The sequence below is a fragment of the Hibiscus syriacus genome, unplaced genomic scaffold (assembly GCF_006381635.1).
Source record: "Hibiscus syriacus cultivar Baekdansim isolate YM2019G1 unplaced genomic scaffold, ASM638163v2 tig00113721_pilon, whole genome shotgun sequence".
Lineage (NCBI taxonomy): Eukaryota > Viridiplantae > Streptophyta > Magnoliopsida > Malvales > Malvaceae > Hibiscus > Hibiscus syriacus.
Genome location: NW_024063468.1, coordinates 130,804 through 262,117, shown reverse-complemented (window position 1 = coordinate 262,117; position 131,314 = coordinate 130,804). Strand labels below are relative to the sequence as shown.

Sequence of the window (131,314 nt, the reverse complement as noted above, 5' to 3'; positions counted from 1 at the left end):
AAAACCAATTACTTGAAACAAATACGGGATTTCGGGGAAAACCAATTCCGTAATTGGTTTTCCCCCAAACAAACAGACTCTTAGTTAAACATGACTGCAAAATTATTGTCAAACGGATAAAAAATTTAAAAAAATTGTGGAGGAAACGATGATTCCAATTTTCAAACCAACGGCAGAACTGGGATTTCTAGTTTTGCTTTTTTTCATTTTTCAGCTTTATATTTGGAAGCAAGTTATAATTTTAACCTTACTAATATATGAGCTCCGCTCAATATAATTTAAATGTTATATTTTTAATTTACAACACAATGTTTATAATTCACATTTTATCTTTTCAAACTCACTTTTTAATCGTAATCTCAAATAATTAAATTTTAACTATACTTTTATACGAAACTTTTAAAAGTTTATTTCTACGATACTTTTCAAAAGCTATACCAAACTGCCGTTAGAATCATCATTCCTCTAAATTTGCAAGGTATTGAAATTAGGGTTTGAAATTGTATGGGTAACTTAGAAGGATTATTCCTCTAAAATTGCAAGGTATTGGATTAGGGTTTTGCGAAAACGACGGTTCATATATTTTGAAGAAACCATGCGTATGTCAAGTGCGATATGTTGTAAATCCAAAGGTAATGTAATCTGTGCTTTCAACGTCTCTAAACCACACAATGGCACGATGAACAAAATTGGGTGAACTACAAATTTTCACCGCTCGACTTTGATCATGTTTTCATTTTGGTCACTAAACTTTAAAAAAAATTAGTTTGGTCATTTAACTTTAACAATACTGTGTTTTTGGTCACACTATAGTTATTTTTTACAGCGTTATGACAAGTCATCTATCTTTTAATAATGAGAAAATAACCTCAGTGACCAAAAATGCCTTATAATATACGATTTTAACCAACTTTTTTTGGATTTGCCAAAATGACCAACTAAATCGCAATGCGATCGATAATTCACAACGCGATCTCCGGTATCGCAAATCAATTTTCAGATTCGCAACGCGAACTTCGACTATCGCAATGCGATAGTCCAAGTTCGTTGCGATAGTCGAAGTTTGCGTTGCGATTTATTCCAAATTCGTTGCGATAGTCCAAGTTCGCAATGCGATAGTCCAAGTTCGTTGCGATAGTCCAAGTTCGCAATGCGATAGTCCAAGTTCGTTGCGATAGTCCAAGTTCGCGTTGCGATAGTCCAAGTTCGCGTTGCGATAGTCCAAGTTCGTTGCGATAGTCCAAGTTCGCGTTGCGATTTATTCCAAATTCGTTGCGATAGTCGAAGTTCGCGTTGCGATTTATTCCAAGTTCGCGTTGCGATTTATTCCAAGTTTGTTGTGATTTATTCCAAGTTCGTTGCGATAGTCGAAGTTCGCGTTGCGATTTATTCCAAATTCGTTGCGATAGTCGAATTTCTTGTTGCGATTTATTCCAAATTCGTTGCGATAGTCGAAGTTCGCGTTGCGATTTATTCCAAGTTCATTGCGATAGTCGAAGTTCGCGTTACGATTTATTCCAAATTCGTTGCGATAGTCCAAAATCGCAACGACTGGTTTTATTGCATTTGTTTCTTAAGAAATTTCTCTAAAAAGATAGTATTCGCGTGGACGTGTCGAAGACACGTATTACCACGACCATGACCCGAGACGAGACGGACGGCGGCGGCGGCTGCGCGCGAGAGTCCCCCTTGTTCTCTATCACTCAATAAAGAAGTGGAAAAACCAAGCCTTAAATATAATTCCCAATAGTGTTTCCAATACTATGTAGGATTGAGCATTACCAACACTTGTTCCCAATACTATGTAGGATTGAGCCTTAAATAGTGATATTATTTGTGAATTATAGTTAATGACTTTAGTATTTGTGGTTCGTTTAGTTTTCATGCAATTCTAATTTATTTTCAATTGATTATAATTGCACGATAAATTTTTTTTTATTCTCGCGAGTGATGTAATTTTTTTTGAATGTTTTGCTTAAAATTGCAATAATCGCGATTGATTGTAGATTGACTTTTAATTATGACATATTTAATCGTATAATACTAATGCAATTGGTTGCTGATTTAGTTGTTTTAAGGTGCATGATTTTTAATTGTTTCCTGAATAATCACATAGTATTGGAAACAAGTGTTGGTAATGCTCAATCCCACATAGTATTGGAAATACTATTTGGAATGGTATTTAAGGCTTGGCTTTCCCACTTCCTTGTTGAGTGATAGAGAACAAGGGGGACTCTCGCGCACCGTCTCGTCTCGTCTCGTGGTCGTGGTACTATATTTTTAGAGAAAATTCTTAAGAAACAAATGCAATACCACCAGTCGTTGTGATTTTGGACTATCGCAACGAATTTGGAATAAATCGCAACACGAACTTCGACTATCGCAACGCGAACTTGGACTATCGCAATGCGATAGTCGAAGGTCGCGTTGCGAATCTAGAAACTGATTTGCGATACCGGAGATCGCTTTGCGAATTATCGATCGCATTGCGATTTAGTTGATCATTTTGGCAAATCCAAAAAAAGTTGGTTAAAATCGTATATTATAAGACATTTTTGGTCACTGAGGTTATTTTCTCTTTAATAATTATGAAAAGAACCTAAAACATTCTTTTAAATTTATGAAAATACCCCTTAAATATTCCTTCTCAATTTTTTGATGGGTAAACTATGCGAATAGTCCGTTTTATTTTCGATCTGACCTACTTTGCTCATCAATTTAAAAATCAAGGGTACATAATGTTATCGATCTGTTCAATTTTAGTCCTTCAGCTGTTAACTCTCATTCAATTTTAGTCCGTCAACTATGTCACATATTCATTAAGGGTTAACAGCAGAAGGACTTAAATCAGACGGGTCGATAATGTTAGGGACTATTCACTTTTAATTTTTAAATTGGTGACCAAAGTTGGACATATCATAAACAAAAGGGATTATTCACATAGTTTACCCATTTTTAATCTAATTTTTTCAATCTCTTTATTTTTTTTGATTTTGATGTTGGAGCATCTTCTTTCAAATCACAATGGTGGAGATGTGCAGAAGGAGAAAACAAACAATATTTCATGATCATACGTTAATCAGACAATGAAGATTGTAGATTAGAGTGATTTTCCTCCAACATTAAGTTGAGTTTTCAAGAGTTTTAATGAGATTCGGATAAAATCTAATATGATACAGTTATAAGGGACGATGAAACTAATTTATTAGTGTCAAAAATGAATGGAGAATATATCAAAGAGCGACAATATTAACGACAATGTGAGATGAAGATGAAACTCGAAGAATTTTAAAGCTTTTGAGAAGATGATGAAAGAGAAAAAAATAAAACAATTAGAAAATTGAGGTGACTACAACCTCAGTAAAAATAATAGGCCAATTCAGTCTATTATCATTTTTTATTTAACATATGAATGACTAAAAAGAAACAATTCGAGAGTTGAATAATTAAAATAATTTTTGTTAAAGTTTAATGACCAAAATAAAACATGGTCAAAGTTGAATGATAGAAAGTATAAATTAAATAAACAATCAACCAATCGCATATTTGCATTCAATGTTTTACTTGTCAGATCTGATAAATCGTTATCATTTTTGGGTCTGGGTCAGGTAGAGCGGAAAGCTTCAATTTTTGGGTCTGGGTCGGGACAGCCGAAAAACCACCCTGCCCCACCGGGTGACCATCCCTAATCACAGTCCATTCCATTTTGGTTTTGGCCAGCAAAGCTTTTTACCTAAAATCAGTAAGAGAGGTCCAAGGCTGGCAGATGGAGTACTGATCCCAGGTGAGACCCAAAATGTTGCAAGAGAATTCATTTTACTGAATGCTAAGTTCAGACGGGGCCACATCTGCATTCCTCCAAAACAAAACAAAATCCTGTACGTAGAATATATAGACTAAACAGAGCATCAACCAGATGTACAGAAGAAAAGAAGAAAAGGTACAAGAAAAAGAGGAATATTCCGACTAATGCCCCAAATTTCACAAAACTACTTTCATCAGAATGCCAGATCATGCGCATCGCACATCACTGAAAGATACGACTGTATCAGCCATTGACTCAACGTTGATGACCTAAGGCATAACATAACATTAGTGACAGACAGACAGACACCCCAGTTTTCCTAATTTCAACTATCAGTACCAATCACTAATCATGAAAATAAAAATGTCCCTAGCATTCCAGAAGAAACAAGAAACAAGAAACAAGCAAATCAGACAGCTATTACTTCATCCCTAACAGTCAATATGGAGAACAAATGGGGCTCAGCTGGTGGAGTGGAGTGGATAAAACTTCATAGGTTATACCTAAATATTAAGCCAATATGGCTTGCATTGAATAGTTAGTTACGATTAACAAAACCATGCTGAGTAGCTACTAGCTAACCACAAACAGATCATGTTCTTTGCAGAGTCTCAAGATTCATATGCGTACAATTAAAAATAGACGACATTAATATAAGGTTGTTCCTCTTTAACAAACCATCATATTCCGCCCTTTCCAGAACTAGTCATTCTGCAATCAATTAATTGTTTACATGAACGCCTAGATTGGAGAGTTGGTGTATTCCAGACTAGCATCTCTTGCAAGCTCAACCAAAAACTATGAAAAATACCAAAATAGTACACAACTCTGAGAATCTTGAGCCAAATCGGAAAAAAAAATTAACTAGTTTAATCTCTGATATCCACAAATAACGATCAGTTTCACTGCATCATCAAGCACAAATGTTAGCCATCAGTAAATGATGAGTTACCTTCTGAACAAAAATGAAGGCAAGAATTGAATGACTGAGCTGATAAAGGGAAGTAATAAAAAAATAAGACCAGTGCCCACAGTCAATCTCAAGGAACAGCCCAAAAACTTCCATGCAGCAAAAAGAGCATAAAGCACAAAATAGCGTGAGGTCTATCTTGAGCCTGAATACATAATCAACAGCATCCCTCGATCGTTCAAAGAGAATCAGTAAATGAACTGAGAGTTCCCTTCTCGCACTGGCCAACTCTTAATCTAAGGACTTCATCACCAGTATTGTTTACCTTGCAACATAACCGACGCGGCACCTGGCAGAGTACATAGAAACCATCATGAGACCAGAGAGACCTTAAACTACATAAGGGGAATAACTTACGAAAACACATAGGAGAATATGTCGCACCAGATACCAATTCTTTCCAAGAGGATTGCCAACAACCTGGATATTCTGAACATATTGCAACGGAGGGGAATGCGGAAAGCAGAAAACCTTTCTCTTCAGATCATTTTTGTCCTTGGCCCGGGCATAGGAACCTAATGTAGCATTGCCATCTTTCATTACATCTTTGAGAAAAAACAGTACAGGCTTTTTGCAAACAGATTTGTATGATTTCCTAGTGTCGTGATCAAATTCTTGCGGATTCCCTAATTTATTCCAGGCAACATAGGTATGCCCTGAACGTTCTAGCTCACAAGGTAACACAATATTCGGGAACACTTGAACAACATAACCAAGTGAAACTGAAAAGGTGAGATGTCGTTCATGGTCATAACAGATTGATCGTTGCAGAATGCTCCTGGGATCAATTTTCATAGGTTTTGTAAAAAGTTTTAAACTGTCCAGCCTACTCAATCCGGGATAAAATGGATCCACATATTCAACATGGTGAATCGAAACGAATGGTGCAATTGGACGAGAAGATAAAAGGCCATGCGCATTTCCTCTAATATCCCACTACCAAAACAAATATTCAATTAGTTTGTCATGTTTAACTATATCAATTAGCTGAATTTCTAACAATATTTTGTCTGATTACCTGGTGAAAACCATGTTCTCTAGTTAAAGGAACACCAAGTTCAGTTATGCAAGCGTGTAGACGATCATCGCTTCCATAAAGCTTCGGGTACCTTTCAATGCAGTCGTCATGGAAATTAGAGAGAGCCTCCGCCAGAGGATAACTGATGGCGATTCCGCCGCCACCAAATGCCATTGAGTGGCTGAAGTACGCATTGGCAGAGTGACTTTCTGAGGGTGTTCCGATGTACATCGTCTCGGAATGATCGTATTTGTTCAAGACCGCCACCAGATTGTCGACATTAAAAACGGTGTCATCATCTCCTAAAACAAACCAGTGGATATCGGGCACACAGAGGCGGAAGGATTCCGTTAAAATGCGGGAGATTCGGAGTCCGGAGGGATGGCCCGTTGGGTTAGTGTAACGGAAACCTGAGATGTCCTCGGAAACCATGATCGGTGGAAGCGAATCGTCGGTTTCTTCAGGACGAACCTGCTCTTCTAACCAAACGTGACCCCGCATTTCCAGAGGCCACCACCATAGCCGAACTATCTCTTTCCGTTGCTTCCATAGATGGGAGGATCCTGCTATACCGAAAACGATGTCGTTTACCGAAAGCCCTCGTTTTCGATTTCCACGCTCCGAGAGGCTGCGGTTACGAGGAGAGGCTTGCGGCGACTCAACCCGATGAGGAAGAGGAGGAATCGGCAGCCGATTTGGAGAAGAGGACCAAGGAATGGAACCGGAGAGTGAATGGAGGCTACCTTCCCAGTACTTGAAACGACGCCAACGATGAGTTGTGGTGGCGGTGCTGGAGAAAACAAGAGATAGCCAAACAATAATGGAGAAAATATTTAAATCTTTATTTTTGGGGTAAAATATATAAATAGTCTCTAAATATTTAGAATACGTACATTTTGATCATCTAACTTTTAAAACTTGTAATACGATCATTAAATTTTTAGTTCTTATTTAGCGAGGTCCCGATATTTTCTCTCGTTAGTTTTATTTGACGTTATAATTACCTCCTTTAACTCTCTGACGTGACAGCTTCTTCTTCTTCTTCTCTCTCACACAAAATATTAAGCAGCTTCCCAAAATGAACCGTCTTGGCGTCGTATACCTTGTGGGTCGATCTTTCTAAGCAAAGGGAAATAATCAGCCTAGTTAGGCTTCCCGACCTCTTCCATGATATTTTAAACTGTTTTCCTGAATTCTCGAGCATGAGATTAATTCGGGTAAACCGCATCCACCGAAAAAATGTCGACAGCAAATTATAATCGTAGCATCAAAAGCAGCTTGGCCTACGTTAATGGTGTTGCCTTTAACGCAACTTTTGCAAACATTTTCGATCAATTCTTCGATCTTCACCCGATGCGTGTATCGATTGGCGTCGAGTTTCAGGCTAGAGAAAAGATGGATATCACAGACTTTGCGAAGAGTTCTCCAAAATGGCGAAACGGACATAAGCGAAAGCACGAATTCATTGAACCGACAGGCTCAGACAGTGTTGATGATGGTTCGGTTATAGAAGACGAGGTCCTATTTTTTCAGGACTTCTTTCGCGGTTGTCTCCGATGAAACGATGATGGTGAATAAGCTGCCCGGTTGGAGACTCATAACGGGGCCGTGAACCTGAGCGAGCTTAGCCAAAGGCGTATGGGGTTTATCACCGAGGTCGAAGAGGTTGCCGAAGACCAGGTGAGAGCTTGGTTTCACTTTTCCCTTCGGCAGAGGAAAATAAATGCATGAGCAAACATGTATATATAGATTGAGGGAGGATGCAAGCACATGGATATGTCAAAGAATAATATTACTACATAGAACCTTTAAGAAATGATTCTAATGCACAATCATTGGGTTAAGCAAGAGATTTTATTATATTTGATAAAATATTATATTTAGCTTGTAATGCGATAATTAATAAGTAATAATTAATATAAGGTTTTATTGTGGATTAATTTTAGGACTTTAGCGAGTGTATATAGGAATGGTTTATTCGAACTCAATCCAAGTATAACACTCCTATATATTACATGTCTATTCAAATTTAAGAAAGTTCAATCTAACCTGAAATTTGACTCAACTTTTAAGAAGAAAATCAGTATTTAACTTGATTCGATTCTTACTTAAAGTATTAATGGTTAGCCTTTATGCATCCCTTAAGTTAAAGTCATAGGTTTCAATCCATAATGAAGTATTACGCAAATTTTTATGTCACAATATAAATTAAATAAAATATTTTGTTAAAACATGTGGACGTGCCACGTCAATTCTTGTTGTAAAGCCCTGAATGTCAGGTTAAGAGTTTCGGACTAACTCGAGAGAGCTTTAGATGAATTTAATAGCTTGAGGGAATCCTTGATCCAAGTTGAGTGGAATTGGGCCTGGGTTAGCACAATTATGGTTTAAAAAGAAGATCTTTGAAAGTTGACCAAAACTTGAAGGATCAAGGAAATGATTTACCCATTTTAAAAAAGCAAAGGTTGAAATCTTTTAATGGTGCATATGTCACACATTAGTCTCTTTTCCCCCACATTCTTTTTCATTTTCCTTCTCCCAAAACTCAAGCTCTTCTCTTCATCGTCTTCCTCAAGCCTAAAGCAGAAAGGTTGAAACTTTGTAAACTTCCAAGCATTGCAAAGAAAGTTTAAGGTAAAAATCATAATCCTCTCATCTCAAGCCCTTAATCTCTACATTTCTTCAAGATAGCCAAAAGTGGGTCTTGTGGGGTTTAAGGAACTTAATTGTTTCAATTTATTTCCAAAAAGTTTAAGCCTTAGGAAGTGTTCTTGAACCCTTCTAAACCTTTAAATCCAACTAGTAACACTTATGCTTGATTCTTGACTAGTGAGAGAAGTTGGAGAAAGCTCCAAAGCTAGGTGAAAGAAGAAAATCACTCTTGATTGAACCTTTGGTGCTTCCAACGGCTTAGAAACTCAATATAACTCTCTTCTAACTCAACTCTACCACATGTACGTCATTAGATGTGTTTTGGTAGGTTGCATGAGTTCTGAAGCATGTTCATGGTAGATTCAACATTTGAGTATTTTTAATCATGTCGTGGCCTTCTTATGACCCCTACTATCAGACATAATGTTTTAATAACAATTGAGGACCTCAATAGGATGTTTGGGAATGTTGGGAGGCATTTTTCGTGTCTAAAATAGAGTATTTCTAGGCACGAGTATCGATACTAGAAGAATAGTACTGATATTATTCTTCAGGTGTTAAAAACAAAGGGATTTTGGGCTAGAAGTATCGATACACATGCAATGGGTATCGATACTCACATGGTGGTATCGATACCGAGATCACATAGCAGATTCCAGTATACAATTTTGGTATCGATACTCATAGGGGTATCGATACCAGTATAAATACTCATGGGGTATCAATACCAGTACCGATACTCTCAATAAGGGTATCGATACTTAGGTATTTTTCAAAGCATTGAAGCCAAAATTTGGTATCGATACTCAGGACTGTATCGATACCACAGACCAGAAGTATCAATACTCCAGATCGAGTATCAATACCAACCCCTTTTAATCAGCCCCTAACAAGTCACTAATATCAATACCTAGAGGCCAGTATCGATATTGAGGAGCTTAGTATCGATACCCACAAACAATTTTGGGTAAGAAATTCAAGGGTTTTTAAGGGATATAATTGGGGGACCCAATAACAATGTAATACCATGAAATAAAACTACAAGTGAGAACAGCTAGGACAACATAAAACTAGCCTTGTTTGACGCTCGGGACACCCGAGTTACTTTAGTAGATATGATCATACAGTTCAGATATCTAATCAGTGCCAAGGCACTTCAGTTGCCGGCTGGGCGCAGATGCCCCAAGACTCGACAGAGTAAGTTGACCGGGTGTACATTTTCGATGCAGCTCTAGATCTCACCCAAATACCATAGGGTATTTTAGAAAGGCTAAAGGGGTGTGTGAGCTCCGAGATGCATAACCCTTAGCCGCTCCATGATGCCTACCTCAGCATGATAGTTCAATATATTCATGTTTTCATACCTATGCCTCTATCATGCACATATAATGAATGCATGTAGTATATTACAATTATTAGTGAGGCACTAAGGTTGTAAGTTTAACGTTCGAAATGTGTTTTTGTGCACAGGTTCTCAGATGATCAGTTGAGGATCATTATCGTCGCCAGCAGTTCCAACTTAGTATAGATTTCAGAGTATGTCTTGATTGTTATTAGAGAGCATGTGCCATTGTAGACCCTATTACTATTCAGTCGTAACTCTATATATTAAATTCAATATTTTGTTTTAAACTCAGTGTATTATTTTGGGAGCTCCCCCGTACTTGTTAAACAAATTTATTATGTTTTCATTATATTCCTATGGATGATGTTTTATATAATGAATTACAATGTTTTAAAGGAAATTTTTGGGTTAACAACTTCGGTGATCTCGTGTGACATTAGGATCCAGTGATCTTCGGGTCAAACTAGATCAGAATGTTACAGTTGTTAGTCTTTGAATGACTTTAATGATAAAAAAATTTCTTACGGCAACAACTTTATCAAAAAAACTCCAATTCCCCTTTCCAAAGTGAAAGAGTCTTAAAGTTCAATGATCATTATTATAATTTACTCATTATTTTAGTTAAAACTTTTGGTCACACTACTATATTTATTGATAAATTAATTCGAATGAAATACTACATATGACTATTATGGAAACAATCCTTTAAACTTAGTTTTCTTCGCTCAATATTAAAATTTAAAATTTTACATTTTTTTTTGTTACAACGTTTGACATTACTTAAATGACTCAACATCTTATATCCTTGATCCCTACTTAAAAAATAGTATAAATTATATAATTCTAGATTTTATTAAATAATATTTTAAGTATTACTTACGCATATTATAAATATATATATATATATATATACCACTTATGATTAAAGAGTGTCATTTAAATTGAAATCAATCAGTAACATAATATTATAAATAATTATATTTAAGTTCGAATATAAATTTGAAAAATATATTCAATTTAACTTCAACTATAGTTAAATATTTTAAATAAAATTTAAATGATAAAATCCTATTTACAAACCTAGCCAATTCTTTTTTTATATATTTGACTTTATCAAATATCTACCCCTTAATGCACATCAACTATTCTTAATTTCACATAAAAAATCATTATAAAAGGCAACTAACCACATCACTGAGGGAAATTCGACCATTGACAATATGACATCATAAATAATGCGTAGACAAATATGCTATTGTTTATAAACAATATAAGAAGGCATGGATTGTTAGATTAATAATGACTTTTATGTGAAATTGATAAATTAGTTTTTGAATAAATGATTTTTTTACAATAAAGTTTAAGTCAACGATGACTCATTCAGTTCAGGGTCTGGATATACCTAAAACCTAATGGGATTTACATAGAGATTTACAGATTGCTCACAAAAAGTGACCATGGTAGGATTCAAACTTAATCTTACAAGTTCAAATTCCTGAATTCCAATCACTTGTATCAATACTCATTGTAATCACCATTTTTACCTTGATCTAGCTGGTTCCCTGCTCCAATTAACATCTGCAGCAGCCCCTCCACATTGCAAATTCCAGCTTCACATTCTAGTATCTTCTACCCACTGCAGCAGCCCCTCCACGTTTTAGCAAGTAAGAACAGCCCCTCCACATGTACCAACAGCAACCACACATGCAAGGAGAAAGGAAAAATCATCTTTGATTCTTCATGTAAACTGGGGCTATAAAAACCCCATAACAATATGTAAACTACACTGGGAAAAAACATCAAGAGAAATAGAGGAGAAATCTAGCAAAATACACAAAGAAAGTCGGAAATAAAAAGCTCTACAAAGGTTATTTATACATTTGGTTTTATTTTTTTTCAGCTTTATATTCTATTTTTATTTGTTTAAAAAAAAGTTAAATAGATGAATAAATAAAACAGAAAATAGGATAGTTGGAAGTTTTGGGGTGTTCTGCGTATAAAATAAGGAGGAAGAAGATGAGTTTTATGTTTATAAATTTTTTAGGTAAACCATATGTCAAGTCCCTAAGTTTTGGAGTTCATTATTGTTAGGTATGGCTCATAAATATACCAGTAAAGAGGACAGGAGATGGAGCGGAGTGAGCGAAGCGAACATCAACTGTCCTTACAAAGAAAGTCTCGTTGTGGGGTTACGAATTATGTGGGTTGGGGGTGCGGGGGCGCAGCGGCTGCGGTACGGTACAGGGTTAATTTTGTAATTATGTACCAGGGTTTTCTATTATAAATAGAGATGTAACCTAGACCTAAAAAAATCATTGAATAAAAACTTCTAGCGCCGCCTAGGCACCGAGGACGTAAGCACATTGCCGAACCTCGTAAAATTCTCGTGTTCTTTTGTTTATTTTACCCGTTTTCGTCAACAATTGGTATCAGATGTCAGGAGCAAAATTCGAAGTCGCGAAATTCGATGGTCAGGGTAACTTCGGATTATGGCAAACGAGGGTGAAGGATCTATTGGCGCGGCAAGGGATCTTGAAGGCTTTGCGATCTACAAAGCCGACGTCGATGGATGAGGAAGATTGGGAAGAATTGCAGCAGCGAGCGGCAGGAACCATACGATTATGCTTGGCGGACGAGGTCATGTATCACGTCATGCATCTATCGTCTCCAGACGAAATTTGGAGGAAGTTGGAAAGTCAGTTTATGTCCAAATCCTTAACGACAAAACTGTATCTGAAGCAGCGGCTGTATGGGCTGAAGATGCAGAACGATCACGATTTGGCGCAACACGTGAATGTCTTCAATCAAATCGTTTCTGATCTGGCTCGGCTTGATGTGAAAATTGAGGATGAAGTCAGAGCGATGATTCTGTTGTGTTCGTTGCCTCCCTCTTACGAACACATGGTGACTACTCTTACATATGGGAAAGAGACTATCAATGTTGAGGAGATTACTGCAGCCTTGTTGGCTCACAACCAGCGGAATCAGAATGCAGGGGAAAGCTCTCAAGCTGATAGCTTATATGTCAAGGGTAATCGAGATCGTGGACGGAAGCCAGAGAAGGCAGGGTCCGGGAAGCGGAATTCCAGATCCAAATCCAGGGATAAGAAGACGATTCACTGTTACAAGTGCAAGGAGGCGGGACATATGAAGCGAGACTGTCCGAAGTTGAAAAAGCAGACTGATGAGAAGCGTGATGGCTCATCCAAGTCTGTGAACGTGGTCGAGGATGATAATTCTGATTGCAGTGAGGGTGATATGCTTTCTATTTCAACGACACAATTGACGGATGCTTGGATTCTTGATTCTGGATGTTCTTATCACATCACGCCAAATAGGGAATGGTTTTCGACATACAGGCCGGTTAATTCTGGTTCGGTTTATTTGGGTGATGATCGATGTTGCAATATTGTTGGTATTGGTGATGTCAGAATTAAGATGCACGATGGCTCCGTTCGGACGTTGAGTGGTGTTCGACATATCCCAGACTTGAAGAAGAATTTGATTTCCTTGGGCACTTTGCACAAGAATGGTTTTATCCCTAAGGCTGACGAGGATAGGGAAACCATTCGGATTGTTAAAGGAGCATTGACTGTGATGAAAGGCAAGATGACTGCAGGGAATATCTACAGATTGTTAGGGAGTACCGTTGCAGGTGGAGTTCACTCTGTTGAGTCCTGTGATGATACGACAAAATTGTGGCATATGCGCCTTGCTCATCTTAGTGAACGTGGTATGGCAGAATTACATAAGAGAAACTTGTTGCATGGTGTCAAAAGCTGTAAGCTCGACTTTTGCAAGTATTGTGTTCTTGGTAAACAGACTAAAGTCCGTTTCAAGACTGCGAAGCACACAACTCAAGGGATTCTTGATTATGTGCATTCTGATGTATGGGGGCCTTCCACGACATCGTCTTTGGGTGGATCTAGGTACTATGTTACTTTTATTGATGATTTTTCACGGAAAGTTTGGGTGTATTTTTTGAAACAGAAATCTGAAGTTTTTGAGAAGTTCAAGCTGTGGAAAGCTGAGGTAGAAAACCAAACAGGACGAAAAATCAAGTGTTTGCGGTCTGACAATGGTACGGAGTACACAGATTCACAGTTCCTACAATTCTGTAAGGAGCATGGGATTCAGAGGCATTTTACAGTGCGCAAGACACCACAACAGAATGGTGTTGCGGAACGAATGAACAGGTCGTTGAATGAAAGAGCCAGATGTTTGCGGTTGAATGCGGGGCTTCCCAAACACTTCTGGGCTGAGGCTGTTAACATGGCGTGTTACCTTATCAACAGATCGCCAAGGGCATCGCTGGCTGGGAAAGTTGCAGAAGAGGTATGGACTGGTCATGATGTTAGTTTTGATAACTTACGGATTTTTGGTTGTCCTGCTTATGTGCATGTATCTGCTGATGAGAGATCCAAACTTGATGCAAAATCGAAGGAGTGCATTTTTCTAGGTTACAAGAAAGGTGTAAAAGGATTCAAGTTCTGGGATCCAGTTGCGAAGAAAGTTGTGATTAGTAGAGATGTCGTTTTTGATGAACAATCCATGTTGCAGCAGAAGCAAGACACGACAGTGGTGGATTTCGAGCAGTTTCCAGTTGAGAAACCAGAAACTTCTCAACCGACTTCTGGTGGTTCCACTACGGATGATTTGCAGGATTATAGTCTCGCCAGAGACAGGGTGAGACGGACGAATATAAAGCCTCCGAACAGATTGGGTTTTGAAGACTTGGTATCTTTTGCACTTATTGTTAGCAGTGATGATCCGGTTACTTTTCATGATGCCGTTACTAGTCAGGAAAACGACAAGTGGATGGCAGCCATGGTTGAGGAGATGGAGTCTTTGAATCACAATCGCACATGGGAGTTAGTTCCCCTTCCTGAGGGTAAGAAGCCGATTGGTTGCAAATGGGTGTATAAGAAGAAACCAGTAGTAACAGAAAAAGAGGGGGAGAAGTTCAAGGCTCGTTTGGTAGCGAAGGGTTTTTCACAGCAGAAAGGAGTTGATTATGATGAAATCTTTTCTCCTGTGGTCAGGCACACTTCAATCCGAGCAGTACTTGCATTGGTGGCTAGTTGGGATTTGCATTTAGAGCAGATGGATGTTAAAACTGCTTTTTTGCATGGTGATTTAGAGGAGCAGATCTACATGCGGCAACCTGAAGGTTTCACTCAACCTGGAAACGAGCATTTAGTTTGCAGATTGAAGAAATCTTTGTACGGGTTGAAACAGTCTCCGAGACAGTGGTATAAACGGTTTGACTCCTATATGATCAAGATTGGCTACAACCGATGTGAGTATAATTGTTGTGTCTATGTTAAGAGCCTTGATGATGGTTCTTTTATTTTTCTATTACTGTATGTTGATGATATGTTGATTGCTGCGAAGAACATGGATGATGTTATCGGTTTGAAAACTTTATTGAGTCAGGAATTTGATATGAAAGATTTAGGTGCTGCAAAGAAAATTCTTGGAATGGAAATTTGCAGGGACAGAGACTCAAGGAAACTACGGCTATCTCAACGGGGTTATGTTGAGAAAATGCTAGAAAGGTTTGCGATGAGCAGCGCGAAACCAGTTAGCACTCCATTGGCGAATCACTTTAAGCTCTCATCAGAACAGTGCCCCAAGACAGATAAGGAAGCTGAAGATATGGCAAAGGTTCCGTATTCTAATGCTGTTGGCTGCTTGATGTATGCGATGGTATGTACTCGTCCTGATTTAGCTCATGTTGTTAGTCAAGTTTGTAAGTACATGTCTAAACCTGGTAAGCAACATTGGGAAGCAGTCAAGTGGATCTTTCGGTACTTAAAGGGTACTATGGGACATGGAATTGTTTTTGGGAGTCAGCGGGATAATCCTTTGGTTGTAGGATATGTGGATTCAGACTATGCAGGTGACTTGGATAATAGAAGATCTACGACAGGGTATGTCTTTACTCTTGGTGGAGGGCCTATTTGTTGGAAGTCTACTGTTCAATCTATTGTGGCTCTATCTACAACTGAAGCTGAGTACATGGCAGCGGTTGAAGCTGCAAAAGAAGCTTTATGGCTTACTGGTTTAGTGAAGGAGTTGGGTGTTCAACAAGGTGGAGTTCAGTTGCTTTGTGATAATCAAAGTGCTATTCACTTGGCTAAGAATCAGGTGTATCGTGCTAGAACTAAACATATTGATGTAAGGTTCCACAAGATCAGAGAGTTGGTTGCATCTGGAGAGGTTTTGTTTCAGAAGGTACATACTGATGAGAATGCCGCTGATATGTTCACTAAGCTAGTTACGACAGACAAGTTCAAGCATTGCTTGGACTTGTTGAATGTTTCGAGTTGTTAAAGAATCAAGGTAACCCAACCCACATTGAATTTTCCAAGAGGCAGGATATTCGCCAAGGTGGAGATTTGTTAGGTATGGCTCATAAATATACCAGTAAAGAGGACAGGAGATGGAGCGGAGTGAGCGAAGCGAACATCAACTGTCCTTACAAAGAAAGTCTCGTTGTGGGGTTACGAATTATGTGGGTTGGGGGTGCGGGGGCGCAGCGGCTGCGGTACGGTACATGGTTAATTTTGTAATTATGTACCAGGGTTTTCTATTATAAATAGAGATGTAACCTAGACCTAAAAAAATCATTGAATAAAAACTTCTAGCGCCGCCTAGGCACCGAGGACGTAAGCACATTGCCGAACCTCGTAAAATTCTCGTGTTCTTTTGTTTTCTTTACCCGTTTTCGTCAACAATTACTTATTCACTTAAAATAAGGCAAATCACGAAATAATCCCTCTAATTTATGAGCCTATTTACAGTTTAGTCACTGATTTCTCTGTTTTTATTATTATTTCGAAATTAACTGTTATATTTTTATTTTAATCTCTATGTTTTACTTTATTATATATAATCCATTAATTATTTTTGTTATTCACACACACACACACACATATATATATATATAATTCATTATGATATTCTGATTAATTAATTATGGTTAAACCACATTATTATATATATATATATATATATATATATATATATATATATATATTATAATATTTCGAATATTGACTAATAATTTATATTATTTTTATTTAATCATATATTTTTATTTTAGTTATTATTTATTTTTCTATTTCGAATTTAATACTTATTTATTATTTTTATCACATAGATATCCTAATAATTTATATTAACTTTTAAAACAAAATAAATAAATAAATTATTAAAAATAATAATAACAAATTGAAAAGAAAGAGCATTAATTTCTTTTTATATATTTTAATACTATTCACGTTGTTTTAAAAAAAAATATTATTTTACTTTAATATTTTGTTTCTTTAAAGAGCACTACATTGGATACTACACTTTCAATTATATTAATATAAGAACTAACTTTTGTTTTATTATTTTTAAATACTAATCCATGATTATTGGTTTTAATATATAATAATGTTAGTGCTTTTAAATTTTATTCCTTAAATTACTATAATATTAATTTTTAAAATATATTATGTTAATTAATGTTTTTTAATAAACATTTTTTATTTTTTTAAATAATTAATAAATAACGTTTTCATATTATTTTATTCATTTACATATTTTTTAAATAATCATAATATCTTATGTTAATTAATTTAATTAATTTTATAATTTAATTAAAGAATAATATTTTTTATTGTCTTAGTAATTAAATATTCTATTTTAAATATTTTAAAATAATAAATATTACTTATAAAAAAACCTAAAAATGTATTTATTTTATTTTTGGTTATTATCAAATTATTTTAATATTATTTCTTGGGAAGAATTATCAGATTTTTATTATTTCGATTGGAAAGAGAAATATTCATCCTAAAATATTTTAGGGAATAGTTTCTCTTCGATTGAAAATATTGAAATATTTTCTATTTTCTTTAGAATTTTCTTTAAATATAATTAGGCAATTGAATATGAAATAAAATAATCGTAAAATAAATTTATATTCGAATTTTTAGATTTCCACTAATAGAGACAATATATAATCAACGGGTACCAATTTTGGGCGTTATGAGGGTGCTAATCCTTCCCCAAACGTAACCGACCACGAATCCCTTTTATTATTAAAAAAGAATGAATTTTGGTTATACACAGACCAGTTTATCTTTTAAATGATGTTTTCTTAAAAACTATTTGAAAATATGATTTTTAGGTATTCGACTTACCTAAGCCAAAAAGTCGATGGCGACTCTAAAACATTTCAATAAGAACTATTTATTTATTTACCACCATTTTTTTTATGTCCGGAAAAAAATCGGTTACGACACTCATTAAAAACAAGTGATTTTCATAAATACTTTGATTAAATATTCTCCAGTCTAGGGATGGATCGAGGAGACGGGGATAGTTGTCCCCTCTAAGAAATTAAAATTGTGATATATTTAAGATTTTTTATGTATTTTTTGTTGAAAATATGTTTGTCCCCATAGACTTTTAATTAAACAACCATTTATTTTTCTTTTTATAATTATTTAGATTAAAAATCAATAATTAATTTCATAGAAACGAGGGAATCATCCTTCCCGTCTTGTTGTTTCTTCTTACTTAAAACTATTAAATAAAGTAAAATAAAAAGAATTTTCAACCTTAAATCCGTTTGACACGTTATTAATAAACAAAATGGTGTGATATATATCGTTAAAATAATTTAGTTAGAAGGGGCTATGATTTCATTTAATATAAAATATTGTATTTTTCATATATTTTATTTACAAACAAAATATAAATATCACCATATGTTTTATTTACAAACTCTAAATTTAATTTTACATTTTAAAATATTAATATATTTTTTTATTAATAAAATCTTAATATCTAAATCTTAAATAAAATACATAATAATTTATGATTTTTTTCATGTCAATGTACTAATCATTAAACAATCCCATACAATATACTATGTTTTGGATAGCCGGTCGGTCAAACACGGACGCAAATGGCATATTAGGCTAGATAAGAAGAAGCTCTGTGTCTTTCCTAGGAGGCTTCCAATATATATCCTGTCTCTTTGTCTCTCTCTCACGGTCAGCTCTAAGATCGGAATATTAAATTGACGGTTGTCGGATTATGCGCGTCCCCATGGCTACATGTTTGACTACTGAAAATTGTAAGGTCACGGGGCAATGGATTTTATGTATTTCCAAATCTGTCTGCTGGTACCGGCGGCGTTGTCGTCTCATCCCCTCCATTTTCTTATTACTACCCTCTCCGCTCACTGTATCCGCCGCTTCCAGTGACCCGCCGACGCAATCCCACGTTCCCCCTCAAATCGACATCTTTGTAACCCTGTCTCTTGTCTTGGTTCTAGCCTTGTTGTTTGCCATGGGGTTCTTGTTCAAATTTCTGAGCTTCAGGAAACTCCGACGGGGTAAGATCACGTCGGAAACACAATCCGATCAAGACAATGGAAAAGATTCTGTCGTCGCCGCTGAAGGGGTTGTCAGGAAATTCAAGTGGGAGGAGATTAAGGACGCCACTAGGGATTTCTCGGTTGTAATCGGTCAAGGAGGGTTTAGCAATGTCTACATGGCTAACTTGTCTGGTTCAAGAAAAGGAGCAGTTAAGGTCCACGTCGGTAGTGATCGACAAAACCAAGTGTTCAAACAAGAACTGGATATCTTGCTCCGTCTCCGTCACGACAACATCGTCAAGCTTCTCGGTTACTCCGATGATCTAGGTGAGTCTTTTGCTTTACTCAAAGTCTTTTTTGATTAAATTCAAAACCTTTTACTTCATTTTTTTCAGAGGAAGTGGCCCTGGTGTTTGAGTACATTCCGAATGGAAACTTACAAGAAAAGTTACACGAAAGGAACAAGAAAGTACTTCCATGGCAGACACGCATGGCCATAGCTTATCAACTTGCTCAAGCAATCGAATTTCTACACGAAAAATGCAGCCTCCAGATAATTCATGGCGACATCAAAGCTTCCAACATCTTGTTGGACGAGCATTTCAACTGCAAACTCTGCGATTTCGGGTCGGCGAAGATGGGTTTTTCGTCGACGGTGATGCCGCCGTCTTGTTCCGGGATGAAGCAAGTGATGATCGGCTCTCCTGGTTACACCGATCCTCATTACTTAAGAACCGGGTTCGCCTCCAAAAAGAACGATGTTTACAGTTTGGGTGTTATCATACTTGAACTCGTTACTGGGATGGAAGCTTTTTGTCCCGAAAAGGGACAACTGTTGACGTCAATATTGGCACCCAAATTAGTAGCCGCCGGCGAAGTTGCGGCGTTGGTGGATCCACGTTTGGGTGGAGAGTTAGAGTTGGAAGAAGCAAACGCTATGGTTTCAATCGCCGCACGTTGTCTTCACCAGTCTCCCACCGTTAGGCCTTCGGCTCCTCAAATCACACAATTAATGAAGGAGAAAATCATTTCCATCAACTTCTCCGGTTGCCACAAATAACTAACCGATGGCAAAACCGTCGTTGATCGGAGCGCTTCCGGTTTCAAAAGTGACCTTTTGCGTATTAGAAAACAATCGGGCCATGTCCCGGTCGGTCGGGAATGTGTGGAAATATAGAAAATGTAATTGTAAAATGATTTTCATATCAGACTATGTATTTAGGTTAAATTATGTATTTAGTATCTAAATTATTAATTTTTATTTTTTTAAAAATTATATTTAATATTTAATTTTTATTTCGTTTCGGTATCTTTTGTTAAAAATTGATAATTTAATCCATTTTAATACTTGAACTTTTAATTTTTAATTAACGTTAAATTTTTAATGAGTATTAAAGCGAAACAAAAATTAAATTTTAAATATGATTTTAAAAAAATAAAATATTTAAATATATTAAAATTAATAATTTAATTACTAAACATGTATTTTACAAATGTATTTATTACATAGTTGGATTCTTTAATTTTCTGCCCGTCTTGAAATTGACAAAACAATCGCAACGCAGAGTCTCTTTTTGTATTTTTGCTTTGCAAATACTAAATACCACAGTGCTGTGGACAGTGTGATCGGGACGTTACGGTCCTAACTCTTTAGGGAAACCTGTGCCTATTTATTTGTAGATAAGGGAGAGATTTGATAAACCATTTTACCGATACAAAGATTTCTTTTTTTAAAAAAAACATTTTGTATTTCTTAATATCATTTTGATGGTACGAATTGAGTGATTTCAGTGGTATGGTAAAAGAATTGTTGTTATTTTTTAAGTTTTGGGTTCGAGCACTAAGAATATTAAGGGTGTGAGCGTTTAATATCAAATAGTTGAGAGTTATCTTTGAACTAATATTATCTTGTACTTAATCCAAATTAATAAAAAATAATATAATTTTGATGAATCTTAATAAAAGTTAATTTCTAATATACAAATCTATAAAAAAAAATATTAAAGAACTTATTGTTGGTATAATTTGTTTCTTTTTAGAAATATTGTGAGTATAAATTTATACAAGTTTATTAAATATTGAATTAATTGTAGGGTAAATTAAATAAATGGTACTCGATTATAGGATACCGCTTTATTAATTCATTGGACTATTAACAGTTAGAAAATAGTCCTTCAACTATATAATGTTGCTTTATTAAGTCTCTCGACTATTAAAAATTGCAAATGGTTTTTTTAATATTCATTATATTCCAAACTCATCAGTTTCTGCTAAAAAATTGACGGTTGTCTAAGTTGCACGTTAACAAGATGACTGAGATATGATAATAGGTTAACTTTCAGCTCAGAATACCATCAATTTTTTTACATAAAAGGACGAATTTGAAACATAATGAATGGTCTAGCAACCAATTTGTAAGTTTTAATAGTCGAGAGACTTAATAAATCGATACCCTATAATCAAGGACATTGTGTACTTAACCCTTAATTGTATTACACATTTTTAAATTATAATTTTAAGGACTATATAGAAGGAGGATCAAAGTTTAAGAATGAATTTGAAATGTTAAAACATTAGTGACCAATTTAAAATGAGAATTAGATTTTAAGGATAAAATTAAAATATTCAAAAATAAATTAATATCAAAAATAAAAATATCAACTTAGAATATTGACATGACTAAAAAAATAGTGTCTCTAAAAGGCTAAAAATGTCATTAAACCCACTTATTTCTTTAACAAGTTCAACAACAAGAATATAGATATTCCAACAACGAAAAGGCTAAAGTACGAGAGTACAACTGAGAACCGATGCTCATGGCGTCATTCTGTTCAAAACTCATTGGAACTCAACCCCATATAACTTCAATAGGATGCCCTTCCCACCTCCATCGACACTGTCTCCAACAATGGCAAGCCGACAGTTGAACTCGATTCGAACAAACCAAGCTGCTGGAGCAGTTTCTTGAGCAGCTGACCAACTACGTACGAGATGCCGGACGCCGTAATCCCAAGGCCGATGTAATAAGACACGGACCGGAAGTAAGTTCGATGTGGCCTTCTAACATGGCCTTTCCCGAGTGCAAGCAAAAAGATGCATATTAGAGAAGCGCCAGCCACTGCTGCGAGCTTGAGGTCTTTATCGTCACTTTTACGGAACGAGAAGCCATAGACAACAGGAGGAACCAAGCCGAAAACGAGGAATGATAAGATAGCTACAACCGCATGCTTTATGAAATTCTGTCTCCGTCCCAACAGCACTTGATACCGGTCTTCCTCGACATCGGAAGCTCCACCGACACGAGGTCGGTCGTTTTTCAGTTCTCTAAGCTGAAAAGTTTAATTGTTAGCAGAGTGACAGAAATGAGAAAGACAAGGGTCTGACTGCGAACATTCATATTGAAGAATGAAAACAAGAGCCTACGAGTTTACAAGTCCTATACTGTTCTTGTCGGCAGGGACTTTCGAAGTTGGATCCGAATACAGGTCGGATCTTCAGTACAACATTCATGGATACACGATATATAGATTAAAAACGATTCATTACATATCAATAGACAACTTTCAGTTTCATCATGCATCATTCGAATCAAGGAATGTTATTCACCAAGGAGGAAAACTCACATTATGAAAAATGATGATAAGGCCTCCAATCAGATTAGCCACTCCCAAAGCCAAAACATTCACTGCAATATTGCGATCAAGGAACCGGAGTCATCATAAAGTTTCAGATTTGCCATTTGATGTAATCCAGAGAAGGGAAAAAGAGAGGAAACTTACATGTAGCAGCACCCGCACCAGCTGCAGAAGACACAACACCTAAGCTTGTGATTGATTCAACTAATCCACCGTAGACAACGCTTTTCAGAATTTCCCATTCATGAACTTCACCAGCAATGGAACCTCTACGTTCAGTTTCCGTTGTTCTTTGAGACAAAGGTGCCACATCCGTCCCCGGGTGAAATGTTGGCTCAAGTAGTCCAGTTTCAAGATCCTTTATCTCATTACCTGCATCATATTGCAATGGCAGACGATGCTAAAAAGTTAGGACTTCAACAAATCTGACATTCGACACATTGCATTACAATAACAATCAAGTATACAAGTCGATACATGTGAGAAAGCAATCTTTTTTTCAGTTTGAAATAACTTAAGGAGTTAAACATTCAATTAAGGGGCACAGACAATGTGTGAATCGGTACTTCCATAATAGCAAGCAAACACAAATTTATGTAAGAATTGAAAATATAAGATTGCTATGAAAAACATTGAGCTTAAAAGTCCTGTTTCGTATGTTGAGAAAGAGCAGGTTCCATCAAGTGATCAACATTGCCAAATGCATAGGAGCTTTTGGGGAGTATATAATAATAAATGTCACTTCAGCTTAAAGCAAATATGCAAATATGAAAAGGAGTGCTTAGCAGTAAAATCATCTTATGAAAATGCAGCCCTACAAAGATGCTCATACCAACAATTCTCTGCAACACGTCAACATCTGGCTTCTGCTCAGTAGAGTCAGCTATAATCTTGTCAAGTAGAGTGCTCTTTGTTGGAGAAAATATACCACTTATTCCAGGTTCGGTTTTCATAGCTACACCATCAATATATCCCTTGTCGGTAATTGATGGGGTTAACACTGCAGCACTTACTAATGATACAGCAAGACCAGCTTGAACAGGTGAAGATTCTAATATTCCATGTGAAGCACAAATAGACAGCTATTAGTAAGAATAATATGAAGGTGATAGCCAAGATAGTTAAGGGATTTCGTCGAAAGCTGACAAGAAAATGAGACGAAACAGAAAAGACCATCACTAACACAAAGACATTGCAACTTTGAATCCTGGGGTTCCTCAAAAATGTCATGCAAGCACACAAAAGCGGGGAATAATCAATGAGAACTTTCCTTTGAAACAAGTTTTTAACAGAGTCTAAAAGGGACAGCTATTAAGCTAATGCACAAGAAATACTTGAAAGGAACTACTTCAACTCATTCAAAAAGGCTCTAGTGAAAACAAACAATTAGAACCGGAGAGGAAAACCCTAACACAAATTGTCGTAGGCAATCTGAAACCTTCTAAGAAACTACAAACTCCATACCAAGAGAAAAGGGTAAGCAATAAACATACAAAGACAATAATGTTTGTAAAGTTAACCATACCTTTCCAATTTGTTCCATCTGTAGTTATCTTTTGAAGAGTTTGCTTGCCGTTGTTCTGGTTTATGTCCTGAAGACTTCGTGCATTTTCATCGCGACTTATCTTTTGATGGCTTGGTTTATCTTCATTCCAGCTTATAGGTTGAGCTTTTTGTGCATCTTCATCATGCTTTATATGTTGAGGATTATTCATGTTTGCATCATGGCTTATCTTTTGAGGACTTTGTGTATCCTCATTCCAGTTTATATCTTGAGGTTTTTTTGCATCTTCATTATGATTCATATGTCGAGGACCACTGCTTTCCACATCATGGGTTCTCTTCTGAGGATTTTGTGCGCCTTCACCATGGCTTACCTGTTGAGGAGTTTCAGCATTTCCATTCTGGTTTACAAATTGAGAGATTTCTATTTTTTCCTGCAGGCTTGTCACTTGAGGACTTTGTGTATTCTCACTTGGGCTTACTCCTTGTGGAGTTCGTGTGTTCTCATTCAGGTTTGTTCTTTGGGAACTTCCTGTGTGTTCCATCTGCCTTATCTCAGGTGTGGTCTGTATGTTTTCCGTCTGTCTAATCTCTTGCGTATGTTGTGCGCGTTCAGTCTGTCTCCCCCATCTGAAGAACTCTAAGATCTTGAAACAACCATTTCCTTCAAGATTTAAAGAATGAAATTAGGTTTCATGCCCATAAATCACCCTGAATAGTAATGATCTGAAACTTGCCAAGTTAAAAATATACGTAGACATTATTAGATTTGGAACTCATACCAAGGGACTAACAGGTAACATAAAAACATGCATCAAAATGGACATTGCATGCATGTGAGGTTAACCATTGTATGCATAAAGTTGTTTCTGCTATAATGATCAGTAAGATAATTAGATTATCATGCGAGATAAGTAACAGAATACCTATAGGAATGAAAAGGCTGAAGCATGATAAGCAACTGAATGCTTCTTGTTTTTGTTCCTGTTCTCTACCATCATTTTGCTCATCTGGTGCTGCTACTGGACTAACATTTGGATGGATTTCAGGTGCGTCATCACTGCCACCTAAGCCTGCAGAATTAGGAATCAGATCCAGCTTGCTGCCACGCTTTGGTCTGTGGCGTATTGAAACTTTTGGCCTTCTTCTAACAAGGATAACCTTTTTTGTGATGCAGGAATGGCAATTTGGGCAGTACAAATGATGTGTATTTTGTTTATCTAAAACCCTTTCAACATCTAAGTCCACCAAGTCCTCTTCGATATCTTCAAATACGTCAACGTCGGCTCCTTCTTTGGTTCCGTTCTCAAAATGCTTGAAACTTCCATTTGCTTCATGTAAGTGTTCAACTGGTGCAGGTCTCAAACCAAAATCTTTCTTATCCTCAGAATTTTTCACCATTTGATGATTGATTTCCATGCTCGTGGATTTCGTAATTTCAGATTGCTTTTCATTGATGAAACTTCCATTTGCTGCTTCATGTAAATGTTCAACTGGTGCAGCTCTCAAACCAAAATCTTTCTTATCCTCAGAATTTTTCACCATTTGATGATTGATTTCCATGCTCGGGAATTCTGTAATTTCAGATTGCTGTTCATTGATGGATTCAGTGCCTGCAACCATGAAGCATGTTATGCAACTGTCATCTACCATTTTTTCTATAGAAAACATTTCAATTCAAAATATGCCATGATTTAGTTAAATATCTGAGACCTGCAACTGATCATTGGAATATTAGACTATAAACCGAAACTCAGATTTTTACAGATGAAAAGTGAAGTATGAACATATCTAAACACAACAAAACTTCAGAGTTCAAGTTTGAATCCGTCTAGCATTTTCGATGGAAACAGCTACCCAGAAACCACTACAATAATCCATTGACAATGTTCAATCTAAGGCGACTTGATCACCAGGCAACTGCTACTAATCTAGGCATCCACTGACCTTTAGTTTCTAAACCCCACTGATTTAATGTTTTGGTACTCATTGGCAAGTGCAAGTACCCCTCAGGATCTTGGACATTATGTATGCAAGGATCTCCAATTTGATGGGACCAATTGCAATGGCGACATATCCATATTCCTTCAGCCACAGAAAATGATAAACAATGGCATTCGTACTAACAAACAGATATGAGAGAGGATTATGATGGTGAAACAAGTAGGGGAATAAAAAAAATACAAAACGAGAAAAATGGTGAATAAAGGCAAAGATTGAGCGTCAGTGTCAGTCACATGCAGGATGAGCCAAAGAAATCAAGATTTGGTGGTGGTCCTCAACTTTCACATGATATTTGAGCACCAAGTTGCTTATAATGACAGGAAAGTCTTGTTTCTTGTTATGCACAGAGCCGTGAGCAAAAAAGGGTCAACATTGAAGAAGGCAAAAACTAAACGAGGGAAGAAGAAGAAGAAGAGATTCACCGGGATCACACAGTAAAGAAAAAGAAAAAACAATCTAAACTCTAAAAGCTGTGTAGCTAAGTTCTAACATACTGAGAACCATTGTGAGAAAATTTGGGTACCTTGGAGTTTGTCAAAGTAAACGCTGTTTCCGCCGCCTTCCCCGTTCTCGCCGCCGCATGCAGTTACTGGTGCATCTTCTCTTTCTTCCACTTCTTGGTCGGGAATTTCAAGGGTAGTTCCATTGGAAGGGGGAGACTCAAGCTCACCTTCAGCACTTTTAGCAGTAGCTCCGACTCCATTGGGTGGATGCTTTGAGCTCGAACGCCTTGCTAAAAGGTCCACGCCCGCCTCTTCTTCTTCTTCTCTCTCTTGGTCTAACCACAAAGTTTTGTTGAGCAACTTTGGGTCAATTTGTTGTTGCTCCATGTCCATATTTCGCTTCCAAATCTTCACTGGTAGACCCCCACCGCCACTATTCACTTTGAGGCTTGAGCCACTTGTTTAGCTGGAATTTGGCAAGAGTGTATCTGTGCCCACCATTTATAGCATAGTAGTAACTAATATACAATGTATTTGGAATGTAGTTTACTAATATATGAGAAATTCAAAATCTAATTACCAAAATAGTACCATTATATTTCTTATGTAGTTATCCGTGAAAAATATGAGACGTTCCGCCCTTTAATTTTTTTAAAACAATTTATTTATTTTTGTTTAATATGTTCAATCTAATTAAAAAAAATGTCTTCAAGTTTTCTTTTTATTTAATTTAATCTTAAATTTATTTTTAAATTTTATAATTTAATCTAAGATAAATTACACATTTAGTATCTAAACTATTACTTTTGTTCCATTTTGGTACCCTGACTTTATTTTTTCAAAATTATATCTAACATTTAGTTTAAGTTTCAATTTGATACCTCACCGTTAAAAAAATTAATAGAACTGTTGATATGCCATTTTTTTATTATTTTTCAATGATGACGTCATGTGGCATTACATTAGAGTGATACGTCAACACTAACATTAAGTTTTTAATATTAGGGTACCAAAATGGAACATAAATTAAATATTAGGTATGGTTTAAAAAATTAAAATTTGAGTGTCAAAATGGAACAAAAAACAATAGTTTAAATACTAAAAATGTAGGTTAGGATTTAATCTAATATCAATATGTGAACTTAAACTTTAAGTACATTAAAACTTTATATTATATTTTTAAAAAAAGATGTAAATGTTGATAAAATTTTGATATATTTTTTAGTTTTTTATGAGCTTCCAAGTCTAATAGCAAGTAACTCGATTTTGCTCATTAAAAATTTAAATCAAATTCATTCGATTCAAATATTAATTGAGCTTTGATCGAATAAAACGTAAATAATTTATAAAATATCTCATCTAGTCCCCACACACACTATTCACTTGAGGCACTTGTCTGCAATTTGGCAAAAGTATACTTATACCCATCATTTATATAGCAGAGAGAGAAAATAAATTAATATACAATGGGATGTTGGAATGTAGTTTTACTAAATAAATGAGAAATTTAAAAAGTTAGGTAAACTGTAAACGAGCTTGATGTGGAAAGATGATTTGAAGAAAAGTGTTGGGCTTACTTTATTATTTTGGATTAATTATATTATCAGTCATTTAAATTGTAGCGTATATCTTTTTTAGCTAATAAATATAGGCTTAATATCAAAATAACTACCCAAATTATTCCATTTTTTAGAATAGGTGCCTAAACTATTTTTTTGACTCATCTAGGTGTCTAAAGTTAGAAACATTACCATTTTAGGTGTCTCGGTTCTAATGGCCGTTAGAAAAGCCAGTTAAGTAACATGCGTCATAATTTAGTAATTTTATTTTTTTAAAAAACTTAAAAATATTTTATTTTTGAAAAAAAAACTCTAATTTTTCTAAAATACAAAAGAAACTCTTAAAATCTTTTATTCTAGTCACATTTACTCGAACCACCAGTCATCTCTGGCTACCCATTTACCGGCGGTGGGCCACCTATACATCACTGACCACCTACTAACCAGTTAGAACTCTTAATACCATCTCAAAACCTAAAATTCTCAAATCCCTAAATTTCAATCCCTAACCTCTAATACCCCAAATACCCAATCTCTTAAATTCATTTGATCGATCGTGATAATCGACCGTTTAATCGACTGTGAAAATTGACCCCTTGACCATTTGGTCGACCGACTGTTTGAATTTTGACCGTTTGGGCATGAAAATTGAAATCATGAAAGGGGAGGGGAGGCGGATCCAGGGTTTTTTTAATATTTTTTTTTTTTTAAAAATAGAAAAATTCAAAATTCTAAGTTTGTGACACATGTTATTTAACGAGATTTTTAACAGTCGTTGGAGCTGAGGCATCTAAAATGGTAACGTTTTTAACGCCGGACACCTGGATTAGTCAAAAAATAGTTTAGGCATTTATTCGAGAAAAACGGCATTATTTCAACACTTATTTTGGTATTAAACCTAAATTATAAACTATTTCAATTTACTCTTGGATTTTTGAATTGATTTTTTTATCAATGAACTGTTATATTATAATCAATCAAATAATGTAACATTTAATTTTTTTTATCAATGAACTTTATATTATTATCAATCAAATAATGTGACATTTTAGTGTTAACGTGTGTTGATATGAAATTTAAAAATATTTTTTCTTCGTTTTATATCCATATAATATTTCTTGTATCATCATTTTCTCAATCAAAATTTAGGAATTTTCACCCAATTTTAGTCACCATAATTTTTTTATTGTTTTCTAGCTTTATTATTTTCATTTTAGACGATGACGAATACATTCCATTACCATTTATATTAATTTTGTTATCAATTTATGTATTTTTTAAATATTGTTCAAAAACATGAAATCAAATATAAAAATATTTTTTTATAATTTTAGAGGTTTTCTCGGATTTGATGAATTTAAGTGTTTTGTTTAAAAATTCAAATGATGAGATTTTCTTTAGAAACTAACCTTATCAAAAGATAATTAAAGTAAATCAGATCATTGAATCTTTAGATAATTTTTATCAATTTTGAATGAATTTTATAAACACGTTAATATTAATCTTATCACATATAATAATTAATAACAAGAGATGATTGATCGATAACAATAAATAGAGGAGTTGATAGTTTTTTGAAAAGAGAAAAAAACGATGATCATATAATTATATCAGTAATATTCAAGGTAAAGTACACATTTAATATCTAAACTATCAGTTTTAGTTTTTTTTATATCTAAACTTTTAATTTTTAAAAAATCATACATAAGTTTAGTTTTCATTTCATTTTAGTACTATGCCATTAAAAACTTATCACGTTTAGTACATAAACTATCAATTTTGGTCTGATTTAGTCCTAAATTTTCTTTTTTTTTTTTTTTGAAACTTAACGTTAAATTTTGAACATGTACTAAAATAAAACCAAAACTAAAGTTTTTAACGACCGGATACTAAAATAAAATAAAAACTAAACTTTAGTTATGATTTTGAAAAATTAAAAGTTTAAGTACTAAAACAGACCAAAACTGATAGTTTAAATATTAAACGCGTAATTTACCCTGATATTTAATCATCCGATGACAAAAAACAATTCAAAAAATTTAGTGACAAAATTAAAACAACGCACAATACGGTGACCAAAAAATGATAGTTATAAATGGTTTAGTCTATCCTGTTATTTTTCACCCACTCGCATCGCTTTCACACCTCAACCGTGACAACCAAAAGTACGACACGATTGCCATCTTAGCGGTGCGTTTACTCACATCTTTTAATGCAGTTGATCCAGATCCTCAATTATGAGCCGTTGGATTCTTCAACTCCCTATGTAGTCCGGTCCCACGCGCTGTATATTGTTTCAGCCCTCCTTTTTCCGTCTTTGTGTCCATTGTGATATATTGTCCATAATAATAATAATAATAATAATAATAATTTAATATACATGTGGAAATCGTGGATTAGATCTTGATTTAGGGATGAAATTAAAATTTTAGAATCTTTTAGGTGATAGTTTCGAATATTTGTTTATATTAATTATTGTGAACTTAGTAATTTTAATCTAAATTAGTTATTAATAATTATGATAATATAATATAATTATAATTATTATAGCTTAAAAAAGTAGACATTTGAACAACTAGAAGTAATGCACTGTTCAACCAAATGGTCATAAATTCTAGGAGTAGACTGTTGTTAATGCACCGCTCAACCAAATTTGTTCACATTTAATATTTTGTTTTATTATTATTTTTTTTGGGAAAGATAATGTTTTATTCAATGAGTTGAATAATACCACAGCTGAATTATCACATGTTTATAATGAATAATAAAATTATTTGGTATTTAATATCATATTATTATTATTTCAAAATTATATTTATGGATTTGTTCTCTCGTGATCTTAATTTTTTTTGGTTTTATATTGAATTATTGAGTTATAAATTTATATTTGATTAGATATATCATTTTTTATATCCACATCAAGTGGTGATCTAACATTTTAAAATTTTATGTAGGGATGACAATTTAACGAAAACTTACGGTTTCGATCCGACTCGATTTGATAATGTCGGATTTTAAAAATATGGGATGGGGTCGGATCGTATCGAATTTTGTAAAGGAGTGAAGTTGGATTGGATCGGGTGGAGGGTGAAAAACTTTGACCTGACTCGACCGAGATAATAATGTAATTTATTTAAAAAAGTTATTATTATTTTTAATTAAGTCTTATTTCATAACATGTCATATTGGATTAGGTCGGATTTACACTCTAAAAAATCGAGTAAAGTGGAGAATATATATTTTGGGATAAGGTCAGGCTTGAGTGAAGGATATATAATTTTTGTGTTAGGTCGGACTTGAGTGGAGGATACCTATTTTTGGGTTGGATCGAGTTGACTGAAAAATGATCCAACCAGACTCGTTGTCATCCCTAATTGTATTACAATATAATTTATTTTAAAAATATTTCTTTTTAATATATATTTAAGATATTTAAAAATTACATAAAATGTTTAAGATAAATTATTTATTAAATCATCGAATTATAAGGATAATATGTTTGGTGGAATACAAGTGTAAAACTTGATATGAGATAAAAATTTAATAATTATTATGAGATAAGCTAATAAATTTAACAATCAAATGTATATTATATATGAAAAATTATTTATACGAGGTTATATATTTTATGATTTATGAGTCTTATTTAAGGTTTAGATTTTATGATTTAAGATTTTAAATTTTAAGATTAATATAAATATATTATGCAAAATAAATTTTATACTATCTATATATCAAATAATTTATATATATATATATAATAAAATAAGATGTATTATTATAATATAAAACTTTTAAGTTATTCATGTAATAACTTAATGAATGAGTATGAGATCGATTTATTTTATATAATGAAATGAACCCAACTCTGTTAAATTATTAATGGTTTGGGTTTCTTTGGTTTGAAGACAAAGGACAGATGTCATGATATTGTCTGGCTTGATTTCCACGACTATCGATTTATTTATTTATTTATTTATTTATTTATTAACAATTAACATCACTGCAATTAGTCATTTAATATTGAATATATTCTGGAATGTATCTTTGTCTATGATTCAGTATAGATAAAAAATCATTTTTTTATAATTTATTTAAAGGATATTACACAAATCTTTTGGGACATGAAGATGTATTATATCTTCTAAACCTATTTAGTTGGTATTTCAATCCGGATCTTAAAAATTAGGGTAAAATTAGACCTGGTAAACTTGATTCGAACTGATTTATCTGATCTAATATTCGATATTAACTCGAATATGATCTAAAACCCGAACCATACCCGATCCAAAATTTAGTTGGCCCAATATGGACTCGTATCTAATTTGACTCGAATCGAAAACAACCCGAACCAAAAGTAACCCGAACTGAGTTTAACCAAAAAATTGAATTTAACCCGATCCGAAAGTAAATCAAACCAAAATTAATCCGAACCGAAAATCATATATACTTGATTAGACTTATAACTGAATTAAGAATAAATGATAAGATTAACAAACAAGAAGATATATTTTTACAAGAATATATCAATAATTATATATATATTTGACTAGACTCATAATCAATTCAATCTGAATTGACATGATCCAAAGGTTGATCTAACGAAAAAATTAACTGATCCAATATTGACCCATTCCAATCAATTAATCTGATATTGACCCGACCTGATATCTAACTGATTCGGTATTAAACCAACCCAAAAATCAACTTATCCGAACCGAAAAACAATCGACCCGATAGTCACCTGACCCAAAAATTGACCCGACCCAACCCGATTCACCATACACACCAACTAAATCCGAATCAGATCCTACCCAACCTGAATAAAATTAAATCGAATATAGTTTGAAATCGAAATGACTAAACCCAAACCTGATCCGAATGACAAGTTTTCTACCTTTAGGTAAAATATGTAGATGGTCCTTGATTATATGTTATTTGTTTTAATTAAGATTTTAACTACAAAATGTTATAAAATAGTTATTTGATTAAAAAGTAATAAATTAATTGTTTTATATAAAAAAACATGATAATTAGTGAAATTCATATATTATTAAATTTGAACTTCAAATGTTTTTCTTTATTTTAATTTTATTATAACTTTTAAAAAACTAACTTCAAAATTTGAATATCGCTTAAATTTGATCCAAACACAATTCTTCTGAGCCCATCATCTTCAATGCAACAACCTTTTCTAGCTAACTCTCATAACCAAATTTAACGAGATCATTCGGAATTCAACTTATTATCAAACAGAAATAAGAATAATCCAAGTCAGATCAAGTTTGATTTTTAGATGATTTAAATATGAACTTTTACACGTCATTCAACCTGATCTGAATTTAGAGAGATTTTATTCGATTAAAAACTATACTCTATTTTTAGGATAAAAGCTTACGATTAATGATTTTATACATACATACATACATACATACATACATACATACATACATACATACATACATATACATACATACATACATACATACATACATACATACATACATATACATACATACATACATACATACATACATACATACATACATACATACATACATACATACATACATACATACATACATACATACATACATACATACATACATACATACATACATACATACATACATACATACATACATACATACATACATACATACATACATACATACATACATACATACATACATACATACATACATACATACATACATACATACATACATACATACATACATACATACATACATACATACATACATACATACATACATACATACATACATACATACATACATACATACATACATACATACATACATACATACATACATACATACATACATACATACATACATACATACATACATACATACATACATACATACATACATACATACATACATACATACATACATACATACATACATACATACATACATACATACATACATACATACATACATACATACATACATACATACATACATACATACATACATACATACATACATACATACATACATACATACATACATACATACATACATACATACATACATACATACATACATACATACATACATACATACATACATACATACATACATACATACATATGGGGCAAGATCTAATTACCTTCCGTAAAACTCTTGCGTTTGGTTGGATGGAATTCCTTGGAATTGGGGAGAATTGAAATCCAATTTCACTACTTTCTCATGTTTGGTTCAAGTTTTCCAAGGGAATTAGAATCCCTGATGGCTTCAACTTTTCATAAAATGAGGGAAAGTGAATTTCATCTATTCTATGATGGAATTCAATTCCCTTGTTGGAGGGAATTAAAATTTGACCATACTACCCTCATCAATCTTTTGGTAACTTATTCATATATTGAATAATTTTTTTTTTATTATTTCGGGTCGGGTCGGGTTTCTAATTCATATATTCGGGTCGGGTCGGGTCGGTTTTTTTAAGCGTGATATCCGGGTCGGGTTGAGTTCGGGTTTAGGGTGAAAATACCCGATCCGAAAATATATATAATTTTACCTTATATATTTAGGAATAATTACAATAATACCCCTCTATATATAATTTTTTTCAATTAAGTCACTATTTTTATTGAATAAATTTTTTTTATTATTTCGGGTCGGGTCGGATTTCTAATTCATATATTCGGGTCGGGTGAAACTTTATTTTGTTCGGGTCGGGTTTTTTAAGTGTAATATTCGGGTCGAGTCGGGTCGGGTTTTTTTAAGTGTGATATTTGGGTCGGGTCGGGTTCGGGTTTAGGGTGAAAAAAACCGGACCGACCCGAAAAAATATATAATTTTACCTTATATATTTAGGAATAATTACAATAATACCCCTCTATATATAATTTTTTCAATTAAGTCAATGTTTTTATTGAATAAAAATAATTTTTTTTATTATTTTGTGTCCTGTCGGGTCGGGTTTCTAATTCATATATTGAATAAAAATAGTTTTTGGTAACTAATTAACATGCTCCGATTGGAATGTATCGAAATATTGCTCTATCTTTGGTAACTTATTAACATATTTTGATTGCGATGATTTTAACTTATGATGTTTATTAGTATGATTTTTATAATTTATTGAAATGAATAATCAATCAATAAAATGAAAATTTAATATTTTTTAATTTTTTATAATATATTACTACATGTAAGTTGTAAAACAAACTAAAATAAAGTAAAAAACAAGAAGGGTAATTATGTCATTTTATATTATTGAAATCAAATTCATCTGACATGTCTGCGAACCAAACATAATATGGAATTGGATTCCAATTCTATTTCCTGCCAACCAAACAGAATATGGAATTAGATTCCAATTCTTGACATATTTCAATTCCTTCACAAATTCCAATTATCTCATAAACATTCCAGCGAACCAAACGTCACCTTTTAGTTTTATATCTTTTTAGAACTATTTGACATGAAAAGATGTTCATTCGGGAAAAAAATAAGGAGTTAATCTTAACTTTTGATTTCTTTGAATCTAACGATCTAAAAAAGGGTAAAACTGAAAGAGTTTTATACAATGTGAATGGATTATAACCCTATGTATATTTATATATAATTTTTATTTTTACAAGATAAAAATGAATTTAATTGAAAATATAAAAAAAAATATTATTATAATTATTTTTAAATATATAATACATGATTATACTATTTTATCGAAATTCATCGTATCAAAACCACGTACCCATCCCATAAACAAATTCATAAAAATATAGAAAACCAAGGATCGATGTACAAATTATTCCTAAAATTTCTATGGCAAATTCAACATCCAGGTTCGAATAATTTGTTTCGCTTAAAGAAGCTGTGATTTTTTTTAGCTGACCCTTATTCCCATATGTAATGGGAGAGGTAAGATAGTAGGTTGTCTTTAACACTAGATTGAGAGCAGCTTCCGTAAGAGACTTCCGAATTATAAAATGTCCTCCATAGAACACGATCCCACGACCCAAGGTAAAGAAGCTGTGATTGTTTGGAGAAAAAAAAATGGTTCCTGACAAGTGGACAATGATGGATTATTCCTTGAAGCTCGAGTAGGGAAGAACTATCTGCATATGGAAAATTCTAAAGAAAGAATTACTAATAAAAGGTTAAAAAATGATACAATCGAAGTCTTAAAAAATAAATTAACAAAATAGATTTAATATTATTGGAAATGTTGAATTAAATGTAATATATTGGGTTGTAAGTATTTTAAAATAACTTAAAATGATTTAATCGGATAATTTATGTTGTCGGGAAGTATCGATACTTTTTTTTAATAATATCGATATTTTTGAAATTTATAACATTTCATATCATAACCTACTTTTCAGATAGCAACCAACTTAATTTGTTGCCGTGTGAATGAATAAGGCAACTTCAACTTAAAATCTGATAACATTTTAAGGCGTAACCTAAAATGTTAATTATAGTAATAACATTGACGGGTTATAAATTATTTTGTGACCGTTAGAAGGGTAACATTTTAAATTTCAACCTATGTTATATAACTGGATAACTTTTCTAGTTTCTACATAGAATATTTTGTGTTGTAAACCGGTTACATCGATACTTTTTCTCCAAAGATTCATATTTTTTAATTTTAAAAAAGAAGAAAAACGAGAAGGCCGTAAAAGTATAAAAAATTTCACATATATCAATAAATAGGGAAAATATCGAGTATTTATAGATAACATAATCGGTTTAGGGAAGAGAAATGTCAGAATCAGAGAAGGATAAGGAGTTTTTGTCTTTGGAATCCGTTTTCAATCTCATCAATAAACATCAATACTGAAGAACATAATTGAAATCACAATTTGAAGAATAGAAAGGCATGCTCGTTAAATCCTAATTTGTAATTTCAAATAACGAATTTGAATTTAGGGATTAGGGTTTAATTTTTAGGGAAAAGATGTAATATAATAGACCGATAATTGTATAGATTGAATGAATGAAAAATAATTGAGGTTAGTAAAACAAGTAGAATGTAACATTATAGGTTGTAAATAACATTATAGGTTATACATAATAGATTACTATAATAATCAGTTAGGACTATAATCGGTTATCAAAAGTAGTTACATTTACATTTATATAATTGTTTATTACAACATATATTGCTCAAATCTATATTTGTTATGAATGAAAAGAAAGAAGAAGAAGACATCACGGGAACAAAAAAACGTGAAAGAAAAATATGAATGACATGCTAATTATTCTTTGTGAAGATGACTTCGAGGATCAAGAGATTAACGAGACAGAAGGAAGACCTAAGCAATTAATGGCCCTATATATGCACTTTTAGTAAGTAATCATGAATCTGTCTCATGCTTGTTTGAATGATGGTTATTGATTAAAAGTATTCAAGAAGTTTATATTGATGACAAATTTGAAATGTTTATAGTGAGTGAATGTCAACGGTTTAAGGGAGATGAGAATAAAAATGTTGGTTATGTATGTAAATTGAATTGAGAAGGTTATAGAGATGTATTATAAACATATTGATAAAGAAACGTTGAATGCATGTGAGAAAAGAAGCGTCCGTGAAATGAAATTTGATGATCGAAGAGGAGAAAGAACTTTATGTAAAATTGCTAGAAAAACATAAAGAAAAACCATAAAGAAATATATAATGCATGAAGGAGTTCACATGAAAATAAGATATTCCTTATAATTTCAAGAATGAATAACTAGTTGAATTTGTAACTTTCTTTTATAAAGGTTGTCTAGAACGATACATTTTTTTTTTGTTTTTTAATAAATGTATGAAGTCTCGACAAGATGTAGTTTGATAAGATTGCAATTAATTTTATTAATAAAAATATTAACATTATAGATCGCAACCTATTTCTTATTAAATCATGATATTATCGGGTGCAATCACATTCTTATATATATTCACAACATTTTCAGTTTTAACTTATTTTCTTATCGTCAGAAAATCCAATCGAAGGCTTCATCAGCTTATACTCTGATAACATTTTAGGCGCAACCTATTTTATTATTAAAAATATTTAGATTCCATACTGCAACATGCTTTCTAAGTGAACCACGACATTATTTAGGACAACCGTATTTCTTATATATGTTCATATCGTTTTCCATTTTTAACTTATTTTCTTATCGTTGGAAAATATAAGACTATGTCAGCTTAAACTTTGATAAAATTTTAGATTTTGAACATGAATTCAATTACTTCAAAGTACCAAGAAAAGAGGATAAAAGAAAATGGAGAAATAAATTTTGACAAAGTTGACAAATTTACGAGTCAATTTGTGTTCTAATGACCAACTCCATTGTAGCAACTATTTAAATTATATACATAATGCGTAATTTTAAGCTAAAATGATGCATTAGCGGCTGTTGTATTCAGCACCAGTTGCCAGCCGTATGAGATCATATCTTCAATCCAGAGCTACTTCTTTCCCTCTTTCCGAACAGCCTGAGTTGCACTCTTTGATAGTAGTAGATCCTTCATTTCTCTGTAGCTGTTGAGCTCCTCGAGCGCATCTGCTGTTTTACGCGGCAGAAAAAACCCAGAAGCGACACCAGCACCTCCATCGTATTCAGTCTTTAACGAATGAGTCGAATAACAACTCGAGTCTTGCCGGAGAGGTGGTGCCGTTCTGAGCATGTGAACGAGAATGCCAACAGCAGCATCTTGTGATTTCTTACCAACCAGATTTGACTGTGCAGTGAATTCTGAAGCTCTTTTGCTCTCTGTGTTCCGACTGTAAACACCCATTGCAGGCACAGAAAGAAGCACACAAAATATTAAGCCAAAAGAGAAAGATCACATCTTACATCAAATTCTAACAACAGAAAAAGTCACATGATGAATCGATTTCGATCAGTAAGAAGAGAAACTGTCATGTTGTCAGTGTTCTCCTTGGCATCTTCTTTCTAATGACATAAATGACCTATGGGCTATATAGGTCATCTTCTTCTTGTTTTAAGCACGTTTACTTGCCTTAACCATGCTTTAAAAATGAAACCTTTAGCTTTACCAATATAACATTATCAGGCTTAGGAACAAAGATGAAAACCCGCAACATAAGCATCTAAAAATTTTACCCTTTAATAGCATCTATGACTAGAAACAGATATATTTGAGATGTATGTACCTAGATGAATCAGATACATCGACATCATCAACATCGAAAGGGCAAGAGAATTCACAATCATCTATGTCATCCTGGAAAGATAATCTACTAGAGCTTCTAGAGAAACCAATACGTGGTGAGCCACTAGAAGATAGCAATCCCGAGAATCGACCTGAGTCATCTTTACTATCTCTAACCACCTGAGAAGCAAATTAGTACTGTACTAATCAGCACAAGAAAAGATACAATGTTCTCTAGAAGGGTAAAACTTTCAAGTAGCAGGGAACAAAAATTTAAGGCTATACCTTTGGTGCGGAATAAAGATTTGACAAGCCAGAAGGAGACTCTCCGGCCCGTAGACCTTCTATTTTCCTGTACGATCGAATCCCAGATGGAGATTCTTGAGATGAGGCGTCATGCTTTGAGCTTCTAGGAGACAAAGGAGGAAGGGAATGCCTATTTGGATCAGATGAGTTAGAAGAAAGATATCTAGTACTCCTGCCAGTTAGTGGAATGGTTACAGGGGCAGTCTCAGAACAATGACGAGTAAGCAAAGGATTAGCACCAGATAAGTATGTTGGAGTTGATGGGGAAGCAGATGTTGAGAATGGGGGTGATAGCTTATACTCATCATAAGCAGTAGCCTGTTGTAGAGTTGACACTCTATGATTTTGAATTCTATTACCGTATAAATCAGTAGGCGGAGATGTAATATCATATGGCTTGCGAGATGTACAATATGCAGGTGGAGATCCTGCAAGAGATTGAGTTTTTGTAGGAGGGAATCCTCGGTGAAAGCCACTAGACCAGCTGTGCGGGCGTTGAAATGGAGCTGAAGATGGAGGTCGCAGTCCTGTGGATGGGAAGGATGTAGCATGAGCACCCGTCTTCGAGGAAGGAAAGGATCTCATAGGATCCGTGGTAGGGCTACCAACATAGTCTGTTATAATCTTTGGGGGCAAAGACACCAAAGGTTCGAGGTTGAAATCAGATAAAGTTGCACGGTAGGTCACGGACACACATAAGCAGCCTGGAAGAGCCTCAACAGGAGTAAAGCTATATTCTTTCATTCCATCCTCCTCTTCCCTAGAGAATGGATGACTAAACGATGAAACCTTGTAAACAAGATCGAAATTATACGTTTGGCTCAACAAACTTAGCTGCCTACAGATTCTATATGCAGGGAGAAGCCTCATTTGCGAGTAAAGAGATCGCAAAAGTAAGATGCACTTCTTATAAATCTTCTTGTAAAAAACAGCAGCATCAGCACCACTAGGAGTGGCAAAAACCCGAGGGCAATCGTATTGAACAACCCATCTTTCAATAACAGTCTCAGTCGAAGGGCCAGCAGCTGCAGCCGACGGAGCGTAGAGGTTATCCACCGATGAGGAACAAGAGCCATGGCGAATCAGTATTATGTCGATTACCATAGGATCCAAGAGATTCCTAAGGGAGAAATTGAGATTCTCCAGAGCCGGGGGACGATCTCCCAAAACTAAATTGAACCATTTGTCGGTCTTTCTCACCCGAGAAAGAGAAAGCGATTCTTGCTGTTGGCGGTGAAGAGAAGGGACCCTGGAGTCCAAAATAACGTGCAAGATCTTGGAACGAAATTGGGAAACAATCTGTTCCAATTTCCCAGATTCCCGATCCATTTCCATGGCAAGCAATCAGTCCATCCCCAAACAAACAGGCAAGTATTGCGACGTATCAAGAAAAAGAGCTGCGATTAATAGACGACAATGAAATCGGAGAAAGGAACCTCCTTTTCAAATTTCAACTCTGACCCACCAACGAATACTGATGATCAAAACCATTCATACATTACCCATTAATCAATAATGAACCAGGCGGTAAATCCAAGGATCCATAAATTTGAAAGAAAAAAAAAACTTACCTGCAAATCTGCAAAAAGGGCAAAGGGATCCCTAATATGGACAATGGGATTAAGGGGAAGAATAAAGGGTATAAGAAAATAGAATTTACTTACTAGTTTGAGAGGAGAAGAAGATTGACCATTGGCGTGCGCGAGATTTGCAGTCAAAGCTAAAGGAGACGTGACCAATGGCAATGGCGTAAAACGCAAAGAAGGATGACACTTTACAAAAGGATTTGACAATGGAGAAACGAACGGAACTAATCTCCTAAAGCATCCACGGAACTAAATAAAAAAAATTGTTCTTAGTCGTACGAGTATTATTATAGCGTATAAAAAACGAATCTATTATTGTTATGAAAATGATTGATTATATATAATTGTTTCATAAAGGAATGGGTTTCAGACTTCTACCTTAGACAAGGTTTCCTTTCTTTGATCATCTTTATCCTAATTTTATCATCTTTTTATTTATTTATTTAAAAGCCTTAATTCAGTCATAAACCTTCAAACTGTACTTATCTTTTAGTTAAATAGTTCATTAATCAAATCAATTTGTCGAGAGTAAATTTATAAATATTTTAAAATCCATATAATTTAAACATTTTAATAGTTTCATAATTTTTCATATTTCTATAATATTTTTAAAATTTTAACACGTTATCTTAATGTTGGAATTAATAATTAGACTAAGGTGGCGTTTGGTTGGCATGAATCCCTTGGAATTAGGGGGGATTGAAATCAAATTCCACCACTTTCCCATGTTTGGTTCAAGTTTTCCAAGGGAATTGGAATACCTCATGGCTTCAATTTTCCATCAAATGATGGAAATTGAATTCCATCCATTCTATGATGGAATTCAATTCCCTTGTTGGAGGAAATTAAAATTTGACCATACTACCATCATCAATCTTTTGATAACTTATTCATATATTGAATAAAAATATTTTATTATTATTTCGGGTCGGATTTCTAATTCATATATCCGGGTCAGGTCGGGTCAGTTTTTTTAAGTGTGATATTTGGGTCGGGTCTAGTTCGGGTTTAGGGTGAAAAATACCCGACCCGAAAATATATATAATTTTACCTTATATATTTAGGAATAATTACAATAATACCCCTTTATATATATATATTTTCAATTAAGTCATTGTTTTTATTGAATAAAAATATTTTTTGTATTATTTCGGGTCGGGTCGGGTCGGATTTCTAATTCATATATTCGGGTCGGGTCGGGTGAAACTTTATTTTGGTCGGGTCGGGTCGATTTTTTTTAAGTGTGATATTCGGGTCGGGGTCGGGTTTAGGGTGAAAAATACCCGACCCGACTCAAAAAATATATAATTTTACTTTATATATTTAGGAATAATTACAATAATACCCCTCTCTATATATATTTTTTCCAATTAAGTCACTGTTTTTATTGAATAAAAATATTTTTTTATTATTTCGGGTCGGGTCGGGTTTCTAATTCATATATTCGGATCGGGTGAAACTTTATTTTGATCGGGTCGAGTCTCGGATGGAGGTTCCCTTGTTCTCGGGTCGGATCGGGTGAACTAAAAACCCGACCCAACCCGACCCATAACCATTACTAATTGGGATGATTTTAACTTATGATGTTTATTAGCATGATTTTTATAATTTATTGAAATGAATAATCAATCAATCAAATTAAAATTTAATTTTTTTAAAATTTTTATAATATATTACTACATGAATTTATAAAACAAACTAAAATTAAGCAAAAAAAAAGGAAAGACAATCATGTTATTTTACATTATTGAAATCAAATTCATCTGACATGTCTGCGAACCAAACAGAATATGGAATTGAATTCCAATTCCTGACAGATTCCAATTCCCTCAAAAACATTCCAACAAACCAAACGCAACCTAAGTGATTATAGATTTATAGTTTAGGTAGGGATAACAACTAGAAATGAGAATTAAGATCCAACCTCGAAAAAAATATATCAAAATTACTGCACTCGTGTCTCGAGCTCATGCACATGGCATCTTATAACAAGAATTGAAACTACTTAATCATAGGTAAACTTGTTTAATGAAAAATTCTAAACAGCAAGAAATAAAAAGGAGAAATCGTTTCGTTGGAGAAGATACGAACCACTCCCGTTCCTGGACGGTGAAACGGCTCGGCGATAGTAGCTCACCGTCGTCGCCCTTGCTTCTCTTTAAGCTCTGGGTCCCTAAAGACAAATAGTAGACCAGAAGGTGAGAAAGTAGCTAGTGGTCAAGGGAAATGTAAGATCATCCTACTCGGAAGATAGAATCAAACCTCTGGCTATGATAAAGAATGAGTCGGGGTCCAGGTGGTATTTTCACATCTCTAAGTGCACTGAAACACAACATGTCGGTTGAAAAGCAACCAGAGCATGGCTACACAGTTCAAAAACTATTAATTTGAAAGTTGAATCGAGATAAAATCCGACTGCGTGCCCGTCGGTGAGCAACGGCAATGTGCTATCTGTTAACAAGCCTCCCTTGAAATTCTTCTCGTAGTTCTGCAGGCCGAGACTACTTAACATGGATCTTGTTCTGGAATACTACACATCCTCAACAGGGAAGAGAACTTATTAAATAACTTTTTAAATTTAAATTATTCTAATTAAAAGTTGATATATTATTTTTAAAAATCACATATTTCATTATAAAAAGAACTATTACATACACATACTGCATCTCAAATACTATATTTTTAACGTGTTTGATTAAATTTAATATTATATAACTAAATTATTCGAACAGAATATTATATAACTAAAAAAATCTAATTCAGCATGATATGACATAATTACATTAAATATAAATAAATAGAAATAATTACTTCACATGTCCCCAAACTATAATCATTTTAAAATTGACCTTCAAACTTTTAAATATTCTAATTTCAATCTCAAACCATGACTCTCTCTCTAATTAGTCCTCAAACTTTTAAATGTTCTAATCATCATATTCCTTTTGAAGCGGTTCAGTGGAGCCTGCCTCCCTCTTGATCCTTTAGTCAAGCTCAACGTGGATGCAGGTTACCTTCAAAATTCCAAGAAAGTCAGTTTAGACTGTGTAATTAAGGATCATAATGGACAGGTGTTGGGTACAAGTTGCAGAATCACTTACTCGGTTCAATCAATTTTTGCTGCCGAGGCAATTGCTTTCCCGCATGGGCTCCAATTTGCTCAAGATATGGGCTTTTCTTGTTTTATCATAGAAGGGGATGCTCGAACCATCGTTCGAAGAGTTCAATCCACCGAATCTAATCTCTCAGATATCAGATCCCTCGTAATCTACATAAAAGAAAAGAATGAGGAGTTTAGGGAGTGCCATTTCCATTTTATTCCCAGACATGCAAATCAGGTAGCTCACGCTTTAGCAAGCAAAGGTTTGAGGGAATCTACTGACCTGTTTTGGGTGAAAGATGCTCCCCCATCCATCCTCAGCCTAGCTGCAGCAGACCCTCGCCATCTTGAACCTCCTTGACAACAGGGAAGGTCGTTTTTTGTGAAGAATATCATACAAGGAAAAGAACTACTCATGATTGATAAAAAAGAAAAACATACCATAAACATAGAATTATTAAAACAAAACAGAACAAAGATTTGATATAGAAAAAGAATAAAAAATGCAAGTGATCAATAACAAACGTTAAAATTGGTGTCGTCACCTACCGAAGAAAGACGAAAAAGAATGTGAAGAATTAACCCTAGTTTTGGTAAGTGTTTGGTTAAAGTTAATATCAAATTACTCAAAATAAAGTTCAGCCTGACATCACATAACTCAATTAAACTAAATATAGAAAAAATATTAGTACAAATTATATAAAGAAAGCCAATATTTAAGAAGCAATCCATAGGGCTGCAGTTCCCAGTTACATCGATATTTGATGAGCAAACGATGGAACAAACATCAGTGTAGGACTTCCGAGCCACTTGAATGTCTCGGTTCAGCTGAAACCGAACCACTTCACCGGCAATTTGGTTAGCCGTAACAATTTAATTTGCCGAGACGAACAAGCAGCCTTCCGATAAGCAAAACCCGATGCTCACAGGCTCATGAATGGCAGCCTCGGGTTCTTGGCTGGTTCCAAAGTAGAGACCAAAGGTTTCAAGCAACTGATCCAGTAGAATTGGAAAGATGTGCTAGTTCATTCTCGACTTAAAATCAAGCAAGAGAATCAATAATCAACTTGCCTTTAACTCCATTTGCAGTTGGTAAACCATGTTCAGACCTCGAAAATATATTCAGAAAAACGACATCATGAACTCATGTCTGCAATCAGCCAGGCAGACACATCGGTTTACTCCCCACACAGAAGCTGCAAAAACATGGCAACTGATACAAGTCGACACATAGCAGTTTCCACGAGATGAACTCAAATGGTATACCTTTACATGATAGATATAATTCTACCTTGCCACTGGCTGGGCGGCCTTCCAATCTACGGGAAGTCCACGGCATGATGCAGGCATAACACGGCACTTTTACATCTGGTTTCGCTATCCAACACAAGGAATGGAATTTTTCACCTGCATAAGAATGATTGAAAATAAGGAAGTCAGACATTTCAATTCAAGAAACCTAGAAATGGAAAAGAAGATACATTCAAGATTGCAAAAGCATATTTAAACTTCCCGAAATTGCACTTTCGACCCCTGCAAAATCAACACATACTTCAGGATCTTATAGAAGAAATCAACAAGTACAAAACGAGAGTAAAATAAACTAGAAAATACAGAACAAATGACAAATAGCCATGTCATTTCTCTTCAACCTGCATTCAACTAGTAAACCAACAAGGCAACAAGTTATAAAAAGCACATCAAAATGTATATAAAAACCATGAAAATATAGAACGCATAACAAATAGCCATACATCCACAAACGCACATGTATGAATATTATAACGATTCAATTCCTATTAAGAACCTAGAAGCACCCTGTATCTGCCAAAATGGGTAAACCTGAGTATAAGAAGAGTTAGAAAGAAACTAAATTAAACTCGAGTTTCACACCGAAGCTAGGAGGAACTAAATAGCATTAGGCAAAATAACAAATAAAAGTGTTCTTTTTCCCTATAGGCCGGTACGTTCACCAACATCAAAGTCAATTATCCATTTATCCATCCGAATAAGTTTCAATGGAACACTTAAAGGGAAACAAAATATAGGAGTCTTTAAGGTTAATAATAGGATACTAGATATGTAATGTAAACGCTAATCTAATCTAGCTTGTATCCATCCCGTCTCCAACTTGGCTGCAGATTGGACTCACAGCAGAGAAAGATCTCTCGAAAGGAGACGGATGGAACTGCACATCACGTCTGCGCTTAAAACAGCAGCTATCGGAGGGCGGGGAATTGTCCGCATTGAGCTTCCTCCGGACGCCTCTGACCGCCTGTTCCTCGGCTTGAGTGAGGGGAAAGACCTGGCGGCTCGCCCGGCAAAGGGAACTATGGTTATCATACAAAATTCTCTGGTTACAGTTCTTGTCACAGATGTGTGTGATCCCTGTTAGTTTGCATCGATACATGTTGCCACAAACATGCTCATTTTGACATTTCCAATCGCAATTGTGAACAGGAATAGGACCGTCACGGCCCAGAATAGTAGACATATAAATAACATTTGCAGGTGCAGAAGCCATGGTTTTGCCGTACACCTCGATTGAAAGTCTTTTTTTTTCAAGATGAAGAATCCGCACCAAACGTTCTTCTGCAGAGCCCAACATAAGATAAAAAAATGGGTCAACTCTCGTCTCTTGCTAGCTAATTGCTAGTTGCTACTACTAGCTTTTTGGATCAAAATTCTTCACTCAAACGACTCCACCAGCTAAAGATCAAAGAAATAAAAAGAACAGAGCCCATCACGGAAATAACAATCAGCAAACAATATCAAATTGCAAGCAGATCTAAACATGGAAACAAAATATTACTAGATCTCCAACAGTGAAAAAGCACACAACTTTAACAACAAGAGATGAAAGAAAAAACTCACCTGTAGCTGGAAAAGTGAAAGCAAGCAACAAACCCAGAAAGAAAAATAGAAGTTGAAGCAATCTCTATCTTGAAGAAGAAGCTGCAGCAACCTAAAAAAGAAAGAGAAGGTGCAAGGTAAAAACAAATGGAGATACAAAAGGGAGAAGAAGGGGTATATATATAGGAAATGGGATAAGTGGAATATGGATTGGACGCAAGAAGGGCCGAAGAGTAGGGTTGAGTTGACGCGGCGCACCCTTACTTAACACAAGGGTAAATCATTCTAATAGTCACAAAATAATTAGTTCACTTTTATTTTAGTCACTAAAATTAAAAAAAAAAATCATTGTGATAATTAAATCCTTAAACTATTAACGACAACTGAAGCGATACGTCCACGTGTCATCTTGTTAAAGTCATATTCGATACTTTAACGCTTCAATAATCAAAATATAAAATTTTATTAATAATAATTATTATAATAAAAATAATCGGCAAAAATGCCCAAATAATGATGTTGGGAATGTTTAATTCCCAAAATAAGGATGTCAGTCGATTATTTCCTCAAATGGGGTGAATGCTACAGGGTTACATGCATTACTTTGGATCTCTCGGCGTCTTTAGGGGTGTTGGATTCGTTCAAGGATCTCTCGGCGTCTTCAACTTTGCTACGAAACTGCCCTTGCTGCATTTGCGAGCTACGACAGTGCTGCTTCCTGAGGTGTTGTTGCTGTTGCATGTGGGAGCTCTGCATGTGGGTCTGGACGTGGGAAATCACGGGGGTGAGAAGAGAAAGTTGTTGTTGCATGTGATGCTGTTGCATGTGCAACATTCTTTGCGGACTCAACTCCCCATGGCTTTGGATTCTTTAACAGCTGAGACAAAATCAATGGAACTACCAAAACAACAGCTCCACCAGCCACAACCGTGGGATTCTCAGTTGCAAAACCGAGGACAGAATCAAGGATCCAACTTAGATCTATTTCCAATGAGGAAGGGGATCTCGTAGTCTGCTGCAAGGCTTCCTCGTACGATAAAGCTTCGACGAAACTAGTAGGGAGAACCGATGACAGTAGCAGTAGACCCCCATGCAAGCTTTTAGGTGGTTGGGTCTTGATAAAAGTTGGTTTGAATGGTGAAGCAATGGAGAGAAATGGTGGTTGTCTGGTTTCTGTTCTTCTGTCGGAAAGAATAGAGAGGGGTGTCGAGCTTGGAGTTGCTCCACTGAGGGTCCTCGTTGCATAATTTGTAGAATTGGTATGTCAGATGACAAAGGCTTAGCTTTGGGAGGAGGTATTTGGCTGCTGCATTTTGAATGTTGAAATGAGATATGATATCTGTTGCATGTGCCAGGGGTGAGCAGCTACTGTTGCCGAGCATTCCCCTGAGCATTCCCTGCATGGAAGACCGCCTATCATTATGTATTCTCATGCTTAAAGACGCCGAGCATTCCCTGCATAGAAGAAGCCGAGATATCCACCTGCATGGAAATATTTGTGTTGAAGACGCCGAGAGATCCTTGAACGAATCCAACACCCCTAAAGACGCCGAGAGATCCAAAGCAATACATTCAACCCTGTAGCATTCACCCCATTTAAAAAAATAATCGACTGACATCCTTATTTTGAGAATTAAACATTCCCAGCAGCATTATTTGGACACTTTTGCCAAAAAAAATCACATGCAAATGTAATGAAATGCATGAAGATTCAAAGACTCTCCGTTTAAATATCCGTCCTTTACTTCACTACTGACACGTGTCCAATATATTTGTTTGTCTCATTTTTTGTCACTTTCTTCCCCGTTTCCTCGCAGTTCCTTTTAATTTTTATAAGGGTTAATTCCTACTTGAACCCTCGTATTATTGTAAAGATTTGAAATTGATATCCATACTTCAAAATGTTTTAATTGAGCGCTCAAAACATCCCTAACAAAGTTAATCGGGTCATTATATTAGTTTAAGAAAGATCCTAAACAAACACTAATTTTAGATTACTAGAAATATATATATATATATATATATATGGTGAAATTATAAACATATACGTGGCTACCATATGAGTAGTTTAAATTTGATTCGTTTAAAGGAATAACTTTTGCATGAATCGAGCGGACTCATTGATTAAGTGGAAAATTTTCATCCTTAAAGGTTTCGGGTTAAAATACATTGTCTATAAGGATGTTTGAACATTCATTGTCGAATAATTAAGTTTTTTGAGCATATGTTATCTTATAATCACTTCATACTAATAAAAAAATAACTCTCTTAAATATTCACATATATTTATAATTTGATTATATATTTTAAATAGATTTGATATTAAATACAAACTGATATTAAATATTAAAATTGATAGTTTAACTCGTAAAAGAGTTAATTATTATAATAATGATACTTTAAGACAGTATAAAGAGAATAATAATATTCGTCGATTTTTCGTATAAAATTAAACAAAGTAGACATTATCCACTAATTCTATTTTAAAAAATAAATTATATAATGAGTATAATTTAATAAATTATATTTCGAATAAATCAATGAAATATAACATTTAGGGATGGCAGAATGAACAATTTTGTGGGTTTTACACCGTATCCATTCCAATTGGGGCGGGATGTGTAAGTTTATTGAGCAGTGGACGGGTGTGGATGTAAAATGCCATACCTGTCGTGGTAGTAGGTAAGTGATGGGTATGAGACCTTACCCGCATTTCATCCGCTTGCACACTAACTACTCACCATATAATTTTTGTACCATTATGAATTTAGATTTAATTGTAGAGACTATTTTATAAATTTTAAGATTTTATAAGACATAACTTGTAATTTAACCACATGTTAGAGTATAAATATTTTTTGAATTGAACACCGTTGTTTATCCATTCTCAAATTGTTGGGTATGAACGGGTACAGATGAGTATGAGATGGGTGGTAGATATCTAATTGAGTAGTGGGTGTAGGGGTAGATTTAAGAATGTATTCGCGTGGGCGGATATGGATTTAGAATTTTTACCCATAATAAATAACAGGTAGGTGGTGAATATAAAAATATTAAGTGGATATAAAGACGAGGGAAGGGATAACCGCACCCGCTCGCGGTTTGCCATCCCTAGTAACTTTACCTCAATGGTGAAATATTTGTTGTTGTTCCTTGAAGTCTCGGGTTTGAGCGCCATAAATGTCAAGAGTGCGAATGTTCAACGTCAAATGGTTTAGAGTTATCTTTGAACAGATACCGCCTTTTACAACCTTTTAACATTAAACGCTCATACCTTTGATGCTCAAATTCGGATCCTCAAGACAATATATATTCAAATATATATAATTGTTAAATGCAAATACTTATTGCACTAGCAATACAAAAGTAGCAAGCAAACCCGGAGGACGTTTTCAAATTGTATTTGTAAAAAAAGATTTTACTTTTATACTATCTATCCTTGTTGGGCAAGAAAGGGAGTTGAGCATATTACCATATTCGGCGTTAAATGTAGAATAGCAATCTACGCCGGGATAGCTCGTTCTAAATGCCTAACGTTCTCATAAATAGATATACGCAGAACATTCGGGTCGGTAATTTTTCGACTCGTGTCTTGATCTGGATGTTGCGGATACACAGTAATCGGGCAAATTATTAATTTTAAAAAATATACATAAATTTAAATGTTCGAAACTTTAAATTATATACTCTAATATCCGAACATAAAATTTAAAAGTTTGAAATACAAAATCTAATAATCCATAATATAAATAATTTATTATATTATATATAAACTAATCAGATACTCTGAAAAACACAATTTTGTGACCCGGACCCAGCATGGGAAATGTCGTGCCGGGTACCCGACCCGGTCGGATAATTAATTTTTTTGAAAAAATTATTCGATTTTTAATATTCAGGTCGACGGTCAAATCAAATGGGTCAAGTATTTTTCACACCCCTAAGTATTGATAAAAAAAATGGCAAAAGGTGCAGTAAGGAGCATGTGTTAGCCATGCGTGGTTTATAAATTATGCTGAAAAGAGGGGAAACCATAACGTGCATGTTTAAAATATAGAATTCCAGTGGCTAGTGCTGCCGCCCGGTGCTGGAATTCAGTCGGCGCGGACAAAAGCGAAAAGAATTAGTAAAGAAAAGACGCCGAAGTCCGGACGACGTGATACCGGTGGCTCCGGTGCGGTTGATGACCCGGAGTCAAAAGGCGACAGCTAAGTGCGGTTGATGGGTGGGCGGCCGTCCAAGTGCGGTTTGATCTCGGTTCTGCGTCCCACGTAAGACTTCTTTTTTCCCCCTCTCTTTTTTCTCCACTACATCGAATACTCTCGCGTTTCGAATGTGGGTAAACTATGCTTTTCGTAACTTAACTTTTACTATATTCCTGTTTTGGATACTAAACTTCATCATCTTTCATGTTAGTTATTAAACTTTCATATTGTTCTTTTTTTAGGGTAAACTACTTCAAATTTGGTTGGCTTTCGAAAATGTCATTAATTTTTTTTTTAATTTTAATATTATCGTTTATGTTTAACTCCAATTATATCATCCGTCGGTAATTCGTTAATAAGACACTGACATAACAATATTTGTCGTGACGATGATGACATAAACGACTTATTTAAAACGACGAAATTCTATAGAGGTTCAAAACTATAGTTTTGTAAACAATTTTATTATTCCCAAATTCAATTAAACAATTCATTAATCTGTCATCATTCTCAAAATAAAATTAAACCATTTCCACCCAAACCCCAAAACTCTTCGGACAACAAACGCAAAAAAATAAAAAAATAAAAAGGAGGATTTAATGTAAACGAACCGCGGAATCTCTATTGCTGAAGACATTCCTCATTTGTCCGGCGAAAAAGTTGTTCTCCGTCAAGCTTAAAGTTTGTGAATTTGTTACATTTTCTTCATTGTAAACAAGACCGAAATCCGCCTTCGGTTCTTCCTTGTTCACTTCCAAACAATCCAAACCGTAGAAATCCCGATACCCTTTGTCTGAATTTGGACCAAACGACGGAGACTGAAACTGGGTTGTTTGATAAAGGCCGAGACTTCCAAGCTGGTCCGTCGTAGGTGACAGAGGAAGAGAAAACCCAGAAACCAAATGGTATGGGTTCCCATTGCTGTTGAACAAAGCTTGAAGATCATAACCAGATGAAGAAGAAGGGTCAAAAGGAAGATCATCAAACAGTAGGCCATAATCAATGGTTTCCATCTGAAAGAAGAGTAATCAAAAACCAAACTGAACCAAGTTTCGATTCAAAATCAAAACACAAACAAAAAAAAGAGAAAAAGGGCTGATTTTCGGCGGACAAAGTGACACGGTGAGAGACCTTAGTTTGTGTTAGAAAGTGTTTGAAATTACATGGAAGAGCACGACACGACGAGGGACCTTAGTTTGTGTTATAAATTTTCAGTCACAGAAGATTCATTCACAAAGAATTTTGCGTTTGTTCGTCCGAATAGTTTTGGGGTTTGGGTGGAATGGCATAATTGATTTTGAGAATAATAAAAGTTATTTACAAAATTATGTTGTTTTAGTCTTTATAAAACTACATCGATTTTAAGAGTTGTCCTTATCATCACTGTCACGGATAACAACAGAGTAGCTTAATTAGAGTTAAACATAAACGTTAATGTTAAAATTAATAAATTTGAAACAACAATAACATTTTTGAGTTTGCGCTTAAACGTCAATTGTATTTGAAGTAGTTTATTCCCTTTTTAATTACTCATGTATTAAATGAAAATTAATGTAGTGACATGATCGATTTTATGCTGATTGTTTATTGATGTATAATAGGTTGTTCATGAACAGTTAATCTTATAATTTAGTCTAAACGGTCGGTTAATTGTTATAATGGTTATAAGATTTTTCTAATCGTAACCTAATCATTAAGAAAAAGTTAACTGCTAACGGTTAACCGTTATTAACGGTTCAGTTATAAGTTAACCTATGATTAACCTATTATAATTATTTTTTAATTTTTTTTTTCATAATTCGTACTACAAAAAAATATAGCACTTAACACATATTTACATCGGTGTAAGTATGTACATCTCCCAAAATCTTAGTACCTAACAATAAACATATAATTATATTGATGTATGTATGTTTTTATATTTTCAAAGAAATAAAAAATTAAAAATAATAAAAAATGTATATTAAGTTATTTGTATACAAAGTTTATGAAATATATATATATATATATATAAATTATAAATAATAGAAACTTATATCAAATTATTTATGTAAATATATAATAAATTAGAAATATAATTATAAATTTAATTCATTAACGGTTAACCGTTTATCAAAATTCTTATCCGTAACGTTAATCATCATTTTTAGTGGTTCGGTTAATCGAAACCGTTTAGTATTAACGGTTCGATTAATTAACCTGTTAAATATAATAGTTATATCGATTAATGATTACGATTAATGATTTTAAGATTTTTTGAACACCCTGTTAGGCAAGCTATTTGTTTCTTTTTTTGTTCCTACAATAATAAAAAAATTTAAGTTTCATTCTCATGTTATGGTGGCACAAGAATTTTAATTTATTTTTTTAATCATTTAAGACACCGATAAATTTGTCTTATCATCCTTTATCATTCTATCAATTTTTTTTTAATTTTCTTTAAACCTCATGAAATTCAATCCGAAACTTATAAAATCTCAAATTATTTTAATTTATAATCTTCATCATCCAATCACTATGAATTCATAATAATCCTTCTCCTCTTTTCACCCTTACTGTTGGCATTTAGAAGATATTTTGTCGTCGAGAAATTAAAAGAGACTCAAGATTAATATTTTTCACAAAAAATAAGGAAAATTTAGAAAATTTAGAAGAAAATCAAAGAAAGTTTGAAATAAGAACTGATAAATTTATCTTATCATCCTATCAATTTATTTTTTCATAACGTCTCTTTAAAAGTCGTAAAATTTAATTCAAAACGCATAAAATCTCAAATTATTTTAATCTATAATCTTTATTATCTGATCGATGTAAAATTATAATACGTTGTTCATCTTCTCTTCCTACTCCCATAGTACTTAGAAGAGTGTTTTATCATCGAGAAATTAAAAAAGACTTAAGATTAATATAATTCCATAAAAATATGGAAAATTTAGAAAATTAGAAGAAAATCCAATAAAGTTTTAAATAAGAAACCCTTGGGAAATAAAAGAAAATCTAAAATTAAATTTTTTTCTAAAAAGATGAAGAAAGTTTTATGACCTTTTTATAATAATAATTAATGACGAAATATAAAATAATAAAATAATTTAAAAGTTCAATAATAAAATTAAGATTTTTTTTGTTTAAAATGTAGTGCAATCAAAAGTAAATGGTGGAATTTTGTAATTTATCCAAAAAAAATTAAAATAAGAAACATACACCGCGCTATCGACGCTGCTATTTAAGCACACCTCATCCCTTCCGATTTCCTGCCAATATACGCGAGCACACCGCAAACAAAGTAACGCGAAAACCCTTCGTCTTTTAGGTTTTGAAGCAGCCAGCCATTTAGCCAAGGGCCTGGACTGAATCACAGATTCATCCCTTTCCTATATTAGGCTGTGTATGATTATGGAGAAACGATATTTGGATTGCATACTCGTCCCAACGGGGATTCTTTTCATGGTGGCTTACCATCTATGGCTTCTCTATCGGATCTTAAACCATCCCACTAGGACCGTCATCGGCGTCAACGCCATCAACCGCCGCTTCTGGGTTCAAGCTATGATGGAGGTTTGTCTTTTCTTCTTTTGTTTTCCCTTCTTTCTCAAAATCTTGATTTTCCTTATATAGATGGCGTGTCTCTGCAGGACGCGTCAAAGAATGGGGTCTTGGCGGTGCAAACGCTGAGGAATAATATAATGGCGTCGACCCTTTTGGCTTCGACGGCGATCATGCTGAGTTCCCTCATCGCCGTCTTGATGACGAGCGGGAGCGCCAATAGATCGTCGTGGTTCATATTTGGAGACACGAGCGACCTTGCATTCTCGATCAAGTTCTTCTCGATATTGTGTTGCTTCTTGGTTGCGTTTTTGCTCAACTTGCAGTCTATAAGGTATTACAGCCATGCAAGCATCCTGATCAACGTGCCCGTGAAAAAGATGTCCCACCGGCACCGCCATCTCACGGAGGAGTACGTGGCCAACACGGTGAACAGAGGCAGCTATTTTTGGTCCCTAGGGCTCCGTGCTTTCTACTTCTCTTTCCCCCTCTTTTTGTGGATCTTCGGACCCCTTCCTATGTTCTTCTGTTGCATTGCCCTCGTTTTCTTGCTGTATTTCCTCGATGTCAACTTTCAGTTCGGGTGGGCCGTTGGGACCGTCGATGAAAATGGCTGCAACCACGACGAGGAATCAGGCGACACCTGAAACAAGAGCAACCGCGGCGGCGGCTGCGTTGATTCGTTCAATCAAAGTTGAATGGAATCGCATTTCTCATCAACTGGGAGATAGGGTTGTTAATAATGGCGAGCTTTTCTCAGACGAAAAATGTAATGAAGGAGAATTGTTCCATAAACAGGAGATATTGGAAACTGATGAAAGCTTTGCTTTCTCTTTCGATTTCCTTTTCTCACCAATGGCTTTTAATGTTAAGAAATCAACAAAAAGGGGTATTGCGAGGAGTTCATCAACCGTTTCTCCTTATTTGAAAAATGTACCTGAACTCCCAAGTTGATACAATATCGTATGTTAATGAAGCAAATACAAAAACAAAATGGCTTAAGTCAAATGATAAAAAGTTCAATACTTTGCTTAAATGGAATAATTCACTAACTCTCAAATCAATTGATATTGAACGTTCACACCTTTATATTTTTAAGTCTCGAACCCGAGACTTTAAAGAATATATAACAATTTATTTACCACGTCAGGATGTCAAGTTGCACATCAGACAGAATATTCTGACTGCACATCTAAATCTAAGGCCTTTATTTTAAACATAGTTTTAATAGATGCTAAATCGAAGCACCCCGAATGCTACAACTTACTTGGGATCGAGCGAGATTGACTACGTACTCAAGACGTCGGAACTGCAGTTATTGTATACTGCTTATTGAAATAATTACAAAGAATTTTGCTTTCCTGTAGAATTTCAGGGATCCATTGGACTATCCAAGAAAATATTATTGCTCAAATACATCTCTCTCATATGACAATAATGTAGCATATAGACTCTCCACCATGACATGCTCACAGCTGTTATCTTGAAATTGCATGATCACTTTTATTGCTTCCAATCATTTACAAAATGGGTCTTTCTTTTGATATGAAGGACAATTATGATTTTCAGTGTTTTTGCTTTATGTGAACAAACTTTCCATTATAATGCAAAGTCTCCTCATGCAATGTCCTGCTTGTAAGAGGGACTTTGTATAGACTATGAACATACCAAACATGACCCAGAGATGAATAGTTAGATGGTGCACATGTTAGGAAATTGTGAGCGGAAAATATAATCAACTTGAGATCAACATGGTCTCGGTTGCCAACATTCAATGATGAGACTTTGAATATATATTGTCTTGTACTTACTTTAGATTAATAAAAAAAATTGATGAGAGAAAAATGCATTATAAATATGGAGATTACAAAGAGATTGAACACGTTTTGGGATCCCTTTTTCATGCTCCTAGTGTTTAAAGCGGTGTTTTTCCAATTCGCATCACTAGAAAAAAAATCTCCCGCACAATGGTAATTACATCCGTCTCATAATTCAAAAAGGTTAACACTCACTCTATAATTATAGAACTTATTACTTGATCAACAAGAAATATTTATTATACAAGATTTCTTTCCAAATACAAATATTTACTCGTTAAATAAACTTAAACACCAAATAACTTTCAACAAATAGAACTATACCAGAATCTAATTCAGTTGTCAAATAGAATTTATGTCAATATCTAACAACACATTCGTTTTACGAAGAGACTGCATTTCTTAAGGATACGTTCTTACATTCAGGTCTCTTCATTAATGATTTCTTTTAGCACATGCTATTGTATAAAGAATTGTGAATGAAAAGATTATGGAAAACTGAGAAAATCAATGAAACATTCTGTAAAAGATAGGTACCTATCATCATACTATTCTTGCCATTCATCTCTGAACTTCAGTTACTTTTAACTTCAGCTTCATGTTACCAGCTTGAACTATTATTTCTTCTTTATATGTGTCTACCTTTAAAACTGTTGCTCTCTTTCCAAGTGATGAAACATGCACCGTATCACCAACCTTAGGAAGCTCGGTAATTTGTTCTGTATCATTAAGGCCATAGGAACATTTAGTGATAAAAACTGTATGACATTTTCAATGGTCTAAGCTTAATAGAGACATTCCAGCACAATGAGTTTAAAAGATACATAGGCAAACATTCCTTCTCGGCACAAGAAAACTTCATCTGCTCATAAATGATACCTGATTGTGGTTGCTTAATAACTTTAATAGAGGACGAACTTGGATTGGTAGTCTGCAGCTCAGTTTCAACTGCCGCAGCCTGCTTGTATTGATTTGCTAGCGTACGCTTGCTTGCTTTACTGAGTTGAGATTGTTTCATGGCAGATGTACGAAGCTGATGTACCTTTTTGTGAAGGGTAGATCGAGCAACCGCAGCAGCCTCAGATAGTTCTCGCATCTTCTTATATCTTTGTTGAGCAACAAGATCCTGGAGCTTTCTTCTGTTGAGCAATAGCTTTTCATGAAGATCTCTTGACAACCTGTAATCACAAGCAGAATCCAGGCATTATATAGTGTTAGATTTGTCTAGAAATTAAGTTGACAAGTTGGAAATTTCATCTTGGTTGGTGGCCAACTTATTGGAAATTTCATATTGGACACATTGGAAAATTCTTTGGTAGGTGGCCAAACTTTGAACATATTGTTCTTGAAACTCAACTATAAATAGGCCTAAGTATTTCCATTAGAAATCATCCCAAAAAAAGTTATTTCTTCCTCTTGTATTCTTCATTCTCCCACTTTGGGAATTCCAAAGAATTCCATTTGTTGTAATATTGGCGATATAGTGAAGTTATCATCCGGTGTGGTGTCCGAGGAGTAAACGATATTCTCGTCGAACCTCGTAAATTTGGTGTGTTTTCTCCTTTATTGTTTTTTATTCGGTTCTTTTCCATTGTGTTTTAATGTTCAATAGTTTGACAGGTTTATCCGCTGTGCAACATTTGGTGGTTTTAATCTTGACATTTTAGGCCAATTTTAAAACTACGTTCGTGTGGGAAATAACCTGTTTTCCCCAACAATTGGAATCAGAGCTTCGGTTGAGGTTATCCTGGTGGTTCCGTTGCTGAAAAGATACAGTTCGTGATATTGAATATTGTTCGTTAGAATTAAAATGCCAAAATACGGATCAGTTGAGACATCAAGCTCTTCATCTGGACCGGTGAGGAGGGTGATGTCAAATGCAAATTTCTCGGTGGAGTTGTTCGATGGATCCAGTCATTTTGGCATGTGGCAAGGCGAGGTGTTAGACGCTTTATTCCAACAAGGTCTAGACATCGCCATTGAGGAAGAAAAGCCCGAATATATGGAGGAGAAAGAATGGGGAACAATCAATCGTTTGGCGTGCAACACGATTCGATCTTGTCTTTCCAGGGAGTAGAAGTATGGCTACAAGAACGAGATTTCTGCAAGTAAGATGTGGAAAGCTTTGGAGGAAAAATTCTTGAAGAAAAGCTCTCAGAATCGTCTCCACATGAAGAAAAGATTGTTCAGATTTGATTATCAACCAGACACCAGTATGAATGAACACATCACTGCGTTCAATGAGCTAGTAGAAGACTTATTGGGCATGGATGAAACCTTCAAATATGAAGATTTGGCTTTGATGTTGTTGTCATCTCTTCCAGATGAATTTGAGCACCTTGAGACAACGTTACTTCGTGGTAAGGATAATGTTACCCTTAAAGATGTAAATGATGCTTTGTATAATTATGAACTCATGAAGAAAACCAAGAAGGAGAGCAAGTACGAAGCAGCAGAGGCCATGGTGGCAAGAGGTCGCTCGAAAAGTCAAAAGGCAAATTGGAGAGGGAGATCAAAGTCGAAGTCCAGACTGGGAAAAGATGAATGTGCCTTTTGTCATGAGAAAGGCCATTGGAAGAAAGATTGCGTCCGAAGTTGAAGAAGAAAGGAAAAGCTGCTCCAGATGCATGTGTTGCAGAGCATGATGCACATGACTCTGACATATCATTGGTTGTTTCATCAACAACATTCCATTCCGATGAGTGGATATTAGATTCGGGTTGCACCTATCATATGTCCCCTAATCGGGAGTGGTTCTCCGATTTAGTGGAACTAAATGCAGGAGTTGTTTATATGGGCAATGACAATGCCTGTAAAACTGTTGGGATATGTTCAATTCGATTGAAGAATCAAGATGAATCAACCAGAGTTCTGACGGATGTTCGATACGTGCCCAGTTTGAAAAAAAACCTCATCTCGTTGGGAGCCTTAGAATCCAAAGGCTCAGTAGTCACTATGAGAGATGGAGTTTTAAAAGTCACATATGGCGCACTTGTGATGATGAAGGGCGTCAGGAAAAATAATTTGTATTACTACCAAGGTAGTACAATTATTGGAGCAGTTGCAGCAGCTTCCGGAGGTGATGATTTGGGCGCAACTCAGTTGTGGCATATGCGGTTGGGACATGCTGGAGAGAAATCCTTGCAAATTCTGGCAAAGAAAGGATTGTTGAAAGGTGCAAAGGCTTGCAAATTGAACTTTTACGAGCATTGTGTTCTGGGAAAGCAGAAGAGAGTGAAGTTTGACACCACTATACATAATACAAAAGGTATTATAGATTATATTCACTCAGATGTATGGGGTCCTTCAAAGACATCACCTTTAGGGGGAAACCATTATTTTGTAACTTTTGTAGATGACTTTTCCAGAAGAGTTTGGGTGTATCCGATGAAGTCTAAATATGAAGTGCTTCAAATTTTCCTGAAATGGAAAAATATGATCGAGAGCCAGACTGGTAGAAAGATCAAACATCTTAGGACGGACAATGGAGGGGAATATAAAAGTGACCCATTCTTTGACGTTTGCCATGAGTATGATATTGTTCGACACTTCACTGTTAGACATACACCACAACAGAATGGGGTGGCAGAGCGTATGAATCGAACACTATTGGAGAAAGTTCGATGTATATTGTCTAATGCTGGGTTAGGCAAGGCATTTTGGGCTGAGGCTGTGACATATGCTGGCCATCTCATTAATCGTCTGCTGTCATCAACGATAGGAGGAAAAACACCATTGGAGGTATGGTCTGGAAAACCTGCTACTGATTATGATTCCTTACATGTATTTGGATCCACTGCTTATTATCATGTGAAGGAATCCAAGCTTGATCTGAGAGCAAAGAAGGCTCTCTTTATGGGAATCACCCATGGAGTGAAGGGATTCCGCCTTTGGTGTTTAGACACCAAGAAGATAATTTGTAGCAGAGATGTTACCTTTGATGAATCTGCCCTAGTAAAGAAGGTAACAAGTGAAGCTGTCCAGACGAGTAGTACTCCGCAGCAGGTGGAGCATACTCCAAAACAGGTGGAGTTTCAGCAGATGATGATCCCAGAAGTTGATGCAGTTGATTCTTCAACTCCAATAGAAGAATCAGAAGATGAAGAGGTTCAAACCCAAGAACCATTGGAGACACTAGAAACACTTGCAGTTACAAGGCCAAGGAGAGAAATTCGTAGACTTTCTCGATTTGTTGATATGGTGGCCTATGCTCTTCCAGTTTTTGATGATGATATCCCTATCACTTACCAAGAAGCAATACAAAGCTTGGAAAGTGATAAGTGGAAAAGTGCCATGGATGAAGAAATGCAATCTCTCCAAAAGAACGACACTTGGAAACTGGCACAATTACCGAAAGGTAAAAGAGCCATTGGATGCAAGTGGGTATTTGTAAAGAAAGATGGATCTCATAACAAGAAAGATGTTCACTACAAGCCACGATTGGTAGCTAAAGGCTACGCTCAAAAGGAGGGAATCGACTACAATGAAGTATTTTCCCCTGTTGTGAAACATTTCTCCATTAGAATATTGTTGGCCTTGGTAGCACAGTTAAATTTGGAGCTAGCTCAACTTGATGTAAAGACGGCTTTCTTGCACGGTGATTTAGAAGAGGAGATCTATATGACACAGCCAGAAGGATACAAAGATGGTGGTTGTGAGAAATGGGTTTGTAAGCTGAACAAATCGCTATATGGATTGAAGCAATCTCCGAGGCAGTGGTACAAGCGATTTGATAGCTTTATGAGGAGGCAAAAGTATACTATAAGCAAATATGATCATTGTGTGTATTTGCAAAATCTCAAAGATGGATCTTTCATTTATCTTCTCTTGTACGTTGACGATATGTTGATCGCTTCGAAGAGTCAAAAGGAGATAGACAAATTAAAGGCTCAGTTGAATCAAGAGTTTGAGATGAAAGATCTAGGTGAGGCCAAGAAGATTCTTGGTATGGAGATAAGCAGTGATAGACAGAGAGGGAAGCTTTGTTTAACACAGAAGCAGTATCTGAGAAAGGTATTACAATGTTTTGGCATGAATGGAAATACCAAACATGTAAGTATCCCATTGGCTTCTCATTTAAAACTTAGTTCTCAATTATCTCCTAAAACTAACGAAGAACGAGTGTATATGGCAAAAGTTCCATATGCTAATGCAGTTGGGAGCTTGATGTATGCAATGGTGTGTACGCGTCCTGACATTTCACAAGCAGTTGGAGTTGTGAGTAGGTACATGCATGATCCTAGAGAAGGACATTGGCAAGCTGTGAAATGGATTCTACGGTATCTCCAACAAACCGTAGATGTTGGTTTAGTTTTTGAACAGGATGAAGCACTTGGTCAGTGTATGGTTGGATATGTTGATTCCAATTATGCTGGTGATTTGGATAAGCGTCGATCAACTACTGGGTATTTGTTTACTCTTGCTAAAGCCCCAGTAAGTTGGAAGTCTACATTGCAATCTACGGTGGCCTTGTCTACTACAGAGACAGAATATATGGCAGTTTCAGAGGCTGTAAAGGAAGCAATTTGGCTTAACGGGTTGATGGAAGACTTGGGAGTTGTTCAAAGTCACATTAGTCTCTATTGTGACAGTCAGAGCGCTATTCACTTAGCGAAAAATCAAGTCTACCATTCAAGGACTAAGCATATCGACGTGAGGTATCACTTTGTGCGGGAGATCTTTGAAGAAGGAAAGATTCTACTTCAGAAAATTGCGACATCAGAAAATCCTGCAGATATGATGACCAAGGTGGTAACAGTAATCAAGTTCAATCATTGTTTGAACTTGATTAACATCCTGAAAGTATAAACACCTTCGGGTGTGTGGCGCTTGTGAGCGCAATTAGAGGCACTACAAATTTGGGGAGTTGAAGAAGTTGAGTAGGCTTGGTAATTTCAAGCCAAGGTGGAGATTTGTTAGATTTGTCTAGTAATTAAGTTGACAAGTTGAAAATTTCATTTTGGTTGGTGGCCAAACTTTGAACAAATTGTTCTTGAAACTCAACTATAAATAGGCCTAAGTGTTTCCATTAGAAATCATCCCAAAAACAAGTTCTCTCTTCCTCTTGTATTCTTCATTCTCCCACTTTGGGAATTCCAAAGAATTCCATTTGTTGTAATATTGGCGATATAGTGAAGTTATCATCCGGTGTGGTGCCCGAGGAGTAGACGATATTCTCGTCGAACCTCGTAAATTTGGTGTGTTCTCTCCTTTATTGTTTTTTATTCGGTTCTTTTCCATTGTGTTTCAATGTTCAATAGTTTGACAGGTTTATCCGCTGTGCAACCTTTGGTGGTTTTAATCTTGACATTTTAGGTCAATTTTAAAACTACGTTCGTGTGGGAAATAACCCGTTTTCCCCAACATATAGAGCATCAACTAGCTTGCAATACACGCTTACAACTCCTTTAAAGACATCAGCCCTAGTTATAGTAATTATCAACGCCATATGATTAGAAAGCCACTTTTACATAATGTATAAATGCTGCATTGACTATCTCTTCTTTCTCTCCACAATTCAGTATTCCATAGTTATTAGCCTATCACATAGGGGAAAATGAACCTTAATGGTTTCCTCCTCAAGTCAAAATAGTTAATAGCAAACAGGAAAAAGGGCATTATATTTTCATTTTTTATACTTGTCAATTTCAATCATGTATTAGTATAAAAGGAACTATTGCTTTAAGAACAATGTACAGTCGAAATGCCTTCCCCAAATAATGCTCAGCCTTATATAAATTCCAGTAGTAGACCAGCCAAAAGATGGAGCTCTCTGGAACAGTTGGCAGATATAATTGGACATTGGCAAAAATGGCTGCAATTAGTATTCTTTTTAACCATTATTCTGTTGAAATGTTACAAAGATATAATAGGATCGTCAATCTATATTAAGAAAATTCTTAAAAGACTAGCTGATCAGAATATAGCTTTTATGGATTCCGAGGTAATGACTTATTATTGAGAGCCGTTACCCTGTCCTCATAGCCTTTTAAAATTTAAATCAATGGCCATTTTTGGATTTGAAGCTCATGCTTTCACATTCAGTAATCAATTTTTTTAAAAAAAAGGATACATACATTAGATAATGCCGTGACTCATTGATATTCTCTTGGAATTTTTGCTTGAATGTTTCCATATCCATTATTACCTGCAGTAAGAAACGAACTAAATATTATGTGGAATACTGATTATGTAGGAAGTAGGATGAAACAGAGAGTTCGATACTAATTCTCAATTACATAATATATATAAGCCCTAAAAACAGTTGTTTCAGCTGCCATAAAATCAAGGTGATCATACAACTGTGCAACTATACAATAGTAACTTCGATAAAGCAAAGTACAAAATAATAGTTGCTCAATCCACAGGCTGATACTAACAGATATCACGACTTGTCTAATAACAAGCATATTACAATCGAACCCAATTACCTCGTCAATCTCTGCACTAGCAGCACCATATAATTCACGAGCATCATCCACAATTATGCTTGGTACTCCCAATCTTTCAGCTATATTAATCGCGTTTGATCGACCTAAAAATATGTTACACTGCCTAAGTCAGTAAAGCCTCTCGTTACAAGAGAATGATTAATAACCAGCAATTCATCAGTAGAAAAACTTGTCTTTGAAACTTTTTGGCACAGAAAGTTAACTAGCAATTGATTGCTCATCGCCAATATCAGCAAAAACACTATCAAACCAAGGAACTTTAGCAGATTCTGAAGATAAAACATGAAGACCTGCAGTATAACAGAAACTAGGATAAGGTTATGCCGCAAAGGGTGAAAATAACCATCCAAAATAATATAACAGATAAATCAAATGAAACTACTTCTCAAAGAAATTATATCAATATTCATCATAAGCATTAGGAGAAGACCCGGTTAAATTGGAAAACTTGATATATGGTTTGAAACATTAATATGGTAGTTCATCTTTTGTTTCACAAACATTTCACTATTGATTAACCTGGCATACATACAAGTAAACACAACTTCTGTATAAGCAAAAAGCTTAGATTGAGAAAAAGCCAATATGTTTATTATTTGGCATAAATACAAGTTAACAAAACTTTCATATAAGCAAAAAGATTAGAATGAGAAAAGGCCAATATGTTAATAACACAAGCATGGAACATTATTAGAATTCTTATGCCTCCATTCAGTTTTTCATGATCATACATGAGTCATTAAAGAAAAAGGTAAACCTGATTTTGCCATCATAGCAGCCAATTGTCTTTAAGCATATAGTTTTACCACCAGTATTAGGGCCAGTTATGACCAGCACTCTCGTCTTCTGAGAAATAAGAAAATCAACTGGTACAGGGGGAGCTTCTTCTAGTGCTCTAACCTGGAACCAAGGGAATAATCATTTTGAAACTGACCACTGAAAATATTATTTAGCCACTGACTAAACCAACAGCTGATGGATAATATTAAGTTATTAACTAGTTACCTGCTTTTGCAAGGATGAAAAATCTAATTCTGCTTCTCCTTTCACTGTCATATTCTCTGCCTGCAGTTTTCTTCTCCTGATTTCCTAAGGAAAAAGGCAGTTAGAATAGAAGAAGGGATAACTGCAAAATTGGAATGAAGTTAACCACTTTAATCGAGAGAGTTGCTTGAGCAAAATTTAGTAACTGTAACTATTTCTTGTGCCAATTATCGTAGATAAACAACAATTTTAAACACCACTGAGGACCCAAGAATAACAAAAAATCAATTTTCATAAGCTTATATGAAATTTACAATTCTAGAGTGTTTTTAGGCAAAGGAAATGTTAGGACAACAAAAATTAGCAATATGTTACTTACAGAAGCAGCATTGCGGACATTCTTCCGAGCCGTGCTCAGCTTTTGCCTATGCTGCTGAAGTAATAAAGGATGATAAGCCCTAGGCAGATAGAAAATCCATTCCTTTTTTGGATTTGGTGCCTGTGACGTTTTGTCCTTTGATCTGTAAGATTCAGCTGTTAAAGGTCCATTGATATCTTCTGGAAGGAATATATTAGGATATGTCCTTCCATATGAAAGACTATAAGTCGCACGAGCATAAATCTAGATTTCAAGAAAAAGAAACAGTATAAAAATAGAATAATCAACAAGTAGAAACAAATTATTATTTCATTAAACATGAAAAAAATGTTATAAAATCTAGTGCAGAAAAATATTTTGAAACTCTTGTATTGGTGAAGTAGAAGTATGACGGGTTCCACATTGCAAGGACCTACCAAGTATAGCAGGTTCCACAATGCAAGGACCGAATAGGTCTTTCCTCACAGTTTACACTACGCATGCAAACATAATTTCAATCCTAATAGGTCTTCTGTACGGGGCACTGTGCATGCAAACATATCTTCAATCCTTTTTCTCCCTTTCTTTTTTCAAACTTGAAGGTAGCATAAGGAGAAGACACTCATCACAAACTAAAATGGCGTAACTATGATATTCCTATATCTCTTTAAGGCTTCAATTATCAGAATAAAAAAATCCATATCTAAACCTTTCTAAGAATCTTTTCTTTTAACCTTTTCCATAAGCAAATTATAATCCAAGAAGTTGCAATAAATTGCCTACCATATCCAATTGAATCGCAGTTCTCAAGCTCTTTTCCATGTCGTCAAGATCCATTTGTATCTGCATAGATGGTAGTAACAGAAACACACAATGAGAGATAAATTAAAATATGGATAAAAAATTAATTTCACACATTAAAGTAAGCAACCTTTTCTGTCACCATTAAAAGCACATCCGTCTCAGCTTTTGCTACTAATGCTCTTGCTTGCTGTAACTCATCATTCAAAGGAACAGCTGCAAATGGCTCTATTATACTTCCTGAACCACTAGAACCATTTATATCGTTTCAAGAACATGGTATTAAAAGGTAAGCTCCCATCAACAGCTCATGAGCATAAAAGCAATACAAAAAGATCTGACCTTCAAATTTATTTTAGAATCAATTCAGGTGGAAAAATCAGGAAATGCTACTATTCTAGTACAAACTGAACCGCTTCATCCTATAATCTTCTTATGTCAGTATTTTGTCTAAAAAATAAATTAAATGTGCATTTTCTTAAACAATGTTGTTGGTGAAGAAATTTCTAAGTAGCATGGTAAAATTTCTATCATAAATATTGAAGGTTAAGCTACATTCTCTTTGATTCAAGTTTTACAGTTAATAAGGATGTGAGAAAAAGGAAAAGTAATAGTTTTCGTAAGGGTTTTCAACTTGAATCATCATATAGAAACGAACTCTGCAAGTCCTGATGAGGAATCTTGAAACCTACTTTCATCCGAATGGGGTTTGCCAATGTTTTCATGTGCCTCCATAATAGAAATTTTATAGTTGCATGGCCCTGCTAAGCGGTAGCCTCTAACACACAAGATACAGAACTGGGCTAAACCTTCTCATATCAAACATAGACATAATAGCATAAGTTGATAGCGAAATTAAGCAACAATTTTATGCACCTGGACAATAGAAGACCCTTCAAACTTGTCGGTTGATCAGTCCCTGATCTTATACACCATCTACCATCAACACTTCTGGTCGGCTTAACCAATAAAGCAGTTGCATTTAGGACAACAGCGTCATTTCCATGCAGATCGATAAAGCATAATTGGGTATAAAATGCATCTTACCATAAAGGTTGATTCTTTTGTTTCATTCCTAATTAGATTGTCCATCAATTGATGCAACTGAACAGGCAAGAAACTACACAGTTAAAATAGCAAAGGGGGGGAAAAGCTTTGAGCCAATATTATAATTAACAGAAGATTATGTGAAAGCAACATTTGTAAAGCAGTAATAGTAGGTTTGCACTCTAATAAAAAAAACACTAGCACATATAAAAGCATTCCTTGAGCATGGAAAGGAGTGATTTGAATACTAGAAATACAGAACCTACGTAGAGGTAGACCAAACTTGATATAATTTGAAGTACCTAAGAACCTCATGCCTCAAAATTTCCTAAAGTGCAAGAACTTAATTGACATGAATGAAGGTAAAATGATTCATGTGTCCTACTACATAGACAAAGAAGCCTGGGTTAAGGGCTTAAGGCTTAGCCGAGTTTAATAACCTTTCTATCTCATTCAATCAGCAAGATGTATGAATTGTACTTCTATTTAATTTCTCTCTCTTTCTGAAGGCACTGATGGGAATTGCCAAGGAAGAACAGGGTAACAATTGAGTTCTTTTACCGATGGTGCCTAAGAAAAAAAGCCAAGAAATTTCACCTTTCTTTCAAGTGTTCGGACTTGATAACGAGCTTTTATAAGGGCAGGACTCTGAAAAAGAAAAAGTTTTAACATAGAATGAGATCAATGGCATGTGATTTAAAAAAAAAAAAAAACTTATTTCCCTATTCTTAATTTCACGGATGAAATTCCAAGGCAAAAGGAACAGACCGCAGAGTCTTTAACAGATCCATCTTCATCTATAACTTGCTGAATCAACTTGATTATCGATCTATTTACAATCAGTTGAGTAATCTGCGAGCAATTCCGCCAAATATTCAAAATACATTGGATAAAAATTAAAATTGTGCTCATCTGTATTTATAAATTTCAAAATAATTTTTTTTATTTATTCTTGGAAAAGAGAAAAAGAACGTAAATCTAGATGCCGCATAAGCAGTTGGAAGAATACTAAACCGCTAAGCATTTGAAGGGCAGAGTTACCATTTCACTGAGAGGCATGAATTGTTTATACCAATCAGAGTCTTGCTTGATTGCAGCTTTTAAACTAAGCTGCAAAGCTTCGAAAAACTGTAGTAGAGACAGAAGAGCCATTGCTTTATTTGCATCTAAAGGTAAAAGCCTCCGTGCATGTTTGATGGCAGCTTCAACCTTTTAAGATACAAAAACACAAACACTTGGAAGAGTCATGAAAGGGCAGAAATAAATTATAAAAAACAAGCAGAAAATATTACGAGAGCAAGGTCGACGGAAGTCAAGTCCAAGTTAAAAGAGTCATGGTTGTGCATTTGGATCGCAGCATCGGTTTCTTGTAAAAGCCTCAAACTGTCTTGGAACGTTTGGTTGAGAGACCAAAAGCTGGGCCTATCGAATTCTCAATCGTCATTAAAAAAACAGCGGGTTTTATCTAAAAGGAAGAGGAAAAGCTAAAGAAAAACCTTCGTTGCTTGACGACCCAAGGATGTGCGGGCAAAAGAGGCGACCGATTGACAGAGTTTATCCCATTCTAGAACCCTGAGAGAATCGTACCTGACACCGGATTGATTATTATGGTGTTCCATCGAGCATGATACTTTGAAATAAACATTCCTCCTCGGGATTATACTGATTGGGAAGCCGAAGATGGCGCCCGCCGCTGCAAAGAGTGGCGGTGGCATGCTCTTTACCTGTTATAAATGGCGGGAGGATGCGGATTGGGATTTAACGGTCTCCCTAGCTCCTGCTCCGAAGGCTTCATTTTTATCCGTGTTAATGACTCAAATTTTTATTTTTTTAAATTTTTTTAACTCATTTTCTCTTACTTAATATTTTTAAAAAAATGTGTAAATTATGCACTTGGTACCTAAAGTATCCGTTTTAAATCATTTTAGTATTTAAACTTTCATTTTTTTCAAAATTATACCTAAAGTTTAGTTTTATTTCATTTTAATACTCGCTGTTAAAAACTTTAATTTTTGTTTCATTTCAGTACCCCGTTCAAAATTCAACGTTAAATTATGAAAAAAATTTAAGTTTAAGTACTAAAACGAACCAAAACTGATAGTTTATGTACGAAACACGTTAAATTTTTAACTATAGATACTAAAATAAAATGAAAATTATATGTTAGGTATGATTTTAAAAATTTAAAAGTTTAGGTACTAAATGAATAATTTACCAAAAAATTATACTATCTAAATAATTTTGGCAAACTATCTTTTTTGACCCTCAAACTTTACCAGTTTAATCATTTTAGTTCTTAAATTTTTATCCCATCTCTTTTGGATATTGAACTTTTTTTTACTTTAATTTTTTTTGTCAATTTTATCCAAACATGGCATAATACACGTAAATCAAACATTGGATTACTATTTAAAAAATTAAAACATAATTATTGGAAGAATGAATAATATATGGTAATAATAATAATTAATTACCACCATATTTGATCAAGTTGTTTATATATATAATCCGGCTTTCAATTGCCACAAATCATACTATCACAATTCACAAGCATCAGAACAGTAGGCTCAGCTCCTCCTTGTTTTCATTGCCTTTAGCTTCTTCCCCGCTCGATTCTTGATCAACTTCAGCCTTCTTTACCGGCTCCACCGCATCATCATCATCATCCTTTGAAGAAACCGGTTCACCACCAGCAGCAGCAGCCTCCTCCTTGGGTTTAGAAACTTCCACCGATGGTTCCTCCTCGGTCTTATTCTCACCTCCATCAGTATTGTCCTGCAACGAACACAACTTTTTCAACGCCTGTAAATCATGTAGTAAATGCAGTAAAATAGAAATTAAGGGTGGTAATATGTTTAGTTACATGATCACCGGTCTCAGGTTGAGATTTCTCGGACTTCACCGGACGTTCGGCGGATTTGCTGAACACCTTAGGTTTGCTCTGTTGAAATTCAAAAGCACATGGCGTGGAAATTCAATGTATGGGCGGCTACACAATTCAACAATAATTAGGTTGCCTAATTTTGTTGAATTTGGGCAAGGGTTAATCACCAAATTGAGCCATTGTATTTTAGGGTAATTACAAGATTAGTCCTTAAGTTTCAACTATAAATACCCTAGCTCATTTAGCTTCAAAATTATCCCAAAACATTTCTTTCTTCCTATACTAGAGAGCTTTCTTGTGAGTAGTGAGTGTTTTGTAAACACCTGTAAATTTTCTCTCTTAGTAAAAGATCTGCAGCAGCCCGGAGACGTAAGCACAATTGGCTGAACTCCGTTATCAATTTTCGGGTATTATTTTTCCGCTTTTATTTCGCATTCTCACTAATCTGGTTATAGGGAAATTACTTGTACTGGGTTTATTTTCCTAACAACTGGTATCATGAGCTTTTGGTTGTAAATTTTGTCAATTTTTCTGCGAGGTTACTATTCACGTGAATAGTGAATTTCGTGAATAGTGAAATTCGGTCGGCGATACGAGTTTGTCGACGGAGGTGTTCTAATACACGGCGGTTCACAGAAATTGTCAAAAACGATCCAAAGAAGCCAGATTCGAGTGGGAGCGATGGCTGCAGACGAAGGGAAGGTGAAAATTGAAAAGTTCGATGGTGCGGACTTTGGATTTTGGAAGATGCAAATTAAAGATTTTCTGTACCAGAAAAATCTATATCAACCCCTATCAGGAAAACAACCAGAGGGCATGAAGAATGAAGACTGGGCTCTTCTTGACAGACAAGCCCTCGGAGTTATCCGACTGACGTTATCCCGCAATGTTGCTTTCAACATAGCAAAGGAAAAGACCACGGCGGGTCTTATGGCTGCTCTCTCCAGTATGTATGAGAAGCCATCGGCCTCAAACAAAGTTCATTTGATGAGACGATTATTCAATTTGCGGATGGCGGAAGGGGCATCGGTGGCACAACACCTAAATGAACTCAACACAATCACAACCCAGTTGAGTTCAGTGGAAATTGAATTCGATGATGAAGTTCGAGCTTTAATTCTCTTATCATCTCTACCAGACAGTTGGAATGCTACCGTTACAGCAGTCAGCAGTTCGTCGGGAAACAGCAAATTAAAATACGACGATGTTCGGGATCTGGTACTGAGCGAAGAAATTCGACGGAGAGAATTGGGTCAAGCATCAACCTCCTCAGCCTTGCACACGGAGTCCAGAGGGAGAACTTCAGAAAGGAATTCAAATCGTAGCAGATCGAAATCCAGAAGGGGAAAATCAAGAACAGGAAATAAAGATTTTACCTGTTATAATTGCGGCAAGAAAGGTCACTTCAAAAGAGATTGCCGAGCACCGAAGAAAAATACCGGCGCACAGGAATCTGCCAACGTGACAGAGGAGACATGTGATGCCATGATTCTAAGCGTCAACAGTCCGATTGAATCATGGATCTTGGATTCAGGGGCATCTTTCCACTCCACCCCATGCCAAGAAATCATGGAGAACTATGTCAGTGGTGATTTTGGGAAGGTTCATCTTGCTGATGATGAAACCTTGAAGATCGTCGGAAAAGGAGATATCCGACTAAAGCTGCCAAACCAGACCACCTGGAAGCTGACAGGAGTGAGACATATTCCTGGCCTGAAAAGAAATCTGATTTCTGTTGGACAGCTTGATGGAGAAGGATATAGTACAACTTTTTCAGGCTGTGAATGGAAGATTACCAAAGGAGCACTCGTCATTGCTCGTGGTAAGAAGACTGGTACTCTCTATGTAACCTCAAATTTAGAGAATATCATTGCAGTAGCAGATGCTGATGGAAAATCAAACCTATGGCACCAAAGGCTTGGCCATATGAGCGAGAAAGGGATGAAGATACTTTTGTCAAAAGGGAAGCTGCCGGATCTAAAGAATGTAGATGTCGGACTATGCGAGGATTGCATCTTTGGAAAACAAAAGAAAGTCAGCTTTACAAAGATTGGCAAGACTCCCAAGGCAGAAAGGTTAGAATTGATTCATACTGATGTATGGGGACCATCCCCAGTTCCATCTCTTGCAGGCTCACTATATTATGTCACCTTCATCGATGATTCAACAAGGAAGGTGTGGGTTTATTTTCTGAAGAAGAAATCAGAAGTCTCTGATACCTTCAGAAAATGGAAGGCCATGGTGGAAAATGAGACTGGTTTGAAAGTCAAGCGGTTGAGGTCTGACAATGGAGGAGAGTACAGAGACAGTAGATTCAGAGATTTCTGCGCAAACAATGGGATCAAGATGGAGACAACAGTTCCCATAACACCACAACAGAATGGTGTAGCAGAGCGCATGAATAGAACTCTAAATGAACGTGCCAGAAGCATGAGGATACATGCCGGATTGCCCAAATTTCTATGGGCTGAAGCTATCAACACTGCAGCTTACCTGATCAACCGTGGGCCCTCAGTTCCTTTGGATGGCGGAATACCAGAGGAAGCTTGGAGCAAGAAAGAAATAAACCTTTCACACTTAAGAGTGTTTGGTTGTATTTCTTATGTACACATAAACTCTGCTGAAAGAAGTAAACTTGATGCCAAGTCCAACAAATGTGTCTTTGTTGGTTACGGTGGTGATGAGTTCGGTTACCGGTTTTGGGACTACGAAAATCGAAAGATCATCAGAAGCAGAGACGTCATTTTCAATGAAAATGTGATGTACAAAGACAGGTCAACCGCAGAATCAAGTAATATCGAAGCTGAAACAAAGGAATTTGCTGAGTTCGAGGAGATTTCTGGAAATGATGTTCAGATCAGTCCTGAAACAGTTCAAGAGGAAGAACCAGGCACACCAGAACTGAGACGCTCCTCCAGAATTCCTAAACCAACCCAACGGTATTCGCCTTATTTGCACTACTTGTTGCTGACTGACAATGGTGAACTCGAGTGCTATGATGAAGCGATGCATGTGGATGATTCAGTCAAGTGGGAGTCTTCTATGAAAGATGAGATGGACTCACTTATGTTAAATCAGACGTGGGAATTAGCTGAATTACCACCAGGCAAGAAAGCGCTCCATAACAAGTGGATTTACAGGATCAAAGAAGAGCACGATGGGAGAAAACGCTACAAAGCAAGATTGGTTGTCAAAGGCTTTCAGCAAAAAGAAGGTATTGACTACAATGAAATTTTCTCTCCAGTCGTAAAACTGTCTACAATCAGACTGGTGTTGAAAATTGTAGCTGCAGAGAATTTACATCTTGAGCAGTTAGATGTAAAGACAGCTTTCCTTCATGGTGATTTGGAGGAAGAAATCTATATGAGGCAGCCAGAAGGTTTCATAGAGGCAAACAAGAAAAACCTGGTATGTAGGTTGAAAAAGAGCTTGTATGGTTTAAAACAAGCTCCTAGACAGTGGTACAAGAAGTTTGATAGTTTCATGAGTAGCAGTGGTTTTACAAGATGCCAAGCAGATCATTGTTGCTACATCAAGAGGTTCGACAACAACTTCATTATTTTATTATTGTATGTTGATGACATGCTCGTTGCAGGCTCAGATATGCAAGAGATTATAAACTTGAAGCAAAAATTGTCGAAGCAGTTTGCTATGAAGGATATGGGCGCTGCAAAGCAGATTCTTGGGATGAGGATCAAGAGAGACATAAAGTCGGGGACTTTGATGTTATCACAGGCTGAATACATTAACAAAGTACTCTCCAGGTTCAACATGCAAGATGCTAAACCAGTAAGTACACCTTTAGGTGTTCATTTTAGACTCTCCAAAGAACAGTCACCAAAGACGGAGGAAGAACGTGCACACATGGTGAAGGTGCCACATGCCTCAGCAATTGGAAGTCTAATGTATGCCATGGTTTGTACCAGACCAGATATTGCTCAAGCAGTGGGAGCTATTAGCAGGTACATGAATAATCCGGGAAAAGTACACTGGGAAGCAGTCAAATGGATCCTCAGATATCTGCGGGGTACTACAAACAAAGCACTTTGTTTCAAAGGTGGAGATACGATACTAACAGGCTATGTAGATGCTGACTTAGCCAGAAATGTCGACATCAGAAGAAGCACTACAGGGTATGTCTATACTCTAGGAGGAACCGCAGTGAGTTGGGTTTCTCAACTACAGAAGATAGTTGCTCTCTCCACAACTGAAGCAGAATATGTCGCTGTTACGGAAGCCAGCAAGGAGATGGTTTGGCTCCAAAGCTTCTTGGAAGAGTTAGGCAAGAAACAAGAAAACAATGTCTTGTATTGCGACAGTCAAAGTGCTATCCATCTAGCGAAGAATCCGTCTTTTCATTCCAGGACGAAGCATATACAATTGCGATATCATTTTATCCGGTCTCTTCTGGAAGATGGGATTTTGAAACTTGAAAAGATTAGCGGAGCTCAAAATCCGGCACACATGTTGACAAAGACGGTGACCACAGACAAACTGAAGTTGTGTTCAACTTCAGTTGGCATGCTAGAGTAACAAGACTAGAAAAGCTGCTGCATTGATCGAGGTGTGAAGACAGATTAAAATCAGTCTTCAAGTGGGAGATTGTTGAAATTCAAAAGCACATGGCGTGGAAATTCAATGCATGGGCGGCTACACAATTCAACAATAATTAGGTTGCCTAATTTTGTTGAATTTGGGCAAGGGTTAATCACCAAATTGAGCCATTGTATTTTAGGATAATTACAAGATTAGTCCCTAAGTTTCAACTATAAATACCCTAGCTCATTTAGCTTCAAAATCATCCCAAAACATTTCTTTCTTCCTATACAAGAGAGCTTTCTTGTGAGTAGTGAGTGTTTTGTAAACACCTGTAAATTTTCTCTCTTAGTAAAAGATCTGCAGCAGCTCGGAGACGTAAGCACAATTGGCTGAACTCTGTTATCAATTTTCGGGTATTATTTTTCCGCTTTTATTTCGCATTCTCACTAATCTGGTTATAGGGAAATTACTTGTACTGGGTTTATTTTCCTAACATGCTCGCACAGCCACCCATTGTCGGTCCCGGGGATGATTGAGCAAGAATCTCGAGGCGGTGGTCGGATTGTACAACGCTGCTGAGGTTTTAAGAAATTGAAGCAATACAAACGATAATATCATAGGTATATGGGGTTCTGATAATTAGGAGACTTTCTTGGGCTTTAGGGTAAATGCCTATAATATGAGACCTTGTTGATCAGCGTATAGAGTCATCACCGTAGTTTTCCCCGGCGGTTTTCATGGCAGGGTGAGGGTTAGAAATGGATATTGTTGGAGTTGGTTGTGGCAGTTATGTCCATGGACACTTATAGCAACCATCACCTCAGGTCCCTGTAGTATGATCGAAGCCCTTCTTCTCGAACTTTTTTCTCAATTCGATTTGAGTATAATATTATTTTATTTATCATCGACTCGATTCAGATTTAATGAAGTTTCATCTAAATCAAAATACCTGATTTTTGGGTAAAAATTTACACTTGACACACATAAATTTTTTTATTTGATAGAATAGAGATCTAATTTTAAAAAATGGGGAAGTTTTTTTATTTTATAAAAAAACCGCTAATTTTGTTAAGAATAAAAAATACCCATAATTACAATGAAGATTTACAAGTATAATAATAAAGGTAAACGAACTACAAAAGGGGATAAAGTTATTGAAAGACCACCGATAAATCACAAATCATAATCAAGCGATGTAAGAAAACTATCTACGAATGCAAAACTCATGTCAAATTCAATCTAAGGGTTCAAAGCATGGAAGATCAACATGATAACAAATAAGTGTCATCTTGATCAGTTGTGGCAATGTCAAATCCAACACTAAGACTTATCATAGTAAATTATAAAAAAAGTTGACTTGATCTATAAAAAATGACGTAAATTATATAAAGAAAAAGACAGAAGGAGAGGGAGAGAACACTAGGGTTTCTTGTCTTAAAAATAAGGAGAGTTATCATAGTAATTATCCACATATACTATAATATTATTTATGGGTCGGATTGAATATTTTCATCTTAAACCTGAATCTAATATGACCCTATCCTTTAAAAATTATTACCTAGACTCTTTTAAAGAATTTTGACCTTGCAAGATTAGGTCAGGTTAATACCCATTGAAATTGAGTCAAGTGTCTATCAGAAATTATTATTTAATACAAATTAATAACATATTTGGAAATGAATCACTAAACATTCAATGTCTCGATCCACTTTGATTAGTTTGGATTTTACATTTATTATTGTCATCTTTATTAAATAATAATATTTAAAATAGTCTCAAAGATTTTTCTCTTTATTAATAGGAATAATATAAATGTTTGTCATGAATTAATCCTATATTAATATAGTCGAAGAAAACCCTAAATATTCATTGTTTAAATATCAATAGGGATTATTATAATAACTCACTGTCTCAAACCTTTATATAATCTACAACTTAATGAAAGCTATATATAAAGTAGTAGTTAACAAAGTATTAAGGGGATGATATGCATTAGTTAGTGAATTTTAAAAACTAGGATAAATTATGCATCTAGTATGTAAATTATCAGTTTTGATATGTTTTAGTATTTAAACTTTCATTTTTTCAAAACCATACCTAATATTTAGTTTTTGTTTCATTTTAGTACCCATTGTTAAAAACTTAATGCGTTTAGTACCTAAACTATCAATTTTGGTCTGTTTTAGTACCGAAACTTTCAAAAAATTTCAAAACTTAACGTTGAATTTTGAACACGGGTACTAAAATGAAATAAAAACTAAACTTTAGGTATGATTTTGAAAAAATTAAAAATTTAGGTACTAAAACAGACTAAACTGATAGTTTAAGTACTAAACACGTAATTTACCCATTTTAAATATTAACTAATACACAATGGAAAACCTGTAAACCGCTACGGACAGCTAAGGACAGAAGCAAAAGGTTTATGGAAACTAAAGATATCATTCTCCTAATTCTTAGCCCAAAACGCGGATTATAACATAAACTGAACAGCTTCCACGGCCTCGGTTTTCACTCGGTCTTAGTATTTATAGTACTTATTACGTTAAAAACAGAAGGTTCATTATTGTTTTATAAAGTTTTCTCCTTTTAGGTTTTGACGACCAAGATTCTCATTCCTTTTCCTTGTTTTCCATTTTATGTACATGAAACCTGCGTTGGTTTCTTCAAGATTTTGCTCTCTGAATTGGGAAACAGCGAAAACACCGAGGGAGCTTCCCTTTTTTGCAGCTACCAAAAGGGAAGCTCGGCCTTGGTCGTTTATATTATTATATATTGTTACCGGTTCCCTTGGCTGAGAGAAGAACCCACCAATCATCAAACATGGCGGTGTTGTTTTTGATCACGTTCCGTGATCATGCATTGTTGCTGCAGTTGTTGCTGCTGGTGCTTGTTCCCTTGTCTTCTTCCTCCAGTTTTCGGCCGCAACATCCATTCTCGGCCATACGGCTGCCCTCCGAAGCCAACCCGTGCGCCCGTTCGACGCGGCCTAATTCCTGCCCCGTTAACTGCTTCATGGCGGACCCTGTTTGCGGAGACAACGGAGTTACCTACTGGTGTGGGTGTGCCGATGCTTATTGCGCGGGTGTTAAAGTTGCGAAGATAGGGTTTTGTGAGGCAGGTAACAGTGGTGGAAGTGGTGGAGAGGTGTCTTTCCCAGGTCAAGCGCTGCTTTTGGTGCATATAGTTTGGCTCATTCTTCTGGGATTCGCTGTTTTTTTAGACCTCATGTGAATGCTTGTTCTTCCTCAAACCAGAACGAGGCCTCTTTTTTAAATCCTCAACTTTTTAGTGGTACTGGTAACTGGTACAGACAAATGCATGGGTTGATTTAAGTAAGCTTTAAATCTTTCATCTCGTGGCCATCATTTTACTCGCTTTCATCTCTTTTCTATTTCATGATCATATTGGTTACCATAATATGTCGATGCTCATTTCGAATATCAAAGAGGTATTTGGATTTGTACCAATAACTTGATCCTTACACATATCAATGTCTGTTTGATTTGTATTTACATGCATGGGAATCTTATATGAAGAAGAAATCATATCAAATGAAAAATGCTTGAATTTAACTGCAGATGATACTTAAACTGTTAAGAATCTTTTAACTAGTATCAAAGTAGTCTCCATACCCAGAAACACTATCTGGTTTCAAGCAATAGAATTTTAGTAAAATCAATTTCCTTTTTCTTGGGGCTCTGGAGTGAAAATCCCGGTTGACCATGACTCGTGTTCCTCGCTTCCCTTGATCTAGAAGGTTCCAAGGTTTCACCTTCAGACTCTCCGGAAGGAGCATCCTTTATGCTTTTGGGTAGCTCATGGGAAACGTTTGTGTGAGAAACATCTGTAGAAGTATTTTTGACCAGGCTTTTGTACTTGGTGAGAGCTTGAGCAATCATGCTTGCAGGATTTGCAGTAGAACAAGAAGCAACATCGGTGTGCCATAACAAATAAGAAGAAAGGACAAGTTCAAGCAGAAAGAAGGACTAAACATTGATAACATATACGGGCAACAGATGTATGCTATCTCTCTTTTACCTCCTTGGCAATATTACTGAATGCTTGAACATACTACTCTGCAATCCTCAAACTTGCCGCCTGTAAAATAAACCATAAATTTTAGTCCCCTCTTTACTTAGGAATGAACATACTTCAAGTACCTATCACCTACACGTTTTCCAATCCCATCACAGGAAATGAAAGTTTTTACACATCCTTTCAAAAAAAAAATTTTTTTACACAAGCACACACACCAGGAATGAAAGTTTTGCGACTCTTGGGCATAGAGTATTTAACGTTTATAGGTATCACATTGCCCCATCGCGTTTTCCAATCCCATCACAGGATGACAGGAGTACAAGATGCCATAAATCAGACAGGGAAATCTTATATGAATCCTCTAATAGTTTCAGGAATGATAGAAAAGTTGGCACCTAATATGCACACTAACACACACAATGACAATGATGGAAGAATCTTACCTCAACTCCTCCGTTCTCCTTCAAGGACTGCGACACCAAGGCAATTCCTTTAGCTGTAGCTTGGGCTCTAGCAAGGATGGCCTCAGCTTCACCTGATAAATGTGTTTGTAAAGAAGGAAATTTTGAAGACACGAACAGAATAATGAAAAGGGACAAGAACAACAATAAAATCATTGTTTGATCATTTAGTGCTGCCCATATGATAAATAATCAAAATTAATCACCCACATCAACTTCATTTACTATTCATATAAAGCCCCTCAATTTTTAAACATTATGACTGCTTACAAGTTGATGATCACTAACCTTGTGCTCGGTTGATTCATCTGATTGAGTAAATTAAATTTCAAGAAGAAAGAAAATTCAAAGAAAGAAAACGAACCACAATCTTTTCGTTGAGAGTATCTCTCTCTTCGAAGGTGTCGAGGGTAATTTTAACAAGCTCGCTACGCATGGTAGTTTGAGCGAGCTGAATGATGGCATAGATTGGGTTCTCAACGCCATAAGAAGCCAGCTTGGGATCCACAATCTGCAAAGGTTCCAAAGCAAATTATAAACCAACAGGTTTTAAAGATTGAGCAAGAAGGCAAAGAAAGGGGGATGGAATGGAAGAAAGACCTTGACATAGAGAACGCCATCAATGAGAATGCTGACATTGTCTTTGGTAATAGCTGATTGGTCCGGGATAGGAATAGCCTCTTCCTTGAGGGAATGAACGTAGGCAATCCGATCCACGAATGGGATAAGGAAATGTATTCCGGACGGAAGCGTTTTCAAGTATTCCCCGAACCTTTCTATCACGTAGGCTTTTCTCTCCGGTACGATGCGGATGCCCCAGTTTAATGGAGGTGCAACCTCGTACCTAAAAGAATTGAATAAAAGTTGATCTGTTGGGTTCTAGAATAGAATATAGAAACGAAAATGCCTTGTAATATACGATTTTGACCAATTTTTTTTGGATTTGTCAAAATGACCAAGTAAATCGCAATGCGATCGATAATTCGCAATGCGATCGATAATTCGTAACGCGATCTCCGAAATCGCAAATTAGTTTCCAGATTCGCAACGCGATAGTCGAAGTTCGCGTTGCGATTCATTCCCAATTCGTCGCGACAGGCGAAGTTCGCATTGTGATTCATTCCAATTCGTTGCGACAGGCGAAGTTCGCGTTGCGATTCAGTCCAAATTCGTTGCGACATGCGAAGTTCGCGTTGCGATTCATTCCAAATTCGAAGACATATATTACCACGACCACGACCCGACCCGAGACGGGACGGCGGCGGCAGCGGCGCACGAGAGTCCCCCTTGTTCTCTATCACTCAATAAGGAAGTGGGAAAGCCAAGCCTTAAATACCATTCCCAATAGTATTTCCAATACTATGTGAGATTGAGCATTACCAACACTTGTTTCCAATACCATTACCTTCATTGTCTGTAAGAGTTTAATTTTGAAACTAAAAAAATATTTATTCGAATAAATAACTTACCCTTTGAGGACTTTGATCATAAATGAAGTAATTGCTAAAACTAACTCTGATTCGGGTTCTTATAGTGTTCAAATGACTTACTTGCAAAGAGTAGATAATGACCAAACAACTCGATATGTTTCTTTTGTGTCATTATCAGCTAGTTTTCGTAGCATCCTCAGTTGAAAACTTCCATAATTGTCTCCTTTGCATTTGTTTGGTTAATATTTTTCTTCCATCAAAGTCCTCAAAGGGTAAGTTATTTATTCGAATAAATATTTTTTTAGTTTCAAAATTAAACTCTTACAGACAACGAAGGTAATGGTATTGGAAACAAGTGTTGGTAATGCTCAATCCCACATAGTATTGGAAACACTATTGAGAATGGTATTTAAGGCTTGGCTTTCCCACTTCCTTGTTGAGTGATAGAGAACAAGGGGGACTCTCGCGCGCCGCCGCCGCCGCCGTCCCGTCTCGGGTCGTGGTCGTGGTCATACGTGTTTTCGACACGTCCGCGCGAATTCTATCTTTTTAGAGAAACTTCTTAAGAAACAAATGCAATATTTGGACTATCGCAACGAATTTGGAATGAATCGCAACGCGAAATTCGCCTATCGCAACGAATTTGGAATGAATCGCGACAGGCGAAACGCGAACTTCGCCTGTCGCAACGAATTGGAATGAATCGCAATGCGAACTTCGCCTGTCTCAACGAATTGGAATGAATCGCAACGCGAACTTTGCCTGTCGCAACGATTTGGAATGAATCGCAACGCGAACTTCGACTATCGCAACGAATTTGGAATGAATCGCAATGCGAACTTCGACTATCGCAACGAATTTGGAATGAATCGCAATGCGAACTTCGACTATCGCGTTGCGAATATGGAAACTGATTTGCGATACCCGAGATCGCGTTGCGAATTATCGATCGCATTGCGATTTACTTGGTCATTTTGGCAAATCCAAAAAAAGTTGGTCAAAATCGTATATTACAAGGCATTTTCGGTCACTGAGGTTATTTATATTATTACAGAAATTTTAAACTACCTGATGCCAGGATCACGACCGGTGCGAAGAAAGCGGACGGTGGTGGCGAACGGCGGTGAAGAGAGACGCGGAGTGGAAGAAGAAGAATGCTGGCGTAAAACGGCGTTTGAGAAGGATGATTGTTGGAGATATCTAAGAGTCCTAACGGCGTTGTTCAGGGAATTCACTCTCCAAATCTGACCCATTCTAATGTTGGGCTATTCAAAATAATAAAAGAAATCAAAATTGTAACACAAGAAAATTAGAGACAATATTCATCAAGAAAACCCATTAATAAAATAAAATATTAAATTCAAAGATATGAATAAAACGAAATATTCAAATGAGAATGACGTTCAACATCAAAAGAATTAACTAATTTTCATAAAATTTTCATCTCTGTCGAGACGCTCTACTAAATCATAAAGGAGTAGTGAGCGAACTAAATAGTTTAAAAAATTACTTTGTTACATAATTTTGATTATATCGGTAAACAATATCTTACCAAAGATATAATTTAACAATACGTAACTACCTACAAACCAATTAGAAAATAAATATTGTGAAGATGTTTGTGCAAGCATCAACACGACTTAGAGGTATGCGAAAACATGCCACAATAGTAGAGAAAAAGTGTGTAACAAAGACATAAATCCTTATTTAAAATTGATTAAAGAAAAATAAAAGGATTTAGCATGAAAAAGAACAAGAAACATAATAATCATCTGCGGTCAGCAACCAATATTAAGATTAGTGCCACCATCGACTAAACAAAAATGAAAGGAAAAGAGGAGGGCGACACAAAATATTAAGAGACAAAATAGGTCAGAGAAAAAGAGAGTTAATCATTCTTAAAGTTGATAAACGGGTACAATTTCGTAGATTTTACATTGCATCGTGGACGTGAGTGGATGTAAAAAGTCATACCAGCCGTGGGTAATGGGTAGATGATGGGTTTAAGACCTTATATGTATCGCATCCGCACGCTACATCCTCTCCACATTCGCCTTCCCACTAACTACCCATTGTATAAATTTTTGATATTATGAATTTATACATAATTTTAGAGACTATTCTGTAAATATTAAAATTTTATAGGACATGACTTGTAATTTAACCAAATGTTAGGTATAAAATTTTTAAGAATTGAAGACTTTAATTATATGTTAGAGTATAAACATTTTATAGGACATGACTAAGGATGGTTCTATATGTTTTTAAGGTTCAGGTTCGAGTTTGAAGTTTCAATCGAGTTAAGTTTGATATTTTTTTTATTTCGAGTTTTTTCGAGCTTTAGTTCATGGTTTTGAGTTCGAGTCGAGCTTGAAATTTTAGACTTACGAGCTTTCGAGTCGAGTCAAGCTCCTCAATCCTTGAGCTCGACTCATTTACAGCCCTAGACATGACTTGTAATTTAACCCACAAACTAAAAAAATATGTGTTTGTCATTTATATTTTTAGACTTTAATTATATATTTTATTATGGTGTTTTATGTATTCAACCCTTGATTTATTTCAAATTTTATGTTAATCCTTAACTCAGTTAATCGTTGGTTTACTATATTATGCTTCTTAATTGATGTATTTGTTTTATGTTTTTTTTGTTTATGTAATATGTTAGACTGGTATGAGCATATACAAGATAGATGGTGGATATCTAATCGGATAGTAGATTTAGAGGTGGATTTGAGAACATACTTACGCGGGCATGTGTTAATTTAAAAATTTTATCCGTGGAAGATGAGCAGGTGTTAATTTAAAAATTTTAAAAATATGTTCACTTAATAAATGAACGAACACGAACTGAGGTGTGTTCAGTTCATTTATGTCAAGCTCACTCATTCATTTATGCTCATGAACAAACTCGTTTACCTGATTCACTTTTTCATTCTATTTTTTACATTTTAAATATTGGTGAAGATAAGGTTAAATAGAACACATGATAAAAGTTGTATTTTAAATTATGAATTTTAAGGAGTTTAAGCCCTAGTGGCATAGTTTTATCATTTTTCTTTAGCTCGCAAATGAAATTAAAATCGAATATATAAACAAATAATAAACAAACACTAAAACAATACTAAACGAACATAGACACGTTCGTGAACATATAAACAAACACGTTCACAAACATTAAACGAATGCTAAACGAACATGATTATAAACACGTACGTGAACATATAAACGAACACGTTCGCAAACATTAAACAAACGCTAAATAAACATGTTCATGAAAATATAAACGAACACGTTTGTAAACATTAAACCAGCATGTTCATGAACAATAAATAAATGAACACAAATACCCTCAAAAATAAAAAAACGAACATGAACACGATATTGACCTTTTACTTCTTTGGTCTAGGTAGCTAGTTTTTGTGTCAATGATTATAATAAAATCTTTTAATTATAATTTAATTTACGTTTACGATTAAACTTGCAAATCTCCATTGTAATTCTTAATATTTATATTTTTAATAAAATTAACGGTTTTCTATATAAAAAATTCAAACTGACTTTTAAGGCAATAATAAAATCCTATTTTATCACAAAAATCGTTTAGGCAAAATCATATTATTAATTGGACTTTAGTAATTTAAAAAATTTAAACATACTTTTAGGTAATAATAAAACCCTATTTCACCTATTAAGAACATAATTTTCGTATATTTATATTGGAAATAGTAAATTCAGAAATTAGAAAACAGATAAAGGTTAAACCGTAGTGGTTTTCTCCATCATCCCCCCCACTCTCTCTCTCTATTGTTTCTCTTTATAATATGTGTCAATTTCTATAAATTAGATCGATTTATTTTCTTTGATTTTATTTAATTGACGGTGATACCAGTTTTAATGATGGTTGTCAATTGTCGGTTGTATTTTCTTTTAATTTTTTTATTTTTTAATAAGAATAATTATGTCTTTGTGACATGTTTGTCTGTAATTTTATGACACGTTTTTCTCTATATTTTTGTAGTTTTCGGTCGTTTGACCGTTGTTTCCGTTTATCTTTTTTCTCAGGATTGGATTTGGCATCACCATAACTAATCAAGATGACATTTATTTGTTATCATACCGATCTTTTCTGCTTTGAATCTTCGGGTTGATTTATATACGTGTTTTGCGTTCGTGGATAGTTTTCTAATGTCGCTTGACTTTGATTTGCGATTTGTCGGTGGTCTTTCAATAAGCTTCATTCCTTCTATGGTTCATTTGTCGATGCAGTTATATTTTTTTTTGTATCTTTATTTTGTTCGAACGTTGGTTAGGTTTTTAAACCTTTTCCTTCTTTGGTCTAGGTGAGTGATTTTTGTGTTAATGGTTGTATAAAAATTTCTTAATTATAATTTAGTTACCTCATGTTTTTAACGTTATATTTTTAAATGTTTGGACTGCTACCGCCGTTAAATTTGTCGTTAAATGAACGTGTCGCTTTTATAAAATTTTAAAAATTTAGATTTTTTTTAAAAAAAATAAAAATTTCAAAATTATTTAAACATGACACGTGTTACTTAACGATGAAATTTAACGTCCGTTATGACCGAGACATGTAAGATTGGAAAGAACAAACATCAAGATTACAAAAAAAAAATTAAAACACCTACACAGAAAAAACAATAGTGTGATTTGGACACTTATTTTTTATTACCAACACAACACCTCGAACAATTAATAATTTTCCTTCCGAGTATCACAAAAAAACTACGGTTTTAATCGCGTTTCTAATGCACAAGCATCTCCATATTAGTTTCAAAAGTTTAGTAACACCATACTCGTACAGCGACGAACAGCCATCGGCCTATGAAAACACAATAAAATAAAGGCAGATTTGCTGCCAGTTCCAGTACTCTTTTGGCTGCTGAATCATTTCCAAATTGCGGAAAAGAGGCTCCAACACCAGCTGTTCCAAGCTATCCGTCTGATTTTCTCGGGAAAATTCCATTCTCAACTTTCCCTGTGGTCACCACTCATTTCATATTTTGCATCCGAAAAAGACTTGATCCATTTCATTATCTGCACTACATTTTCACGACATATGATATAATACATCCGTCTAGTTTTATCTTTTTGTCAAATTTCTAGCGATTTACAGTTTAATAGAGAATAAATGCTTTTGGTGGACCTGTGTAGGATTCACCATATGGGGGGGGGATGTAGGTAGATGAATAAAGCTAAGAAAAAACGCCATTATTAAACAGAAAGTTTCTTAGTTGAATTCCCCAGAAGAGTAAATTTACTGTTTAAAAGAGTGGATTACATGTTTCGCTTAAAGATGTGTATTATGAGAATATGCCAATGACTGCCGCACAGTTCTCTGACTCGTAATATATATGCCATGGCATCTGTTTCAGACTTTTTCTCTGCATTTATTTCTTCTTTCCTGTTGACCCGCTTCGGGCTTTGTTTTTGACTCTTTTTGTGTGTGTTCATTGGGAATCAGAAACCGAAAACTGTTGACACTGACAGCCGTTCCCCGCTCTCTGTTTCGAGTTTAATTTTGGGCTTTTAGTAGTTTTCCCTCTCTTTCAGTAGCTATTCGTATCGAGATTTTTCAGTAGGAGAAGGAGGACCGGCGATGGTGGCAACGGCGAAGAGATGGTTGGTTTGGTCGCAGATGGTGGCCAGCATGTTGGCGGTGCAGGTCTTCGCCACCGGACAACAGCTGCTTTCTAAAGTCATACTGAATCAAGGAACCTTCATCTTTTCATTCATGGCTTACCGGCATTTGGTCGCCGCCCTCTGCGTCGCTCCTTTTGCTTTCTTCCTCGAAAGGTTTGCTCCCCCGTCCCCGTTACAATTAATAGTATTTCCATTTGTTACATGTTATTGTTTTGCTCCACATTACCGGTCCGCCATGATTGCAGAGCTGATTCAAAGAAGCTGGCCTGGTCGACATGGTTCTGGCTCTTCATCAATGCCTTAACCGGGTAAGCTGCTAGTTGATTCCCAGTTTACTTAAGCATTTCGAATGATCTGGGAACTCTACCTTGTTCAATATGGTATAATTAAGGTCAATATAGTTAGGCTTTGCTTTCTCAAATTGATTTAAAAACTGTACAATCATTTTACATGATAAAATTTGTTAGCTACAGTCTACAGAGCTTTAAATAAGCAAAAATAAAGTAAGAATTCGAGAATCTGTGTTGATTTGGTCCAACACAGAAACCCATCATTTCATATCGATTTCTGATGACTGTAAAGGGCTGGTAGGAGATCACCATCAAGTTCCATATCTGGCTTTTTCCCAGAAAAGCATAAATTAGGCATTCCCTTTCCTTTTTCCCTTTGCCAAAGCCATACAAATTAGAAAACGTAAACTTATCTGAATCACACGGACTATTGATTGTGGATTAGGATGAATTCGATATCATAGGCAAGTCATGTTATATAGTCTTAGTTCGGTTGATATCGTTATTGCTGTTGTAACGTCTTGAAATATGAGCTACGTGTCTAGTTTTTAATCATCTGCCGAAAGATGAAAAAGAAAGCTGAAGATATGAAATTCATGAACAAGTTTTTGAACTTTGCATAAATGTACTTTAGGAATTGAATTAAAGCGATAAAGGATAGGGAGCAATAGTAAAGATGACCTAAAAAGCTTAAAATGCTTCCCGCTTTTTAATCAGCCAATCAAAAACGTATTCAAGTTCAACCAAAACAACTTTGTGCTTAACTCAATGATCACGCAGGATAACAATGGCGATGGGATTGTTTTATTATGGTCTTCGAGACACAACGGCAACATATTCCACCAACTTCCTGAATGTAATTCCGATCGTCACCTTCGTCTTCTCCATCCTTTTACGGTAATGAATCGTTTAAAAATCTGGTCTTTCGTTATTGCACATTAAAGGAACAGTGTGTGAAACTGTACAACACTGTGTCTTTCGCAGAATGGAGAAGCTGGGACTAGATAGCAAAGCAGGGAAGATTAAGACGATGGGTGCAATTATATGTGTCGGGGGAGCGCTGACGACGAGTCTTTATAAGGGAAAAGAATTCAACCTCATTCATGATCACCGCCATTTCCACTCACCTGCTGCCATGGAAGTCTCGAGCTCGAACTGGACTCGAGGAAGTTTCATGCTTGTTGGTAGCTGCTTGTGTTATGCTATTTGGTACATATTGCAGGTATGGATTGGAATCAGCTACGTGTTACCCCACTAAGTCCATTTTGTCCTTCAATTTTGTTCATTTGAGTTTACCAACTTCAAACAGGTGAAGTTGCTCCGAGTGTTTCCGTCGAGATACCGGGCAACGCTGATAACATGCATCATGGCGTCGGTCCAATCGACAGCAATCGGCCTGTGTTTAGACAGGCGAGAGGCTGCTTGGAGATTAGAGTGGAACCTGCAACTAGTAACCATAGTTTACTCGGTAAAGTAATGGCGCTATTACATTTCCCAAAGTTTTTGGTTACACACTGATGTACTTAAAATATAAGATTCTGGTTGTCCAGGGAGCACTAAGCACGGCGGCAACATTCTGCCTACTGACATGGGCGATTGCAAAGCGAGGCCCTACTTATGCCCCGATGTTCAACCCGTTGTCCCTGATATTCATCGCGGTATCGGAAGCTCTGTTACTCGGAGAACCGATGAGACTCGGAATGTATGTTCTTCTGCAAACTCCCTAGACATTCACATATCCTTCTTAACATGCACGCACTCACATTGTTACTGCAATGGATTGGTGATTTCAGCGTGGTAGGCACGGTTATGATCATAGTTGGCCTGTACTCGTTCCTGTGGGGAAGAAGGAAGGAGTCGAAATTGTCGGGCAAGGCAAATGCGGGAGATGAAGCATCACCGAAACCAGTTCCCGGATCGGAAGATATGCAGTTGAAGACCTATGAAACATCACCTGCTAATGTCAAAAGCGTTTATGCTGCCATGGAAGAAGGAGGTCTAAAAGTTGGTGTGAAGTCCTGAAATCACTAGGAGCCTCAATTTTGTAAAGGCCTAATTCAATACTGGGAAAAATATTATAACCAACCTTAATTAAGAAACTAGGAAACTAGCTAGGCTCTCGGATTTCAGAAGTATTTGACCAATAAAATTCAAGGGCTCTTTATTCTACATGATTATGTTTTTATAATATCGAAATCATATAAAGGGTTAGCGAATACAACAATTTGTCATTATCATATGTGATTGTTTGTTTCTCTATTTAGTTGTGTTAGAGGTCCATATTCCTTTTGTCCCATGCACGCATGTGTGTCCTTGTGATGGGATAATTAGCAAATCACATGATTCGACAATCGCCACTAGGCTTTTTATGGAACTTTAATAATGCATAATAATAAGTCATCTCCATCATCCCCCTCCCCTATAATTATATAAGTGTAAGTTACGTACTTTGTATCTAAACTATAAGTTTTATTTCATTTTAGTACATTTGTTAAAAATGTAACGTTAAGTTTTGAAGAAAAAAAATGAAAATTTAGGTACTAAAACGGGTCAAAACTAATAGTTTGAGTTCTAAACGCGTTAAGTTTTTAACGACATGGTATTAAGATGAAATAAAAATTAAACTTTAGGTATAGTTTTAAAAAAATTGAAAATTTAGATACCAAAATGAGCCAAAGTTAATAGTTTAGATACTAAATACATAATTTACCCTTATATTAAAGCGTTAATTATGTTAATAGTTGCTAATTTATATGTTTATAATATGATCATTTTGTTTTAATAATACATATTCTTTTTAATAAATTCTAAACCTAATTTTAATTATAATTAGAGAGAATAGAAATGAAAATCTCCAAGGGAATGAATGGGTGCTCAGCTTATGACCTAAGAATGTATGAGGCAATAAAGATGAACAGTTTAACCAGAGGTAATTAGAAAGTAGCATATGTTTTAAATAATCTCAACCATTTGACACTACACGTTCAATCACTTTGCTATAATCGCTGGTATTCGAACCCGTTGGTACTCGAACCCGAAACCTTTAGGAATAAAAATCATTCTTTTAATAATCAAGGTAATATAGTTATATAATACAAATATCGTTTACTATAGCATTTATCAGTTTTAAATTAACTGTTAATAAATGATATAAGAATTAAGTATTAAAAAAATGGGATCGTGCAATTATGAGATATAATATTGTTAGGAATTAGCATAATGGATTTGGAAAAGCAAGCGATGAGTGTAGCGGCGGATTCAGAAATTTTGTCTAATGTAGGTATGTATATATATATATTAATGAGGTATGCATAAATAAAATTTCATGATAGACATTATCAATAATATATGTCATAATCGAAGAAAATTCAGATTTAAAGGTAATCATAATATTTGTTCAGGATGTGCACATTTAATAAAATAGATGACTAATCGAAGAAAATTCGAATTTTAATATCCACCCTCGGCCCTTAATACACCCGCTACTGGATGGGTGGTCAAGAATGATTGCTTTATACTCAAACATGCATTGCATGTAGATTGTGCTAACACCCCATCTAAAGACCCCCCCCCCCTCATGACCATATTGTATCCCTTAAAGTTCACATTTTTTATCCATTAGTGTTTCTTTTTTCTTTTTGCTGAGAAAGGAAGAATGAATTTCAAATGGGGTCAATCTCAACTATCTTATAGTTTCTAGCCCAATTCTTATTTTGGTGAGGTTTTGGGGTCAATATAAGATCATAATTGTTCTATAATAAAAATAAAATAACTTTTATTTAAGGTGAATATTTAATATATTAATGATGTATAGTTTTGTATAAAACTAATAAATCAAACCATGCTATATTTTAAACTATAAATTCAAATAAGTTTAATTTTAAAAAATCTTATGATGATTTGTTAATAATCAGTGTTGTAAGAGGATACATATAAATAGCGATGAATATAAAATTTGAATCTAACGAGTTTTGACTCAATCTTATAGGATCAATCTTTTTTGGATAAATAATCGGACTCGAACCAATTTTCTTTAAATGATTAAATAGGTAAGATTTAGAGTGAAAAATATTTGATCCAACCTTACCCTACCCCAAATAATTGTAATGATACTCCCCTCTCACTATATTTTTTAATTAGAACCTGATTATATATATATATATATCTGGGTTAAAATCAACTTACATCTAATTTTTAGTTTTACAGATAAATCAAATGTTGAATTAACCCCTTTTTCCCCAATGAATATCTTCACATTTTCTACCGTTAATCTCAACATTTGATTTTCCTCATCCAATGATCATAAAAATGTGTAAAATTAAAAGTTTTACATTTGGTGTAATTAGATCATACCCCTATATATAAGTTTTACACCAATTTATAGCCATTGAATTTAAATAAATAAATGACTTAAATTTAATCAAAATTTATAACTTATAAAAAAATATTTTTTTAACTCACAATAAAAAAATATTTTATCTTTCTATGTTATGATTTAAGATTTAAGTTTTAGGTTTAAGATTTGAGGTTTGGTATGGGTTTCACATGGTAGGACCTCTCGATTTGCATATCTGCGCTCTGACTCATCCTACAACATAAATTCAACGTGGCACGTGCAGTTTTGAATATAAAAAAGTTCAACAAATAAACTGCAGCTTTCATCATATCACTGCAAATAAAGTGGAGATTATAGTGTCATATATGCAACAGAAAGCGACTTCTTCGTTAAGAAAACAACAATCCACATGGGAGCCAAACTAATATATCCATAAACAAAGAGAAGTATCCAATTTCCCATGATGAAAAAGGAGATGATTCAATCCACTTTCCGGAAAACAAACAGATATGCTGACACATTATGGCCTGTAAAAACCTCCTATATAAGCCCTAATGAACACCGAGTTGCAGCACAGAAGAAGAAGAAGATAAGAATCTGAAAGAAAGAAGAATGGGTGACATGCAGATAGTTGCAGTAGCTAGCAAGAAAGTGGAGCCGCAGTACGTGGAGATGATGGTGCCTTTGTATTCTTATGGATGCGAGAGGAAAGTCAAGAAGACTTTGTCCCATCTCAAAGGTATTTCCAAATCATCTTTCTTAATGATTAACATTAAAAAAAACCATTGCCTTACACGATTGGTCTTGGTTATGGGTGCAGGCATATACTCGGTAACAGTGGAGTATGAACAACAAAAGGTGACGGTGTGGGGAATCTGCAACAAACACGATGTTCTATCGACGATGAGAAGCAAGAGAAAGGAAGCTAGGTTTTGGAAACCAGAAGACAACGTGGAGATGCATGAGGATGAGGCGGAGCCGTCGCCACCTTCTGTTACTCGTAAGGACTTCAAGTTCAACAAGCCTTCATTGGCATTGATGAAGGCTCGATCTCTAAGCTGGAAAGCATGGAGAAAAGTATTTACCCGATCTTATTCTTTCTAGTTAAGGATTGGTATTACATATGCGAATGCATGCATGCATGCATTTCCAAAGTAAGGGAAGTGTAAATGTGATTTCTTAATTAAGCGTTTCCTCCCTCACTTTTGTAAATAAATGGCGGGGTTCAACATTTTCGGCCTTTTCAATTTCTCATGGAAACTTGGTACCCAAAATGTCCAATGAATTAAAGCATCTTGGTGACCCATAAATACCAATCCTTTTAGACAAATTCACACATGATTAATGAACACAAGATGATCCCTAGAAATGAACATTACGGTTGCATGGTTGACATCTTTGGCCGTGCATTAATCTCTTGAGAGAAGGTGTTGAGATTGTAGAGACAATCCCATTGCACCCAATGTGGTCATTTGGGGATCCCTCATGTCTGCTTGTCGAATTCATGGTGATACTGAATTAGGAGAATTTTCTATGCCAAAAAGCTACTTGGGCTTGAGCCAGATCATCATGGAGCTCTTGTGCTACATTCAAATATTTATGCCGAAGAGGCTTAATTAAAAAATAAGTCTGCAAATTAAATTTTTATTTACTTTAATTTTTTTTGTTAAGTGTTTAACACTTTTTTTCGTTATCAGTTAAGGTATTTGACGATTAACGACCATTAAAAAAAAGTTCATCAACTATTAAAAACATGACACATGTTGAGTTTATAAATTTTTGGAATGTCGTTTAAAAATTTAAAAAAAAAAACCAGCTCCTGCAATTTTTAATTCTAAACCCTCATTTTCGTTGTTAGTCATCGTCGACCGTTGTCGATGTCCTCAAATAGCCACCCACCCATTGACTGACTCGCCTTTGTCGTCGTCTCAATCTCTTAAATCACTAAATTTAAAACCCTAAATCCTTAAAATTTTCGGTATCAAAATTTTTAATCCTCGATTCCTTTTCTCTCCAATTGTCTTTTCCCTGCTTATTGTTGGCAGTGATGAGTTTTCGATGATGGCGAAGGGGAGATTAGAGGGGGAAAGGAATTAGAGATTTAGGATTTGGATATTGGATATTGGAGCTTTTAGGGATTAAAACTTAAGAATTTAGGGATTAGGGGATGAAAAGGACGATGATCGATCAATTTATGGACGACAATAGATGGGTGGCAGTTTGTCGACGATGATAGCGATGATCGAAGACCGTAATGAGGGTTTGGAATTAGAGATTTATTTATTTTTAATTTATGAGAAATTTGAGGTTTTTTAAAATTTTTAAATTTTTAATATTTTTTAGAGTAAAATTTCAAAAAATAATATATAAACGCAACATGTGTCACACTTTAAGTGATTAACAGATATTCTTAACTGTCAATGGATCATACACTTAAAACAATAATGATAAAGAAGAAAATGTTGAACGACTGACATGACCAAAAAAGAAACTTTAAATATCTAATTTGTTCAAAAGAAACTTTAAACACTTAAACCAATAATTAATTGATTTACTGAGATGAAATATTAAATCCCTCAAATAAATTCAGTAGTTCAAATTCTGATGTTGTTTGTGAATGAAGAAAATTTGGTTGAAAAGGTTGGCATTCCATATCCAATACTCGATTTGAATTAGTCATTCGGATAGTCAATAATCTTAGAATTTACGAGGTCTGCCATACCTTCATGAAGTCAGTTTCAAAGGTGTATGGGTAATGGGAGGAAGATTATCGTCGGGAATAGGACAAGTTTCCACCATTACAGACATGGAGTTTGTTCTTGTAGGGACTACAGGTGATGTTTCCTAACACTTTTCCCTGCTGTTTGATCCCAAATATTGAAATCCTGTAATGGTTAAGAAATAAAAACTGTCTGTGATTGCCAATTGTGTCTTATTAAAAACTTGTTTTGAACGAACCCTTCTTGTCTTGTTCGACCTGTCTCATCGTAACCTACCGCATATTCTTGGACAACAATAAAATAACCAAATTTATCGCAACACACTAGCTTTTCCTATATATTTTATGTTCATCTTAGCTTCAGCAGCAAGTCAAGGTGAAATAAACATGGCTCCTTATCTTTAATCCTTATGGCTTACACCTTCCCCTTCCCTCAACTTGGCTGTTCAGTTTCAGAAAATCCCAGATTTTGTGCATCTACCATCTATGTTTCTGAATCTCGGATTCTTGTCGTATCCCCAGATTTTTCCAGTTTTCAATTAAACCTCTTAGGTTGTCGTTTTTCTCAAAGTCTCAAAAGGTTCCAATAATGTTCAGCCCCTCAAACGACAATGACATTCCACAGCATTATCACCTCACCTCACATGATATTATATACTTTCATCATTCATGAATCATGATAACAAACTAATCAACATGGTTTAACCCCATTTTTCTTCAACTATAAGTAGCTCGATGTTGGGCTGCCATGAATCATAAAGATCATCTGGTAGTGATGATTAAGATGAGTCCAAGCAAGCCAGCTCTAGTCTTTGTTATATTGTTTGTGGTTTTGATTTTTCATAGTGTTCATTCTCAGCTTCAAGTTGGATTTTACAAAGATACATGTAGCTCAGTAGAATTTATCGTCAAAGAAGAAGTGACGAGAGCGATTGTTAAAGATAGAGGACTTGCTGCTGCTTTGATGAGAATGCATTTCCATGATTGCTTTGTTAGGGTGAGTGAGCACTATGGCCATTTAATCTTTTATATATATATATATATATATATAATTAGATTCATTGATCAGTTTGATCTGTGACTCATAGGGTTGTGATGCATCGGTACTCCTCGACTCGACTCCAGCCGGCATGGCAGAGAAAGACTCCTTTGCCAATAACCCGAGTCTACGAGGCTACGAAGTCATAGACCGAGCAAAGGCTAGATTGGAAGCTGTATGCAAAGGAATAGTTTCATGTTCTGATATAGTTGCATTTGCAGCTAGGGACAGCATACAGATGGTAATCACATATGCATTCACTCTTTAATCAACTAAAATTCGTGACACTTATCGAATGTTCGCGCAGGCCGGAGGACTTGGTTATGATGTCCATGCAGGAAGAAGAGACGGCAGAACATCACTAGCATCGGAGATCATTGGAAATCTACCGTCCCCGACGTTCAACGTCGACCAACTGACGCAGATGTTTGCGAATAAGGCTTCACACAAGAGGAAATGGTCACACTTTCGGGAGGACACACACTCGGGCGGTCTCACTGCAGTTCATTCAGTGACAGACTATACAATTTCAGTGGTACATCAATGCAGGACCCGAGTTTAGATCCAAAATATGCAGCCAAGTTGAAGCAGCAATGCCCTCAAGGTAGCACGGATCCTAGCATAGTGGTGCCGATGACTTCGACTCCAAGCATCGCTGACTCGGGTTACTACGCCGACATTCTAGCGAACAGGGGCTTGTTCACATCGGACCACACGCTGCTAACGAGCCAGGGCACGGCAAACCATGTGGCGGAGAATGCAAGGAATCCGATCAAGTGGAAAGCCAAATTTGCAGCTGCGATTGTGAAGATGGGGCAGCTTGATGTCTTGACGGGAACCGAAGGGGAGATTCGAGCCAACTGTAGGGTGATCAACAGCTAGAGAGATTGATTATTAGTATAAAAAAAGTTAGATGGAATTAGAGTGAATTTCAAGTTTATTTTTAAAGCTGGATGTGATGTGCCATAATTTTCTATATTGAAATGGAAATGTTTGATTGAGCAACTTTATTGAATTTCAGATTTTGATTAACTTAACTAAAGCATGTCGGATGGTGAAATAGATTATCAAGGAAAATGACAACCATATTGTCCTTTATCAGATAATACAATCAACGCGTTTCAACTTTGAATATTGCAGTGACACGAAGTGAGAGGACATTTTGGATGTGCTCGGGTCGTAAATGTCGTTAAATTTATCCTTTAAGTAATATGTGTCTCAAATCTTTAAAAATCTTAAATCCTTAATTTTAATCCGTCGACGTAGTGTTTGTAGGCCACAGTCACAGCCGCCGACGTAATTCTTACCATCTTCTTAGTCATACGTCGCATACTTACCGTCAATTGGTTGTGGGGATCGCATGAGGTCACGATTTGCAACATCGGGTTCGTCAGGGTACACACGTCGATTGGCTACAATTTCATAAGGTTATCGATCATCGGATGGAAGTGAGATCCGGTAGAGGTTCGTCGATGACAAAGGGCGATGATCGGCGTGAGTTTTGGGATTAATTTGAGGGTTTTCAAGAGTTTTTTTTAAAGTGTTTCAAAATATTTGTGTTTTTTAATATAATTTTAAATTTTTATTTTAAAAAAAATAAAATTATCAAAACGTAACATGTATCACTCAACATAGAAATTTAACAACAGTTACAACCTGAACACCTAAAGTGATAACGTTTATAACATCATGCACCTATCTGATTAAAAAAAATTAAACATCTATTTAGGAAAAGCAATATAGTTTGAATACTTATTTTATAATTAAACCTTATATAAATCATCATTCAATTTTCTTCTCATTCCAGATTTAGTCACTAAACTTTAAAATTTTTCATTTTAACCACAACTTTTGAACTGTTCTTGTTTTAGTCGCCATCCGGAATCGACATCCAAGACTGGTGCTGGTGCCACCAAGGAGCTCGCCCGTCGTAGCAAGGGCACCTTTCGCCGCCTCTGCCTTCAGCCTTGGTGACTGTGGCTTCATTTTCGCTGCTAACTGGACTGTCATTCATTAGTCTCATTTCCTTTCTTTAGAAGTTTTCTTTTTAAAAAGTTCAAGACTTAAAAATTCTTAGGTCAGCTTACGCAAAACATATTTGAACATAGAATCAATTACTTCTCTCTTTTGTTTGCAGAATCAATTTCATCAAGTATTTGCATCTCTAATGTCCTCAAATATCAAACCATACATGAAATCATTTGCTGCAAATTATCTACTACCAAAATTGCAACAGAACTTAAGTCCCAAAAATGGGCACAAATTTCTTATAGAAATGGGCAAGGAAACAATCAGTTGCAGATACACCGATGATGAGGTTCCGAGAAAATAATCTAAATTTCAAGAGAAATAAAGAAAGGGTAATCTAAGCCACTTCGAGTACTAGTTCCAAATACTCATCGACAATCTACTGACAGAGACTACCTAAGTGGTAAGCTCCATAATAGCACTCACAATGTCACCGTTATTACTCTTGAGGGCCTTGACAGCCTTGGCCTTTGAAACCCCAGCCTGTGTCATGACCAAGTCAATGTCCCTTGGCTCTACACCAGTCTCATCAACCTCCTCTTCTTCCTCATCAGCCGGTGCTCCAGCAGCCGAAGAAAAAGTGTCTGGTTTTGCGGTCAAAGAGCCCATGTCTGGCACCCTGAACTGCTGGGCAGCTTGTGTCTGTAGCTGGGAGCTCAAATCCTCTATCTTAGCCTCACCAAAAATGACATAGGTCTCGGAATTCGGGCTCTTGAAGACATCAGGTTTCGAGATGAAAAACAGTACCTGAATGCAAGAGAAACTAGGTTATATTACCATTCATCAAAGTACCTCGGCTATTCAAATTGAAAAGAAAATCATGGAAATCATACATTTTTTGTTCTCTTTATGGTGACCCTGCTTACACCAGTAACAGGCTTCATGCCTAGCTTTAACATGGCCTTTCGACTCTTCTTCTCGCTCCTGCTCTGCTTGGAACTTCCATTAGCACCTGCAATCAATATTCGAAGCAATCTATAAAGGCTGCACAGAAATATCCATACAATTAACTTGGATAAGACAATAAGCAACTAAATAACAACAGCATACATCAAAACGACGAAATTCATTGCCACTAACACATCAGTTATCTACAATATAAAGCATCTCAAGAAATTGTATCCATAAAAATTAATCTAATTCCCACGAATCTGAATAGCAAGCTTTTATGCGACAAAACTTTAGCCATGCAGTTTTCGAAAGAATTGGACAATTTACAGAAGTTTCTTTCAAAAGGAATACATTCAAACAGATGATATAAGCATATATACAGGCAAAATTCCAAAAAATAAAAAACTTTCAGCAAATGGTCCCATTAATTCACGAAGTACCATTGGAAATGACGATAACATCTATAATACAGAAACGAGAGCAAAGAAACAAAACGGGAAAAAATTAAAAAAAAATATGGGAGAAACCTTGGGCATCATCTTCCTTATCATCGTCATCTTCGTCATCATCCTCATCGTCGTCGTCATGTTCTTTCTCATCTTCCTTAACATCTTCAACGACAGCCTCCTCGCTCTGTAACCATACCATATTAACAAACGTTTAAAGGAAACAAAACGGGGAGTAAATAAGAGGAAACCTGAAGCTGCTTCTTGGCCTCCTCAGTTGAAGGAACCTCCTCGGCCTCAGGCTTAGCGGCTTCAACCACAGCTGCCGGCGACATCCTTCTTTTCGAGAGCTAGGTTTTAGCCGAGTAGGGGAAAAGGAAAATGGATAAAGATTCAGAAGCGTCCACACTCCACACTCAATCCAGAGTTAACCTACTTATTGTGCTGTTGGTGACGAGGGTTTTGAGGACCACCAGGCCCAAAAACAACATACCCAAGCCCACACTTTGAAATTAAAAGGCCAAACGCCCATTGTTGCTGTCTATGAAATTTCAGCTAACATTATGGCTAAAACAAACAGGGCAAAGTAAACAAAGGGTGACTTGACCAAAAATATCATTTTGTTGAGTTCTACGATTATTAAAAGTTATAAAATAATCTTTAAATTATATGGTATTATTTTGTTGAGTCTCTCGATTATTAAAAGTTATAAAATGATCACCTAATTATTCATATGTTTCAAAATCGTCTTTTTTCTCTTAAAAAATTAATGAAAGTCAAAGCTAGATGTTAAACTACTGACCAATATATGATAAAATATGATCTCATAATCTAAAACAACTATCATATCTTAGTCAATATGTTAATGTCCAACTCAGACGACCATTAATTTTTTAAACAAAAAAGAATACAACAACAACAACAACAAAACCCAATTCCCATATGTATGGGGTAAGGGGGAGGTAGGGTAGTAGGCTACCCCCAACGCCAGGTTGAGAGTAACTTCCGTGGAAGACCTCCGGCAGTCAGAAAATTAAAAATTTAGATAAAATGCAATGCATGTATAAATAAATACATAAATACATAGCTAAACAGTATTCATATGCAGTCATTAAAATCATATGTGCGTCTGTAACAGGAATTAATCCCTGCATAATTATCCCTGCGAAAGAATCTCTGCATATAGACATGAACATAAGATAAGATCCGGCTAAATTTAAACAAAAAAGAATGAATTTAGAATATATATGAATTGTCAAATAATCAATTTGTAAATTTTAATAGTTGAGGAACTTGACAAAACAATGTCTTATAGTCGGATGACTATTTTATAACTTTTAGTAGTCATAAAACTCAACAAATAACATGCCATAATTTATGGTAAGCAGTAATATAAATATATATATAATTTATAAAATTACTTTTAATAAACAATTAATGTTAAAATTATTATATTTTTCTCTCTATCATTTTTCCTCTCTTAGTTTTCTTTCATTGCTACATCATTCATACCATTTTCTTTTTATCTTTGTTGATCAACGGTGGCACCAACTTTAATGTTGGTTGCCGATCGTCGATATTTTTTATTGTTATTTTATTTTGGGTAAAGTAAACAAATGGTCCTTCGATTACAAGGTACTGCTTTATTAAGTTCCTCGACTATAAAAAGTTATAAAATGGTCATCTGGTTATAGAGTGTTGCTTTGTTGAGTCCATCGACTATTGAAAGTTACAAAATGATCACCCGATTATTCATTATGTTCCAAACTCATCCTTTTTTCATTGAAAAATTTACGGTATTTTGAGTTGAACATTAACCTACTGACTATGATATGATAAAATTTGATCCCAAATCTCATATGACTATCATATCTCAGTCATCATGTTAACGTTCAGTTTAGACAACTCCAATTTTAACGAACAATGACGAGTTTGGAACATAATGAATAGTTGGGTGACCATTTTGTAACTTTAAATAGTCGATGGACTTAACAAAGTAACATTATATATTCGGAGGACCATTTTATAACTTTTAATAGTCAAGAGACTTAATAAAGCAATACCCTATAGTCGGGGGACCATTTGTATACTCTACCCTTTTATTTTTTTTATATCACATCTTTATTTTCATTTGTTTTTATTTTCAATAAGTCTATCTGTATGACACGTTTTGTAATGCCTCAAACCCTGGGTTAGGAGTTATAGATTGACCCAAGATGGTTTAGACAAACTCAATTGCCTTGTAAGAGAGCATAACCCATATAGAGTTTTGGATTGGTAATTTTAGCTTAAGGATGAAAGTTGATGGACTAAAAATGACATTGATAAACATAAATGATTTTGATATAACTTAATATATAGTTATACATCAATTTTTGTAAAATTATTTTTAAGTCCCAATTTATCAAATCTTTAAAATAAGTCATTTAAGTTCAAACTATGTTAAAATTATCTTTCAAACTTTTTAGAACAATTTTCAAAGTCATATTTTTCTCAAAATATCAAAAAACATATTTTAAAACAAGCTTTGACCAGAAGTTTCGAAACTTCTACAAGAGTCTCGAAACTTTCCAAGACAGTAGGCTTTGGAGTTTTGAAGTTTCTCAAAAGTTTCGAAACTTTACTTGAAGTTTCGATACTTTGGGCTCCAATGGTCATATTATTTAATTTCTCTTTCGAAGAGTTTCAAAACTTTCCCCATAGTTTCGAAACTTCCTGTGCATGTAGCCATTAATGCAGAAATTTAATGCTTCAAACAACTTCAAACTTCCTCTAACAACCTCAAATGACTATAATTTAATGAGAGCACATAAAAGGGGTCTTTAAACAACCAAGTAATGACAATAAAGTTATTTCAACAACCAAAGAGTAAATAGAGCCAATTTTATAATCGTATATGTCTTTCTTTCATTGAATACTATTCCATTCATTGTACTTTTCATTCTGTGTTCTTGGGTGTATGAGAGCTTCAGTTTACAAACAACTTATTTTTATGAGGATATTCAAAAGTTTGCTCATTTGTAATTACTTCTTGGGAAGGGTTGAACACTAAAGGCTTTGGGGTATAAGTCCTAGTATTGTGTAAGGTCACAACTTGTCTTAAAAGGTTAGAACAAATTAGTTAATTTGTTGAAATCACTAGTTAGAAAGCTAAGGTAGTGGATGTATACTACATTAAGGAAGTTAAACCACTCTAAATCCCTTGTGTCAATTTATAATTTCTTACTTAAGTTTCTAACAAATTTTTATAGCCAATTCATCCCTCTTGTTCACTTTTCTTGATTGATTAACTCAACAATTGGTATCAGAGCTAGACTCATTGGAAGGTTTTACCACCTCTTGAGAAGATCCTAGAAGAGTCAAGTCATTCATGGCTTCTACACCAAGTTTCGACGTTATCTGTAACCCCCCAGACCGATGCGGGTAACCCGATCCGATCCGGGAAGTCACATTAGGGCCACCGGAGCGACCCACTGTAAAAATAGCGAAAAATTTAAATCTTTTTATCAGAACATGTAAATTATAAAATCATTAATCAGTATATAAAATTAAAACAGATTTTCAGACTCAAATATAAAACAAAATCAATTACATGCCCCCTAATCACATATACCGTACTCTACAAACAACACCGGAAGAACTCCCTTACTGATGTCGATAGCTGCACTGGTATAATTCTTTTAACCTGCAATGTTGAGTAATAGAGTGAGCTTCGGAAAGCTCAGTAATACAGAACTACCAGATGATGCTGAAGAACTTGCATATACAGATAAACATACATTTCCTTACTGGTTCAGATATCTACATATTTTTAGGCAGAGCTGAGGTCCATTGATATCGCAGATAGTAACATATAATATTCATTTCAGACGGAAATATTTTTATTGTCTAGGTTTAGGAGATCAAAATAGGTTTTCTAGTGTGTTCCCGTAAAACCAGTAAAAAGATACATATCTTTATTTTAAAACATATATATATATATATATATATATACACCCCCATCCTTTCACAATCTGTTTGTGTAGGTTCCCCGGAACCATACACCCCGCACAACCAGTGAGGCCCTGAGTACACAGCCGAGAAGCCTACAGATAATCTTCCTCCAACAATAGACCCCCCAGATAAAATATTTCTCCGTCGGTAAACGGAGATATCAGAAATCAAAACGGAATTCAGAACAGATATCAGAACAGAATCCAGATCAGAAATCAGAACAGAATTCAGGTCATGTATCAGAACAGAATTCAAGTCAGAAATTAGATAAAATATTTATATGATTAGTGAACACACCAGAGTTTACAGATATTATTCAGAGGTACAAGATAATCTTATCAGGATGAGAAATACGAATCTTCAGTATACCGATAAAATACCGGAAGTTAGAAATACTATTGGAAAAGTTCATTAACTGGTGAAATCATCAGTTATTCAGAATTCATCAGTTATTCAGAATGTGAATTATCAGGGTCATATCTTATTCGGACAGTTTTCAGAAGTTGTACGTAATCTGAAGGGTATTCAGAATCCTTTACATCAATGTCAATTGATCGGATAATCGAATAACTTGAGAACGAAGATTCAAAATCTTAACAATCTATGTCAACTGGTCAATTCATTTTCCTTCCAGGGTATTTACTCTTTAATACCACAAATTCTTATCCATAGATCATCTTCGGAATCATCACTGAATAGATTTTCCAATTACTTTATTTCATTTTTACACTTCCACTATATCATGAAATACTAACGTGCTTGATTTGTAATTCATGATCCATAAGAACATTACATCATGTATGTTCATTAACATTTCCAGATTCATTCAAATCACTTATTTAATCCTCAGTCCTTGAGGTTACTTAATTTATAGCATTCAAGTCTATTCCAGTCGGGATTTTCCAGAGTAATTCACTTTCTTGAATTTCATATACATGTTGTACTTCTGTTCCATTGAATTTGGTCATCGTAGTTGATTTATCGAACAAACGTCCAATTCTTAGTACTGAATGCGATCTAGAGTTGAGCTGAGCTGAATACTTTTAAAATTTATCATCGAGCCAAACTTGAGAAGACGAACATGCATTCCAGTAATATCTATGCCATTCAGGTATTGACATAGCTTTATGGTTGATCTACTCACTTAAATTATGTTTCATTACTTTTAAATGTAGTCCAATACCATGCTTATTTGGATTCCTTAACTAATCCAAGATATTTACTTAGTTTAGGCCATAAGGTTATTTTGGTAATTTTGGTATTCAGTTTTATTCCATTCATTTCAGAGCTTGAGGATATCCAACCATTCCTGAGTTTGGTGATATTCTTGAGTCATTTCCATTACAGGGGTATTTTGGTCATTTTATAGATTCAGTGTATTTTAATCATTTTCTTCCGTCTGATCTTACTATTAAATTTAATCTTATCATTTATTTCAGTCCTTTTGAACAATTCTGACAGCAGAATACCCCCGATAAATTATTCTTCAGGTATTTACTCATTACTCGAATATTTTCGGGCCAAGTGCCTTCTCAAATTTTACAAACGGAATATCATGCATTTTTCTGTACAAATACAAGATCTTAACAATTAAATTTGTACTTAATCGAGTTAAGTACAAATCCTCAAAGTACTTTTTTATTCAGGGTCAACTCATGCTATTTTACCTCTCAAGGATATTTTCGTAATTTCTTAACGAGATAATTTCGATATTAGCTCTTAACGAAAATAATTATAATTTAAAGATCCTATGGTCAATTGCTTTCCCGAACATTCTCTGTTCTTGAAATTATTCCTTAACAAACTTCTAGCATCTTGCGCAAACCCTTATTGACGTTAAAAACCAGTTATTCCAATTTTCTAAACAAAACTATCATTTCTTATGCACATATGTAATTATATCAGATCAATATGTCTTTTCAGAGTTATTAACCAATTTCAAGGACAATTCTTGTCATCCTACAACATAAGGGTATTTTCATAATTTTACCCACCCAGAGTATTCTCATAATTTCTCATCCGAGTACCTTTAATATTTAACCTTTGTTGATATAACATATAAGTTACAAAACCATGGATGATTTCTTTATCACTAATCACATAACTTGTAATTTAATCCTAACAATCCCTCAATTTCTTATAAAAGTCATCTGAACCATAATTAATTATTGAACCTTTTTACTGTATTCAAATCGAGTGTAGAAATTAATTAACTACACAAATTAGACTAACATTATCTTAATCATGCATTTACCAATATTCATATGTTCCATAAAGCATAAAGAGGTAGTAAAGTATTACCTCGATTTTTATGCCATACTGATCGACCATTAAATTCTATTCGAACACCCTCGATCTTGAAATCATATTCCAATATTTCCTCGGATCCATTTCATCAGAAATTACATCAGAAACGGAGCTTAATTGAGATAAACAGATCGAATAGGATGATAAATCAGTTAAAACCAACTTACCGGTTTCGAATTTGGCGAAATGGACTTCGGATTCGGATTCAGGATGTCGAAAGCATAGAATATGACTTTTCAAAAATTTGGAATTTTCGATCAAAATCAAAGTCAACGGGTTTGACTGGCAATTTCGAGGCCTTCGGGTTCGAATTTCAAAAAACAGACTCCGGAATCAGATTTAGAACGTCGAAAAACGTCAGGATAGGTATACTCGGTTAAAGTCAAAGGTCGTTTAATGCCCGGTCAAAGCAAGTCAAAGTTTTGGTCAACTATGGTCGACGTTGGTCAACGATCACGGGTCGGGTCGAGTTGGAACCGGTCAAACTGGGCACGTGGAACGTCTTCTGGCAGCCTATAAATTACGGAAAAATTTCTAAAAATTATTTTGAGTGATTTCGGGGTACTTACAAAGCTTGGTTCAAATTTTTGAACGGCAGAGAGCTCGATTTCAACAAATCGGAAACTTTGACCGCCTCACCTTCTTACGCGCCGCCTTCGATGAAGATCAAGGATGACACCGGCGGACTCGGAACGATGCAAGGAACACGATGGTGCGGGAGGTGTCGTAAACAGATTCTCTGATCGTCGTGAATTGACAAAAAACCAACTGAAATCGAGTTATTACCGACGATACTTCCGACTGAAATTAACGACGAATGACGATGGTTCACGACGAAAGGTTTGAGGGGTTTTGTTCCTCGATCGACAACAAACACGATGGTGGTTTCGGTTTGTCGATCGGAGATCGAACGGCGAGTAGATCGGAGATCAAAGTGAGTTGATTACAGGAGGAAAATAAGGAAATTCTGCAAAAAACAATCGGGGGAGATGTTATAATTTATGCCTAAAGAAAAATGGGTAAACCATGAGTTTAATCACTGAACTTCCTACACTTCTTAATATAGTTTGTCAACTTTACAATTTTATAATTTAATCCCTAATTTCTTCCAAAAATACCAATTAAATTCACCACTTTATAATTTCTTAAATTTAGCCCCTAAATTAGGGTGTTACATTATCAATGATTCCTAACCTATCAACAAGCCTCATTACTTCAATGGAGTCAACAATGTCTATTGAAGAATATGATGATGTTTTTCATCCAAGCAAATAATTTGGGAGCTTGGAGCATCATATTGAGTGGACATTCTACTCCAATTAGAGTTATGACGGAATGGAGTAAAGAAGAAATGAGATTGTTCTAACTCAATGCAAAGGAAATGAACATTCTATTTTATGCACTTGGCCTCGTTGAATATGCGAGAGTTCCATCTTGATTCAATGCCAAGGAGATTTGGGACAAACTTGAAGTTACTCATGAATGAACAAATGAGGTAAGAGAAACTAAGATTAGTCTTTTTAATCATAATTATGAAAACTTCAAATGGATAAATGAATTCTAAATGAGTTCATTTCTCATTATATGCAAGAGGAAAAAAGGTTGAAGCATAATAAGTTTGAAAGTACTCTCTTGAAAAATGCATATAAAGATAAGGGCAAAAATAAAATCAAAATGTAGTTGTTAAGTATCTAACTTAAAAGAGAGAACAATATGTTGAAAAGAGGTATTCTCTTTTAAGTTAAGTTGGGACATATGAGGAGAAATTAAATTATAAAATAGTAAGCAACTACTTTGGTTATTTTGAGCGGTCCAGGGGTTATAAGTTTTACGATCTCATAATTAAAAATATTTTTAAGGTGAGATCTATAGCATTATCTTTTAGGATTTTGAGTTTGGAGGGAGAAACACTACAAGAAAATATTCCTTTAATGACACACGAACGATGACACACGCTAATTTATGACTTGCAAAACATATGTGTCATAAAAAAATGTCATGTTTTTAAAATCTGAACGATTTATGACTTACAATGATGTGTGTCATATTTAATAGTCATAATCCAAAAAATTTACAAAAACACGGAGTATAGATGAATTTTGTGTGTCATCTTTAGGAGTCGTATTCTAATTCCCCCCCTTATTTTTCATCATTTCCCGCGCGCTTGATCTTCCCCCATTTTTCATCAGTTCACGCCATGCTTCCCCTATTTTTCTCTTTTTTCCCTTTTTGTCTTTGCATCCTCCCACCGGTTTGGCCATTCACCACAACGCAGTCGAGGGAGTCAAAAATCAAGGGTTTCCACAGGTAATCCTCGTTCTCTATTCTAACATTTGTGGGTTTGTTGATTTTTATTTTCTCTGATTTAATGGGTTTGATGCTTTTACTTCATATATGTTTTTTTGAATCGAGATTTGTTGCATGCATGCTTGTTTTATTTTCTATTATTTGTTTAATCACTACTGATTTGTTTATTTCATTCTTCGTTTAAGTGGGTTATTTAGGTTTTTTTTTACTTCAGTGGACTCTTATGCTAGTTCTTGATCTCTTTTTGATTTTTGGGTTTTGATGGATTATGTATTTTGGTTCAAAAATGTTGAACTTTGATTGTCTTGTGATATATGTTTTGTTATGCTTGTTGAAATGTTTACAAACATATCTTGTTTCACTTGACTTGAAGTATCATTGTCTGACATAAGGAGGGTATGGTGATATGACTCTCCAAGTACATGGACAAACCTCAAAAAGAATCCCGTATCCGTTACTCACTTCCGAGTCCAAGCGATATAGGTCTGAATGACCCTACAATAGTATATATTTCGAGGATTTTTGGAAGGTTATATTATGTTTGGGATTCTTTTGTTTAAAAAAATGAGTGAGTGAGGTGCCTCTGCTTCCCAGTTCCCACATATGTATTTCATTCGCTAACTAGAATGGTTCCAAGTTTTTACCTAATTGTCATGTTTCAGATGGATTTACTTTTGGTTGCTTATGGCTGCTGGTTGTTGACTTTTCATTAGTGACGAGGCTTTAAATATCTGGTTATGTCCTTTGTATTGGTACTTAATGTTTCACTAACACAACTTTTCCTGCCTTTTTCTGCTTTCTATGTTGTTTGGATTCTTCTTTTCATTTGAAGTATCGGTATCTGACATTTTGTGTCGGACATATAGATATGTGGATATGACCTCCAAAGATCTTCTAAATGCATATAAATAACTTTAAAAAATCTAATAATACATGTATTCGACACTCATACTTACGTTTGAGTAGCATAGTTTCCTTTTTATTGTTTTGCTAGTTTAACTAAACACTCGCTCTTGAAATTTAATTTTTGTTTTTGATAAATGTAGGTTGGCATAAGTTTGGCACAGATGCTATCATTGGATGGAACATGACATTCCTTTGCTGAGTCTCTCTCAAGAAATGCCCCATACATAATATCCACAGTACTCTGGGTATACTGGTTAGTGGCATCTTATCTTATTATTTATTTTAGTCGAATTTTGTAACTATATGTTGCTCCGACTTTTCATTATTTTCTTGAAGTGTTTATTTCTAACATTTTTGTCTATCATATGGGTACTAGCATATGACTTTTAAGAATCTTCTGTCCAATATAATCGTTACTCCAATCTGATGCTCACACCCGAATTCAAGTATCGTAAAATACGATTATTAACTTAGATTTAGGTAACATTCTTTGAATGATGATTACAAATATGGGCAATGAGGCTTTCTCATGTTACAACCATGTGCTTCAACTTAAATTACAACAAGAAAAAGACAGAGATTTTGAGGCTAACACCAAGAACGTTAGAAGATATCGAATAGGCTAACACCAATAATTTATCTAACATTGTTAGGGTTTGTTCCAGTTTCAAATGGGTTTTCTAGATTTTATGAATGGGTTATGACCCTTGAACATTGTTCTATAGCATAGTACAAAATGAATTTGTTAGGGTTACTTTGTACTCGGTAATTTGGGGTAAACATTTTGTTCTTCATATCTTACATAAATATTTCATCAATCATCAGTTATAAAGTTGTAGTTTTGCTAATACTTTATAATTATTTAGGTTGGTAAGTAATGGTCGATGGATAAAGCATGGATTTCGTCTGATAGGTTATCTGATGCATATGAAGTGGGTGTAAACATCTTTCTAGACTTTGCACAAAGTAATGATCCAAATTCAGATATTATTCGATGTCCTTGTATACATTGTATTAATTTGTGGCACCACTCAATTCAGACCGTGCGCTATCATCTGTTTGCCTATGGCTTCGATGAAAGTTATAAGGTTTGGTCTTTCCATGGAGAAAGACAGCCCAAGCTTGATTCTAGATGCCCTAACAAATCTATTCCTCCCGACTTTGATTATACAAGATATATGCTACATGATGCCTTCAGAGATGTAGAAAAAGAACCTGATTCATTGAAGTCACTTCTTGAAGAATGTGAGTAGCCACTTTACGTAGGGTCAAAGTATAATGCACTTAGTGGATTATTGAAATTCCAACACATCAAGGGTCAATTTGGGTGGTCTGAGGCTAGTTTTGAAGTATTGTTAGGTGCCCTAAAAGATGTCTTACCATTAAACAATAGAATACCTAACTCTCTATATGATGCCAAGAAATTGCTAAAAGGAGTAGGTATACAATATGAAAAAATTCATGCATGTGAAACGATTGTGTTCTATTCTGGAAAGAACATAAGGATGCTTCTCAATGTCCAACTTGTGGCATATCTCGTTGGAAGAAGAATACCAAAAACGTACCTTCGAAAGTTTTGTGGTATTTTCCTCCCATCCCCAGATTTAGGAGAATGTTTTCGTCACCAGAAATGGCACAAAACTTAACTTGACATGCACAAGGTCGGGCTAATAATGGTATGCTAAGTCATCCTCGCGATTCCCCCTCTTGGAAGCTTGTTGATAGAACGTAGAAAGAATTCGGAGAAGAAAAACGGAATCTTATATTAACCTTGTCCGCTGATGGTATCAATCCTCACAAGTCATTAAGTTCCAAGCATAGTTGTTGGCCGGTTATCTTAATAACTTATAATCTACCCTCTTATTTGTGCATGACAAGAAAATTCATGATGTTGACTCTATTGATATCAGGTCCAAAACAACCTGGTAACAATATTGATGTCTACTTGGCACCATTGATAGCAGATCTAAAACTCTTGTGGGAAACTGGCGTGAAGACATATGATGCTTATAAGAAAGAATACTTCAATCTAAGAGCAATATTACTTTGGACTATAAATGACTTTCCTGCATATGGTAATCTTTCGAGGTGTGTTACCAAAGGTTATTATGCGTGTCCAATATGTTCAGAGAATACTTGTTCATAGTGGTTACTAAATTCGAAAAAAAGTATGCTTTCTTGGTCATAGAAGATTCCTGCCACTTCAACATCCTCTTCGTAAAAGAAAAAAAGATTTCAACAATCAACAAGATGATGGTGTTATAAAACAACCATTATCAGGTGAATAGATTTACGACTATCTGACGGGGTTTGAGACTTCATGAGGTAAGAAGACAACGTCTAAGAAGAAAATGTCAAAGAAGAAAACGTCAAAGAAGGAAAAAGAAAGCATCGATGAGAGAGATAAATTTTGGCACAATAAATCGATTTTTTTAACTTGAATATTGGAAGAAGTTGCTCGTTCGTCATCAGTTAGATGTTATGCACATAGAGAAAAATGTGTATGAGAGTGTTTATGGGACATTGTTGAATTTGCATGGTAAGACGAATGATGGGTTAAGAGCACGACAAGATCTTGAGGCGATGGGCATTAATCCTGAATTACAAACTCAACCAAGAAGGAATCGTACTTGGCTTCCGCCTGCGTGCTACACATTGAATATCACAAAAAACACCAGTTTTACGAGACCCTGTCTACCATAAAAGTGCCTGATGGGTACTGTTCAAATTTCAAGAATCTCATGTCTGATGATATATCAAAGATGAATGGTTTGAAGTCTAATGATTGTCATGTACTGATGCAACAACTTCTCCTTTTTGCAATAAAGGGGGTGTTACATGTGAAAGTGAGGAAAACAATATAGGTTTGTGTCATTTTTTCAACTTGTTTAGTAGTAAAGTCGTTGATGTTAATAAGCTAGGCAAGTTGCAAAGTGACATTGTATTAACTTTGTGTTTGTTAGAGAAGTATTTTCCTCCTTTGTTTTTCGATGTCATGATCCACTTGATGGTGCATTTAGTTAGAGAGGTGAGGTTATGTGGACCGGTTCATTTTAGGTGGATGTATCCATTTGAGAGATACATGAAAACACTCAAAGGCTATGTACGGAATCATCATCGACCCGAAGGTTGTATTGCAGAATGTTATGTGGCAGAGGAAGCCTTGGAATTTTGCTCAGACTACTTAAAAAATATGAAATCAATTGGCAATCTTCATGAACGTGTTGATGAAAGAATTCGTACCGGCAAACCTTTATCACGGGGTACAGTCGAGGTTGTAGATGCTAAGCTACTTGATGAAGCTCATATTTATGTATTACGAAATACTGCTGATGTAGAGCCGTATATAGAGTAAGAACCATTGTGTCTTCTTTGTACTCTATGTAATGCATTAAACTTTTTCTAACTTCTAATATGATTCTATCTTCAAATATTATTTAGGCAACATATATTGGAATTGAAGGATCATAAATCCAGTGCCTCTCAAAATAGTAAATGGTTGCAGACTCAGCACAGTCGAACATTTATTAGTTGGCTTAAGACCAAGGTTGATACACATTTCGCTAACGGGGAAGACATTTGTGAGAGTGTTCTTTGGTTGGCCAAAGGGCCAAGTTTTGCTGTGAAGAAATATAGCGGTTTTACCATAAATGAGTATCGATTCCATACAAAATCTCGAGATGAATCAAGAACAACTCAATGTAGTGGAGTATCTCTAGTTGCACATGCTATGCAGATTGCTAGTACAAAAGACTCCAATCTCGTGTATGGAGCTGTTACTTACTATGGTCGTATACAGGAGATATGAGATCTTGATTATCGCATATTCACTGTTCCTGTTTTCATGTGTGATTGGGTTGATAGTCGTGGAATAAAAAAAGATGACTTTGGATTTACAGGAGATATGAGCCCATCTGTAATCTCTCCATCAGGACGTAAGGCAAAATTCAAAAATAGCGATGAGGCAATTCGAAGCGTTGCAGATCAATTGTCTCTAAGAAAGGACAATGACATCGTCCTAGTGCCATATAATCTCGGGTTTGTTTTTTCATTTGATTTTTCATTTGATTATCAATATATTTTAGTAACTTAATTTGGTTTTTCGTTTTTATAGAAGACATTGGGTGTTGGCGGTGATAAATATGAAAGCAACAAGTTATTATTATCTTGATTCCTTAGGGCCCACCAATGTCCATCAGCAGTTGAAGCAAGTTATTGATGCGTAAGTAACATAAATTATCGAAACATTATAGTATATTCTTTGATATATTTCATTCATTTTTATAGGGCAATGAAATTGTACAATGCTCAAAGTGGATCTAACAAAAGGGTTAGCCTCAATTGGATCAATGTTTTGGTGAGGACTTCGAAAGATCATTCCTTGTTTAAATTACAGTTTTCATTTTGACTAATCGTTTATTGTAAACTGTTTGTAGTGTCCCCGTCAGTCGGGAGGTACCGAGTGTGGATATTATGTTTGTAAGTTCATGAAAGAGATAGTCGAGAACGGACTTCAAGTGCTGGTCAATAAAAATGTAAGCAAACTTTTCTGATACACATCTGTCATATCATACATACACATTAGTCACAACTATCATATGGACTTGAAGTAGGATGATATTATTGGAAATTTATCTACGATAACATCTTGTCTATTCATATTAATAAGAATTGTCATGCTCTTTTTTATTTCTGCTGAAAAACTCATAGTTAGATGCTATTATAGACTTCTAGTTATCACCTTGTAGTTTGAAATGTTCTTTTATTTTGATGATTCACGTTTCTGTATGGAATGGAGGTTATCGTTTATAATTTGAAACAAACTTAAAAATATTGTGAATTTAACTTAGTGAAAGATTACATTGATGGTAAACTTCTTGTTATTTGCTTCTATATATTGATAGATTCTGTTGTAATTAATGAGTGAATTCTTGAATCTAATTACACGTTTTAAGCATGTGACAATGGATATTGTTGTGATGATATTGTCAAGTACTATAGACGTAACAGGGACTCTCTTTTGGTTATTATTTGTGATGATATTGTTGTGAACAAAGTTGGAATTTTTTATAATGCTATTGATTTTATGACTTTGCATAATGTTATTATGCTTCAAAGAATGCATATGTAAAATTGGTCATTTTAGTACTCTTTAATAGTTCATTATATACTTCACTTTAAATAAGTATAAATTATATACTTATTTCATATTTTTTACTTAGGTTGGCGATGGGAAAGAAGAATACACGGATGATGACATTGATGATATTCGAAAAGAATGGGTATCTTATGTGGCAAACTTTATTATGCCTTGATATTTTGTATCGACATATGATTAATACAATATTTTTGATAACTTAATGTAAATATATTGTATGCAAATGGATTGCTTATATATAATATGGTACATAGATTTAGTATTATGAGGCATTCAACGTGATTTAGTTTGATTATTTGTCAATCTACAATAATATATATATATATATATATATTTAATTTTCGAAATACAATCACGACACACGAACGTTTGTCGTCTTTTTAAATGACGTATGCTTTAATGACACGCAATGTAAGTCATATATATGTGTCATAAATTTATGACACACAAATGTATGTCAAACAGATTTATGACGAGGGCTTCAATGACGCGCAATGTAAGTCATACATGCGTGTCATAAATTTATGACGCACAAATGTGTGTCATCTTAATTTATGACGGGGGCTTTAATGACGCACAATGTAAGTCATACATGCGTGTCATAAATTTATGACACACAAATGTGTGTCATATTAATTTATGACGGAGGCTTCAATGACGCGTAATGTAAGTCATACATGCGCGTCATAAATGCACGTCGTAAATGCGCGTCATAGATTTATGACACACAATTGCGCGTCATAAAAAATTCATGTCGGTGGCTTCAACGACAAACATTTGTGTGTCATCCGTACCCATAGATGACGCGCAATGCGCGTCATTAAAGGGTATTTTTCTTGTAGTGAAATAAGGTTTAAGATATTAATTTTGAGGATGAATTGATTATAACTCAATTCATATTATAACTTTTGATGATATCCATGTATTCATACATATGGTTAATCAATAAGTGAATCTAGAATCTCAATAAGATTATTTTTAACAATTCTCCAATTAAGATAAGAAATTGTTAAGAAATATCAAACTCAACAATCTCAAAGAACAAGTGTCATTAGGAAGATTCACGAGATGAGAAAAATTTTATTTTAGATTATTATGTTTCTACGAGAAATAAGGATTAAAGTAGAATGATGAAAGATGATATAATCAACTTTCTTCATGTCTTAAAGTCATGACTCTCAAAAGTAGATTAATGTCAGGTAAGAAGAGTATAAGTTTTATACAATGTAATAAAGTTTGAGGACTTATCCCATTACCTGACGGTGTAAAGTTGATTGGTTATAAATGAATATTTATAATCAAGATGGATGTAAATGGTTATATTGACAAGTATAAAGTATGTATTGTATATAAAGGATATACTCAGAAATGAGGCATTAATTTTGTAGAGACTTTCTCTTTGGTTTCATTGAAAGACTCTTTCAGGATAATTGTGATACTTATTGCTCATATTTGATTTTGAGTTACATAAGTTGGAATTCAAAATTATGTTTCTCAATGGTAACATTGATGAAATGTTTTATACAGTGCAATTAGAAAATTGTGTCTGATGATACAAAATTAGGGAAATTCATTTATGAGTTTAAGTATGACTCTCATTAATTGTATAACAAATTTCATCAAGTGATTATCTCATTTGGTTTTGAGATAAATTTGGTTTATAATTGTATATACTCTAAGTTCAGTGGGAGTAAGCCAAATAATACCCATTATTGCTAAAGGAAACAAGTTTTGTCTTGATCAACGCCCTAAGGATGATTGAAACTAAGGAAATGCAAAAAGGTTCCTTATGCTTCAAAATAAATAAAGAATTTAATACATACTCAGGTTTATAAGCATTTATATATAACATATGATTTTAGGATATTAAGCATATATTTAAGCAATTTAGGTATGGATCATTGGATAGCATCCAAATTGATTAATACAATACATTTAAGAACAAAAATGTTACATGTTCACATATCAAAGGTCTAGTAAGAGATCATTAGGTTTATGGACTCTGATTTATTGGAATATGGATGCAAAATTTTATCACACGAACTATTAATTATGGATTGATAAGAAATACCACTTGAGTTATTTTGTGACAACTAAATTGCAATCATTTATTTTATATATAACAGAAACACCTTAAGTCAAAGCACATATACATTATATTTCTGTTGTTAAAGAAAATTCAAAGTAGTTATGTGTTTATAGAGCATATTGGTACAAACTCATAATTGTGTGCTTACCAAGGAACTGTCACCCAAAGTTTTTCTTGAGAACACTACATGTGGGTGTAATGTCATTTAAGGATATTTGGTTTAGTGGGAGATTGTAATTTTAATGCTCGTTTATTATAAACACAATTTCAGTTACATCAGTTTAAGGATAATTATGTTAAAAGTTATTTTTTGTAGAAATAAAATTTGTTTTGGTTTATCCACACTCTGGTTTTGGTAAAATTTGATTTCACTAATGTTTAAAGATGACTAGTTAGAAATAGAAATGTGTGGTGCACATTGCATGTAATTTCCATGATATACTCATGATTGATCTATGTCATTTGGTTGTGTTTGTATACGTGTCAATTGATGGGTCTATTCATGATAAATATGGCAAATGCCGCTTTGGTCCTATATGGATATAGTTGATAGACGAGATTTTTATAGAATACTTATTATATGATAGCAAATTTCGAGCTCTTAAGGTTGTACATTTTTCAGGAAACATACGTTGCCCAAGTGGGAGATTGTTGGAGTAAAATCCATATTTGTGGGTACATATGTATAATGTACAATATTATCATAAAGTATGACACAAAATTAAGTAATCAATTATGTTACATGTGTTATATGTATTAAAGTGTCATGGAATCAAATTGTAGATATCATAAGTTGTATTTATAATTTGATGAGGGGCGGGATTATAAATACTTAAAAGACTGACCTAATATTCAATCTATATAAAGAGGTAGTGGTCCCCAATAAATAAATTAACTTGTATTACTCTCATCCCGTCAGAGAGTTTTTACAGTAAGAGCAAACCTATATTCTTGGAAGATCACAACTAAAAAAAAGACTCAAAGATTTAAACTTATCAATTAAGTCAGGTACGCTTCCGCATCTAGTATTATTATTCTTAATGATTTGACATGATTAAATCCTGATTGTTTATCATACTTATTAGGGTTTGGTTCTAACATATACTACTTATATTCACACACACAAAAATATCGTCTATACCTATATAAATCATCTAGTGATTTAATAATACTGTATCAAGATTTAGTTAATTAATTAATATGAATGTAATAATGTTAGATATTATGAAAACTGTGTCAACTATAACATTTATAGACAAAACCCTTACATTTCCAGATCTGAAAGGAATAATTTACGAAGCAAATGGGGTTCAAATGTCGCCGTCATAATTGACATGGCGTCACGTATAATTTTATATAATTAGAGGTTGTGGAGTTGGTGGGGGGAGTTTGGTGAGGACAATAACGTGTTCACCAAAACAGCTTAGCTAATTATATTCTATACATTATATTATATTATATTTTCATAATGTGGGCCATGCCGGTTTTCTTGTGAAGAGAGGTTGACAAATGACGATCAGACAGATATGAACCGGGTCACCAATTGCTGCCGATTACTCGTCTCGGCGTAGTAGGTTTAGATGTTGTGCCGTTTCTGCTTTTGTTTTGTTTCTTAATTTGATGGTGGTGAGACGTCAACGCTGAACCTTCTACAAAATGATAATTGTTTAAGTTGAACGTGAACATGATGATTGAGATATGATAATTATATTAGATTATAGGATCAAATTTTACGATAGTTAATAGGCTAACGTTTAACTCAAAATATCATTTATTTTTAACAGAAAATGAAGAGTTTGAAATATAATAAATAGTCGGTGACTATTTTGTAAATTTTAATAGTCGAGAGAATAAATAAAGCAACACTCTATAGTCATAGGATCATTTTATAACTTTTAATAATAGATAGACTTAACAAAATAATATCTTATAATCGGACAATCGTTTTAAGATTATAATGTGATTTGGCTGATACAAACTAAATTAGAAAAAAAATGAAAGTATGTGATGAATGCGAAGGTCTTTTATTTTATACAATTTAACTAAGTTAATATTTTTCTTATATATGTGTACTCCCGTAATCCCATTTATAATTTTATTTGTTTATCTGTTGTTATTTTTTTTCTATTTACATAATATAAACAATTTTTAAATTTGATTATATTTTTCGGATTCCAAATAAATTCCAAATAATTTAATTAAATATTAATCTTTGGATTTTTTACATCGCTAAATATTTAAAATACAATGTCATATTAAAAAATTTCATGTTATAAGAAAATATCATGCTCTATTAAAAAAAAGCTTGTGTTGTATTAAAAATAATGATTTGATGATCATCGGGAGTTGTTCAAGTGATAAGTAGTTTGATATTGTAAGGTCTCGAGTTTGAGTTCTTATGCATGCAGAAAATCCCTTTTAAGAGACTCATCCATCAAAGCCAGGTGTACGACACGAGTATGTTCGGATTAGTCAATGCGAAGTATTGAAACCGAGAGGGCAAAAAAAATACTATTTTGATCATAAACATCCCTAAAATATAATAATAAATTAAAAAATATAATTATATATAATTATATCAACTTTCATTTTTTTCCTTATAATTAAATATTATAGTTTAGATTTATATAAATTAAACATTCTTAGTTTTGATGTAAATAGTAAATACACATACCAAATGGGGAACAATAGTTGGCAATAATTAATTAACTAAATCAACAGGAACCTAACTTCATCCTCACATGGTTTTGTTGAGTTTTGAATGTTCAACCATCTAATTTCACTACTCAATCATTTATCGAAACAATAAAAATAATTAATTGTTTTTATTAAAATAAAACCTAAATTAGTTTTGGGTAAATTACGTATTTAGTATTTAAATTATCAATTTTGATTCATTTTAGTATTTAAACTTTTATTTTTTTTAAAAAAATATACGTAATGTTTAGTTTTTGTTTTACTTTAGTACCTATGGTTAAAATTTAACGAAATTTTTGCGCATGACATTTTTTTCATGGATAAATTACATCATTCATACCTTAACTATATTCTCTCTCTTATTTTGGTCATTAAAGTTTAAAATTTTTCAATTTAAGTTTTCAACTTTCAAATCGCTCATGTTTAATCAATCTAATTTATTTTATTAATAATATTTTGTGACATAATATTTTTTATTTTTTTATTAAAATATAATTAAAAAATTAATTAAAAATAAGAGTGATTAAATTAGGTGTAATTTGAAAGTTAAGTAATTAAATTAAAAAATAAACTTCAATGACTAAAATAAGAGAGAGAATATAATTAAGGGATGAATGATGTATATTACCCATAAAAAGTTGTAAGGTGTAAGTTTTTAATAGATATTAAAATGAAACAAAAACTAAATAATACGTATGATTTTTAAAAAAAATAAAAATTTAAGTACTAAAACGAATTAAATATGATAATTTAAGTATTAAATACATAATTTATCTAATTATTTTTTATAATTAATCCAAAATTTTATTATAAAAGCGATCTTTTTTATCTAATTATTTTATTCACATTATTATCATTCAAACTTTTAATCTGATTTAAATTATTTAATTTCTCGTTGGATTAGTCAAACTTATTGTTTATAAGATTTTAAATTATTTAATATCCAGATTTACGAACTGAAAATTCATAAAGGTTGGTGATGGTTGTGGGGTCAGGAGTAGAGTGGTAATTGGCTTGAAGAAGCAAGGTTGTTGAGACAAAATATTATATATTTACACCCTTTTGTGTCATCAATCGCGTCTCATCTTCATCCTCGCCAAATCTCTGCTTTCTCTTGTTCAGAGTTTCACACAATGAGTTCAACAGGTGAAACCCAGATGACTCCGACCCAAGTATCGGACGAGGAAGCCAACTTGTTCGCCATGCAACTGGCCAGTGCATCGGTCCTCCCCATGGTCCTCAAGTCGGCCATCGAGCTCGACCTGCTTGAGATCATGGCCAAAGCCGGTCCCGGAGCTTTCCTTTCCCCAAAGGAAGTTGCTTCACAGATCCCCACCACTAATCCCGATGCTCCCGTCATGCTCGACCGCATCCTCCGCCTCCTCGCCAGCTACTCCGTCCTCACTTGCTCCTTGCGCAACCTTCCCGATGGAAAAGTCGAGAGACTCTATGGCCTCGGCCCTGTCTGCAAATTCTTGACCAAGAATGAAGATGGGGTTTCCATTTCCGCCCTTAGTCTCATGAACCAGGACAAGGTCCTCATGGAGAGCTGGTAAGATTTACTTTTAATTTGTCTCTGGGTTTGATTCTCTGCAAAAACAATAATAGAAATTTACTGGATAATCATCTATGATGAAATGATTATATGAGGTTTTTGATGTGTTCAAATATGATTATGCTTGATTTACAAGATAGTAGTCTATTTATTACTTGAAACATGAGACTTGAAAGCTGCTGCCTTACCTAACACCCAACATTTCTTAAGATTTAAATATAGATATCGAGGGATCTGGTCATCTGTTCATCAATGGAGTATAAGCTACTGTAATTTGTAGATGTCAAGTATCAATGTAACCAGTGACGGAGCCATGTAGCCCCCCCCCCCAAACCCCAATTTTTTTTACCATTAAAAAAATAGGGATATTTACCAATTTAGACCTTTAAATTTGATTTATTTTGATTTTACCCCTCCCATTTTTTATTGTTAATTATACTTCCCCGAACTAAAGATTTTTATCCTCGGAATGTTTTCAGGTACTACTTGAAAGATGCAGTGCTGGATGGTGGAATCCCATTCAACAAGGCCTATGGTATGACCGCATTCGAGTACCATGGCACAGATCCTAGATTCAACAAGGTTTTCAACAGGGGAATGTCTGATCACTCTACCATTACCATGAAGAAGATTCTCGAGACATACGATGGTTTCGACGGACTGAAAACACTGGTCGATGTGGGCGGTGGTATCGGTGCCACGCTTAGCATGATTGTCTCCAAGTACCAGTCCATAAAGGGCATTAACTTTGATTTGCCTCATGTCATTGAGGATGCTCCTAGTTATCCTGGTACAACATTATTCATGCTTCACAAGTAATTTTTTTTCGGAAGCTAAAGATTGCATCATTTCTGATCATGATCTTGAAATTGGATTGGCTGTAGGTGTGGAGCATGTTGGTGGAGACATGTTTGTAAGTGTTCCGAAAGGAGATGCCATTTTCATGAAGGTGAGTTCGAATCAGCTTAATTAGGTGGAATCAGTCATCTCTGAAACATTAGAGTCAAGGACAAACACGTTAGGTTCAAACTCAAAAAATTTTAGAGACGAAATCAAATTTTCAATAGAAAATACAAAGAAAAATACCTAAATTATATGAAAATTTGAAGATTTTGGGAGGGCAACCGCTCCACCAACCCCTCAATCCATCCTGATTATGGAGCTAACTGATGGCATGTTGATTGAGTGCCCCACTAACCCAACTTCTTCTCTTAATGATTAAAGAAAACTACGTCTTACCAACTATCACAAATGTAGCTTTTAAAATTAATACTCTTGACATGTATGTGTTGTCATTCTGATGCAGTGGATATGTCACGATTGGAGCGATGAACACTGCTCGAAATTCTTGAAGAACTGCTACGAAGCTTTGCCGGACAATGGAAAAGTGATTGTTGCCGAATGCATTCTTCCGGACTACCCTGATCCCAGCCTCTCAACAAAGTTGGTTGTCCATATCGACTGCATCATGTTGGCTCACAACCCTGGTGGGAAAGAGAGGACCGAAAAGGAGTTCGAGGCACTGGCAAAGGGTGCTGGATTCCAAGGCTTCCGTGTAAAATGTAACGCTTTCGGCACCAACATCATGGAGTTTCTCAAAACTGCTTGAATCTTTGTGTTGGATACATGCGTGAGTCTTTTACTTTTGGATTCTGAAACTTCGTGATTGTCTAGAAGGGGTGGCTTGATGGAATTACATACTTTTTTGTTTGACATAAAACAATAAGAATGAAATTGTATGCTTCTTATGCAGAAGAAATTCTATATTATATCATCTACCTTACTGCAACTAAACAAAGTGTTGATTATTTTCTTCGAAAGCCTCATCGTCGAGAAGGAATCATGAAGATTGTTTAAATTCTAATTTTGTTTGCTGGCATTTAGAAAGCACAAGTAAGATCAATCTGTTTCACTTTGCAGTGGCAAAACTTCACCTATAGGCGCAAGAACCATTTCATGACAATATAATATAAATCACCTTCACAGAATCATTTTGTGACAGACAATGCCGTCCTTTATAGCACAATACGATATAATAAAGAGAAGTTCAACTTCGGTTTGAAACAATCCGGTGCCATAGAAGGATTGTGAGTTACACGCATTAAAAATGACGCACTGCAATGAATTAAAGGGGCGCTCTACTTATTCTGCAGTAATATACATGCATTTGGGTACAACTGAAAAGTCGAGGAAAGGCCGGGGCGACGAAAGCCGATACTAGTTCTTGAATAGTTCTAAACAATGTTCTTGGTCCAGGTTCCTGCTCCAAAACTTACTGTAATACTCTGCATAAGTATAATCCCTGTACACGGCTCCACATCCATCTTCGACTACAAGCTTTGCAGGGCTGATTAACGCCTGGTCGCACGGGCACAGGAAAGAAGCAACCGACATCCGTTCCTTATCAGCATTCACGGTTGCTCGATGCCACACGCTCTTGTACCTCCCATTACTCAATGCCTGCACGTCATACTTGATTACTTTTCTAGCAAGGTATCATATATATAATTCCACATGGAAGGTGTTATATGATCATTACCTGTAGCTGATCGCCGATGTTAATAACAAATGCATTAGGGTGGGGATTAACGGCGAGCCATTTGCCGTCTTTCAATACTTGGAGCCCTGCAACTTGTAAATCTTGAAGTAAAATTGTAAGAGCATTGGGGTCTGTATGACCAGGCAATCCGTAGGTAAGCTCAGGCTCGGGACATGGTGGGTAATAGTTGACAGCCATATGCTGGCCTTGCTCCCCAAGAACATTCTTTATGTAATCTTTTTCCAGGCCTAAGCTCTCTGATATTAACTCTTGCAATCTATACCCCAGTTCTCGAACTTCGACGCAGTAATTACTCACAATTTCCCTATCAAATTTGACATTCAGAGATTACAACTCCCACTCAAAAATGATGCGGTGGTAAATGGTACAGAAATGACCTCTGAAAACGATATAGAACAGCAATAAAAAGACAAGAAATGCAGATACAGATGAAGATAATGACGGGGGGACGATTTTTTTATAGTTTGAAAAGATGGATCCAAATCATAAAAATCTTTCATGCATGGAGATCATAAAGCTCTCCTAGAAGAAGAAAGGGATTCATTATATCTTTGATTCACCCCCACAGAAGATATTGTCAAACGTCAACTTCATCATCAACAATATTCAACATCAGGATCATTGTAGCCCAGAGCTACCACTCATAAAAGCCGCCGCCCCCACTGTTTTAGTCTTAGCTTTTTGTTGCCGATCGCCACCGTTTTCTACGTTTACTATTTGCCTAATGAAATCTTAAAGTGAAAAAAGGATCTCAAATTAATGCTTACATCACTGTGTGAGCTCATAGAATAGATAAGCATCCACTATACCTAGAAATGGGGCCACTGTCCCACTGTCTACCCAATTAGACATAAGCATTGATTGATGGGTAGTACCCAAAATTATAGGTACTTGCTCAACCCAATCCTCAATAGCTCTTCCAATGGTCAAAAAGTCACCCTCCATACCAAAATTTGTCCATGGGAGGCTTATCTAGAATAACCCTTTGATGATCGTATTATGTTCATCTATACTATACTATACTGTTAAACGTATAAAAGTATTAAATTTTCTACCCTTTACTAATAATTATTGCTAGATTTAGGTTTGGTCTAGTTGTATTATTAGTTATTCATGTATGATTTCATAGTTTTCTTCACAGATAAGTTTGATATTGTATTTTGGTTGGTTTTTGTAGAAAATATATTGTTGGTGTACGTTAATTTGTGCAGATTAAGAATTTATTCAGCAATCAAAAAACTATTTGGCATTTGAAGATAATCATGGCACAAGGGGATAAATCCTTAAAAGTTGGGATATTAACAAAAAATTAAAGAGGAAAAGAAGTCTTATTTGTAAAGGATTTGAAGATAGTGATAAAATATATTTAATTCCTCTTTTATTAAAAGAGATTATTTACTCTTTATTAGAAGAGATTTATTAGCACTTTTAGTCCAATTAAAAATCTCATTCAACAAGAATGAAAGAAACCTAATCCTCTCCTATAAAAGAATACCAAGACCCAACAAAAGAGGGGGAGGCGCACAAGAGAGAGGAAGAAACTAGCACATATCTTCTTCTTCTTTGCTTCTTTATTTTTCTTTTCATGTCGGAAAATCTTTATCTTGTAATCTTTTCGTATCCAACCATGAACTAATTTTAATTGGATTGAATTATTGGGGGTTTTTTTTGTGGTTGTGAAAACTCTTGGATTTGTTTAAGTTCTTGATTGCAATTTGAATTCAAAGTTTGTTTATCCTTAGTTCTTCAATTGATTTTGAGTGAATTGGGAGAGGATCTCGAGAATTGGTTCTTTAATTGATTCGAGTGAATTTGGAGAGGATATCGAGAATTATCTATTTATCTTATATCGGGAGAGTTAGATTCAAGAAACGAACGAGCATGATCTTTATTTCAACAAACATTGGTGAATGTTAATCCATCTTAAGGATAAGATTCAGATTTCAACGGCTAAAAGGAGCGCAAGATTGGTTGTTGTTCACCCATGGTTTAACGTAGGGATGTATCACCAAGGCATGCACAATTGACTAGTCCTTCGGATTAGGGATAACAAGAAGGCATTAAAAAACGCTATGAAAAGCTTTGAAGGAGGAAACCCAATTGCTACGATAATTGAATCATTTTCAATTGTCAAGACAATCAAGTTGCCTCGCAATCAATTACCCAGACTATCCAAACAGTTGTCACATTGCACTTCCCGATAACTCGGCCTGCTCTCTCACTTGATATCACTTTACTTTTATTTACTTGCTCATTTATTTTATTTGTTTATTCACACTCCTATTATCAATTTATTTTGATTTTACAGTGAACGAAGTTAGAATATAAAGTTACACTAATACTTGTGGAGACGATATCTTTTTTATACTATAACTTGCGACGTGTACACATGCACCATTTGTGAAGCACTTAAATCACGCAACATATACCAACCCTAGAGGAGCAATGAGGGGAAGAAGAATCAAGGGGGAACTTGACTTTCCTTTGGTATGTGTACATAAAATTATTTTACTATATTATATACAAAATCGAAAAAATTGTTACATAATCATATACAATTCATTAAATATATTATACCAACAAAATAGAATATTCAAATAACTTTTTTTAAATCAAAATCAAAATCACATATCAAATTTATTCTATCACGTGCTCAGATAAACGTGTGGAAAAAATCATTATATTCATGCAACTACTTGTGAGTTCATGCACCATTTGAAAATGCAAGATGGAAATTTTTTTAAAAAGAAATCAAATCATGTTAGGTTGTTCCCTCTAAAGAACAAAAAAGAATGCATTTAATATAATCTCCATCAAATCATTACAACATGCATGACAGATATTGCAAAGGAAAATAAAGTAAACCTGTTAGACAAATTATGCATGTGGACAAATGGTTACTTTGAATATTCATTGCCATTGCTTGAAGAGAAAGAAGAAGAAGAAGAAGAAGAGTAAGGGCTTACTTGAAAGGAGGAGGATTAGAAGGCCACTCGGGGACATATTTATGGAGAGGATAACAGTGTAATCTCAGATAGTCTCTCCAGTTATGAACCTTCTCTTTGTTCACATTAAAACTGGTGGAAAGTCTCATTGTCTTTGAAGGGTCATCGGAGTAAAGCTTCAACTTCTCCTCCAACGGCAGCCGGAAAAAGTCATGCGCCACTTGTAGCATTCTTCCCACGGCTTCGTCTGAAACCCCATGATTGATGACCTAATAATGATAACAGATATAAAAAAAGGAAGAAGAACCCAAGATTTCAACGTTTGAGGTAAGTAACTATACCTGGAAAAATCCATAGTGCATGCAGGCTAGAGAGATTTGTTCAATGACACGGCTTCTGTCATCGGACCTCAAGTCGATAACAGGGACGTTTTCGCATTCTGAGACTTCCAACAACCGAGGACGTTTGGATTCCGGTCTGACGTAACTTTCCGGCAAGCTAGAATATCGGATTCCGGTGGAAAGAACCTTTGTTTCCATCCCAAAACAAGGAAATGCAGTTGTAGACGAGGGAGTGTTGACTGATTCGATACGAACAGCTAAAGAGCACTTTGAAGCTTAGATTACTCTCGTCTATTTATAGACCTGGATTAGACCGGTGGTGTCTCCTTTTACATTAAATATGGACTGGTTTTCAATAATATTCATATATCAAATCAATATTTATCTTATAAGATAAATATTTTTCTGTCTATCGATCATGATTTTATCTTTATTTATAATATAAGATATATATATATATCTTATAATCAGTATTTTTTTGGGGATAAAAACATCAATAACAAATAAATTTAGAACTATGAATTTTTTTTTTGGTGAAGTACACAAATGGTTCCATACATAGTATTGTTCTACTGAGTCCATCGACTATTAAAAGTTATAAAATTAATCTTTCGAGTATATATTATTGCTTTGTTAGGTCCCTCGATTATCAAAAATTACAAAATTGTCACCCTGACTATTCATTATGTTCTAAATTCGTCATTTTCTGTTAAAAAATTGACGTTATTATGAGTTGAATGTTAACTTAATGACTTTGATATGATAAATATAACCTCATAATCTCAAACGACTATCACATTTCAATCATCATATTAATGTTCAACTTAGAAAACCACCAATTTTTTTAATAGAAAATAACAAGTTTAGAATATAATGAATAGTCTGATGGTAATTTTGTAATTTCTGATAATCGAGAGACTCAACAAAATAACACTCTATAATAATAAGACTATTTTATAATTTTTAATAGTCGAGTAATTTAATAAAACAAATAATATCTTTTAATTTGTACCATTAATTTACCCTCTTTTAGAACGAAACCAATAAGAGGGTAAGCGCTTAACGTTTACTTATTGATCTTTTAATTTAAAGTGTTTTTGTACAAACAATGTTTCGAGGTTGTCCTTTTCTCTAATTTTTCCTTTTCTGGTTATTTTCTATATTTTCGTATTTTTATTTAGTTTAATTAAAAATGCATATTTAAATTATGCTTTCTTTTATGTGTCTTTTCTCATGTTCATTTATTACGTTTCATAAAATAATCATATAACAAAATTCGATAAAAATAACTGAAACAAAAAAATAAATTTGAATTTTATTTTCAAATATTAAACACTTATTTTTATAAAATAAAATGTTAAATAATTATTTTAATAAAAAAATAAAAAAATATAATATAAATAATTATTAATAATATTTTTTCTATTCAGTTTTTCTCGTTCTATACGCCAAAAGAACAGCAATCATTACACTGTTGATGCGTTGATGATAAAAAAAAGTTCATATAATATGTAATTCTTGCGAGCAGAATAGATAGTTAAGGGTAAATTACTTTCTGGTCATTAAACTACTATGATTTTTTATTTTACTCGTTAATTCTTTTGATAAAATCATTATTAATATTATTTCCTTTTATTCTATAATTAAAATTTAATGTAGCGATTGATAATATCTTGATCTTGAAAGCTCTAAATGGTAAATTGGATAGACCGAGTCAATTTCACATGCATTTTAGAATATGAGGCTACAAATTGTTGAGACCCATCTATGCAACTTTTACGTGTGTAAGGGGTTTTAATTGTATGGTGTTTTCCTTATGTCCTGTTACATGAAACTCGTCACGTGTAGGTGATGAGTTTGAAATTTATCATTTTGAGATGATGAGTTTCATACAATTATGATCTATTTTATACGATGAGTTTTATTTTTTAATATTTTATGAAACTCGTCACACATGCACTCTAACAAATAATCTATATTTCAAAATAATGGGAAGACACCCTATTTTACTAATTAATTGCGTAATTTTGCATGCATTATTTGCCTAATTTTATCTCATCTTATCTGATAAATATTGATGATTTAATTGATATTGTTTAAATAATTAAATGGTTTTATCAATAAAATAAAACAATTGATAGCTAAATTAAAACTTTCCTATAATTAAAGGGTCACATATGTAATTTATCCTATATTTTATTACCAAAACTCTGAGCAATATGATTCGCTATTACTGTTGTAAGCACCGCTGTTCACTAACATACTAAAGGCCCAGACGTGTCTGAGAAGTAATATTAGGAGGAAACATGTCTGACAAGTAATTATTATTTGTACGGGTGATATTTCAATAAAATCGCCCTTTAACTTATCCATTATTCGGTCTGCAGAAATTATACTCATTTATTGTACCAAAAAAATTATACTCATTTATGATTTTATTTTATTGAATGCATTCTTTTACTATCACATAGACAAAAGGATATCATGTCAGACGCGCCACATTAATTGTACATTTTGAGTGAATACACCGAAAAATCACCTTTTAAGAATTTTAATTACATGTGAGAATACTTTTTATCTTTATTTACCGATTTAACATCTTTTGCAGAAAGATGCGTCTTACGTTGATCTGGCATCACGTGGGGTAAGGCGCGTCCCATGAAGCGCGTTTTATGTTGACATGGGTACACGTTGGTTAAGGCGCGATGCATGGGGCGTGTCTTATGTCACATAGGAGTATAGCGCAGTGCATGAGCCGCGCCTTCCTGTAATTATGACATGCATAATGCAAGACGCGATGCATGAGTCGCGCCTTGCATAATTGCATCCGCACTTCTCGGGTTTAAAGCATCGCCTCTCCGCTATAAATAGACGATTACACCGAAAAATCACATTTTAGAACTTTAATTACATGTATGTTGAGTTAATCGATTGACTGAATCGGCCAAGAGGGAGTGAATTGGCAATAAAAATTTTGTGGAAGCTTTTGCAGAAAATTGAAAGAAATTGCACAGCGATTTAGAGTGGTTCGACTTTATCAACCAAAGTCTACGTCCACTACCTTAGCTATCCACACTAAGGATTTTCCAACAAATTCACTAATTTGTTCTTTCTTTTGAGGCCAAAGAGATAACCTTACAACTCCCTCAAGAATATACCCCAATTCTTGAGAACACTCTTTTCTCAAAGAAAAATACAAATTTGCAAACTTACAAGAAAAATCTCACAATGCAAATATGTTTGCACAATTATAGAATAAAGAAAGAACACTCAAGAATAAATACAATTGAGCACAATAAGTGTTCTTGAAAGCAAAATGAATATTGAATGAAAAATAGGCTTGAAATGCTCAAACTTGAGGATTTGATGCTTTTTCTTTGATTCTTCTCTTGAATCTAATTGCTTGATGTTTCTTGTTGTTGATCAATGGCTTCTAAGCTTGCTTAAATACACCTTGAATCACTTCTGAACGTTGGGGATGATTAGAGAAAATAATATAGCCGTTTTAGTGTGAAAACAATTAATAAAATAGTTTGGAGCGTGGGGGGAATCGGTACCCCCTATGGGGAATCGGTTCCTTAAGTGTAAAATTCAAATATTTTGACCGTTATACAAGGGGGAATCGATACCCCCTGGGGGGAATCGGTTCCCTCCGAGCATACTGGAATTCTCGGAGCCAAACCATTCAGGGGGGAATCGGTACCCCCTTGGGGGGGAATCGGTTCCCTCTGAGCAATCTGGAATTTTTGGCTTTGAAATGGTTCAAAATACTTTGTAAAATTATTTTGAAATTGTTTTAAGATTAAAACTTAATTTTACACTTTGAGTAAGGATTAAAAATGATCTTTGAAAGATTTGGAGTAATGTTTTGATATTCGAATAATTCTATCGAATATACTTAGAAAATCATTTAGAAAACCTTAAAATTCATTTAACTTAATTTGTTATATCGAAATATCAAAATGTTTTCAACAATCTCCCCCTTTTTGATATAACAAAACATTTTAGTAATTTTAAAAGTTTGAAATCAAGTTTTGAAATTACTCCCCCTTACTTTAACACTAACACTTCTCCCATTTATCATTTTTAACTTCTCCCCCTTTTTGTTAAATCAAAAAGATATTTTAAAGAATTTAAACAAGATTTTGAAATCATTTAGCCAATTGATTATATATAATATAAGCTGCTAAGATCACAAGCAAGAGAAACGTTAGCCATTAGTTTCATAATCAATATTCATAATTAATGTGAAATGGAAAAATTGGTCATATATCTAATCATGAAGTAAATGATGCAATAATGAATAAATTTAATCACACCAAATAGATAATTTCTAACCATTCATAAATCCAAACAAATTCAAAGTCAATCAATCCACAAATTCAAACATTCCAAAATATTCAAAATGTTAAAACAATAAGTTTGGAGTTCAAAGCAAAACATAGAATCACATATCAGGATCAGGAGGAGGAAAACGAGCTCGCATAGCGGCCATTTCGTGAGTGAGGTCATTAATACGCGCGTTGGTTGCTTCATTGTTTGCACGCATCTCCCGAAGAATTTCTAATTGTTGAGCTCTCATTGTGGATAAGTAGGACTCTATAGAAGAAAAGCGTGAATCCATTGTAGCGTATCGAAAATCGAATGTCTCCATAAAGGATTGGAAATATGGAGGCATTTGGTGCGTTTGTTGTGCTTGCTCTTCGGGCTGCTCAGGCTCATCTTCGGCTTCATCGATGTCTCGCATTAATTGCTCAAGCTCGAGATATTCGTCAGCTTCGGGTGGAGCTTGTGAAGAACTAGCTCCCGGAGTATTTGCAGAAGATCGAACCCATTCACCGGTTTCCTTATCCTTAATCCATCCCGCTCTTGTTAAGGAAATAAGGTTAATTTGTTTCTTAAGGGTTAAAATGGCATCTAGACCGACTCTAAGCCCAGCTTTGGAAAACAGATTACTCAAAATGCAACCGTAAACAAGAGATGAACAAAGTTTCTTGTTAGGAACAAGGTTTACAATTTCAACAATTTCAGCAAAAATAATCTGAGGTAGGTTAATTTTAATATTATTTTCGAAACAATGTAACCACCAAAGATCTAAGGCTCTAAGAGTAGAATAACGACCTCCGGATGGTCGAAACCACCAAGAAATCATTAGATGAAGAAAATGTTCATGAAGGTCTAAGACACTTGCACTATCTCTTATTCTATAACGAGATCCTGAAACCTGTTTTTCATTTGAAATACCATCATTATCTAGTCCGAATGTATTGGCTATGTAAGCCGAGTCAATATATAAGAATTGTCCTTGGAGGTAGGAACGAATTCCTATGGTTTCGGTTTCAGTTTGGTTTTTAACACAAACGACATTAAAATAGAAAATACGAACAAGTTGATGGTAAACGATGGGTTCAAGGTCAAAGAGTTTATCAAATTTCCACTATTGTAAAAGAGGAAGATATTTAAAATTGATAGCTAACATAGCTTGACGAGAAGGAATACGTTCTTCCCGGATTTTGTAAGAGTCGAAATATTGATAATACCAAAAACGATGATTTCTAGGACCAGGATGATTGAAACACGAATTTTGGATAGTCAAGTTAGGATCAATGAGATTAGGATTAGAAATTTGAATTTGAGGAGGATTTGGAGGTGGATTTGGTTGACGGTGTGAGCGACTAGATGATGACCTAGCACGTTTAGGATTTGACATGGTTTAGGAAATCGGAATAGAATTGATAACCTGCATTTTAGAAAACACATGTATGCAATTTAATCAATCCCAAAACTCAATTGAGTCCTCAATATTTCAAGGTTCTCTAAATCAATCCTAATGGGCAAAGTTTTTGAAAAACTTTTGAAAAATATGGTTTTGAGAAACAATATATGTATAGTTTTCATAACAACAACATAATTTAATCAAAACACAATAATTTGAAAATTAACATTTTTTTAATTTCGAAAATTTAAAAAAAAATGGAAATTTCTTGTGTTTTTGATGAAATTGGTTGTAATATCTAGTTTCTAATCACTAGACAATCAATGCCGATCTAAAGTTCATCCTAGAACTAATTAAAACAAGTCTTATGTTCAAAATCAATAAAACAGGAGTTTAGAAAATTTTACCTTGAAGGATGAGATTGAGTGGATTTTGATGTTGTTTGCACGATTTTAAT

General features: G+C 34.8%; 13 protein-coding genes and 3 pseudogenes across 14 annotated transcripts; 8 read left to right on the top strand and 8 right to left on the bottom strand.

Moving 5' to 3' along the window:
- Window positions 1–4,641: 4,641 nt before the first annotated feature.
- LOC120186931 lies at window positions 4,642–7,021 on the bottom strand. Its single transcript, XM_039190752.1, has 4 exons — window positions 6,808–7,021; window positions 5,794–6,632; window positions 5,160–5,711; window positions 4,642–5,064 (listed from the first exon to the last, which is right to left on the bottom strand). Exons 1-4 carry the CDS (start codon window positions 7,019–7,021, stop codon window positions 4,954–4,956), a joined length of 1,716 nt encoding a protein of 571 aa, XP_039046683.1. The 3' UTR covers window positions 4,642–4,953.
- An 11,734-nt stretch (window positions 7,022–18,755) lies between these two features.
- On the top strand, window positions 18,756–20,323 carry LOC120186837 (probable receptor-like protein kinase At4g10390). Its single transcript, XM_039190671.1, has 2 exons — window positions 18,756–19,496; window positions 19,565–20,323. Exons 1-2 carry the CDS (start codon window positions 18,887–18,889, stop codon window positions 20,227–20,229), a joined length of 1,275 nt encoding a protein of 424 aa, XP_039046602.1. The 5' UTR covers window positions 18,756–18,886; the 3' UTR covers window positions 20,230–20,323.
- A 1,566-nt stretch (window positions 20,324–21,889) lies between these two features.
- Window positions 21,890–27,224, bottom strand: LOC120186964 (membrane protein of ER body 2-like). 2 transcript variants are annotated; one of them, XM_039190766.1, is made up of 8 exons: window positions 26,835–27,224; window positions 26,255–26,392; window positions 25,234–25,920; window positions 24,330–24,971; window positions 23,637–23,855; window positions 22,949–23,176; window positions 22,793–22,854; window positions 21,890–22,498 (listed from the first exon to the last, which is right to left on the bottom strand). In XM_039190766.1, exons 1-8 carry the CDS (start codon window positions 27,145–27,147, stop codon window positions 22,034–22,036), a joined length of 2,754 nt encoding a protein of 917 aa, XP_039046697.1. In that variant the 5' UTR covers window positions 27,148–27,224; the 3' UTR covers window positions 21,890–22,033. The 2 variants fall into 2 exon arrangements, with proteins under 2 accessions (XP_039046697.1, XP_039046698.1); XM_039190767.1 differs by lacking the exon at window positions 26,255–26,392 and having other exon boundaries at window positions 26,835–27,223.
- Window positions 27,225–38,615: 11,391 nt separating this feature from the next.
- On the bottom strand, window positions 38,616–41,583 carry LOC120186912 (autophagy-related protein 13a-like). Its single transcript, XM_039190742.1, has 4 exons — window positions 41,435–41,583; window positions 39,750–41,244; window positions 39,466–39,644; window positions 38,616–39,072 (listed from the first exon to the last, which is right to left on the bottom strand). Exons 2-4 carry the CDS (start codon window positions 41,103–41,105, stop codon window positions 38,757–38,759), a joined length of 1,851 nt encoding a protein of 616 aa, XP_039046673.1. The 5' UTR covers window positions 41,106–41,244; window positions 41,435–41,583; the 3' UTR covers window positions 38,616–38,756.
- Window positions 41,584–43,636: 2,053 nt separating this feature from the next.
- LOC120186930 lies at window positions 43,637–44,817 on the top strand. The gene is made up of 2 exons (XM_039190751.1): window positions 43,637–43,726; window positions 44,308–44,817. The coding sequence occupies exons 1-2, from the start codon at window positions 43,637–43,639 to the stop codon at window positions 44,815–44,817; spliced, it is 600 nt and encodes a 199-aa protein (XP_039046682.1).
- LOC120186929 lies at window positions 44,174–47,064 on the bottom strand. The gene is made up of 3 exons (XM_039190750.1): window positions 44,740–47,064; window positions 44,458–44,624; window positions 44,174–44,370 (listed from the first exon to the last, which is right to left on the bottom strand). Exon 1 carries the CDS (start codon window positions 47,062–47,064, stop codon window positions 46,561–46,563), a length of 504 nt encoding a protein of 167 aa, XP_039046681.1. The 3' UTR covers window positions 44,174–44,370; window positions 44,458–44,624; window positions 44,740–46,560.
- A 7,816-nt stretch (window positions 47,065–54,880) lies between these two features.
- Window positions 54,881–55,719, top strand: LOC120186897. Its single transcript, XM_039190730.1, has 2 exons — window positions 54,881–55,069; window positions 55,147–55,719. Exons 1-2 carry the CDS (start codon window positions 54,902–54,904, stop codon window positions 55,702–55,704), a joined length of 726 nt encoding a protein of 241 aa, XP_039046661.1. The 5' UTR covers window positions 54,881–54,901; the 3' UTR covers window positions 55,705–55,719.
- A 1,655-nt stretch (window positions 55,720–57,374) lies between these two features.
- On the bottom strand, window positions 57,375–69,310 carry LOC120186928 (annotated as a pseudogene).
- An 8,451-nt stretch (window positions 69,311–77,761) lies between these two features.
- LOC120186927 lies at window positions 77,762–78,172 on the top strand. Its single transcript, XM_039190749.1, has one exon. The coding sequence runs from the start codon at window positions 77,762–77,764 to the stop codon at window positions 78,170–78,172; it is 411 nt and encodes a 136-aa protein (XP_039046680.1).
- A 410-nt stretch (window positions 78,173–78,582) lies between these two features.
- Window positions 78,583–82,123, bottom strand: LOC120186926 (annotated as a pseudogene).
- A 4,325-nt stretch (window positions 82,124–86,448) lies between these two features.
- LOC120186815 (WAT1-related protein At5g64700-like) lies at window positions 86,449–88,956 on the top strand. Its single transcript, XM_039190655.1, has 8 exons — window positions 86,449–86,687; window positions 86,780–86,842; window positions 87,605–87,721; window positions 87,809–88,046; window positions 88,134–88,292; window positions 88,375–88,526; window positions 88,618–88,881; window positions 88,912–88,956. Exons 1-7 carry the CDS (start codon window positions 86,491–86,493, stop codon window positions 88,844–88,846), a joined length of 1,155 nt encoding a protein of 384 aa, XP_039046586.1. The 5' UTR covers window positions 86,449–86,490; the 3' UTR covers window positions 88,847–88,881; window positions 88,912–88,956.
- Window positions 88,957–91,756: 2,800 nt separating this feature from the next.
- Window positions 91,757–92,272, top strand: LOC120186818 (heavy metal-associated isoprenylated plant protein 28). Its single transcript, XM_039190658.1, has 2 exons — window positions 91,757–91,899; window positions 91,981–92,272. Exons 1-2 carry the CDS (start codon window positions 91,773–91,775, stop codon window positions 92,262–92,264), a joined length of 411 nt encoding a protein of 136 aa, XP_039046589.1. The 5' UTR covers window positions 91,757–91,772; the 3' UTR covers window positions 92,265–92,272.
- A 2,319-nt stretch (window positions 92,273–94,591) lies between these two features.
- On the top strand, window positions 94,592–95,928 carry LOC120186816 (annotated as a pseudogene).
- Window positions 95,929–97,216: 1,288 nt separating this feature from the next.
- On the bottom strand, window positions 97,217–98,686 carry LOC120186817 (nascent polypeptide-associated complex subunit alpha-like protein 2). The gene is made up of 4 exons (XM_039190656.1): window positions 98,535–98,686; window positions 98,365–98,470; window positions 97,780–97,898; window positions 97,217–97,693 (listed from the first exon to the last, which is right to left on the bottom strand). Exons 1-4 carry the CDS (start codon window positions 98,616–98,618, stop codon window positions 97,343–97,345), a joined length of 660 nt encoding a protein of 219 aa, XP_039046587.1. The 5' UTR covers window positions 98,619–98,686; the 3' UTR covers window positions 97,217–97,342.
- A 20,120-nt stretch (window positions 98,687–118,806) lies between these two features.
- Window positions 118,807–121,047, top strand: LOC120186895 (caffeic acid 3-O-methyltransferase). Its single transcript, XM_039190727.1, has 4 exons — window positions 118,807–119,292; window positions 119,775–120,085; window positions 120,180–120,244; window positions 120,602–121,047. Exons 1-4 carry the CDS (start codon window positions 118,874–118,876, stop codon window positions 120,902–120,904), a joined length of 1,098 nt encoding a protein of 365 aa, XP_039046658.1. The 5' UTR covers window positions 118,807–118,873; the 3' UTR covers window positions 120,905–121,047.
- A 336-nt stretch (window positions 121,048–121,383) lies between these two features.
- LOC120186896 (protein DOWNY MILDEW RESISTANCE 6-like) lies at window positions 121,384–125,386 on the bottom strand. The gene is made up of 4 exons (XM_039190729.1): window positions 125,142–125,386; window positions 124,822–125,069; window positions 121,835–122,159; window positions 121,384–121,755 (listed from the first exon to the last, which is right to left on the bottom strand). The coding sequence occupies exons 1-4, from the start codon at window positions 125,337–125,339 to the stop codon at window positions 121,513–121,515; spliced, it is 1,014 nt and encodes a 337-aa protein (XP_039046660.1). The 5' UTR covers window positions 125,340–125,386; the 3' UTR covers window positions 121,384–121,512.
- Between the last annotated feature and the right edge of the window lie 5,928 nt (window positions 125,387–131,314).

What these genes read in the sequence shown, in the direction of transcription:
- LOC120186895 (XM_039190727.1), top strand. Translation starts at nt 118,874, where the DNA reads ATGAGTTCAACAGGTGAAACCCAGATGACTCCGACCCAAGTATCGGAC. An exon ending in AAGGTCCTCATGGAGAGCTG is followed by an intron (nt 119,293 to 119,774) that starts GTAAGATTTACT and finishes GAATGTTTTCAG; the next exon opens with GTACTACTTGAAAGATGCAG. An exon ending in GAGATGCCATTTTCATGAAG is followed by an intron (nt 120,245 to 120,601) that starts GTGAGTTCGAAT and finishes ATTCTGATGCAG; the next exon opens with TGGATATGTCACGATTGGAG.
- LOC120186837 (XM_039190671.1), top strand. Translation starts at nt 18,887, where the DNA reads ATGCGCGTCCCCATGGCTACATGTTTGACTACTGAAAATTGTAAGGTC. An exon ending in CGGTTACTCCGATGATCTAG is followed by an intron (nt 19,497 to 19,564) that starts GTGAGTCTTTTG and finishes CATTTTTTTCAG; the next exon opens with AGGAAGTGGCCCTGGTGTTT.
- LOC120186931 (XM_039190752.1), bottom strand. Translation starts at nt 7,021, where the DNA reads ATGCGGTTTACCCGAATTAATCTCATGCTCGAGAATTCAGGAAAACAG. An exon ending in AGAAGCTGTCACGTCAGAGA is followed by an intron (nt 6,633 to 6,807) that starts GTTAAAGGAGGT and finishes CCAAAAATAAAG; the next exon opens with ATTTAAATATTTTCTCCATT. An exon ending in TTGGAAAGAATTGGTATCTG is followed by an intron (nt 5,065 to 5,159) that starts GTGCGACATATT and finishes GTACTCTGCCAG; the next exon opens with GTGCCGCGTCGGTTATGTTG.
- LOC120186818 (XM_039190658.1), top strand. Translation starts at nt 91,773, where the DNA reads ATGGGTGACATGCAGATAGTTGCAGTAGCTAGCAAGAAAGTGGAGCCG. An exon ending in GACTTTGTCCCATCTCAAAG is followed by an intron (nt 91,900 to 91,980) that starts GTATTTCCAAAT and finishes TTATGGGTGCAG; the next exon opens with GCATATACTCGGTAACAGTG.
- LOC120186929 (XM_039190750.1), bottom strand. Translation starts at nt 47,064, where the DNA reads ATGTTGGGCTCTGCAGAAGAACGTTTGGTGCGGATTCTTCATCTTGAA.
- LOC120186897 (XM_039190730.1), top strand. Translation starts at nt 54,902, where the DNA reads ATGATTATGGAGAAACGATATTTGGATTGCATACTCGTCCCAACGGGG. An exon ending in GGGTTCAAGCTATGATGGAG is followed by an intron (nt 55,070 to 55,146) that starts GTTTGTCTTTTC and finishes GTGTCTCTGCAG; the next exon opens with GACGCGTCAAAGAATGGGGT.
- LOC120186896 (XM_039190729.1), bottom strand. Translation starts at nt 125,339, where the DNA reads ATGGAAACAAAGGTTCTTTCCACCGGAATCCGATATTCTAGCTTGCCG. An exon ending in TGCACTATGGATTTTTCCAG is followed by an intron (nt 125,070 to 125,141) that starts GTATAGTTACTT and finishes TATCATTATTAG; the next exon opens with GTCATCAATCATGGGGTTTC. An exon ending in TCTAATCCTCCTCCTTTCAA is followed by an intron (nt 122,160 to 124,821) that starts GTAAGCCCTTAC and finishes CAAATTTGATAG; the next exon opens with GGAAATTGTGAGTAATTACT.
- LOC120186815 (XM_039190655.1), top strand. Translation starts at nt 86,491, where the DNA reads ATGGTGGCAACGGCGAAGAGATGGTTGGTTTGGTCGCAGATGGTGGCC. An exon ending in TTCATCAATGCCTTAACCGG is followed by an intron (nt 86,843 to 87,604) that starts GTAAGCTGCTAG and finishes ATGATCACGCAG; the next exon opens with GATAACAATGGCGATGGGAT. An exon ending in CTATTTGGTACATATTGCAG is followed by an intron (nt 88,047 to 88,133) that starts GTATGGATTGGA and finishes AACTTCAAACAG; the next exon opens with GTGAAGTTGCTCCGAGTGTT.
- LOC120186817 (XM_039190656.1), bottom strand. Translation starts at nt 98,618, where the DNA reads ATGTCGCCGGCAGCTGTGGTTGAAGCCGCTAAGCCTGAGGCCGAGGAG. An exon ending in AGGCCAAGAAGCAGCTTCAG is followed by an intron (nt 98,471 to 98,534) that starts GTTTCCTCTTAT and finishes GTATGGTTACAG; the next exon opens with AGCGAGGAGGCTGTCGTTGA. An exon ending in CCATAAAGAGAACAAAAAAT is followed by an intron (nt 97,694 to 97,779) that starts GTATGATTTCCA and finishes TCTTGCATTCAG; the next exon opens with GTACTGTTTTTCATCTCGAA.
- LOC120186912 (XM_039190742.1), bottom strand. Translation starts at nt 41,105, where the DNA reads ATGGAAATGGATCGGGAATCTGGGAAATTGGAACAGATTGTTTCCCAA. An exon ending in ATCTTTATTCCGCACCAAAG is followed by an intron (nt 39,645 to 39,749) that starts GTATAGCCTTAA and finishes TTTGCTTCTCAG; the next exon opens with GTGGTTAGAGATAGTAAAGA. An exon ending in GATGTATCTGATTCATCTAG is followed by an intron (nt 39,073 to 39,465) that starts GTACATACATCT and finishes GGGTGTTTACAG; the next exon opens with TCGGAACACAGAGAGCAAAA.
- LOC120186964 (XM_039190766.1), bottom strand. Translation starts at nt 27,147, where the DNA reads ATGGACATGGAGCAACAACAAATTGACCCAAAGTTGCTCAACAAAACT. An exon ending in AGATGGAACAAATTGGAAAG is followed by an intron (nt 23,856 to 24,329) that starts GTATGGTTAACT and finishes ATGGAATATTAG; the next exon opens with AATCTTCACCTGTTCAAGCT. An exon ending in TGGTGCGGGTGCTGCTACAT is followed by an intron (nt 22,855 to 22,948) that starts GTAAGTTTCCTC and finishes GCAATATTGCAG; the next exon opens with TGAATGTTTTGGCTTTGGGA.
- LOC120186930 (XM_039190751.1), top strand. Translation starts at nt 43,637, where the DNA reads ATGAGTCGGGGTCCAGGTGGTATTTTCACATCTCTAAGTGCACTGAAA. An exon ending in AACCAGAGCATGGCTACACA is followed by an intron (nt 43,727 to 44,307) that starts GTTCAAAAACTA and finishes TTCCTTTTGAAG; the next exon opens with CGGTTCAGTGGAGCCTGCCT.
- LOC120186927 (XM_039190749.1), top strand. Translation starts at nt 77,762, where the DNA reads ATGGCGGTGTTGTTTTTGATCACGTTCCGTGATCATGCATTGTTGCTG.